The sequence below is a fragment of the Hyaena hyaena genome, unplaced genomic scaffold (assembly GCF_003009895.1).
Source record: "Hyaena hyaena isolate Hyena2069 unplaced genomic scaffold, ASM300989v1 scaffold_668, whole genome shotgun sequence".
Lineage (NCBI taxonomy): Eukaryota > Metazoa > Chordata > Mammalia > Carnivora > Hyaenidae > Hyaena > Hyaena hyaena.
In genome coordinates, this window is record NW_024081301.1 from 69,560 (window position 1) to 213,738 (window position 144,179).

Here is a 144,179-nt window from a genome sequence, read left to right on the forward strand (position 1 = left end):
TTATAATTATTTTACATGTAATTGCAACACTAAAATAATATACACTAAATTGGTTATTATGATGCAGAAGAAAGTCTCCCAATTATCTTAAGGTAAGCAACTGTTAAATGTTAAAGAAAAAAAAAACTATTAAATGACCAAGGCCCCATTGAAAACTATATTTAGATACTTTTTAAAGTTCCTGTTATGATCAAAACTTTCATTTGTAAATTCACCACTGAAGGTGATGTGAAAAATAACAATTAAGTGGGTGATTGATACAAGTGAATATATGACTCATAGTTTGCAAAAGAAAATGATTTGGGGGAAAAGGCTCAGGAAGAAAAGAAGCAAATAATGGATTCTGGAAGAAATGAAGACCTTTCCTGTCCAAGAACTGTCACTAGTTCTTTATTACTTAAAGATTAAGGGAATAGTGAATAAAGCCTTCTGTCAGACAGCAGAAAAGGTAAGAAATAACATGGTCTCTAAATGTGCTTCACATGAAAATTTTCAGAAATAAAATTCATAAAATTAAACTTTCTATAAAAAGTTACTAGAAAACCCAACTCAAATCAGAACAATGGAAATGTCAAAATAAACCAATGTTACATTTGTCGGGAACTTGAACAAATGAAACAGCAGGATAGGTCAAGTTGTAAAATTGTCTCATTTTATTCCACTTGGTTTTAGAACAAAGGCAGATCCAATACTGATTTAGTAGGAGACTTTGTAGGGTTTATTTTTGTTTGGCTATTTTTCTACTTCAGTTATTACAAAATAAATATTTAGTTTTTGTTACTAGAGTTCAGTGAATTTATACAACATGCTTTAGTTTCTGGTTTCAGAGGTTAAATTCAAGCCAGTAAATTCAGTTCTACTTTTTTATTAACTGTCCCTTCCCTCTCGTATAGATCTCAAATATATCATATATATTTACAAGTCCTTTTTCTTGGACTCACATTAAGCTATGGGTATTAATCGCTATCTTTGAATTATGAATCTTTACAGAAAATGAAGAGAATTTCATTTTAGGTCATATTTAACAGGAAGTTTTATCCAATTTAATGTTTTAATTTATATTTTCATGTATACTTTAGAGTCCCTACTACATGACAGCATTGAGGTAGATGCTTTATACACATAACCTCATTTAAGACTACTGGATTTACCTTGTTATATATATATATACTGCCTAAGGATAAGGTAAATGAATATTTTTGTGGTAAAGCAACCTAAGTCATATTAATGATGGCTTTCATCTGAGCAACATCCAGCTACTCCAGCATACCTTATGCATATAGCTTAGAACTTAGTTCATGAAAACTATCTGATCTAACTTGAAGAAGTCTGGAAAAAAAATTAAGAACTGTGTGTGTGAATGTATGTACACACTTGACAGATTCAAACCCAGGAAGTCCAATTATAGAATCTTTGCTCTTAACCATTAAGCTACTATATCTTGGAAAAGAAGCAAGGTGTGACTTTTAAATGTAAATAACTGATTTAGGTAATAATAGTACCTTCTAAAATGAGAGATCATATTTCTGAAGTCAGTAAGCTAAGTATCAGCAAGCATTAAGTTATAAGAACACATCTGATGAAAATTTACTATGATAAATTTTCTTTTATCATAGTAAATATTTATATTTATATTTCTTTTGTAAATGAGCTTAATTTCCAGAAATTCTAGCTTTATTCTTTTGGATATTATATCACCTAACATTTTTGTGATCTCTTTATAGAGTTTAAAGCATTTTTTTATCTAAAACCTTATATAATCCTGCCAGCAACACTATAAATAAGGCAAGTATGATGGTTAATTTTATATGTCAACTTTGCTGGGCCATAATGTCCAGACATTCGGCCAAACATTATTATCCTGGATGTTTCTGTGAAGGTTTTTTTTTTTTTTTTTTTTTGCCGGGGGGGGGGGGGGGCAGGCGGGGAGTGAGATTAAACTTTAAATTTCTGGACTGAGTAAAGCAGATTACTCTTCACAATGGGGGTGGGTCCCCTCCAATTAGTGAAACGCCTTAATAGAACAAAGACTGACTTCCTTGGAACAGAAGAATTCTCCCAGCAAATTACAGACTCAATTTGGACTCAAACTGAAATTCTTTCTTGAGTCTCAAGCCTGTCAGCCTACTGTATACATCTTGGACTTACCAATCCTCTTTAACTGAGATTCAATTCCTCAAAATCAATTATTCAATCTCTCTTCCACCCCACACGTGTGTGCACACACAGATGTAATCACATACATACGTACGTACATACAGACATACATGCAAACACACAAACACACATATCCTACTGGCCCTATTTCTATGGAGAACTCTGAATCAGACAGCAGGGTAGTTGAAAAGTCTAACAAAACATGAAAACAGGAATTCAGAGCCTTATCTTTGTCTACAGTCATTCCTAAAAAGATATTAAAATTCTCAAGAAGCTATGCTAGAACTCAGTTTTCATACCCACACTACTCAGCCAATATAATGATCTTTTCCTTTTAAAACTGTTGCTTGACAAAACTAATCAACTCTGTAAAACAGTACGGCAGATTCTCAAAGAGGTAAGCACAGAATATCATATGATCCAGCAATTCCACTCCTAGGTACATACCCAAGAGAAAGCATATGTCCACACAAAAACTTGTACATGAGTATTCATAACAGCATTATTCACAGTAGCCAAAAAGTGGACACATTAATGCCATCAATTAAATGGATAAAAAGGATGTAGTATATCCATAAATGCAGTGTTGTTCAGGGAAAAAAGAAATGAAGTCCAGATACATGCTACAACATGGATGAATCTTGAAAACATGCTAAATAATACAAAGCAAGTGCAAAGGGCCACAAATAATATGAATCCATTTATGCGAAATTTCCAGATTAGGCAACTCCATACAGACAATAACAGATCAGTAGTTGTCAGGGGCAAAGGGAAGAGAGCCAATGGGGAGTGAATGCTAATGGATATCGGATTCCCTATTGAAGTGATGAAAATGTTCCTGAATTAGATAGTGATGACTGTATAACCTTGTGAATATACTAAAATCAACCGAATAATATGCTTTAAAATTGTGAATATTAAGTGAATATCTCAATTTTCAAAGTGTTAAAAATTTAAAAAACTAATCAACTTACCTGGCCTTTTTGTGGTGCCAAACAACGAACAACTTCATCCACCATTACTGGGATATGTAATTTCGATGTAGCTTCAAAATCTCCATCTTGAGATCTATGTAACTCCTGAGCTGCAGTTTGATCCCTTTGCTCCTGCGCTTCATATTCATTGTATCTTTCTGTTGTAGCATGTATTTTTTTTGGCCAGATACCTAAATTAAATATGCCAGATTCCAACCAGCATGAAAGAAATTCTTTATAGATACTACAAAAACATGGGTACCGAAGCATCCTGTAGGTCAACATATCTAGAAAAAAATTATAAATATCATGATTGTTGGATTTTTAAAATATATAATTTTGTATACCTTTTTTAAATGGCCTGGTAAATTTCTAAGACCATTAGTATTTTAATGATTGGGAATGTAAAAACTGCTTATTAAGTCATCATTCTTCTGAAATATACTTTGATGGAGAGGCAGAGAGAGAGGGAGATACAGAATCTGAAGCAGGCTCCAGGCTCTGAGCTGTCAGCACAGAGTCCTACGTGGGGCTCAAACTCATGAACCATGAGATCATGACCTGAGGTGAAGTCGAACACTTAACTGACTGAGCCACCCAGGCACCACAGAAATATATTTTTCTAATTTTAATTAAATCTAAAGAACAGGTTCAATGCATTAGAAATGTTTATTTGACAAAGCTATCTGGATGATTGAAGGGATTATAAATATTACCCTATTTTAGGTTCAGGTAGTCTTTGGTCTCAAGCTCTTCTATTTGTTTTTTCTCATAATGCTAAATCTTCATCTTTAATTTAACTTTGAGAAACTGTCCCTGGAAAAAGATATGCGTGTTTATCCAAAAGGAAAGGTAAAAATCAGTCTAAGAAAATCTTAGAGACGTGTTATGAATATTCTCTGACAAGACTGTCTCACCATGGCCTGTATCAGTGAAGCATGTTTCAATTTAAATTATAACTTTACAGGGGCACCTGGTGGCTCGGTTGGTTAAGCACCTGACTTTTGATTTCAGCTCAGGTCACTATCTCACAGTTGTGAGATCGAGTCCCATATCAGGCTCTGCACAGACAGCACAGAGCCTGCCAGGGATTCTCTCTTTCCCTTTCCCTCTGCCCCTTCCCTGCTTGCTTGCTTTCTCTTTCTCTCTCAGAAATAAACAAATAAACATTTTTTAAAAAAAGGTTAGGAAATCTATAAAACTAAAATCATAACCTTATAAACTCTCAACTGAGCATACTTTGGCATTACATATTCACCTTTGTTTTAACTGTCTGTCCCTGCCCCCTAAAAACAAGTAAATAAATAATACATTCCTTAACTTTCTCACACTTGTTCCTTTTTTATTCTGTAATCTGTAACTCTTTCAAATGCAGAGGAAAAAGTATGTAAATATATTAACAGAAAATGTTTTGAAAACATTATGCTTTTTATACAGGTTGTAAGCAATGTTTTTAATACTACTATAGTAAATGCAGAATTAACACTATTTCTTTAGTCCTCGTAGATTATCAGAAGTTATTTAAGAATAAGATGACACCTTTTTATCTACAAAAGCAGATGCACATTAAGTACTTAGTGTTTTCTGGAAAAAAAGTGAATGGATGGATAATTCTACAGTATTAACATTTTTAACAAAACTTTTTTTAAGGACATTTTTCCTGCCTGACAGATCCTATCAAAAACCACATTTTCAAAATACTTCAAGATCCATAAATATCCTCCCCCAAAAAAGAAAATGAAACATAAATATCTTGTTTAAATGTGCCTTCCTTTCCTTTCCTTTCCTTTTTTTTTTAATAGTTTATTTATTTTTGAGACAGAGACAGAGCATAAGCAGGGGAGTGGCAGAGAGAGAGGGAGATAGAATCTGAAACAGGCTCCAGGCTCTGAGCTGCCAGCCACAGAACCCAATGTGGGGCTTGAACCCAGGAACGGCAAGATCATGACCTGAGTCGAAGTTGGACGCTTAACTGACTGAGCCACCCAGGTGCCCCAAATGTGCCTTCCTTTCTTTTTGCAATGGAAAATGAAAAATAAGGTTAAAAGGCTGACCACATGTAATGACTAGAAAATACATTTATATTATATAAATATAATATCAACAAGATGTTACCTTAAAAATATGCCAACTTTACCTAGGACATAATCCACAGAATTATGTGGCAATGTGACACAGAAAAAATATGGGGGTGGGGGGAGAAAGACAGAATTAAGTGTTTTAAGTAAAGTTTTTAATGTTCACCAGTAACAAATTAGCCAGATTATTAATTACCCCTCATGTTTTCCAGAAAACTTATACAGGTGCACCTGGGTGACTCGGTTGAGTGTCCAACTTTGACTCAGGTCAACGGTGGGTTTGTGCCCCAAGTAGGGCTTTGTGCAGACGGTATGGGGCCTACTTCAGCTTTCCTGTTTCCCTCTGTGCCCCTCCCCCTCACATGCACAGCAAGGGTGCTCTCGCTCTCTCTCTCTCTCTCTCACAAATAAACATTTAAAAAAATCTTTTAAAAAAATAAAAAAAAGAAAGCTTATACAAAGTAAACCCTACTACCCTCAAACCTAGTGTTCAAATGTAGTACATTTTTCAAAATAAAGATTAACATTTACTGAGCACTTACTAAATATCACTAAACTCATTCTATCCTTACAATCTTAGAAATAGGCTGTATAATTATTTCTATTTTACAGATGAGGAAAACAGAGAAGTAATTTGCCAAAAGGTCACATACCTAGAGAGCCATAAAGCTAGAACTGTAATGCCAGCATTCTATCCCAAGCCTGAAATCTTAGCCTCAATGTTACAAACATAGCCCACTGGCTCTACTTAATACACCCATGTAATTGCATGGCACTTTAATTACATTGACTGTATATTTGTCGTATCTCGGGGATTATTTTTTCTGAAAAGAGCCAATATCCCATTGATTAATCCCATGTCCATATTTTATACTTAAATATATATACAGATAAGTATATAATATATATTTAAATAGATAAATATACATACATCTATATGTCTCTATAATATTCCAATCCAGGAATCAGAACCGCAAAAGCAAAAGCAAGTAGGAGAGAGAAAAATGTTTCCTTTGCCAGCCTTTAATTTTTTTTTCTGCATTCAATTTATATGTATTTACTCAACTATGTTTCAAGGACAAAGCCTGAAGATGTTATTATGCAGCATTCGGTTACTAAGGTGAGTTAACATGGAGAAAAGACCTCAAACATTCTTCCTCTCTGGTGGTTTCCTTGAAAATCATCTCCCTGAGAATGGAAGGGGGCGAGCTCTAAAGGGGGTTATTCCTTTCCTTTCCGCAGCCCGGAGTCCTAACAGATAAACCAGAACGCTCCTGTAGTTGGCTATGAACCAAACACCCTACACGATTTAACATCCTTTTAAGTTTCCCCTCTGGTCACAGGAAGGAAGCGGAGACACGGGAAACCGGCCGCTCCGGCCAATTCGGGTTTCCTAGGTAAATCTTTTAACTTTGCCAGCAAGGTTCAATTTAAGCTGTTGAAACCAGGCAATTGGCCGGTTACTCTTTAATGATGGGCACAAAGGTGAGTGATACTTTTGAAAACTACTTCCTCAACGGCGCTACCTGTTACCATCTTAGCACTCAGCTTTCCCCGTGGAGAAAACCGTTCGAAAACTTCATTCCTAAGGCCAAAAACCCAGCCTGGACGCTGGCAGCTGAGCGTACAGAAAGTGAAAGAGGTCCTAAAGTTCAGTAAAAAATGCATTCTTTTGCCTCAGAAGTATAGTCGAAGGAGGGAAAACTGTTTACAAACTTCTGAACCAGGATGAATGAGTGTTTTGGAAGGAACGCGGGAGCAGGGGCGTGCTTCCTTTGTCCTGGGCGAATTCGGCGACCTCTGCAAGTTCCCCCAAAGACTTGGGGTGTGCTCCAAGAGAGGTCCCGGGACTCAGCCACTTTTTCCTCACCTGAGGCACGAAGAACTCACTGTTGGCTTCTAACTCGGGCCAGCGACGACCACCACGGTGCCAGAAAACACGGGTTGGCGTACGTCTAGGTCCCAGCCTCGGGGGAAACTTGCATGGACGGACAGATTGGGTCCACGTCCGCCCCAGAAACCGAAAACCATCCACCTTTCGTTCCGCTCTTTTCAGGCCCCAGCGGACAAAAGGTCCTGCAGGCGAGGGGGTTTTCGGTGTTCCCGGAGAGGGGCTGAAATAAGAACTGCCGCTACCGGGTTTAAATTTACTTTTATTTTTTTTTTAATGTCTGGAGCAACTTTAAACCTAACTTTCCATGTTATCCTTATCTCCACTGTATTGTTTACTATGAACCTCTATTAAATTTCCGTGTTCTATTGTAACACAGTAGTTATACTTCAATTTCTAACAAAAGGTGGGAATTTCTGTCTCCTTTAGAACTATTTGTTTTTATGGTTTTGGTTCTTTTTCCTTCATTTCATTACAAAATACACTAGTCTCATACTTTCTTATATTCCTTGATGTCTTGCCAAACTAAAGGGAAGCCAACTAGCAGAGTGATGGCATTTATTATAACATTAAAGTTTCTTTGTTTTGACTATACACTACTTTAAGAATATAGACCTCATCATCTAAATGTGCTAATTGGAAACTGTAAGGCAGAATTTAAAGTTAAATGTAAAAGAAGCACTTAGATTAGGTGTGGAAACACCTGTTGGCAAGGCTTACAATGTGGGTGTGGAAACAGATGAAATCTAAAACACTTCATATTCACCAATAATCAATGCAATTTTACAAGAAATTGGTTTTAAATGCCTATTTTCAGAATAGATTAATAAGCATCTTAATATCACTTAACCTAGAAATTATCTGAGACAAATGCCTCATCTCTGAATTGGCTGGTTTGTACAGTTAAAAATAAATTTCCTTTAGGGATCTTCTGAAAACTTGTTTTTTCTTCAGTAAAACAAATTGTGCCTACATCTCATGGGCTATTTTGAAAATGAAATAAAATAACATGTATAGAGTTAACAAAATGTCTGGGACATCAGTGGTAAAGTACTATGGGGTGAGTGCATATTTGAAATAAAATGAAAAGACTTCTTAATTTTATCTCCAAACCCAGCACCACACAAATAACTACTGCATTAGCTAAGGTATAAGTAATATATCCAGCAATTAATATCTTTATTGATGCTCTATCCAGAATTCAGAAACAATCATATAACATGCATCATATACAATATGCAGTTCTGATTTTCTTCAATAGGAAATAAATGTCCATAATATGGAAGTCCTCATAATTGTTTCACTTATAATACTCTGCAATGTGTTGTGCCATCCTATTTATTATGGTGACAGGCTCCATATAAGAATATAAGCTCCAAGAAGGCAGGGATTTTTTACTTATGCTATTATGTCCCTAAAGTCTGCAATCAGTAATTGCAGAATGGATACAATGTTAATATAAAGAATAACAATGACATTCAGATCATACTATTAAAAATATCCTGACAAATAATATTGACTTAGCAACATACTTCCTTTTTATCTGGCATTCTTTTCTTTTTAACGCGTTTATTTTGAAATAATATCTACAGTCTAGAACTTTAAAAACCAATGCATCCAATAATGAACTAGGCCAATAAATTTAAATGAATTTATTTTGAAAAGTCACCATCCGAAAGGAATGTAAAAAACAAACACCAAATAGTTTCACAGTCAGCAATAAAGGGAGTAGGCCTGGGAGTCTTGAGAAATGAAGCCTAGGGCCTTAAACCTAAAGCCTTGGACTTTCAGTTAATTGAGGCGAACTGACCCCAGTCCGGTTCAAGGGAAAGTGGCTGAAAGGAACAGGTCCCTACAGGTTCCAGAACGTGGGACCTGTGCCCTGGAGGCCTCACTACTCAATAGAGAAAAGAAGATAAACATTCAGAATCCATTAACCCACACCCAACAGGCTCTGCCTCTCCCCACAAGCAGACGGCACAAGCCAACCCCTGCCCGCTCGCGTCTCACTCACACCCTGAACCCAGGGACTGGGCCCTGCGCCCGCGGGTCTGGAAGAGGTCTGAGGATCCCAGGTGGCTACCTCCCACCAGCAGCTGCGGTCTAGCCCCGCCCACCTCGGCCAACGCCTCCGGAAACAGCCGTACGCGTTGCCCCGGCGACGCGCAGCAAGGCCGCACACCCAGAGCCGCGCGGCTGAGACTACTGGCGCCAAGCTTCAACGCGCCACGGCAACGTCCGACGTGATTGCGTCACGAAGACGACAGCCAATGAAACGAGGTACTGAAAAAGCTGCCTTGGGTTTGAATCTTGTTGCGGAGTTTGAATCGCGGGGAGGCGGACGTCGAAGTGAAGTGTCGCGGTAACCTTTGGTGGCCCCGAGGTGAGTAAGAAGCACGCGAGGAGAAACCTCTCGTCTCGGGAACGATTCTTTTGATGATCTGTCTTGCTGGAAGCGGAAGGCTCTTGCGGCCCCTGAGGAGTAGAAGACGGGACAGGCTGGTTGACAAACGCCGAAGGATTGAGTGGGGGTGGGGGGTAAGGGGTGGGGTAGTTAGTGTCCCTGGGGAGAAAGTGAAAGGAAGAGGAACTCGAGACCCCGCTAGAGCAGTTTTCCACTTGATCGGGAGCCCTTGACTGCTCAGCAGGAAGGGCAGAAATCTCCTGCCTTAAATTCTGAGGAAGTCGGAAGTTTTAAAGGGCATCCTGGCTCTTTCCCCAGACTGGCAGAGCACTTTAATTGCCCTGCACCTTAGTGTAAAGTTCGTTCCGGACTCCAAATTCAAAATGTTTTGTTTCGGAAACAGTTGTAAATGCGACTCTGAGCTTAACTATGTATTAAGGAATTTTGGTTTTCCAACTTAAAAACTTTTTGTCCTATAAGGTCCTGTTGTTAACCTGGCAGAGGTCAGTCGGGAACCTCCTGAGTCCCAGCTGTAGCATCAAGATAAAACCTGCCGTCACAGCCTAACGGGATTGCCAAAAATCAGATGAGGTACGGAAGCGATACCAATTGGCAAAGTGCTTTGCAAATGAATGAGAAGAACTCCTACCCTCTTCTTAGTTTCTGAAAGACCCTTTTAGGAGCTCACCAGGCATTCAGTTACAGAGACAATCAAGGCTAACTGCTGTTTATGAAAAGAGGCTATTTGTCCAGAATTGAATAATTTTGTATAAAATATAGTTTAAGTTATTTGCTACTAACTATGCAGTAGACTGTGTTAAGCATTCTACAGGTTTTAGTTGGTAGTAGTAGTATTCCACTACATTCAGCCCCCCTAGGAACTTTGATTCTAGAGAGTGTAAGATCCAAAGACTAGATAGTGCTTGTTAATAGTTTTCTGTTACTTTGTAACATTTGTCTTTTTCAGTAAAGATCTGCCTTTAATGGTAGTAATTAATCTTGTCTATTACTGAACAAGTATTTAGAAGTACATAATATTTTCACTTTAAAAGTGTATCTGGGGGTGCCTGGGTGGCTCAGTCGGTTGAGCGTCCCACCTCAGCTGAGGTCATGATCTTGTGGTTTGTGAGTTCAAGCCCGGCGTTGGGCTCTGTGCTGATAGCTCAGAGCCTGGAGCCTGCTTCATTCAGATTCTGTGTCTCCCTCTCTCTCTGCCCCTCCCCCTCTCATGCTCTGTCTCTCAAAAATAAATAAAGATGCACTTTAAAGAAGTGCATCTGGGTCAAAGTGCATTGATACCCTGAATCAATTAAAGTATACGATAAAATCACTTTTATGGTATCAACTCTATGAAATCTAGAAGAAAAAAATAGCCCAGATGTTAGTGCCACTCTTCACTCCGTTTGAAATTTTTCTTCTTCCCTGAAGTTTTTAAGTTAGTAGAAGCACTGGCTCTAACACTAAAGTTATTTCCAAAGAGGTGTAACCTACAGAGACTATAAATGATACTGTGGAGGATAGTTCCTGCTCCTAAAAATTATTTGTTGAACCTAAATCTAATTCAGATTTGAGTTTGAATACAAGAAATAATTTATAACTCCACATTCAACATAATTTGTGCAACATTTCTGTAATTTGTTTGAGAATGTTCTGTTGTTATTCCAGTAGAGTGTAATTGTTAGGGACATGGGCTTTGGATTTAGACATGAGTGTACATTCTGGCTTCTCACTTACTAGATATGTCATCTTGGAAAATTACTTATCTAAATTTAAGCCTCTGTTTTTATACAATGGAGACTATGTAGAGTGTGCTTTATATGATTATTTTAAGGATTGAATATGATGGCGGCGCCTGGGTGGCTCGGTCGGTTAAGCGTCCGACTTCGGCTCCAGTCATGATCTCCTGCATCGGGCTCTGTGCTGACAGCTCAGAGCCTGGATCCTGCTTCAGATTCTGTGTCTCCTCTCTCTCTACCTCTTCCCCACTCATTCTCTGTTTCTCTCTGTCTCAAAAATAAAACAAAAAATATTAAAAATAAAAAAGGATTGAATAAGATGATAAATGTTAAATGTTTACCATAATGTCTGGCCATAACATGCTCAAATGATAATCATTATTCATTAATAGTATCACTTTATTGACCTAATTTAAAAGTTCTCAGTAGTATATTTGCTGAGAATAGATACTGTTAGATATTCCACAAGCAGAAAGAAGTCATATACTCTTTTGGTTTCATTTCAGTATTCATTCACAAGCTCCTATGGTAGGCCCTGAGGTTTCTATCTGTGTTTCTATCAAACACAGGCAAATATATATTATTACCTTCAATGAGAAAATTTCTAGAGATTAAATATTTACATCTGAGAGAGTAGTGATTTAAGTGATTTGGCTTCATATCCAGTTAGTCTGAGTTCAAATCCCATGTCTTGTACTTCCAATCCTTTGAGCTAGTTAACTTAATTTCTCTATATTATATTTTCCCTCTATAAAACACAATAATAATATCTATATCATAAGATTGGGGATTAAATGAGAAGCATGTAAGTTGCTTAGCAGTTTCTATTTGTATACTAGGTGCTCAGTAGAAAGTATTCCATAAATACAATGCCATTACATGAAAGATTGTGCTTAAGGTCAGTTTTTAGTATCACAAGAAATGTGGGATGCTACTAGCTTATAATAGAAGTCAGAAATGTTAAACATTCTCTAATACATGGAACAGTTCCAAACAAGGAAGGATTGTCCTATCCAAAGGGTCATCATAAGCCCATTGGGAAACATTAAAAAGATGAACCAGGACCTTTGGCAATAAGAGACAGGAATGAGGGTAGATAGGGAAGAGAACTGACATTTATTGAATGCCTTAATACACTTAATACTTGTTATAATTTTTAGCCTTCACAACAATGCTATGAGGTATTTCTTTTATACAAATGAGAAACCTGAGACTCACTGAGGTTAAGTAACTTGTCCAAGGTCACAAAGGTAAGCCGTTGTGGGACTTGGCTAGACAGAAAGTAATTCTTCTGGAACCTGACTGTTAGAATCCAAATGACCATCCTTCCCTCTTCAGCATTCTATTTTTGGGGAAGGATAGAGACCTAAAAAGGGAGAACTGTGTCCTGTGTCTCCTGCTTTTAGATTACTTTGGCCTTCTTTGAATTCTTCCCAAAAGTATATGGCTTTATCATTGTTGTTACTTATCCCATTTTAAAATAACAAAATATTTTCTTCTAACCTTCCCCCTCCACCAACACCATTTCTTGGCTCACTTTTGCAGTGGTATTACTGTGTTCACTGAATCTTATTAGGTTTTTGTCCCCTCTTCCCCCAGAACTTTTCTTTTAGTTGGCTTCCATATTACTAAATCTTATGGTTACTTCTCAGTGTGCACTTCACATATTACCAGTATTTAACACGGTTGATTATCCTGTCCTTGATTAAAGATTCCCAAAATCTTAGTGTCATTTGAAGCTCTAAAAACTTTTAAAAGCTTCAAATGGTATTAAGACTCTGAGGACAAACTTTACTTTTTTAAATTGGGTTCTATCCGCCTTGACATTTCTAGATTTCTATATCTTCCAACACTCAGGCCAAGAACCTTGGAGTCATTCTTAAGTCCTATCTTTCTCTCATACTGCACATCTATCAAGAAAAGCTATTGTCTTTACCTTCAGAATACATCCAGAATATGACCACTACCCTCTTCTGAGTTGACAGCATCATCTCCTATTTATATTACTTCAATGTGCTAACTACTCTCTATTCCTATAATGTGTTATCTACACAGTAGTGAGAGTGCATGGATTATATCACAAAACAAAATATTAAATGACACACACACAAAACCCTGATAGATCTCTTTATCTGAAGTATAAGTCAAACCCTGGCCTTAGACTTAGACTGAAACACTGTAGTTAAACCACATACAACCACAGCTAGGCTACCCAGAAACCAAGCTTTGATTTTCACAAGAGCTTCAGCACTATTTTAGTTGGCTTATGGGAATGGACAGGAAAAGATCTCTAAGAATCATCAAGGTAATGAAGGGAGGGCCTTAACTATTTACTATTTTTAGTACGAGTGATCTTGGCTGCAAGCCTCTTGGCAGTGGAAATTAATACATCCAGGCTCATCTCTACCTGTAATCTCACAAACCCATGGGTTTAAAAATAGTTCCAAGGATGCCTCAATTAGTTAGCCCAGGTAACTAAGGTGATAAAGATGGCATATACATGATGGTGTGTTCAGAGATCCCAATCTGCTCTGTAATACTATAAGTTTAGGGTACTTCAGTGATGGTAGGTTTAAAAATTGTCTGGTAGGGCGCCTGGGTGGCTCAGTTGGTTAAACATCCCACTCTTGATCTCAGCTCAGGTCCTGATCTCATGGTTCATAAACTCTGCACTGAGTGTGGAACCTGCTTGGGATTCTCTCTCCCTCTCTCTCTGCCCCTTCCCCACTTACCGGCTTGCATGTGCACTCCTTCTCTCTTCTCAAAATGAATAAATTTCCAAAAAATGTATGGCCTCTCTTGTCTCACATAAAAATAAAAAGTAAAAATAAAGATAAACTAACATAGATCAATAATTTGGAAACCTCAGTTATCCAGAAAATCTAGAATCTAAAAGTTAAAACTAAGAAAAAAAATTAAAAACATTTTAGATTTTCTAATTTCTTTTTTCATCAAATATTTATACAGTCTGTCATGTGCAAGGCACCGTTTTAGGCTCTTGGAACATATCGGTAATCAAAACATTAAAATAAATGCATGCCCTTAAAGAGTGCATGGTTTACCTGGAAGTTAGAAAATAACAAATACAATAAATAAGTAAAAAATAAATACTATTTGGAGATGGTAAGTGTTTGGGGGGAAAAACAGAGCAGTAGAAGGATAATTTGGAATTCAGTTGGCAATTTTAATAAGAGTAATGAGGAGGGTAACATTTGAGCAAGAACTTGAAAAGAAGTGAGGGTGTTAGGCATGCAGATAATTGTAATAGAATAGTTGGTAGAAAGATCTTATTGGGGTGCTTGGTGTGTTAGCTGAAATGGAGGGAGGAAAAAGAAGATCAATAAAACGGGAAAATGGAGACCATTTAGAGAACTTAAACATGTACTCTGAATAAAATAAAACCACTGGAAGGCATTGAACCCAGGAGTGAAATATATATTACGTTTTTAAAATGTATATATTTCCAGTAATATTTAGGGTGAAGAGGATAGAATTAACAACTTTTCTTAGTGAATACTACATTCACTAAGAATACATTCCAGTCATATTATATACAATGGAGCTAGTATTAATACTTTGTTTTCCTTTTTAATTACAGAGAACTATTCTGGTTTTCATATAAACAGAGGAAGCAAGATAGTCAACAATGTCTGTCACCCAGGAAGACTTGTGTCACCACATGAAAGTAGTTGTTCGTGTGCGTCCTGAAAACACAAAAGAAAAGGCAGCTGGATTCCATAATGTGGTCCATGTTGTGGATAAGCATATCCTAGTTTTTGATCCCAAACAAGAAGAAATCAGTTTTTTCCATGGAAAGAAAACTGGAAATCGAGATATTACAAAGAGACAAAATAAGGATCTCAAATTTGTATTTGATGCTGTTTTTGATGAAACTTCAACTCAATTGGAAGTTTTTGAACACACTACTAAGCCAATTCTTCGTAGTTTTTTGAATGGCTATAATTGCACAGGTAATTGTTTCAGTTACAGTTTACTTTTTCCACCTGGTTTCAGTTTTACATTAGAATGGACATCTACTTGGCCCATTCTTCTAAATATAATCAATTTTAAAGTGCTTTTTGCTAAAAAATTTTTAAGTTCAATAGGATTTATCATAAATGTAGACTTTCTTTGAAATTCAGTTATATTTAAGATATCATTTGTGAAACTTTCTCTTCCAGAGCCTTGCTATGGTCCCTTTAGGCAGTCATCTTCTCAGTTTCCTGTGTTATTAAACCACGTGTCTTGTAATTGATGCCAGATTTCTCACAATTTGTATTCATTAGTATTCTCTCTGCTTACCTATACAACAATCTATTCCTGGGGAACAGTTGGATATTTCATTTATAGTCCCTTGAAATAAAAATGTGAAAAGGCCATGTTAATTGAGTGCCATGTGCTATTTCAACAGATCTTCAGCCCAAAGCATCTCTAGTGCTCTGGATAGATCTATAATTTGCCTTTCAAAACAGCCATGTTCATTTCCTAGAGTGAGATTGAAAAGGCCAGTAAATTCAATGTTTACAAGGCACTTAATACTATTATTTGTATCTTATTTTTGTAATCACCACCATTTTTGACATTTTCCTTAAGATACCCCAAAACTGTAACGTTTCACTGTCTCCAACTCATTCAGTTTTATTACAGAAGACTTATCCTCTTGGTCAAACAAGAATGGAATGTGGTTTATTGATTAGAACTGCTGTGATTCTCATTTTTAAGTGTATATTCTTTTCCTCATTCATGAAACTCCATGTTGTCTCCAGAGATTTTTAAAATTTTTCTTGACTCCAAATGAAAAAATCTCTACCAAGCAAATAGTGAATCTTTGTTTTCTTCTCGACTTTATTTTATATTATGATCCAGCTATCTTAAGACTTCTTGATTTACCACTAGCTTACATTAAATGGAATGAAATGAAACATGTATCTGTTCAATTAATTCTACTAATAAGTATTTTAGTAGTTTGTTAATATTTGGTTTAGCAGAGATTTAACTTATAAAAACATTCTTACCGGTAATAATATGAGTATTTAATTGTCTTAATTGATCATTACGTGAAGTATTTGCCATATGTAATTAATTCAGAGTAGCTTTATGTTTTTTGTTCTTTAAACACATCACTTTTATGTGATGTGAGAGAGAATTGTGAAAACAAAGTAATCTGCCTAAAACAAATTTTAAAAAGGAATTTTATAAATGGCTTCTATTGAAATTCATTTATTCAGCAAATTTGAAGTGGATATCTGCTTTGTTTCAGCTGATTCACTAGTTGTGAAGGATATACACAGTTTCAGCCTTAAAGCTCACAGTTGGAAATACAGAGTGATACAGGTTAGAATAGAAAAAGGTACAGCATATACTGAGGGTTCAAATGAGGGAGCACACACTTCTGCCTGTGACATGGAAAAGTGACATTTGTGCTGAATATTTAGAACAGGCGTAAGTGTTCCAGCTGGATTAAGTAGAGGAACTCTTCAGTGGAAAGGCAGTGGAGTATACATGCAGAGAATGTCACACGATCTAGTATACTTAGACCACACCAAGAAAGAAATAGGATAGAGAGAGGGCCTAACAATATTCCAAGGTAAGGAATTTCAGTTTTCTCATATAGGACCATGGAACAATTAATTTAACATATTCAATTTTGTTTTCATAAAAATAACTGTACAAAATTCTAAGAGATGGATTAAAGAAGATTGAGACTAGGTAGGAATGCTGGTAACTGATTAAACATTGTTAGAGTTCTGTAGAAGAAAGGGAACATGAGGGGGTGGATGGTACCATTAACCAGAATAAAGAATATAGGAGCTAAGAGTAGATTTGCGTTTAAATTCCCAGGTTTTAGGATAAGACTAGAAGTTAATTTTAGATCTATTGAGTTTAAAGTTATATTCAGGATATACAGATTGAACTCCCCACAGGAGAGTGGATATAGTAGTGTTGTATGCATAATGAAGAGCTTTGATCCCCTTTTATAAAAACTCAGTACTTGCATATGGTGCCACTGGAGCTGGGAAGACCCACACGATGCTAGGATCAGCTGCTGAACCTGGAGTGATGTATCTAACGATGTTAGACCTTTACAAATCCATGGAGGAGATTAAAGAAGAGAAAGTATGTAGTACTGCAGTTTCTTATCTGGAGGTGAGTTTACAATATCATTCTTTAGATGAGTCAATGGTATTAAATATTTAAAAGGTTTCACGGCCCATTCAAACTATTCTATCATGTAGGAATTTTCTAATGAATATATAAAATCATTGAAATTCCTGCTCTTAAGTATTTATTATGCATCTTTATCTTTTTCTGCTGAGTATGTTATTTTAGCCTAATTTCTGACTAGCAAGATTAGCACAAAAACTTCCAGATACTCTTCACCTAGATCTCTCATATGTTAATATTTTACTGACTTTGCTTTTTCCCTTGGTATGTGTGTGTCTTTCTCTTTTTTCTAATCTGCTTAAGTTACAAAAGTTCTCAAAATCAGGAAATTAACAGTGATAGAACACCAGTACCTAATCTATAAATCTTAATGAGATTTTGCCAATTATTCTGATGTTGCCCTTTTTGAAAAAGACAATCTAAGATCATAAATTTCATTCAATTCTCATATCTCTTTAGTCTTAATTTGGATTTTTTTTCCTTTGTGTTTTATGTCACTGTCATAAAACCTCTACTTTGGGTTAGTCAACAGTTAGATTCAGGTTGTACACTGGCAAGAACACCATAGAAGTGATGTTGAGTTCTTCTCATGGTATCATATCAAGAGGCTTAGGTGGTTAGTTAGTCAGTCCCATTACTCATTTGGTTAACTTTTCATCCATTTCCTTATGTTGGTGTCAGCAAAGTTACTGCACTATAAAGATACTTCTTTACCCTTTCTCCTCTTACTCCTCAAACTTGCATCTATTACTCTTGGCATCCACTGATAATTCATGCTTGAATCAGTTATTATGATGGTAGATGATAGTGATGCTTAAATTCCATAATTTCATCTGCATTCATTCCTTACTTTCTCCTAAACAGAAGAGCTTTTCCTTTCCTTTATTATATCAGCATGGACTCATGGAGTCTTAACATTATTTAATAGCTTATAATCCTTTTCCATAATTATTTATTTATAAAGCTCAAATTATGCTGGATTTGACAAGTCAAGTCTCCTTCATGCTTCTTTTGTGTCCTTTTGACATAACCCCATCATTCTTCTGCCTTCTTAGTAATAGCTTATATTCAACAAATAATAACTGGGTGGTAAGCACTCTTAACTTTGTGTTCAGATAATATTTCAGATACCAGTGCAGAAATAAATCCATGATTTTACTGCCTGTTCATTTGCAGTATCAGAGAAAACATTTCTAATAGTCACAGCTCTCTTATTAACACCTTGTAGTTTGGTTCCTACTGAGAAAGTTTCTTCACGTTTCAAAAATTGATTAAGATATGCAGGTTGCTGAAAATTTTCTGATCTATAGAACTTAGAAATAAAAGAGAAATAAAACTCATTTTCTATAAGTACTGAAAAAATTGCTTTGAACTGAATTGGGGAAAGAGCATGGCAGTATTCATTATTTCTTCCTTAGATCCTTTTATAACTGGGAGAATTCTAAAGTTTGGTTATTTTTATAATGTTTTTAATTGTTTTTTCTTTCTTTTAATCTGTCTTCATTTTATTAATGGGAAGGAAGGTAATGTTTAATCTAGTGGTTTTTCACTCGGCTCTGCATTGGAGTTGTCTATGGAGCTTTTTAAAAATAGACATACGTAGGCATCACCCCCTGGACATTTTAATTTAATAGGTCTGGATTGTGGCTGAGGCATCTTATGTTTTTTAAAAGCTCCCAGGTGATTTTGATGCATAGACTGGCTTGAGAATGGTTGTTTTAGTTGTGTATTTTGTGTGATTGAAATGGGTTAAAGGGAAGCATTTGAAAAGTGACTGCTGCTTCTCAGAAAAATAACAACCAAAAAAAATTATCTCTTTATATTTTACTACCTTAAGAACTTATTACATTTAAAAATGGTTAATATTCATTATAGAAAATCCTACCAGAAATGAAGTATCACTATGGGCTGTTTATTAGAACATGGAAATAACTTAAACTGAATAATTCTTAAAGCCTTAGTTCTGTGCATGTTTTTAAGTCTTATCACTAGTTGTAGTTATCATTTGGTTTGCAAGTCGAAATTTCAGTTCCTTTGATAAAATCAATATTTGATATTTGATAAAATCAATAGTACCATTTATATGCATTGCTTACAAAAATTACTAAAAAAAAAAAGAAAATTGCCAGAGACAAAATGGTACTCAATGCCATGCAGTAGACTGAGGATATCTGGGCTCCAATCACTCACTACTCTGCTATTCCATATGTGGCCATGGACAAGTCACTTAACCTCCTAGGGCCTCAGTTCCCCTCATCATTCAAATGAAGGTTGTGAGGGAGTCCTATTATGAAACTTGTTATTAAGAATTGCATATTAAACAATGCAGTTAAAGGATAAATGAAATATGTGCTATCAATCCCTAAGTATAGGTTTTCTTTAAGTTCTAAAATTTAAAAAGTTTTGACTGTTGGAGAATCTTGAAATAACAAATATCTTTCGTAAGAACCATGGCACCTTCATATAACAATAGAATCCCCCAAAACCTTATGTCCCATATATTTCCAGAAAATAGGAAAAGGCACAATCCAGCTATCTTTTTCTTTTCACTGTAGTCATCAAGTTAGGAATTATGGAGTGAGGATATAATGACTCCACCTTTAAATATCAGTTGCAAACCTAAGTAATAAAACTCCTCTGTTTTCTCAGATCAGATGATAGAAAATTAATGGCAACAAGAGGTAAAAGGGGTGAGATGAATGAAAATCAGTTCCACTTACCTTTAAGATGTAATTCTAATGCAACCTTAAATCAGTAACGTGTGATGTTATCACTATTATTTCAGCATCCATGCTAAAGCAGTTGTTTTTGGGTTTTTTTTTCCCTTTTAAGGTATATAATGAACAGATTCGTGACCTCTTAGTAAATTCAGGGCCTCTTGCTGTTCGAGAAGATGCCCAAAAAGGGGTAGTTGTTCAGGGGTTGACTTTACATCAGGTATGCTTATAAATTTATTTTTCCTTATGCTAATAGTAAGTGTGGTTATTTAACCATTTACTTTTTTTTCCATTGTGTTCAAGAAAGAAGAAAAATTATGAAGTGAAGAGTTAAAATAATCTGCATATATCTTTAGTATTATTGTTTCCCTTTGAAAGAATTGAATGAACTTTTCTTTTAAAAATCTATTTGAAAATTTAATACCATGTGTTCTGCCTAATACATTTATATTTTATCTCTACAGAGAGGCAAGATTTCATCTTTTATTTCTCATATAACACCAAAATATAGTTGACCCTTGAACAACATAGATTTGAACTGAACGTGTCCTCTTATATGCAGATTTTTTTCTTATAAATACAGAACAGTACTGCAAATGTATTTTTTCTTCCTTATGATTCTCTTAATAACATTTCCTTTTTTTCATTTATGGTAAGAATACAGTGCAGAATACATGTAATATGCAAAATATGTATTAATCACCTGTTTTATCAGAAAGGCTTCAAGTCAACAGTACATTATTAGTAGTAAAGCTTTGGGGAAATCATAAGTTATACATAGATTTTAATTCCCTGGAGGGAAGGGGTGTGTCCACCCTGAGCCCACATATTACTTACTCCTTACTATACAGGGAATATACAGAGATTCAATTTTTAAAAAGCATTTTTTACCTTTTATCTTTAAAAGTCTTTTTTCTTGTTGAAAGTTTATTAAAAATTTTAAAGATAGATGGCTAATTTGTATATTTTTCTTTTACTTAAACTTCTCTAGCCCAAATCCTCAGAGGAAATTTTACAGTTGTTGGATAATGGAAACAAAAACAGGACACAGCATCCCACTGATATGAATGCCACATCTTCTCGTTCTCATGCTGTTTTCCAGGTAATAGGCCATTAAACTATTGCTCTTAAAATTGAGTTTAAAATAAACAAACCCAAATTCGTGTGGTAATTTTCACATATACAAAGAAAATCCCTTTATTTGTGGACTCCTTACTCAGCATTTCCTTAACTCTACAGCTTTGAAAAGATTTTATCAAGAATATTCAGAATTGAGGGGCACCAGGGTGGCTTAGTCGGTTAAGCGTCCGACTTTCGCTTAGGTCATGATCTTGCGGTTCATGGGTTCGAGCCCCGCATCAGGCACTGTGCTGACTGTCAGCTCAGAGCCTGGAGCCTGTTTCAGTCTGTGACTCCCTCTCTCTCTGACCCTCCCCTGCTCACGCTGTCTCTCTCTCTCTCTCCTAGAAATAAATAAAAACATTAAAAAAAAAAGAATATTCAGAATTGAAATGATGTAAATCAGAACTATAAAGTTTTACATGTGTGAAGATAACAGGAGAGTAAGATAGTAGTGTTAGAGGGTTTTTTCCTTGAGTTTTTTGCTTTTCTTTTTTTTAAGTTAGTGAAAATATTTAATCTTTTCTAAAGATAAACTTATATTCAGAGCAAACTTACTCTTTATAGATCTAGATTTACAGAACCAATAAATTGGGGAGAGACTGATTCACTTTTTTTAAACGTTTCACCATAGAGACCGTTTGAGTAGTTGCATTCCTTGAGGACATTTATTGCATCAATACAGTTCTTTTTAGGAATACAATTCTAGAAAGAGTTAAAGCATAGGTTAGTAGCTATTATTTTTTGTAGCTTCTGGTCCTGTTAAAATACAAATTATTTTAGGGGCGCCTGGGTGGCTCAGCTGGTTGAGCGTCCGACTTCAGCTCAGGTCACGATCTCACAGTTCGTGGGTTCGAGCCCCCGTGGGGCTCTGTGCTGACAGCTAGCTCAGAGCCTGGAGCCTGTTTCAGATTCTATGTCTCCCTCTCTCTCTGACCCTCCCCTGCTAATGCTGTCTGTCTCTCTCTTTCTCTCTCTCTCTCTCTCTCAGAAATAAATAAAACATTAAAAAAAAATTTTTTTTAAATACAAATTATTTTATAGCTTCATTCTGGATTATGCTATTAGAGCCCATCTTATAAAAGAAATTGACATAGTTGGAAGAATTCCTATCTGAGGCAGTCAAGTCATTCAGAAAGTCCTTAGTCCATAAAATTTTATTAATCTTCATTTATCAGTGGTCATGAGAGAAATGTTTATCCATGACACTGAAATTTCCCTAAAATGTCTTAGACCCTGCTTTATAAGAATATTAACAGAGTTTTATAATGGAATAATAGCTAATCTTCTTCATCTATTTTAAGTTTGCCACTTAGCTTATTTTAGTTAAACCATAAAGTAGCCTAAATGATGCTTTACTCTAATGAGCTGAACATGACAAATATATTCTACTATTTTTTTAATATGGGATATTTTCTTAATTATAACAACATGCAATTTGGGGAATTAGAATACATTTACTCTCCAATTTGAGCTGACATTCAGATTCACCTTTCCTTTAGGAACAATCCCCGGACAAAGGCAAAGCATTCTGATCACTGCCTTTGGTTTTCTGTTAAGAATATTATTTCTAGAGTACCTGTGCCCTGCCTCCACCACTGGTAATTCTATGTTCTGGTTCAAGGGTTACCAGAACACAAATGGTAGTTGTTTTGAGCTTCTGTCATGCCAGGAGTCATTTGCCCTCTGGTACACATATGGGAAATCTTATCACTTTTGAGGTTTTTTCAACTTCATAATTCTGGTATTCTTACTTATCACCCAGTCACAATATTATACTTTCTTCAGAATGTTTTTGAAATGAAAATAATTTTGATTTCATGCTATTTTAAAAATAAAGTGCATGTTTCTCTTTGAATTTTGTTAAATCTTATCCTCATTTTTCCTGTTCTCCTGTAATTTCAAAAAGATTTATTTGCGACAACAAGACAGAACAGCAAGTATCAGTCAAAATGTACGAATTGCCAAGATGTCACTCATTGATCTGGCAGGGTCTGAGAGAGCAAGTACTACCAGTGCTAAGGGGACCCGATTTATAGAAGGCACAAATATTAATCGGTCACTCTTAGCCCTTGGGAATGTTATCAATGCCTTAGCAGATTCAAAGGTAGGTGCTGTATGTTTACTTATTTAAATATTTTGAAATATTGAAATATGTGTAACTCCTAGGAAGGGTTATTACTTAAAAATTTTTGTAGAACTCCTAGAAACAGTTATTACTTAAAATAATTTTGTTTTAAAGGTCTGTTATAAATCAAATGTCCAGTGTATATCAGTAAAATTTGTATATAGAGCAAAGATCATAGAGGGCCTGCTATATCAAATAAAGCTATTTTTGTTTGGTTTTGTTTTAATTTCTAGTTTCAGAACCAGAATTTGTTGAAAGAAAACAATTGACTATCATATTGACAGTCAATATTTTATCATACTTTCTCATCACTTATTTTATACCTGATTATTAAAATGACCATTTCAGGGCACCTGGGTGGCTCATTTGGTAGAGTTTCTGATTCTTGATTTTGATTCAGGTCATAGTCTCATGGGTTGTAAGATCAAAGCCTGTGTCAGGCTCTGTGCTGATGGTGTGGAGTCTTCTTGGAATTCTCTCCCTCTCTAACCCTTCCCTGCTTATACGACCTTTCACTCTTTTAAATAAACATTTAAAAAAATAAATAAAATAAAATGACCATTTAGTGATCACTACACAGCAAGCATAATAATTTAATTGGGAAGAATAAAAAAATTTTAGAAAAACTAAATTTTGTTCTGGTTTGTATTTTATATACTATGAGATTGGTTTAAATATTAGAGTTTTAATTTTTCTTAGGAAGAAGGGATTAAGATATAAAGTATAATCAAATCACCTAATAAGGTAATGTGTATTAGATGCCTTTGAGGCATTTAAAAATATTTTAGCTCTACTATATGCTAGAGTGCTTACTAGAATACAGCATATTTAACACTTCTGTATTGGTAAAAATAGCTTCCTTTTATTTATTTATTTTTAATTGATTCTAGTTCAAGCCAGGTTCAAAATTTAGGAAATTACTGTCACTAGGAAAACACAGGTCAATGAATGCTAGGAAAATGTTGTATTTTGATTTAATAAAATTAAAATGATTTGAGAAGTCTTTTAAATTAAGACACGTTCTGAAATCAAGTGAAGATTACAAAGGTAATATGTCTTTTATATTCTAAGTTAAAATTTCAAACATGTAAACAGCATGATAAAAAGACTAGTTTTCTAAACTTAAGCCATTTATAGCATTTTTTCTTTCCATACTGACTCAGTTTTTAATAATTGACTCCCATTGAGTCGTTTATGAGTCCGTGTTATGTATGGACTTGAACATGTAAAATCATTTCAAGTTAACACCAACAGTGGACATTCCACACTATTTGGGAAACACTGCTATGATGAAAAGCTCAGTACTACTGGGACCTGGGGCACCTTGGGTCCATTTCTAGCTCCGAATCATCAGGCACATGACCTGAAGCAAGCCATTTCACTTTCTGTGTGGCTTCCATTTGTCTCTTGTGTAATATGAAAGATCTACACTGGATAGCATAAGGTTGCTTTTAGCTCAACATTATAATGTTTTATTTTTATATAGAAGGTATCCTTTTTGGAAAATTTCGTTTTTACTTTAAAATCAGAACTGTATCTTTTAAGTAAGGGAAACCTAGAAATACTAAGTTCTCTTAGAACTGTCTTGTCCTTTCAGATGAAGTCTTTGTAAAATTGTAATTTTAATTTACTTTGTGTCCATGTTAACTAATTATTTAATGAGAGAAATAGCTCTATGCCCATGCAAAATTCTTATTATTCCTATATTATATTTATAGAGGGCATATGTTACTTTTATATTTTAATTTATTTTTTAAGAATGATGATTTTTTATGGACATTTTGTTTTTAATAGAGAAAAGTTGCTAAACTAATATAGAAAGATTTTGTTAAATATACTCCACATTCAGTTTTCCCAGTTGTTAACATCTCACATTTCTGTGGTATACTTATCACAACTCATGAACCAATATTGATTTTTTTATTAGCTAATGTTTATATTTATTTACATGGGGATATAACCCTTAAGTAGGATATTTGTTTTATATATTCACTCAATAGTTCCGTAAGGTTCATTATCATCATTTCGATTACCAATCATATCATAAGTCTGTGCAAAGTTGGGCAGTGCTTAAATTCTTAGTGAAGTGATAGCAGGTTTGCATTTAAATGTGGAAAATGACATAAGAATTCTTTTTTTGTTCTTTCAGAGAAAGAATCAGCATATTCCTTACAGAAATAGTAAGCTCACTCGCTTGTTAAAGGATTCTCTTGGAGGAAACTGTCAAACTATAATGATAGCTGCTGTTAGTCCTTCCTCTCTGTTCTACGATGACACATATAACACTCTTAAGTATGCTAATCGTGCAAAGGACATTAAATCTTCTGTAAGTGTGTTTACTCTGCCTTTATTGTAAGGGCATCGGATGTATACTATTTTTATAACTCTAAAAAAATATTAAAGTTGTGTTTTTACAAATGAATTAGCAAACAGGTTTAGAAATGTCTTTGTTGGCTTGGTTAATTGAGCATTAACTTGGACAATCAAACCATTAAGCATCTTGATTACATATATAAGAGATACCATTATATAGTCTTTTAGAAGCCAGAATGCTTCAGTGCCTTTCTTCCTAACATTTTTCACATCATGGCACATATTTTGATGGCACCGTGGGGGTAATTGGTCAAGGCTTTAACACATTTGTTATAGCCAAGGATGCTATCTGCCATAGCTCAGCACCAAGCCTTTCTTCCTGAAAACCTTGGATATATTAGGTAATCTCTCCAAGCCATGGTCACTTCATCTGTAAAATAGATATATCTGCCTCAGTTTAAAAGTAAATAGCCCCTTTAAAATAATTCATGATATTGATGCAACCAATATAGCTCTAACGATATAATGATTGATTAGGTCAGTATTCTTTCTATTAACTTGGGGTTATTTAAAAAAATTTAAGTCAAACATGATGTATGTTTCATGATTGTCAAATGACTGTAATTGTCACAAATTTTGAATTCATGGGTCTGAATTAATGAGGATATAATGCCGGTTTTCTCATACATTTATATATGTATGTATATCTATATATAGCTATGTTATTATTATCTCTCTATATACAGCCATGATTTTTATCTTTTAACAGTTGAAGAGCAATGTTCTTCACCTTGACAATCATATAACTCGGTATGTAAAGATCTGTAATGAGCAGAAGGAAGAGGTATGTCTTCTCTTTACACTTTATGGTAATCTCCCTCAGTTCTTCATTTATGGGATTCTGCAAACTTAATTGCCTAAAAATTTGACATTTTTTCATATTATAGTTGAAAATCTGGCATGTTCAGTTATTTTTCACAGCTAAGATTTTTCTGTGGCTATGTATAATGGAGACAAATAATTTTTAACTAGTGTTTCTCTCTAGATTTTAATGCTAAAAGAAAAACTAAAAGCCTATGAAGAACAGAAAGCCTTTACTGATGAAAATAACAAAGCAAAGTTAATGATTTCAAACCCTCAGGAAAAAGAAATTGAAAGGTAAAAATGACATGAAGATCTCATTTTGAGGATTTTACAGTTTTAAAATTTAGTCAGATATTTTATGTTATCATTTTTTGTGTAAGTATGCCTTTATATACTCAACTGAATTCAAGAAGTCACTGATTGCTCTTCATTTGCACACTTTGGAGATCAGATAATTTTGGTTCTGATTATAGTTGTGATTGTACCAGGACTTAGGTATAACATGGAGAAAATAAAGTCAGTTATGTCACTTATGAAATTAGTTTTTAGCTGTTTTCATATTTTTCTTCTCAGGTCTCTTATTCCATTCAGGCTACTGTAACAAAATACCACAGACTGTCATCTTATAAACAAAACAAAAAAACAAAAATTATTTCTCATGGTTCTGGAGACTGGAAGTCCCAAGATTAGGGGGGCTAGCATAGTTGGGTGAGGGCATTCTTCCCAGCGGAAGATTTCAGTCCTTGAATCCTCACATGAACTCTGAAGGGAGATCTCTCCACAGCCTCTCTTACAGGGGCACTAATCCCATACACAGGGGTCTCTGCCCTCATCTGATTACCTCCCAAAGGCCTGACCTCCTAGTACCATCACCTTGGGTGTTAGGTTTCAACATAGGAATTTTGGATCTCATCTGGCATAGTATCATTTTTTGTATAGTTCAGGTGAATCTTATCTATCCTTTCTTGGCTATATATAACTCTAAAAATTCACTTAGTTGGTTAATTATTTGAAGGGACATCTCTCAGTGGTATAAATTAATACAGAACTTTGATTAGTCCCCACTAAGCTTCCTAGCAGGTAATTTTTTTTTTAAAAGGTGTTAATAATACAGTATTCACAAGTATTTCTCCACTAAGCAGTTAAGATAATTTGCCAAATTGTCCCAATGGGATACTAGTTCAAAAGCTATGAATCTTGAGTAGTTCTAAGATGGCAGTAAGAAATTCCTGGATCAAACAAATTTGGAAATAAAACCTTACTTGAGGATACTAGGTGATTTCCAAAGACATCAGTTTATTAAAGGCTCTAAGAGGTCTTATAATAAAGGTATCTGTTCAGTCTTGATTGAAGTTGACTGAAGTTAAACTTACTTGACATTTCTCCAGAGCCAGTATTCTGGTACATTAGTATGAGAAACTAACCACAACTTAAGCCAATGATTATTCACACTGTTTTGGAACTCTACGGTTTATAGAAAGTATTTTGCTATATGTAAGGAAGACTAGTCAACAGTGACTTTCAAGCTAGTTTCAGGTACAACACCATTTTTAAAATTGGATTTGTATATTGAAGTTTACATAAAATATCCTTGATTTGAAAAAAATTATGTTTTCTGACTCAATTGACCCCAGATGCTAAGAATGCTAATAATTCTAATAATAATACTACTAACAGTAGTACTTTACCTTTGTAGATGGCTTTATGGTTTTTGATTATTTTTAGGCCCATATCAATTTACTCTGATCACTAGAACAATCCTTTGAAATTTGAATTGGGGTATTGTTTTTTTTCAAAGATAAGGCAAGAACTTTTAAATCCTAATCTTCTTCTTCCATATCATGCTGTTTTACAGATATCACAAGAGGTAATTAAACAACTGTTTCTCTCACTGACAATCAATTTTTCATATAGCATAAAGTTGACCTATATATTGTTAGAATACAAGAACTCTGTTTATGCCAGAGATGTTCTAAAATATTTAAGTTATTTTCTGTTAATTCCTCCAACAACCGATGGTCAAGAAAAAATTGTTACATTTATGATGCTTTTTATTATATCTCACCAATCTTACAGTGATTTTTAAAAAATAAGTGAAATGGGGGCTCCTGGGTGACTCAGTCAGTTGAGCATCCAACTTGGGCTCAGGTCTGATCTTACTATTTGTGAGTTCAAGCCCCACATCAGGCTTTGTGCTGACAGCTCAGAGGCTGGAGCTCACTTCAGATTCTGTGTCTCCCTTTCTCTCTGACCCTCTCACGCTCTGTGAGAAATACACATTAAATTTTTTTTTAATAAGTAAGTGAAATAAAAGTGATTGCTTGTTATGCAATGTATCTTATCAAAAAAAGCTTTTACCTCTGGTATAGTATTAGTTGTTGTTATTTCCCTTTGTTAGTCAAACGTGGGATTGGTCCATGTGCAACCAGATATTCTTTTGTTGGTGCAAGTTTAAAAATGAATTTAAAGAAAAATAAAGAAGTCACCAGCTGCTTAAAATTGGACTCCTTGCTTGCATGGGATTGTTAACACTATCTAACCAGATCTAGTTATCAGTTGAAACCTAGTAGACTTTTCTGCATTAATGACTTTGAGTGGTTGAACCTTTCCTTCTGGTAAGATGATTCAGGAGGGAGATGGCCTGAACTATGAAATAAGCATTTCAGGGAGTATTTTTCACATTTCAACCTGATTTAACCAAGAGTAAAAGCTTTCAGAGGTTTTTTTTTTGGGGGGGGGGGGCAGGTTGTGTTTCTTTTAACTTTTTCTTTTTTCTTTTTTAAATATAATTTATTGTCATATTGGTTTCCGCACAGCACCCAGTGTTCATCCCAACAAGTGCCCTCCTCAGTGCCCATCTGCGAGTTTCCCCTCTACCTCACCCCGCATCATCCCTCAGTTCTCATTATTTGAGAGTCTTTTATGGTTTGGCTCCTTCCCTCTCTGTAACTTTCGTTTTCCCCTTCCCCTCCCCCATGTGAAAACATATGGTATCTGTCTTTCTCTGACTGACTTATTTCACTTAGCATAATACCCTCCAGTTCCATCCACATTGCTGCAAATGGCCAGATTTTATTCTTTCTCATTGCCATATAGTAGTCCATTGTATAAATATACCACATCTTCTTGATCCATTCATCAGTTGATGGACATTTAGGCTCTTTCCATGATTTGGCTATTGTTGAAAGAGCTGTTATAAACACTGGGGTACACGTGCCCCTGTGCATCAGCACTCCTGTATCCCTTGGGTAAATTCCTAGCAGTGCTATTGCTGGGTCATAGGGGAGTTCTATTGTTAGTTTTTTTAGGAACCTCCACACTGTTTTCCAGAGCGGCTGCACCAGTTTGCCTTCTCACCAGCAGTGACAGAGGGTGCCCATTTCTCTACATCCTCGCCAGCATCTATAGTCTCCTGATTTGTTCATTTTAGCCCCTAGAGTTTTACTTTATACAACATGTTAAATAATTTACTTGTACTTATAAAGAAGCTTTAATAGTCAGATTATACACACCATAGCCTTTGTCATTTTCCCTCAATATTAGCTTTCTCTTAAAAGAAGTATATGAAATAACTTATATCATTACAATCATACTGTTTCATAGAACTTTTTAATACCATGAATCTGCAAAATGTCTTTTTTAAAATAAACTTAACGCTTTTATGTGGTTGACTGAGATAAAAGGAAGAATATACAGTATTTACTGTCTATCAAAGCTATTTCGAAAGGTAATATTCAAGGAGAAATCATAAAAAGAAAGTACAGTTGTTCTTTATACAGGGTAATTATAAAACTTCATTTATGAGGGTATCACGAAAATTGTGCAAAATTTAATGTATCACCTAAAATTTTGGCAAGATTTTTGTTACTAGTTACTTGAATATTTTAAATGACTAGAAAATAGTTATGAGTCAATCCCTTAGAGCCCTTACTGTTTTAAAATGGTTGATTTTTTTTTTTAAAGATGTCTAGAAACCTTTGATACTATTTCCTTTTCTTTCATCCTAATCAGTAGACCCCACCAACTAAAATAAGTCTGGACCGCAAAATTACAAAATTGACCAATATTTAACTATGTCCTTGGATAAAATGTTATTAAAAATCTGAGAAATTATCTTTGAGGATAACCTAAAGATGACTTATCAATTCATTTACTGGCATTAGCGTGTTGTAATATAATACAGTGGAATTGCAATGTCCGTACATACTTCCTATGAAATATTTATCAGTTTGACAAAACTGCAGTAAAGTCGATGTATTGTGGTTTATAGCCGTTCCCAGTAGAGTTTCATTAAGAACTACTGACGTAAATTGGCAATGTTTTTACCACAGATCCTCACAAATATATCTAGAATTCTAGCCGAGGAACATTTATTTTTAAATGCATATACTTTGTTACAGTTTTATTTTAAAGGCTTCACAGTTAATTTTTCTTTGAGAGTTTTGCCTGTATGTGACTATTTATATTGTTACTGTAGCTCAGACCTACCTGATTTGTGATTTAAAAACGTAAATATGTTTTTATAAAACTAGACTATTGCTGTGTCTAATGTTCTGCTGACCCTGGAGCATGCAGAATTGCAGGTCCCTTTTAGGCTTTTTATAGTTTTTCAGCTTGAGGTCTTTATGTATCTGGAGGTGCTGTGAATCAAATTCCCCAACTTTGATTCTCTAAATCTCCATTGCCTTTGGAGGAAAGACACTGGAGTGGCTTTTCTAGGTTTGCCACATTTCAAACTTGGTTGTTTTGGGTCCTGGCAGTGTCAGCTGACTCTTAGCCAGGCTGTAGGGGGTACCTAACCGTATGGTGTGTTTTCCCTGTAACAATTTCTGAAACTAAAAACTGGCTATCTCACTTTCCCTAGGGGGCCATGGAGGCACCATATGAACAGGCCACCCACTGCTTATTTCTTGCAGTGAGCCAACATCAAAACAACACACAATAATGTGTTGCTTCTGGGGCCTTGTTAATTGGAATAGTACAGGTCCAAATTATCATCCTTTTCCTACAAACAAAATATTTTATCTTTGCTAATAAGCAGCTGGATTACATAGAGAAAATAGAGTACATGACTTATATACCTATAACTTATGGATAGAGGCCTTATAATACCTACATCTTTTGATAACATGATCTACCTTGAAAGAGAAAGAATACAGTAAGAATAAAGTTAATATCCCTTTCCAAATATTTTGTAATTTAATAGGAAACAGTCACTCTAACTGATTTGCTGTTTGTCATTTAGTCTAATTCTATGAGTGATCTATATTCTTTTGTTCAATTATTTCTTTATGTAAACATTATAACATCACAAAATTAGTGAGATTCTGTAATGTGTTTTAATTTTGGTAGATTTCGAGAAATTCTGAACTGCTTGTTCCAGAATCGAGAAGAAATCAGACAAGAATATCTAAAATTGGAAATGTTACTAAAAGAAAATGAACTTAAATCATTCTATCAACAACAGTGCCATAAGCAAATCGAAATGATGTGTTCTGAAGACAAAGTAGAAAAGGTATTTATAATTAAATTTTAATTAATTTACAATTAATTAAAAAACAATTTTTTAAACTATGAAAATGACTATAGTCATCAGAGAAGGAATTAAAGGTCAAAGGAACATGCATATACAAAAAGAAAACAAATGAAACGTCCAGAAATTATACTTAAATTTAAAAGTTCACTGTATAGACATGAAACTAGGTAGTGCTTTAAATACTCTGCATGCATTAACTCAATTCTCAGAAAATATGTTATTATCCTCATAATTAAGATGAAGAAACCAAGCATAGAGAAGTCATTTTGCTCAAGGTCACACAGCTCATTGGTATCAGACCTATATGATCTGAACTCAAGCAAGTTGGTTCCAGAGCCTGTTATTTCTCTTCTTTTCTGCATGTTAGATACAGCTGAAGAGAGAATTAGGGAAATGGGAGATCTGAGGAAACAACATCAAATGAGGATAAAAATAGCAAATGTAGATAAGATGTTGTTGCATGAACGACAGACTGAAAAGTCATGCATTCTTCTAATAGTTCTGAAGGAGGTATATTAGTGCAAAAGGGAAAGGATAACATGCAGTTTCAGGCTTCAGATTTTCTAGGACTAATAAAGATGTTAGTAAGATGTAAGTTCAAGAACCATGAGTTCTAAACAGGATAAAAAATATATCCCTCAGGGCGCCTGGGTGGCTTAGTCGGTTAAGCGTCTGACTTTCGCTTAGGTCATGATCTTGCGGCTCGTGGGTTCTAGCCCTGCGTCGGGCTCTGTGCTGACTGCTAGCTCAGAGCCTGGAGCCTGTTTCAGTCTGTGATTCCCTCTCTCTCTGACCCTCCCCTGCTCACGCTTTCTCTCTCTCTCTCCTAGAAATAAATAAAACATTTTTTAAAAACATGTATTCCTAGGCATATGCCACTCCAGATCATCAAAAAGCAGAAAAATAAACATTTTGATAATTCTCAGTTTTGGTGTTCACTGATGATGAGCTTAATTTTATTTTTATTTATTTTATGAAATTAGTTGCATAGGTAATACATGAAGTGCATTTGCAAATTATTCAAAACTGACTCTTATAAGGGCACCTGGGTGGCTCAATCAGTTAAGGGTCTGACTTGGGCTCAGGTCACGATCTCGTGGTTCATGGGTTCAAGCCCCATAAAAGGCTCTGTGCTGACAGCCCAGAGCCTGGAGCCTCTCAGAATCTGTCTCCTCTGTGTCAGAATCTGTGTTTCCCCTGTTCACTCTCTGTCTCTTTATCTCTTTCAAACATAAGTAAATATTTTAAAAAAATTTTTAAAAACTGTCCTGTCTCTTAAAAAAAAAATTTTTTAATGTTTGTTTATTTTTGAGAGACAGTATGAGCAGGGGAGGAGTAGAGAGAAAGCGAGACACAGAATCCAAGCTGTCAGCACAGAGCCCAATGTGAGGCTCGAACTCACAAACCGAACTGTGAGATCATGACCTGAGCCGAAGTTGAACGCCCAGCCAAGCCACCCAAGTGTCCCAAAGCTATCCTGTCTTTTATAAATAACTTTTAACTCCTCTTAGACCACTACCCCAAACATGTTTCTCCTGTCCTACCTTCTCAAAAGTATCAATTCTGTATAAAAATTTTACATTTTTTAATGTTGAAAGCCATCAAATTTTAAACAGTGCTTTAAAAAACTAGCATTTCAGTTTTTTTCAGCCTATGAAATTGCAAACTGGTATGCTGAGAAATTAATCATAAAGTATTCATTAGTATATCACTGATGCCAGTTTTCAGTAGCTGATACACTATCAAAATTAGTAATTTACTTATGAGTATGCATTTATTATCCCTTATTTTATTGAAAATGCCTTTTTAAAAAAGTCACTTTATTAAGATACAGTTGACGTACCAAAAAATGTGAGTACTTATTAAAACAGAGTAGGGGAATGAGTTTGGCTGGATTTAAAAAAATTTTTTTTCTATTTTCATCTTTATTCTTCTGCTCAATAGGCTTTATTCAACCCAGTTACCTTTTATGATTTCTTACTTTTGGTCATTTTAATCTACATGTTTCAGTTCTTATAGCTCCCCTTAGGAGACTAGGGAAGCAATGGAGATAAAACTTCTTAAGCATATTGGTTTTGGTTAAATTATTGAAAAACCTAAGAAAACATCTATAGAGATGGAGATATTTTTGTTTTGTTTTTTATACACTAAGTGTCAAACTATAGTTTTACTAAACTGCTTGCTAAGGCAAGGAATTTTATATTTGTGTTGGACCCTCTCTAAAAGTGGTTTATTATCAGATGTGCTAAAAGAATCTCATAACATTGGTTCAAGCATAAGTGGTTCCATAGTATGGACTCTGAGATTAGAATTAAAGTGAAGCTCTTGGGTAACTTTATGGCCATATAAAGATAATCTGCAAATTAGTTTTAGGCACGTTAACAGTCCTTTTGCACAAAGCAATAGTAACACCTAAATTTTAGAATTATATGTTTGTTTTCACTCAAGAAGTTTTGAGTTTTGTATTCTGGGGATTTTGTTAATAAAATATGTTAAGTTCTTTTGAAACCTTAATAGGAAGCATTTAATGTCAGGGTTTAACATGCATATTTAAGAATTTATTCTCAGTTACTTATTTACTGTTTATTTCAGAACAGTAGGTCAGTATGAGAACCCTGATGGAAAGTGTCCCCATAGGGAATCATCATAGAGGATACATTTGATGGACATTAGAAGTAAAACCTCAAAAACATACATACTTTGCAGGGTTTTCAGTTAGGAACTTTTTGGTATTAAATTATTGGCTGCCATGAGAGCCTCAGAGCATTTCCTGCCCTGGTTTCTAAGAGTTCCTACAACATTTATAAATGTTAAAGCAAAGTAAAGATAATTTGATTTAACTGCCTTCCTCCAGGCAGGTACAATACTTTAATGTTCATTTTCAGGTGAGGTGACTACAGACCCACTGAGATTAACTTGCCTATGTTTTCATAGCTGCTGTATATAGCAGAAGAAAATCAAGAGGCTACATATCCTACCTACTAAGGTAGTGGCTCTAAACTTTTCAGGTCTCAGGACCTGTTCCTGTTTAAAAAAATGTTATTTAAGACCTAAAAGAGCTTTTGTTCATATGAATTTCATCTACCAATATTCCTATATTAAAAATTCAAACTGAGACTTATAAAAATCTATTTATATATTAATTTTAAAACCATTAGCTCATTGCACAATAACATAAGTAACATTTTAATGAAAAATACTGAATTATGTTTTCTAAAACAAACACAAAGAGGTAGTGAGAAGAGTGACATTGTTTCACATTTTTGCAAATTTCTTTAATGCTTGGCTTTCCTCCAAAATTTTATTAACATCTTTTATGAAAGATAGCAAGCAAGAAGAACTTAGCTTTTAAAGAGAGTAAGGTTTTTGACCAAGTTCAAATGTAGTCCATGCTTTTTTTTTTTTTTTTACTTTCATACAATTCCCTACTCCCCAAACCAGCTACTGGTGCTTGTTCCATAATCTATGGGGATCTATTGTCTGAGGTCCAGCCATCATATCTGATGATTTTTGAGTTCACTGTCTGTTTGAAAATAGCCCAGAGAGGTCAAGCTATTCTAGTCCCCAGTTCCCATGATAGTATGCAAGACCCTTGGTGTAAGAAACCAAAAGACCAGATTCATGCCTACATAAAACACCAAAACTATTCAGAATATCTGTTATGGGTCCTGAACCAATCATCAGGTAAGATCAGATATTTATAAGCACTCTGATAGAAGCTCTATTTTCTATTACTTGCACCAGCCCGTCTAAAAGCATTGTAGGCAAAATCAGAGCACAGTTGTTTCTTCACACCTTTTGGGTTGGAGGAAAGGCAAGTGTGGGACTTGTATCTGCTTTGATTTTGAGTAAAATCATGGGAATTGTATGAACTTTTCAAATGTAACATTTAAAGGAATGTATTGTAGCACACACACAAAAAAAGTTATAGTCTTCAGTTTGGCCAGTGTAATTCTTAAAGCCATAAACTCTCAACATGTAATTTTATAAAAATGACTCACAACTCAATTTCCTATTTTCCTACAAGCAGTAGTATTGTGGAGATTTCAAAGGGGAAATAGCTTTGAGTATAAAAGTATAACCTAACTTAATAGATTACAGTGGCACACATATAAGAAAATTTACTACTTTGCTAATATCACATACATCAGATGTAAAAATTAGACTTATTATTAACTACATTATTTTTCAGGCCACTTGCAGACGAGATCATAGACTTGCAATGTTGAAAACTCGTCGATGCTACCTAGAGAAGAAAAGGGAAGAGGAATTGAAGCAATTTGATGAGAATACTAATTGGCTCCATCGTGTAAAATCTGAAATGGAACTCTTAGGTCAAAATGGCCATATTCCAAAGGTACAGATGTGTTTATGTGTTCAGACTCATTTTGTAAGAACTGAGCTCTAAAACCCATTGTCTTTGTCATTGAGTAAATATCTTTCATAAGACAGCTATTGCTCCGTCTCTCTGAGATTTGACTCTTTTTACCATTTATAATTGAATATACCTTCTGCCTTGCTAATTGCCCATTAAATTTGCTTTTTCTGTACTTTCAGAAGAGTAAAGTTACTTTTAAGTAAAGTTACCCTTTAGCAATTGCTTCCTTTTATGAGGTACCTCTTAAGTTAGAATGAAGTAATCAAACTACCTAAAGATTCATCATATAGGTAATTTGTTTTAATACTTAATGTTTTGTGGAAAAATAGTTTTAAATGTAGTCACCCCCTTACCTGTATTACAGCTAATGAAAGCTGATTTTAAATCTTTATGTGTGGGTACTAAAGTGAAGATATTTCACCTAGAATGCCAAAGGATTGTAAAAAGTAGTGATGGGTAATGATTAATGCCTGAATCAGATAAGAATTGTGTTCACCCACACGGTTACAGAAATCTGACTTTACTGCCTTTACCAGTTAGGGCTGTATTTTGTTCCCTTTACAATAAGTCTTGGGAATATGCAGTTTATTCCCAATATAGCACCTCCAAAGTGTCATCATTATACTTTTCATTTCATAGTTGCCATGTCATTATTCCATCTGTAGCCTCAAGTTTACACTTGGGCCAGAAGAAGAAAGAAAGGGGGGATAGTAAAAGCTTTTCCAAAAATTCCTAGTAGACCTCTAATTGGCTAGAATTTTCATGAGGCTGTCCCTAGATATAAAGGAATATGTGAAGGTGACTCTTCTTGATGGACACATTATCATTCTGAACAAAATTAGAGTTTTCTTAACAAGAAAGAAGAGGAAAATGAATATGTAATAAGCAACAAGTTGACACCTACTACAAAGTAATTAATTTTGATCCAAGTACCTAGTACTTTAAAAGAACAACTTCTTTATACTCTTCTTTTTTTTTTTTTCTTTTTTAAAGGAGGGGTATCTAAAGTCTTTACTTTGGTGGTCCTTTTCTGAAATACACTACTATGTATTAGCTAATTGGTATCTAGTCCTGGAACTTTCACATTTCTAAAAAAAACACTAGACTGATTATCAATACAGGTAAAATAAAGCTCAGTATATTCAGTAACCAATGAATGCAAGTTGTAATGGTAATATTCAAAGATAACAATTTTTTGTTGTGATTGAAAAGATATCACCCAGTGCATCGTGATTAGGGAGATGAATTCTCTGGTTGACAACAAATAGCTATCAGTGGCCATCTGTTTAGCTTTATAGCTCAGACGAGAGGGAGAAGACTAGCAGAAGCAGTCAGTGATGACAGTCAAGGTAGTGAAAGGAGTAGTGAACAACAAGCAGCGGATACCATTTCCTAAAAAGAGAACCACAGACAAATAGAGATTCAGTAATTCTTTAGTGTGGAGATTAGTGGAGGGTCAGCCAACAACTTAATCTACACTTCAGCTATTCTACAAGTCTTCAATGTATGTTACTGAAAGCATGCCTGTCGATTAGTTCAGTAGATTAGGTATTAAGTGTAATACAAAGCATAATTTAATAATATTTTATAATATTTAATTGATAAAGCACTTTAGAATATTCCCTACAGAGAGAGAATATTAGGGAAAGGATAGACTTAAGAGTTGGAGTGGTTGGTCATTCTGTTCAGTAGTTGTATTGAATATCCCCTCTAACACTAATTGCATGATTTTGGACAAGTTGTGTAACTTTGTGTCTTAATTTCTTATCTTCAAAATATGTTTAAATGAAACGCTATATGCAAAGGCCTAGCACCGTGTAACACATAGTAGATGGTCAACAAATAATAGTAATAGTATTCTCAGCATCTGTAACATGGATGTCAATAGTGTCAGCTGCATTACAAATTACATTTTCTATTTTTCCTTCAGAACAGCAATTCTGACCTTTTTGGGTCATAGATGCCTTTGAGAATCTGATCAAAAAGCTACACAGATCTTCTCCCAGAGATTAGGGAGGTCACATTCATATAATTTCACTTTTTTAAAACTCATTTTTCCATTTATACAACATTAAGAGTATCTACTCTAGAAGCAAACTAAGGAACACTTTTTTTTTAATGCTGTATTCATATTAAGATGACAAAATAGACATATTTACATGACTTAAGAGGAGTAAGCAAAAAAAAGTGATTAATCAATAAACTATACTAGAGATTATTTAGTCTTAGGAAAGCTAACTTAAGAAATTCTGTGTAGGTCTGAGGTATCTAAATCTGTAAAGGCTCATCATAGAATGCAGCAACCTCCACCAGAGTGCTTACCAGAGCGCCCAAGCCATGTGCTGAGTGACAGGTTTTCTGAGAAAACAGCTGAGAGTCCTGGGCACAGAAATGTTTCTCATTCACAGCACAAGAGCCTCTTCTCTTGGAAGGCGGCAGGTGTCGAATATTTATAGTAGTTTTGGTTTTGTTTCACTTATTTGTAAGTTTTACTTATTTGTTAGAGTCAATGTATATCTAACATGGTCTTGTTTTCAAAATGATCGTTGTCAAAATGACAGCTATTTAGGATAGAATTAAAGTTTTTGCATTTACTTATTTATTTATGCTTTATTTTAAAATTGAGAAAAGACTCACATTGTAAACCTGGTTTCCCAAAAATGACAAGCTAGCCAAGGCCCATTGTTGACTAATATAATTATACAACCAAAGCTTGTCTTTTTTACAGATAAGTAATTCAAGAAGATAAAAGAATAAAATTATCAGAGGAAATATTTAAAGAAGGATTTTGTTTTGTTTGTTTTGTTTTTAAGAGAAAAGATGAAATATTTGGCAAATATGTTCAGACCGTTAGGATCATTGAATTTTCTAACTGGGAAAGACTATAGAGATCATCTAGTCAAGCTCTTAAATTTTAGGCAAGTAAATTGATCTCCATAAACACTGTATTTTTGGCTTAGGGTAGCATTTTTACTCTGGCTGAAACTATCTCTAAGACAACTCGACTTATAGGCCAGTGCTCTTACCATATCATCCTGATTCCCGAAAGAGGGTTTTCTCTAAAATGCATGCTATTCTAAATCATGTAAAGAAATAACCCCCAAGTTTACTCTGTCTCAGATACATTGAATGAGATTATTTCTAGTCTTCATGCCTACCACTGGCATAGGAAGTATTGAAAAAAGAAAATGAAAAAACAGTTTTAAGCTTTTAGATAATCTGGTTAAATATAGGTTGGGAAGGAATATTGAAAAGCTAAAATGGATCATGGGAATTGCTCCAAAAGGAAGTTTCCAAGCATAGCTTCCCTGCTTATGGGGTTCCTGTCTCAGCCCCTCAAATGTCCAAAATCATTTTCTTTCATTGTATTGAGTAAAATTTTCCCAGTTAAGGATTCTGAGAATGCTATTGGACTATCCCCATTCACTGTTCAGTGTGACCACATAGCTGACATTTTCCTGCTGAAGATTTAGTAGGCTTAAGGAAAGATGATTGATTTTAGGTGAGAACACTTGTACCTAAGCATATGAAGTTTAGGAAAATGGGCAGCTCCAAGACTTCATACTTTTGCTCTAGGGTGAAGCTTATACCAGATTGAGTGAAGGCAAGAAATTTTTATTACATGCAACTCCAGACACTGGACACTGGGGCTGTAACACTGAAATAGTTTTACACACCCCCATCCTGGTTCTGAACCTTACATTCTAGTATAAACAGTGAAACTATAAACAAATAGATAAATGAAATCATTACTGATCCGTGCTCTGGCAGAGACTATTGGGGATAGAGTGTCCATCTTTAAATATATTGCTCAGGTAAGCTTCTCTGAAGAAGTGACATTTAAGCAAAAACTGGTCCTATTCATGCATTTTCACAGCATTATCAACAAATTAGATAGACCAAGAAACTGTCATCAGAATAAAATTTGTTCTGAGTTCCTAACATTTAGTTTCTGAGAAACTTGAAACTTATCCTGCTTGTTATAGATCTCATATACCAAGATGTTTATTTTTCAAACTATTTCTAAACATTATCATTTTATATATAAAAAATTAAAATTACTGATACCAATATAAAATAAGTTTTATTAAAATTTCTTTAATTTTAACATTCTTAAAAGAATCTGAAGTATAGTTTGCATTGTTTTCCCCAGGAGCTCAGTAAAGATCTTCATTGTCACCATTTGCACCTCCAGAATAAAGATTTGAAAGCACAAATTAAACATGTGATGGATCTAGCTTGTCTTCAAGAACAGCAACACAGGCAGACTGAGGCGTAAGTGCATGGATTTACCTATTCTACAAATTTAAACCTTGTGGACCTAAGGAACCTGAAACAGAAGTTCTTTTCCATAAAATTGAGGGGTTTTTTGATATAGGATATATTATTTTTTAGTGTCTGTCAGCATCAGAAAGTATAGAGTTAGAAAACATAGAAAATACAAAATAGGTAGTTCTTTAACTAATATTTTAATGCTTTATAATAAAGTTTTGAAAGCATTTTTCTATAAAACTTAAATAAGCAACTACTTTGGGGGGCCTTTGGTGGCTCAGTCGGTTGAGCGTCCAACTTTGGCTCAGGTCATGATCTCATGGTTCATGGTTTTGAGGCCCGCATCAGGCTATGTGCTGATGGCTTAGAATCTGGAGCCTGCTTCAAAAAATTCTGTGTCTCCCTCTCTCTCTGACCCTCCCCTGCTCATGCTCTGTCTATCAAAAATAAAACATTAAAAAATTTTTTAAAAAAGCGATTACTATTAATACCGAATCCATTTTTAAGGAGATAGTTCTTAAGTATTCATAATTCCAGAGTGACTATTTTGTCATTAAAATGAAATTACTAAAAATGTATATTTTTTAACATAAATTGTCCCAATTTTTATGTTATGCTGTAGTAGCTCTCTTATGCTCTACTAGCTCAGTAGTAACATCTTTTGAAACATAATATTTTAAAAGTATAAGTCTTTATTTGTGTTACTTTGTATATGTCAGTCACCTCTTTAAGTATCACTTTCATGCTATGTAGAAAAGAAATTTATTTGTCTAAGGGTTTTCCACTAGTTTAAAATTCTGCAGTTCTAGTATTCTCAAATAACTAATTAATTTTCCACATTTCTCATAAGGGAAATCATATTAGGATAGTTATTTTAAAAAGAAGAAAAAGGAAAGGAAAAACTTTAGGGAGTTATTCTTCTGTGGATAGAAGTTCAACCTAATGACCCATACTTTCTACATCTCTACTTAGAGCAGACAATGAATATTCTTTTACTAGCAGTCAAACCACCTGTCAGAGTTAAAGTATCAAAGAAACCCATTAATTTATTTTACCCATACTGTATTTATTATATCAGACAAATAGATTAATAAATTTAAGGTAAATTTTTGTTTCAAAATGGACAAAAAGATTCTAACTCTCCAATTTAGCAAATTGGTGAGCCAACACATTACAAGCAGAGATAACAGCATTGTAGAAAGAGTATGAATTTTAGAGTTGGTCTTGAATTCTATTGTATATTAGCAGTAAATTGCATTTACTGCAATTTAAATGACATTTAAAAAATGAGGTGAACTGTCTTAGTCTGACTTTGTATAGTGAAGGCAAAAAAATGCTTTAATCTATATTTAAAGTGCTGAAAGAAAAAAATTTCCAACCAAGAAAACCCTACCCACCAACAAAATTATCATTCACAATTAAAGGGGAAAGATAAAGAATTTTCCAGAGAAACAAGAGCTAAAGGAGTCCATTACCATAAAACTGGCCTTACGAAGGACACTAAAGAGACTTCTTTAGGCTGAAAAGAAAGAACTCTAATTAGTAATAAGTAAATATATGAAGGTATAAATCTCACTGGTAAAAGGAAATATATAGTAAAGGTAGTGAATTAATTACTTATAAAGCTGGTAAGAGTTAAAAGGAGAAGTAGTAAAAATAACTCTAACTGTAATAATGGATATATAAGATGAAAAGATGTAAAATGTGGCATCAAAAACTTAAAATATGGATTATTATTATTTATATACATTACATATATTATTATAGATTCTATGTAGAATCTAAAAAACAAAACAAAAAAATGCCCTAGCCATAGCAATTAGACATGAAAAAGAAAGGAAAAGCATCCAGATTGGAAAGCAAGAACTAAAATTGCCACTATTTGTAGATGACATGACACTATATATACAGAAAACTCTAAAGACCACCAAAAACTACTGGAACTAATAAATGAATTTAGTTAAGTTGCATGATACAAAACCAATATACAGAAATCTGTTGCATTTCTATACACTAATAACAATATCAGAGAAATTAAGGAAGCAATCCCATTGACAATTGCGTCAAAAAGAATGCAGTACCTAGGAATAAATTTAACCAAAGAGTTGAAAGACCTGTACACTGAAAACTGTAAGACACTGATGAAAGAAGTTGAAGAAGACGCAAATAAATGTAAAAATATTCTGTGCTCTTGGATTGGAAGAATTAATGTTGTTCAAATGTCTGTACCACCCAAAGCAATCTATGGATTGAATGCAATCTCTATCAAAATTCTGATGGCATTTTTCACAGAAATAGAATAAAAATTCTAAAATTTGTATAGAATCATGGAAGATACCAAATAGCCAAAGCAATCTCAAGAAAGAAGAACAAAGTATCACACTTCCTGTCTGATTTATTTCCTTCAAACTATATTACAAAACTATAGCAATCAAAACAGTATGGTATTGGCTTAAAATCAAGTGTGTAGTACATTGTATGTTGACTAACTAGAATTTAAATTAAAAAAAAAAGAAACTGCTTTGTGCATTTAAAGAAAATAAAACATGTAGATTAATAGAACAGAGAGCCCAGAAATAAACCCACAAGTATATATGGTTAATTAATGTATGACAGAGGAGCCAAGAATATACAATGGGGCAAAGACAGAGTCTTTAATATATGATGCTAGGAAAACTGGACAGCAAAATGCAAAATAAAGAAACTGGACCACTATGTTACACCATACATAAAAATGAACTCAAAATGGCTTAAAAGACTTGAACATAAGACCTGAAACCATAAAACTCTTAGAACATAGGTAGTAAGCTCCTTACCACAAAATAGATGGTGAGAGATGGTATTTTAGAGTTGACACTAAAAACAGAAGAAACAAAAGCAAAAATAAGTGAAATTACATCAGACTTAAAAGCTTCTACATACCAAAGGAAACCAACAACAAAGTGAAAAGGCAATCTTCCTAATGGGAGAAAATATTTATAAATCATATATCTGATAAGGGGTTAATGTCCAAAATATATGTAGAACTCATACAAATCAATAACAAAAAAACAAAGAGAGAGAGAGTGTGATTTAAAAATGGGCAGAGTTCTAAATAGACATTTTTCCAAAGAAGACATACAGATAGCGAACAGTACATTAAAAGGTGCTCAATATTACTAATCAGGGTAATGCAAATCAAAACCATAATAAGATATCACCTCATACCTATCAGAATGGCTCTTATCAAAAAGACAAGAAATACAAGTATGTGAATAGGGAACCCTTGTGCACTATTAATATGTATATTAATGTAAATTGGTATAGCTACAATGGAAAACAGTATGGAGGTTCTTTAAAAACAAACAAAAAAAAAACAATAAACTATTTGAAAAAAAAAAAAAAAAAGTTAAAAATAGAACTACTGGGCACCTGGAATGCTCAGTTGGTTAAACGTCCAACTCTTGAATTTTGGCTTAGGTCATGATCTCACATCATGAGATTGAGCCCTGTGGGCATGAAGTCTGCTTAAGAGTCTCTCTCCCACTGCACAGTCCCGCTCATGCTCAGACACTCTCTCCTCTCTCTGTGTCTCTCTTTAAAAAACTGAAATAAAAATAGAACTACCATATGATCAACCAATTCCAGTTCTGGGTATTTACACAAAGAAAATGAAACACTAACACAGAAACATATATGCACCCCCATGTTCATTGCAGCATTACTCATAATAGCCAAGATATGGAAACAACCTAAGTGTCTATCAGTAGATGAAAGGTTAAAGAAAAAGTGGTGTGTATGTATATATATATGTGTGTGTGTACACACCATATATATGTATATATATACACACCATATATATATATACACACACACACGATGGAATATTATTCAGCCATAAGAAAATAATCAAATCTTGCCATTTGTGACAACATGGATATACCTTGAGGGTGTTATACTAAATGAAATAAATCGGTGAAAGAGAAATACCATATTATCTCTCTTCTACATGGAATCTTAAAAGAAAATCATCTATATAGAGAACAGATTAGTGATTTCCAGGGGCCGGGGTTCGGGGTGAGCAAAATGGGTGAAGTGATTCAAAAAGTACAAATTTACAGTAATAAATAAATCATAGAACATAATGTACAATATAGCAACTATAGTTAGTAAAACTCTATTGCACATCCAAAAGTTGCTCAGTGGGCAGATCTTTAAAAGTTCTCATTGCAGGAAAAAAAACTTACATGTGGTAATGGAAATTAACTAGATTTATTGTGGTGATCATTTGCAATATATATAAGTATTAAATCAAAAAATATAAATGAACAAATGCATGAATACATTCAAACAAATATAAGTACATATGTATGTCATGGGTCCTGAGACCACCTCCTTGTTTGATGATTTACTAGGATGACTCAGAACCCATCATATAGTTGTACTCATAGTTAAATGATTTATTACAGCAAGAGCATGCAAAACAAAATCAGCAAGAGAAAAAGGCAAATGGAGCAAAGTCCAAAGGAAACCATATGCAAGTTTTCAAGTGTCTTTTCCACTTGGACCCACACAGGATGTGCTTAAGTCCTCCAGCAAAAAGTTGTGACTACATTTGAAATGTTGTCTAAACTTTGGAATCTCATTAGACAACTATTGCACTTGGTTTTTATTGGGAGTTAGTTACATAGACACCTTCTGCCTAGCCTATTCCAAAATGCCAGACTTGCCAGGAGGAAAGTAGCTGTTCAGCATAAACCACATTGCTTATAAAAATAGTTTAAGCAGTGAGGCACTCTTATCAGTTCTGAAAATAACAACTCTCAAAATCCGATTATAAAGATGCTAGCCAAGGGCCAACCTTGCTAGCAAGCCTTTTTTTTTTTTTTAATATTTATTTTTGAGAGAAAGAGCATGTGCAGGGGAGGGACAGAGAGAGAGAGAGGGAGACGCAGAATCCAAAGCAGGTTTCAGGCTCCACACTCTCCACACAGAGCCTGATGCAGGGCTCAAACCCATAAACCGCGAGATCATGACCTGACCTGAAGTTGGACACTTAACTGACTGAGCCACCCAGCCACCTTTCATTTTCTTTGTAGAAATACCCAGATGTGGAATTGGTTGATCATATGGTAGTTCTATTTTTTTCTTTTTTCTTTTCTTCTTTTAAGAGAGACACAGAAGAGTGTGTGAGCATGAGCAGAACTGTGCAGAGGGAGAGACTCAGGTAGACTTCATGCCCCCAGGGCTCAATCTCATGACTGTGAGATAATGACCTAAGCCAAAATTCAAGAGTTGGATGCTAACCCCAAATAGTAAGACCTTCTAAAGATAGCAACCTCTGGCAGGCTGTGTTATCTCTTCTCTGTACAGCACCTTATTAGTATAGGTGCTCAGTAAATAGCATTTTTTTGTTGTTGTTGATTTTATGCTTAATGACTTTTCCTTATAGTTGTTGCCTACTTGGCTTAAATGGAGTACTTTCTACCCTCCCCAAAAAAGGCAATGTCACAGACAATATATATATACTACTATCTAAATATTTAAGACTCTGAGGTAAAAAAACAGTTATTTCCTTGATTGTTAAAATCAATGGCTATCCTTTTTCCACTGCCCTACCCATAGTTCAAATGATTCTATTTTGCTGGATGTTATGAGTCAACTGAAACAACCAGGTCTGAAGCATTTCAAGATCATTCAAGTTGTTTGATGTCTTCCTTGATATAAAAGTTAGGAGCCATTAATTAAGTATATAAATTTATAACTGTTTAGCTGTGGCATTTCTTCAGTGAACATGGAGGTTTAATACATAAAAAGATACATTCAGTACTGCTCTGATTGATAGCATTAAGGAAGATTTTGAATCAGAGACAAGAATCCAGTGCCCCATTGATTCCCTTTATCTACCATCCTTGTCCACAACCCTTCTATTTGGAACCCCTTTGAACGGCTTTGAAAGCCATTGCTTTAACTAACGAAAAGCTAACTTGAAGGAAAGTTGAGTGTGATTCCTTCAAAATATTACATACCTAAAATGGTTCTCATCATTTATAGTGCATTTCTTTCATTTTAACTCCATGATACTTGTTTGAGTAACAACAGACTCTTTATTTTATAAATCACATAATGCTTTGCAGAAACCTTTTAGATGTATTTAACTCATTTAGTTTTGACAGTAGGCTCTTGTTGCAAGTAATGACTGTCTGGTTGTACCCCAAGTTATCGAGGAGAAACATCAGTTTGTGTATTACCCAGGATCATATGGAAGCAAGTGAAGACTAGCCGAGTCTAGAGCCTGGTGCTTATAATTCCCATCCAGGATTCTTTCCACTCTGTACTTAATGTAGTGAGAATATGTTGAGGTATTTGATTGAAATATTCTAAAGGAAAACATACAAGGTATCATTTAATGATGTGCTAATACTTTAGATATTATGTAGAACACTAATAGTGTTTTAAAATTTAATATTTATATCTCTTTTTTTGTCACCTTTTTTATAGAGTATTGAATGCTTTACTTCCAGCCCTAAGAAAACAGTATTGTGCATTAAAAGAAGCTGGCCTTTCAAATGCTGCTTTTGAGTCTGACTTCAAAGAAATTGAACATTTGGTAGAGAGAAAGAAAGTGGTGGTTTGGGCTGACCAAACTAATGAGCATACTATAAAGCAAAATGACCTACAAGGGATTTCTGTTCTTATGACCTTTCCACAACTTGGACTACCAGATCAATCTACTCCTTGTTGTAAGTAGAGCTTTTCCTTTATTAGGTAAATTATAAGGTTATTTCTAAAGAGTGACCTCCTTTATATATTGATCTACAGAACAGTTAATTTTTTAATAGGTTTGGCTATTTTGTGAGAATTAATGGGAAAATTAGCTTCAGAATCATCTCATTAACCAGTACCTTTCAAAGGTTTCAGAGCCAAGTATGCTTGATGTTCTAAATAACTCTAGCAATAAAACTTTTAAATTATTTTACCTATTTTTGATGAAATAATTGTACTTCCACCCTTCTTTAAAGTTTAACCTCAGTTAAGTGAAGGTGAAGTGAAGATGAAGATTATATTTAAGAATATTATATTCTATAATACATAATAATCTGTTCTTAAGATCAACTAACAGCATAGAATAAACTATGTATTCTGTTGCCATGTATCACTTGTTATCAAAGTGTGCTTAGGACATTTTAATTGCAAAGCAAACATACAGTGTTTAAAATAAATTCAGGCAATTTAGAATTATACGTACAAGTAGAATGCCCTCTTCACCTTTCTCCAGAACCCAGTCTTGTGTCCTGTCTCAGAAATAAATGCATTTAGCAGTTTGGTTGTCTTTGTAGTGTGTGAGAGTGTGTGCATCCGTGTGTGTGTGGATGTGTGGATGTATAATATTTATAGTACATAATCTAACTCTGGCTCTTTGGTAGGTTTCATATGAATCCTAGCACATAATATATATTGACCTACAACTTTTTTTTGTTTGTTTAGTTTATTATGAACATGTTTAAGGTATATACTTAAAGAATTTACCTTATTTTTTAACAAGTGTGAGAATCCAGAAACTAGTTATACCATAATTTATTTAACAATTGATCTATTCGTGAAGAGTGCATCAGAAAGCATGCCTGTATATTCACATTTGTGCATATGTACCAAATTTCTAGAGACTGATTTATTGGAATATAGGACAAGTAATTTTTTAAAAAATTAATCTGTCAAACTCCAATATTTTCTTTATGACAGATATATATGAGATACCTCTCTCATCTTTAACCCAAAATAATAGCAACCCTAATCTCGTGTATATTCTTTTTAAATTTGCAACTCTCAGACGTTACCTCCAAACTTTTCTGTCTTTCTAGAAGTTTGGATCTTCCCAAGGCTCTACTTTTTGTTTCCAATGCTGGTAGTAGGAGGTCTCCATTTTGTTAGAGAGTTTTAATTTACCTTACAACATCACCGTCAATTGATCATTTAATCTGATTATCATTGGTCATTACCTTGTAGGCTCTCCCCATTCTTTTTTTTCGGAGTTTACAGATTTCAGAAAAAGCATTTCTCATATATACAAAAGCAGAGTCCTGATTTTCCTCTTAGCTTTCCTGTTGTTCTGATCCATGCGATTTCCAACTTCCAAAAATTATCCAATTTCTGATGTTGGCACCTATTGCTTTTTTCTATCACTGATGCTGTGTCAATAGATTTTAAGAGGAAGATGAAGCAAATTTCTGTAAATTTGTGTATTTGATTTTATTTTAGTATGGTCTCTTGTCAGAACTGTCAGTCAAATATTCGTTTCGTAGCTTTTTCCTCTTAGGTGTTTGTTTCCTGTTTTGCTGGGGGCGTTGTTTTCTATTTAATTGTTCTTATCTTTACTTTTATTATTTCTATCTACTTTTACTTGGTTTATGCTGTTGTTTTTATTCCTGACTGATAAAGATAGATATTTGTTCCTTAACATTCACCTGACTTTTATAACTTATGCACTAATCTCCATAGGTTTCCCTCTAAACACAGCTTTAGCTTCATTTTAAAAGATTGATACATAGTATTTAAGATTATTATTTGTTCAAAATATTTTCTGATTTCTGTTGTAATTTCTTCTTTTTTATATATAAAATTGCACTTTCAGATTGAGCAAATTTCCATTTGTATTCAGGTTTGGAGAGGCAATTAAAATGAGAACCATACTTTTTAAGTGTCATGTAGGCATCCAATAAAAACTGAGAGAATAGTTTTAATATTTTTTAGTTTTTATTTATTCTTTAAAAAGCTATAGCAAAATCCATTCTATTTTTTGTTTATTTATAGATTAATTCAATTGTATTCAGAGAAAATACTTAATGTGGTTTTAATCATTTGGAGATTATAGAGACTTGCTTTAGGCCCGGCATATATTTAGCTTGTATAAATGTTTCAGGTATGCTTATAAGGAATTATATTTTGTAGTCATTTATTGCAAGTCTGTTAGGTCGAGTTGGCTGTGTTCTTCAAATTTTACTCTTATAGACTTTTTTTTTTAATTCACATTCTATCATATACTGAGGAGACCTATTAAAAATTCCCTCTGTTACATTGGATTTTTCTATTTTGCATCAATGTTCTATAACCATGCTAACAAATGAACACAAACATGTCTACTTAAAATAACACTGATTTATTATCCCCAAGTTCTGTAGATCAGAATTACAGCAGGGTCAACTGGGAACTCCGCTTAGAGTTTCAGAAGGCCAAATCAAGGTGTCAACCAGCTGGATCTCTTATCTGGAGGTTCTGAGGAGACAATGTGCTTCTCGGCTCATTCTGGTTGTTAGCTGAATTTAGTTCTATGCAGCTGTAGGGCTTTGGTCCCTGTTTTCTTGTTGGCTGTTGCCCAGGGGTCATTCTTCATTTTTAGAGGTCACCCATATTCCCAGGTACCTTGCCCTCTTTCTTCATCATTTCATCTCCTAGTCAACAAAGGCAGGACAGTTCATTCTCATGCTTTGAATCTTTCTCACCTTCCCTTCTGCTTCATCTCTTCTACCTACAATTAAAGGGAAGTCTCTGCTTTTACGGGTTCAAATGGCTAGATTGGGCCTGCCAGGTAACCTAGGATAATCTCCCTGTTTTAAATCCGTAACTCAAAATACATCTGTAAAATCCCGTTTGCCATATTATATAACATAGTCACGAGTTCCAGGGGCTAGAGATGGACATCTTTTAAGGGTACTTCTTCTTGCAGTTCTGTCAATTTTTGGTTTCCATACATTGAAATTATATTATAACATCTGTATATTTCAGAATTCTTACATCTTCCTTTTTTTACAAAATGTATTTAATCATGTGCTTATTCTTAAATTTGTTTTGAGAGAGAGAGAGAGAAGGAGAGACTGTGAGCAGGGAGGGGCAGAGAATCCCAAGCAGGCTCCACACTGTCAGTGCAGAGCCCAGTGCAGGGCTCAAACTCATGAACTGTGAAATCATGACCTGAGCCAAGATCAAGAGTCAGACATTTAACCCACTGAGCCTCCCAGGCATCTCTAGGTTTTGTTTTGTTGTTCTCTTTATTAGTCTTTATCTTTTAAACTGTTAATTTCTTTTCTATTTGATCAATTTATTGATATTTGGTTTTAAACCTGCCATCTTGTGATTTGCTTTCTAATTGTCCTGTTTTTTCCAAATTCTTTTTCTTTTGAACTTTGCTTTAAAATGATGGAGTGATATTTAATATTCCATTTTTTAACCTCTGAGCTTGGAAACTATATACTCTTTTTATATTCTTTTAGTAGTTACTCTTCGATAACATTATATATCCTTGATAGCTTTATCAAAGTAATTATGTTACTTCCACCCTCAGACAGTGTTAGAAACTTAAAAAATTCTTTACCTGGGTTAATGCCTCTCCTGACATACCATTGCTATGATGCATTTTATTTTTCTATATATAATATATCCACAAAATGTGTTTTTATTGTCTATATAATCAGTATTCACATTTACTTTTTGTTTTTTGATATTTTTTTCAGCATCTCTACATCTCCATCCAAGAAAAATTTTCTTTCATCCAGAATATTTTGCATTTCTTTAACAGTGGATATGCTAATGATGAATTTTCTTAGTTTTTATATGTCTGAAGCTGTATTCATTTTACTTTCTTTCTTGAAGACTGTTTTGCTGGGTATAGAATTCCAGTTTGATATTCTTTCTTTTCTTAGCACTTTAAAGATATCATTTCATTATCGCCTGGGGTTTTTTTTCTTGCTGTTGTTGAAGTCAGCTGTCATTTCTCCCTCAAATATAATCAGACTTCTAAAATATTTTCTCTTTGTCTTTCGGTTTTAGTAGTTTTGCTCTGTTATTCCTATATGATTTGTTATTACTTCTCTTACTTGGTTCAAAGAAACTTTCAGAATTTGTGTCTGGGTTATCTTACATTAGTTTTGTGAAGTTCTTAATTATTGTACCTCCAAATATTGCTTCTGCTACTTTTGCTGTCTCCTCAGCTTCTGGAACTCCAATTACATTGCTTAGTACTTTTCTCCTTGTCTTATCTGTGACTATTTTCTTTTTAACTTTCTTCTGCTTTTCTTTGTTTTTTTGTCTCTCTGGAAATTTCACGTATTCTGTAGTTTACTTCATTTGCAGCTGTGTCAAATGGGTTCTTAAATCCATCAAGTTCTTAACTTCAGTTGTATTTCATTTCTAGATTTTGTATTTGATTCTTTTTTTTAAATTTCCGTTTGTTGACAACAATTCTCACTGAATGCAATGGGTGTAATTATTTTAAAGTCTGTGTCCGAGAATCTCCAGGTCTGGAACCCTCTGGGTCTGTTTCTGTTATCTCTTTCTTCTGGTTCTCTTCTGGTTCTATTTCCTTGAAGGCATGCTAATTTTTGTGCATCAGACATGTATTTGCAGAATTGTTTATAGAAATACTTTAAGGCTTCTCATAGTAATGTCTTCCTTCAGAGAGGATTTACATTTGCTTCTTTTAGGCCCCTGGTAGCATTAACAATCCAAAATCACTTTAGTCCAGTTTTAGGGATTGGGATCATTTGAAACTACACAGCAACTTTTGCTAGGGTCTGCCTACCCCTGATTTACCCTCTAGAGCATAAGATCTTTAGGGTTCTAACTCAAAGCAAGGAGGGTTTATGAAGAACTTCGTTTAGTGGGCCCTAACTTCAAGTGCCAGCACTCCAGTTCTGCCAAGTTCTCAACAATGTTACTAAGTTTTTCTGCCACCTCCTTCAGGATCAGCAAAAAATCTCAAGGGGAAAACAGCTGTAATTGCAGAGATTACCTTCCAGAGATTCCCAACTTTCTCTTGATATTTAACCTATAATTCTTCACAATATTTTTAGTTCTCTGTGCCTTCAAGCATATGGTTTTTATATTTCGTCCAGACTTTTTTATTGCCTTCAGTAGAGAAGTTGCTCTGAATTACTTAGCTCTCTTTTATTAAGTTCCTATGTTATATTTTTACTTTAAAATGAGTGGGATTTTGGAGATACATATTTATATCCTCTTTTTCTTTTAATAAAGTATTATTGTCATTAGAACTAACCTAGTTGAGATCTTTGGAAAGAACTTAAGACTTTTTACAGATTCTCTTGTACCTTTGGGGCCTTGATTTTATATATATAATGTATTCAAGATGTTGGAGAGGAAATAGGGTTTTAACACCAAGATCAAGAAATACTGACCACCTGATGGTCATTATTACTTATTTAGAAATCCATATTTCACTTACAATGTAATTTCATAGACTATACTTGTCAACAGTAAAACACAACATTTATTCAGTTTTTAATTCCTTTTCATAACATTTTTAAAAGGAAAAACGTTAAAGTCATATTACATTCTATAAACATATATTTCCTTTTGAAAGTGTATCAGAAGATGAGTTTTGTTTTTAATATGTTTTGCTCTTGGTTTGTTGTTTAATATTTTGTTCCATGATTTCATGGATTAATTTTTGTTGTGTCTTATTCATTCCATGAAATACATATGTTGGTTTCACCATGAATAGGGAGTCAAAGATGAGTAACAGGGAAGGGGCATGGAGTACAAAGTGAGTCCACTTATAAATATTTCTTTTTCTTAGTCTTAGAATACTAAAGTAGTTGATTAAAAAAGACATAATGAAATTTATGTTTGTATTTCTAAAGATATGAAGCAATACCTAGTTAGCATATTATGAAAATTGGGGCGCCCGGGTGGCTTAGTTGGTTAAGCGTCCGACTTTCGCTCGGGTCATGATCTCGCGATTCGTGGGTTCGAGCCCCGCGTCGGGCTCTGTGCTGACTGCCAGCTTAGAGCCTGGAGCCTGTTTCAGTCTGTGACTCCCTCTCTCTCTGACCCTCCCCTGCTCACGCTGTCTCTCTCTCTCTCTCTCTCTCCTAGAAATAAATAAAACATTTAAAAAAAAATAGCATATTATGAAAATTATACTATTAATAACAGTCTTAGTACATTTAAGAAGTAAAATGGAAGAGTTCAACTTAAGCAAAACATGATTCAAATGTGTCTCATTCATCAAAGCTTACACATGTGTTACTGACTTTTTTCCTATATTCTCATAAACAGATAATAAGTAGTTTTGTTGTTAAATTTCAAAAATGCTAAATACTCTGGTATTTGAGACTTGAATTTGGCTTTTTGTTTGTTTTTTGTTTTGTTTTGTTTTTCTGGTGCTGTAGGGAACTTTAAAAGGTACTATTAGATCAGCAGCAATTTTTACATTTAAAATGTATACACTGCTTTTAAAAGTCTGATGAGATTAACCATAATAAATTCTATCTGTGCTCTATTGTTAGGTATCTAAATTGTCTAATAACTTTTTATTATTATAAATAGCATTGCAGTAAGCAAATATGAATATTTATCTTGGTGCTTATTTCTGATTACCCTTATGATAAATTCCTAGAAGTAAAATTTCTAACTCAAGAAATAAGCACATTTTTAAAGTTTAAAATATATATTGCTTAGTAATCTCTCCCACCCCCGTGTGATTATACCAGTTGTAACTCCCATCATCAGTGTAAGAAAATGTTCCTTTCTCCCTTTATTCTCACCAGCTTTTGGTGTTAAAATATCTTTAATTTTTAATTTATAGAAAATTATTTTCAAACATACATAGAAGTGCAAAGAATACAGTAATGAACTCTATGAACCCATCACCTAACTTAAGATTTATCTTATGGCTACTCTTGAGAACCCCATCTGCTTTTCTCCACCCCATCTAATCTGTACTGGACTATTTTGAAGGAAATCTCAGACAGCATATCATTTTGTCCATTTACATCTTAACGTCTCTAGAAGAAAACACAATATCCTTTTCATACCTAGTGTCATTAAATATCTATCCAATCAGTGTTTAAATTTCCCCCTCATAAATGATTTCTTTTTAAGTCTTTTAGTCAGCATACAAACAAGGCCCATACCTTGTTTTTGGTTGATATATTTATTAAATCATTTTGAATGTAGGGTTCTCTCTCCCTCTCTTGTCTAACTAGCTATATATTGATTTTTTGCCAATTTCAACCATAAATATTATCTTTCTATTTTTCCTTCGTTTACTAGTATAGTTGAATAGTTGAATGTATTTTTTCTCCTCTATTCAAGGATCTATTTTCTTTTCTGTGAATTACTTAACCATCAATTGAACATTTTTCTTGCATAGTCATCTTTTGTAAAAATTGTTACATATTTACAAGAGCTTAGGATACGGATGTTTATTCATTCAGCAATATTGATTAAACTGTGCGCCATATACTTATCTGATGCTAAGGATACATCAAAGTACAAAACAAACTTTTTAACCCTCCTAGAGTTTACATTCTAGTGCAAGAAGAAAGACATAAATATAGTAAGTAAATTAAACAAAATCTTAGAAGGTGGTACATGCATGGGCAAAGAAATACAGGGAGTTCAGAAGTGGGGAGGGGGTGAGGTTGCTTTAAATAGCATTGTCACAGTAGGCTTCACTGATAAATTTGAAGAAGTTCACAGTTAGCCCTGTAGATATCTGAGTGAAGACTCATTTTCAGGTAGAACAACTAATGCAGATCTCTAACACAGGCTGGCATATTCTTGGAATGGCTAGGACCTATAATCGGTACAAAAGAAAAGGAAAATAAAGTAGACAGTGATGAGATCATCAAGATCAAGTGGAGGAAAGCAGATCAAGTAAAGCCTTGTATGTCATTATAAGGACTTAGACTTTAACTCTGAACAAATCAGGGAACCATGGCATGATCTGAGCAGAGAAGTAATATATCTCCATCATGTTTTCAAAAGCTCCTCTGACTGGTGTGTTAAGAGTAGATTGTAGTATAGCAAGGGTGGAAACAGTTAGGAGACTACTGTAATAACCCAGGTGAAAGATGGTCATGGCTCAGACCAGATTGGTAGCAATGGAGTTGGTCAGAAGTAGTCAGATTCTAATATATTTTGAAGGTAGAACTAGCAGAATTTCATCACAAATTGGATTTGGGATGTGAGGGAAACAAAAAGGCAAGGATGTGCCTAAGATTTTTGAATTTCACAACTGAAAGAATCAAGTCACATTAAAAGAGATTGGGAAGATTTCAGGTAGAAAAGGTTTGTACGGTGGGGGTGGCAGAAGATTAAACTATAATTGGAGCATTTTAAATTTGTCTACGATACATCCGAGCGATACATCCAAGCGGAGACCGTGGAAGCAGTTGGAGATAAGAATCTGGAGTTCAGAAGAAAAGTCTAAACTGAAATATAAATTTGAGAGCTGTTAACATTTAGATGATATTTAAAGCCACAGGACTGGATGAAATCATCAAGGGATATTAACTCTTTCCTCTAAGATTCATATTTATCATTCACTCTTTAAGTTTATCATTCACCCTTAACTTTGAGATATCCCTCTTAATACTGAATTTTTAAAACTTTTATGTCGTAAAACAGCTTCCTTTTTTTCTCTCCTGCTTTTGGAATAATTTTGGAATAATAAAAGATCTTTTATCCATAAGCTTTTTAAAAAATTTTTTCTCTTATTTTCTCCTAATTTATTTAGATGTAAAGTAACAGGCAAGAATTTAACTTAATTTTTTTTCAAAGAGCCTGACATTCTTGTATAATATGTTGATACTCCATCCTCATGGTACCTTTGTTTTAAATGCAATAGGTAGTCCTATAATTCTATTTATTGGAATTATTTATCCTATTCTATCCTATTCTTTATCTTACTTGTCTCTCCTAGTAGCTGTTATTTTCATAGCTGATACATGATAATACCTTTTGATATATAGCAGTGCTTAGTCCCCCTTCATTATTATTCTTTGTTTTTAAAAATGTTCTTAGCTATTTCTGACTCAGAAATGAATGTTAGCATAATTTTTTCAATTCCAAAGGAATAAAATATTTTTAAAAATTTAAAAGTTAATTTTTTATTCACTTTTTTTGCCATTAAATCTTTGCACTCTACCATAGCTTGTCTCTCAATATTCATATTTTCTTAGATGTTTCTCAGAAAAGTTTTGGAACATAACTTTCTTTGTATATATTTTGTATATTTGTTACTAAATCCCTAAATATAATATTTTATATTTTTGTTATATGGATTATTTAAATTTTTCTTATTAATAAGCCTATATTATTTCTTAGAAAGAAACTAACTTTTTAAATTTTGTTCATTTTAATACCTTACCAGTGTCAGTGCTTGATTTTGGAATAGATAGTTATTTGACTTGAAATCTTTGCCTCCAAACTAAATGTCTATTTACTTGGAGTAAAACATGCACCTATTTTAGGTCTGGAAAACAGAAAGTGCACTCGCTGAGTGCCATGCAGGATGGGGGTGCTGGCGGCAAGGTTTATTTATGGAACGGATAAAATTCCTGACATTAAATGAAAAGTCAAGATTTCCTCATTATCCATCTGGAAACTCACATTTAGTAATATTTCTGTCTCTAACCTTTCCTTTTCTTAAATTTTGCACCTCATGTTAGTGGTTTTTATCTTAAAGTACAATAAAAGAAAAGATACTAGTAGAATCAGTGTCTTATATATAATAGAAATATTGTGATTGAATATAGTTTCAATGTAAGTTTAGGCTTCCCCTAAAATTACTTGAATGTCATTTAAAAATAAGTCTCTATATGAATTCCTCATACAATAAATGTGAGGCAGTAAAAATATGTATAAACTAAATCTTCCATATATTTTCCCATTTGGCAGTAAAGTTTAATCATTACCAACAGACAATGGAAGTCAGGTTAATAGCCCTAATACATTTCATTTGGCCCTTATTCTCCTTCTAGACCAAACAGTGTTCAATTGTTCATCCACAATTACAAATATTACTGTAAATTACAAGGTTTTTTGCGTTGTTTACCCCCTTAAATAAGCATGGACAGTAAGAAAATGAGACTGGGTGGAAAACATGGTATCTGCTATTTCCCACAGAGGCAAGTATCACAAGGTTATGGGTGATTTGTTACTCAGAGTGTTGGATTAGTTTAAAAGACTATGACAGTTTTTTAATATGTGGGAAAATGAATTTTCTTTGTAATATTTGTAAATAGTTGTGAATTATTTGTTAAGCATTAATACTGCAGTAACCACAGTAGTGTCATATGAATGCATTATAAAATTTTGATTATATGGTTAATCAGTAGTACCTTAAAGTTACATATCTTTTAAACAGTTAAAATTCATTCACCTATATCATTTGCAACTGAATTCCATGAGTCATAAGGCTGTTAAAAGAATCCAGATTTATGATTAGTACAGTAATTGTATCAATCATGTGTAGCCTAAAGTGTTTATTGAAATGCATATATTAATATTTGATTTCACTTTAGAACTTTGCCAACTAATTTTAATTTAGCATAGTTTCCCAAAAAACCTCCTCACATACATATTAACATGAGTACTAGCAAAAGAAAAATCCTTGCCATCATTTTGTCCCAAGTCTCAATTAGATCTAATCCCATTCATCAATGTCTCTCTGTCGTGAACCCTGCTTTGCAGTCTGTGACTCATGTTTGCTAAATACTGCATTCTGCTTTTTACACTAACGTACAGCTCTGTAAATCTTTTAATGTTTGCAGTCTTAAGCTCTTGATAAATTAGTTCCTCTGGGTAAAATCATTCAGGACACCTGATATGGCACATCAAAAGATGACCCCAGAAGGCCTGCCCATTTTTTAAGAGAGGGATTTTTAACTCATTAGTGATAAATTATCTAGTCCCTTTATTTAGAGGAACCATCTGTGGAATATTTCAAAAAGCTGAAAAATATAGACCCCTAGTACCTAAGACATAACATGAAATTGCCAGTTCATACTTGTGTTTTAGAGACTTATTTAAAATCAAGAAAGACAGGGAATAGATTGATGTTTCTTAATTCAATTTATTTTAAAACACTTAGAGAAAATGTGATGTAAGAAATGAATAATAATAGCAATATCTAAACTAGTTTCCATTTCTCTTGTCTCTCCCCGCTTCAGTCTACCCTTCACACTACAATTATCTTCCTAATAAAGTGCAGATGCCTTATTTAGGAGAGACTTCGAAGGCTTTGCCCGTCCGTTGTCAAGCTGCAGACTCACTTTTCTATAGCACTTGGTGTCCCAAGCTTTTCTTAAACATGCTTTCTGTTTCTTGCCTCTATAGTTTCCAAGCTTTTCCCTGAATCTTGAAGGCTGCTTCCTCTTGCTTCATCCCACATCCTAACCTATTAAAATCTTTATCCCCATTGAGAGTCCAATTCAGATTCTACCTTCTTTATGAGCCTTCACTTTACTGAGTCCTCTCTCCTTGGCCTGTACATACCCTTGCATTTCCACTGCATTTTTTATATTTCTGTTACAGTGATTACCACACTTTACCTTGTCTCTCCCCAACAACTATATCTTCATTGGCAGTCAGAAACTGTTTTCAGTAATTTATTTTTAAGTTTATTGCTCCTTTCACTAATTAATATTTTAGCCTTTTTATTATCTTAGCATAAATGTTCATTTATTTTAATTTGGAAAAAGAAGTCCAGCCAAAAGAAATAAGATGTATTTCCTTAACTTTTATTAATATTTTGTTTTAATAGTTGTTAGACATTTTTTCTAAGCATTCTTATGCAGTTTTTTTAACAAAAAACATTTAGATCTGTTATAAGTACAATTCATAACCAGCTTTTTCTCACTGAATCACTTGTTACACACACATTTCCCTATCAAATATGAAATTAAATCACATTTAACAGTTGCATATTTACCTAATCCCCTACCAATGAACATTTAGTTTTTCATTTTATTGCTGTTACAAATTACACTTCACCAAACATCTCTGTGTATGTGTGTGTGCAGTTTCACAGCTTGTCTAATTATTTCCTTAGGCTAAGCCCCTAAAAAATAGAGTAGCTAGATCAAGGGGTATGTATACTTTCAGAGCATTTGATTCGCATTGTCAAATTATTCCCCAGAACTATTATAACACAGAATCTACCACTATACGTGGGTAATGAACATGGGCATTTTTTATGTGCTTTTGTCCAGTTGTGGTTCATTCTAAATTACCTATTCACTTCTTTTGCTTTCTTTTTCTCTGTCTTTCATGTTTCTTATTCATCTTTTAAGAATTCTTTCTTGATAGATAGACCAAAGATAACCAACCACACAGACACCTATATATACACATATACACAGACAGACATATATACACAAACAAGAGCCCTAAACCTTTTGCCATGTATGGTACTTTTTTTTCTTTTATTCATGGTGATTTTTAATTTTTATGTAACCAAATTTTAAATTATAAAAATACCCGTATATTGTTCACACTTCATGTTCTTTTTCTGATAATAGTCAGGAGATAGAATCTGTTTTGGGGAAATGAAATTATATATTGCCTCTTCATATTTTGGGGTCTGTGAAAGGAATTTTATATTTTTAAGTCTTTGTTATAATTGTATATGCTATTACTGTGGTTTCTTTACCTGATTTCAGCAAGAGACTTCAGTTGTTGAGTCAACAACAAATATGATTGATATTATGATTTTGAGTATGTCACTTTCTTGCTGTGAACAACAAATTAGAAAATAACCTAATATAAAATTCTGCTTCTTTTGAGTGAGATGATACCCACTGTGACTTTTCTGGTGCTCTGTAGTTACGCGGGAAGTAGGACCTGCTTTAAAGTGGGAATTTCTAAAGTGGATATTCAGTTAAAAAATACAGATTGCTAGCCCTGGATGGCTCAGTCAGTTAAGTGTTGGAGTCTTGATTTTGGCTCAGGTCATGATTTCACACTCATGAGAATGAGCCCCACATCAGGCTCTGTTCTGAGTGTGGAGTCTGCTTCAGATTCTCTTTTCCCCCCTCTCTCTCTGCTCTTACCCTGCTTGCGCTCTCTCAGGTAAATAAGCATGTATATATATATATACATATACATGCTTATATATATATAAGAGAGAGAGAGATTGCTAACCTGCATGATTTCTATGACATGGAAATGTAACAGTTATATATGTGTATATATATATAGAGAGAGAGAGAGAGAGAGATTGCTAACCTACATGATTTCTATGACTTGGAAATATAATAGTTAAAGAAGGTTAAGGGTTTATACTACTTGAGTTGTTCATTTTTTGCTACTAGGGAATATGTAAGTTTTAAATACCTTTTCCTCTGTAATAGACATTTGGTTTAAAATTATTTAGACATCACTTCCTTAATAATTAATCTAAGGGCATTTCTTATAATAAAAAATAGTAATAATTAAAAGAATTACTTAAAATTAAAAATATACCAACATTCTTAAAACTACCTTTAGGAAAATTAGCATATCAATTTTTCTTCTATTGTTCACTGAAACTCATGATGGATGATATAACCAACATCTAGAATTTATCTAGTATTTCTAAACAGTATGCTTACACTGCTGTTTCTTGATTTATCTATGTTTAGATTTTTATCGTCTTCTGATTCTGATTGATGAAGATTTAGTTCACTTACAACACCACTATTTCTTCTTCCCTGATGCCCTAATGTAGCAGGGTATTTCACAATACATAATCATAATATAAAATGTTGTAGTTTATTATTATATAATTACCATGTGATAATGATTAAAACATGTATAATATTATATAATACATAATTATCTTAAATAAAAATACCCTGGCATATTAACAGGATCAGGTAAGAAGTAGCATATATTATATATAATATTATACTTATACATATTAATATATATAACATTTAATATTACGTCCTATTTAAGGAAATTTTTATAATAAAATGTAAAGTTAAAATTTTTTCTTAAGTTTTAGTTAAGATTTTTTAGGTTAATAAAAATTAACAAGATAAAAAAAATTTTTTTTAATGTTTATTTTTGAGAGAGACAGAGAATGAGCCGGGGAGAGGCAGAGAGAGAAGGAGGCACAGAATCCGAAACAGGCTCCAGGCTCTGAGCTAGCTGTCACCACAAAGCCCAATGTGGGGCTCGAACTCACAAACCATGAGATCATGACCTGAGCTGAAGTCGGACCCTTAACCGACTGAGCCACATGTGCACCCCTGACAAGATTTTTTAAGACATTTCTTAAAACTACTTTTAGAAAGATAGATATGAAAGAAATCTGTTTCTCCTTTCTACTAGAAATGTTTCAGATTCCTCAACCAAATCTGTGGGATAGAGTTCTTGGAGGAATGAAATATTGAAAGATAGAAATACTGAAGAGTACTAGATTGTGCTCATAGCTTACAGAACAATACAGCCAATAAATACATTTTTAGATGTTTCTCTTCAGATCTTTTGCATATACTTTTTCATGAGACTCTCCTATATTTCATTAACAGAGTCAAAATATAAAACTTACTGCTTTTATTATACTATTATAGTTGATGATATTCCTTAAGATCCCAGAAGTTTGAGAGAGAAAAGGCAAGTGGCAGATTAATTGGTATCTCAGTTTCATTTACTTCTTCATTAACCCTGTAACCAAGGATCAAATATTTATTCATAATTTCTTTTCACCACTAACTAATGTAATTTAATGGAGCAGGCAAATTATTCTAATTTTATTATGATTGTCATTGTTTTTATTTTGATTTTAAGCTGTGGCTTATATTAGTAGCATATTTTATTTTGTTTAATACTATACAAACTACACAAATGTTAATGTACATAAGTTATAATCTAGGTAATATTGTGTTAGAATATGGACAATCACAGATGAAAATTATATTTTTCCATCTAATCCACAACTTTAGTGCCTGCATTTACAGTTCATTTTAAAAGTGGTTTTAATACTTAAAAGTCTTTTGAAAGGCTTCTAAAACTTGGCAGTCTCAACAAAATGTTTTTGTCTGACTTCCTTTTTAAGCCTCTCTACGGACTTACAGTAAACAAACTTTTTGAAGCGGGAAATCTCTAGCCATAATGCAGGAACAGATGAATAGAACACTAACCACTTTATCCTGAAATGCACATTTTCAGTTGTATATAAGATGCCTTAAAGCATCATATAAATATTTTAAGATGTTTCGTAAACTATTAATGGATAAGTATTACAAAGACTAGGATTGGATTCATTAAACAAAACTTATTGTAGGGTTTAGAAGAGAAGCTCTTCTATATATCTTTTAGTAGTCCTATCTCTGGTTACTTTTAAAATCCTGTTTTGAATTATAGCACATAATTATTTTGAAAAGTTCTATTATTTAATTGTATAACTTCCACCACCTACCCTCTTTCCTAAACTAAGAATTTATCAGTTAAGTCTTTAGCATTGTATATGTATTTTTGTTAAATTGTTATTTTTAAGAAAAGCCTCATGATTCTAAAAATAACAATCAGGTGCATTATATTTTTACCTCATTAATATGTGCCTTCAATAATGTGAAGTGTTAGTAAGTCTCAAAAGATCCTCTTGAATTTCAGGATAATTGTATTAGGCCTTCAAAATACCAAAGTTATTTTTCAGTAAACAATTCTTCTCCAAGTAGTTCCCAAACTGCTTCTTTATTTTTTAATTTTGTATATTCCAGTTAAGTAGAAAATAGTAATAGAAAATTTGCTGATCCTTAAAGTGACATCCTCTCTGTTTAATCATCAGAATTTCTCAACAGACATATAAAGAAATTAAAGTATATCATGTCATCATGCAGAATCCAAATGTGAAGGTAAAGATAGATATAAGAAATCTAATAACTAAAGTTGAAGATCTTTAAGACACTTAAAATATCTGAAAACAAACTAATTAAATCCTTGTTCTTATACAAAGTATGTCTTATTTCTTAGAGATTTTGCTATCCTAAATGTTATTTTTATTTCTGCCATTATTCTCTGTAAATTGTTGGTATATCAACATTATATATGCTGGCATTCAGATTACACAGGCAGTTTGTTCCCTGAAGAAAAGGAATTTTCCTTCATTCTGGAACTCATGACTTTAAATCTATTTTATGCATTTCTTACCATATTGAATGATTTATTTCTGATGATTGATTCACATTTTTATTAGCCCTTTTTAAATTTTGCCAAGTAGGTAGTTGTTCTCCCTTGCTTTTTGTTATATGCCAGAGAAAACAAGGTGGGGAGGGAGATGGGCGGTAAGCCTCTGTAGAATGGGACTAAGTAAAGAAAAGATCTTTCCTACCTTCCCTAGGCCTAGAACATTCATAAGCTCTTCTATTTGCCCATCCAATGCATGCTATTTGTTTACATGTTTCAGTTAGACTTTGGCTAGCTTGGCTCCACTTAGGATTGACAGATTTTGATTAAAGCCTTCCCAGAACAAGCAAGATACATGTTTTGGTCTATGTATCCCTTTATAGCCCCAAAGTCTGATTATTTTATTTTCATTAAAAGCCCTTAGATGTGTGTGTGTGTTTGTCTGCCTCCCCGTCTGCTTTCTCTCCCCTCTCCACCTTCATCTTTTAAAATTCAGCTTATATTTTTATAAAAGTTACAATACTTTAGTGTGTACATCGCTTACATAGTACATAGGTTAGAAAGCTAACAGGTACTCATGTTTGTGGAAATATCTCTGCCCTTTTGCTCCCTATTCCCAATTCTTATTCTCCTTTTAGCTCCCTATTCCCAATTCCTATTCTCCTTTTAGCTGTACTTTCTGGTTTTTCCTTTTAATGTTCAAATTTCAAATCTATACTGCTAATTCCTATTTGCTTACATTTTTTCCAATTTTAAATATCATCTACTTTTTTTTTTACTTTGGACCATAAGTATTTAATACCTTGACATGATATATATGTTTCCTCCTCTACTACTCTTTCGAAGTTTATCAGCTTTCTAAAAATAAATCTCTAGAGTGTTTTCAAGTGAATATTGTTTCCTGTTGAGCCAAAAAATATGTAAATCTTCCTTCTTGTATAGCTTTATTGTTTCTATATGTAATATTTGCCTTTTTTTCCATCCTCTTTTTTGTTGCTCCCCCTTATTTTGCAGAAATACATCCTCTGATAGGTTCTTCTAGTGGGTTTACAGGGAGTAAACTTTTTTGAAAAAGTGCATGTTTCCTAATATCTGGTTATTTGAGTAGGTATAGAATTCTGTGTTGGAAATAATCTTTCTAAGAACTGTGAAGACATTGCTCCACTGATTTCTAAATTCCAATGTTGCTGTTAACTGACGTGCCATTTTTATTCTCCATACTTTGTGTGTGACTTTTTCCTCCAAGGAAGATTTTGGGATTTTCCCTTTATCCTTAGTTGTCTGAAATGTCACGATGATGTACTTTGAGTATTAGTCTTTTCTACTTCATTATACTAAATAGTCTGGGCTTCTCTGTCTGAAAATCTTTATTTCTTCACTGTGAGAAATGTTCATATATGTATGTGTGTACATACACATACATCTATCTCCATATATAATATTTTTTCCTACTTCCTGCTGTCTTTGGACTCTTACTAATCTGATATTGGATTTCCTGGATTGAGCCTCTAATTCTTTTATTTGCCTTCGTGTACTTTACCTCTTTTGGTTTGCTTGTCCTAAGAGATGTCCTCCACTTGATCTTACAAACTTTATTTTGATTTTTTTCTTCCTCTCCTGTTTTCTTCCTGTCTTCCTCTTTTTAGTAACAGCGTTTCTTTCCATAACACTTTGTTTCTGTTTCACGAATGTAATAATTGCTCATCTCTCTGAAGATATTAATTATGATTATTCTAATATAGTCTTCTATTTCTACATTGTCTATTTCCTTTCTCTTTTTTTCCTGCATGTAGTTTTGTGTCCTGATTATTGTGTTGAAAGATATTTCCTCAAATATCTGGTGACCCTAGTTCTATTCTGTGTACATAGTTAGGTCTTTCAGCTTTACTTTATAGTGATCTCCAGGAAAATAGCCAGTTTTGGGGAGCCCGAAAATGTCAGAACCTACGTTTTTTTTTTATTGTTATGGTTTATCTATACAGAATTCTGATTTCTCATTTAGGTGATGTATAAGTTTGGCACCAGTGTATTAGAGAAGTAGGAGAAAAATCTGTGCATTCATTATTGAGAAATTACTAAAAAACCTCTAGTGTCAGCTGTGCATGTTGACCCCAAGTCTCAACCTATCCAGAGAATAAAACCAAGTATCCTTTAACAGAATGACAAAAGAGCAGTCACCTGGCAGGACAGGTGATATTGATGGTGTAAGATTTTGGGGAGTCCAGCTTCCTTATACAGACTTCCAGTCAGTTCTGTTTTTTGGTCCACTCTGTGCCTTCAGAGACATCCTTATGCCTCCAATTCCTGAAACTTTCTGAGGCTTTAGCGAGCTGAGTTTTTATTCATTTTTCTCTCATTCCTTACTTTACTCTTGTTTAAAAAAATATTTTTGCTATTGATAATTTTGGAGAATCAGTATCTGTTTATCACAAAAAGTGGTCAAATGCTTTAAGAAGAAAATAACATCACTCAGAATTTTTCCAGCCATAATCTACACTAATATCTTAATAGATTTTGCCATATTTCCTTCTCTGTTTTCTGTGACTTTCCCCCACCTTTTGCTTGCAGAGTTTGTATGTGTATGTTTTTTATGTGTTTTCAAAATTGAGATCATGCTGTATGTACAATTTGTATACAACTTCATTTTTCCATATCTTCAGATAATCTGTGAAACATGGCTTTAAATAATTTTGTAATTATGAATGCCCCATGTTTTATTTAGCCATTATTCCAATTGACTTCATTCTCCGTGTGGTAAGGACTCAGTCTTGTATAGGAGTGAAGAACATGCATGCATCTTGATTATCAGCAGGACTGCGTTTGTACCAGTTCTGTTATTCCTATGTATTATCCAATGAGTTCCCTCTACACTTGTTATAAGTATGCTTTGCCCATGACTTGCTGATATTCAAGTAGAAATTAAGGTCCAGAAGTGGGGGGCAAATGCATTCCTTTTCATGGATATAACAACCTAAGGTGTATAGAAAAGAAACCAGAGCTGTAGGTAGTATCAGCTAGAAACTTTGCCTTTTTGCCCAAGAACTTCTCACCCATGTGTGGTATGGCCACCAATGCTAGGAGTAAGCCCCACAGGGTTGAGTGCTTTCTGTTCAGTATTCCTCTCAGTACTGAGACAGCTGGACCAGGACCGAGTTTGACGGCCTCTTGGTGCTACTGCTGTTAATTCAGATATTACCATTTTACTGTCTCCTATAGTTTTGTCTCATCCTTCTACTTCATCTGTCTATTCCCTCATCCCTATTCCTAATGTAAGGGACTCTAGTAACATTTTGTCAGTGTCTTTTACTCAACTCCCGGGGATAGCACTGAAGGATGAGGTGGGGGAATATTTTATCATATTCTCCTTCATGTCTTTCTTTATTCTAGTTCTAGGTAAACAGTATCATCCCTAAGGTCTTCTAATGTCCTACTATGCAGATAATATTACCAACAATAAGACAGTTTTCTCCTATTTTTATTATATGGTCATTTTAAAGAAAATCTGGAAGGGAAGCTAGATGCCTCTACTCAGATTACCAACTTGGTTAAAGTTGATTGTCTTTTGCAAAGTTAACCTTCATGTCCCTTATACTGTGGATATTTCTAAAGCAACACATACAAGGTGAAGTCAACCAAGTTCTGGTTCTTCCAGCAAGAAATTCTTCAAGTATTCAATGCCTTTCTGTTTTCCCTCCCTATCAAAAAGGAAAGGCTCTGATATCATGTATATCATACATTATTTGATCAAAATGCATTTATTACAGGACCACATATTTATTTTGAAACTTCATTAAATACGTATTAAAATGCAGTGGCTCCTTTTTAAGGAACTGAATGCAACAATTAACAAAGTATGGCAGGTGGAGCAGTCAGTCCTTGTATCTGAAATCATAGGAGGTCGATGGCTAGAACTGAATAACAGCCATCTTCTATGAATAAGAAGCTACATTTTCAAACCCAAAAGAGTGTCTGCTGCCTCAGCTCCATGAGTATCCAATCTAGACAAGGAAGGAAGCAGATTCCTAGACTCCTGCATTTACCCGGATCAAAGTTCCTCAATAGAGGACAGGACCTCAAATGTGATAAGTGCGGGTGGTGAGCAGGGGGCTGTCATTAACAATGAGAATGCCAATTTGAAGGAATCCCACTTAGGACCTTTTGAGCTTTTCTGTAATTGCTCGTGTAGAAATGGCTCATGGTTTCACTGAAAGTTGTCAGTTTTGTTGATTAAATCATATTAAGTACTGCTCCTTTATGTGAAGTCCTTATCTTTGGTCCTGATTATTGGGCAGTTAGTCACATGTATATATGTCATTGAAAATGTTCTGAATTTACTCTATATAATTTTAATCTGTTGGTTTTTTTTTAATATAACACCCTTCCTACATCCATCATAACTGTTACCAGTCTAGTCCAGGCTCTAGTTATTTTTTTGCCTGAGCTATAGCAATAGCTATGTTACTGATTTCTTCATTTCCTCTCTCACCCATTTGTATTCTGTTATCTACACATTAAACAAGGCAATCTTTTTTTAAAACATAAATCGTATCACATAATATCCATGTTTAAAATAATCCTCCACAGATAGCCCTTTGCACTTAGAATAAATCTAGACCTTTACCTCATTTGTAAACCCTAGCAGACTGGCCCCTTTTGAGCTCTCTAGCCTCTTCATATTTCTATTTTGCCTCTGACTCATTACACTTCAATCATATTAGCCTTCTTTCTTTAACTTGAGCTCAGCAAATTTATTGTTGCCATCGGATCTTTGCACTTGCTATTTCCTCTGCTTCTTTCCCCAGATTTTCATAGGGCTGGCTTCTTCACAGTCATTCATATCTCATCACATATCCCATCTTTAAAATCACCTTCCCTGACCATCTAATTAACACCCTTCGTATCTCCCATTACTCTCTATTACATTTCTATGTTTTATTGTATTTAAATGAATTTTTCATGACTTTCTTAATTAATTAAGCTAATTTGCTTTTATTCCCTCTCCACCCAAAAATGTAAGTTCTTAAATGTCTTGTTTACTGCTACATTCTCAAAGCCTAAAAAACGTCTGGAACACGGTGGGTGCGTAATACTGAGTGGATGAACAAACAGTGACTTCTTTTTATGCAGATGCGGTCCTCTTAGTTGTTTTCTTGTAATATAGCTGACTAAAACTTTTTTTTTCCTTTCATAATTAAAATAAACATTGATCCTAGATTGAAAATAGTAGTAGTGACTTCTTTTTGATGTCTCAACATGGTTATTGTTATTTCTGGAAATGAATTTCAATATATTCACTTATATCCCATGTGTCATAATTACTTCAGGGCAGTAGAAATGCAGTGTACTTACAATGTATTGGAGAGCTAGAGTCCCAAAACTGCTATTTCTAGACCATAAGATACATTGGTACCCTCTACCTTCTATGCTCAAGTGTATGATGATGCGGGTTGGTTTTTCAGATGGAAAGGCCCAGGAGAGGAGACGTGCTGTCCTCCCAGGTGGTTACCAGTCATTTTTATCCTACTTTTTAAGAGCCTATAACAATGCATTTTTAATTTTCTATTCTTTCCTGTGTGACACCATGCTCCTGAGGTATTTTATTGACTATTATCATCTGTTAGAGTCCCTTGTTCTGAAAGTCTGTAACTTCATGATTCCTTTTCTCATTTTATGAAGCTTTTTTAAAGGAGTTATAATCTGCCTCCAGGTTCCTTCTTTATCATTTCCATTTTGTAGGCCCAAGAATTACAGAATCTTGTTAGATAGTATTTTCCCAGTCTGAATCAGGGGAAACTACAACTGCCCCAAGCCTTGTCTTCTGGAAAGTTACTGTACATCCTCTAATGGAAAAGTACAGCAAATCTCTTTTATAGACATAGACCTAGCTTACCCAATGGTTCTTAAAGCCTATTAAAATGTACAGTGTCCCTAATCTAACACTCTCCAGTTTGCCATGACCACTCAATGTACTTAATCATCTAAAGGAGAATAAGTGTTTATCATATAATTGTACTTATATATTCTGAAAATCATATTCAAAGCCAAATGTAAGTTTACTATGTTCCTTTAGTTTTCATGGATTAAATGGAGACATACTCCCTTTATAAAGTAACAGTAGATTGACTGTTGAATTTTTATGTAAGCCTTTAATTCTTGGTTCTGGTCTGGTTATCTCCTGAACCTTTCTGAACAACTAGTCAGCCTAAGTAGTCCTGAACTGACCATCTATTTCCTGCTCCCTACTTATTATTGTATGTATTTAGTAATTGAAAGGATGAAAAGAAAAGAACCCTCTGGATTTGTATTTTGTGTGTACATTGTAGGTTTGTAGCATCTCTTCTCCCAAGCTCAAGAAAACAATGGTATGTGAATCTACATTAACTACCACACCTACATGTTTCTCCTTGAAGTTATCATATCTATCCTTCCAGGAAAGCAGAATTATGACTAAAGATATATCATTATGACATTGCTGTTGATTTCACTGACAAACTGTTGGTCTGATTATATCAAAATTTGATGTTGGGTGTATGTTTAGATTATCCCAGAGAACAGGTGGATATTTCTTCAGTGTCTTATGGAAGACCCCAGTTTTCATGTTCTTGACAAGCAGTAGGGAAAAGTGGTCCACCATCATGGGAATTTGCCCAGCGCCACTCCAGAGATTATCCCTTTCTATATGCTATGTACAAGAAAAATAGTGACTCTGAATGATCCTTATCTCTTGGGATTTCATGTTCCATAGTGTTTTAAGTTTTACAATATTGTTATGAAGCCTGCATTTTCAAAGAACACTTAGATGTGTATGCTTTAACAACACTTGGTTTATGTTACAATTTATCATCAGCTTTGGTAAACTGGATATTTGATGAACGTAAAATGAGACATTGTTTGAAATGTGTTCTTTTAGTGATAACTGTGTGTAAAGTATTAATGGAAAGTATAACTTTCTCTGTAAAAATAGTAATGCTAACAGTTGAATCATATTTACATTTCTAGAGCCTTTCTTTGAACCCTAAGTATTTTATAGATATTACCTAATCCTGGAAAACTCCCTGTACATGAAAGTAGTATCCTCCCCTTTTTTAGGGGGTATTAATGCCCATACTGCCTAAGTGAGTTGCCCAAGGTCACTCAGTGAGTTGTTGCTGAGGCCAGAAATAGAATCCAAGTCTCCTGACTCCCAATTCAGCTCTCTATCCTCGATATAGTTTTCTATCCTCTATATACCCCTGCTACCTCTCATGGGAAAAGAAGTTAATCTTCCATCTATTAATAGCCACCAAATTGGTGGTAGCAGCACAGTGGAGAAAAGTAACTGTCTTTACACTGCAGCATTAGTATAAAAATATCTGGTAATGGAAAATTTGACAAATGTCATGTTAAAGGGAGTGGAAAATTATTTTAAGATCTGGATCTCATTTATCTAGTTCTCAGAAAAGTAAGATTCCTTAGTAGAACAGGGATCATATTTTTCTTCCTGTTTTTAAATTGTCTTTCCTAGAGGGTAATTGTCAACCTAGCCATAGCAGAGCCTATTGTCAACTAACATAATAAGAATAATGCATGTACTGTTGGTGATGTTGTAAGTGTATTTTCTAACTGGGTTGAAAGTTTGAATTGCTTCCTTGAAATACATAACACTTATTCAGCTTTCAGTGTTATTTAAGTTAGTATTATATCATAAAATGAATATTACATCAGTTGGGAATTTTACTGCATGATTTGAAAACATGGGCAGAAACACACATTGTAGTTTCCTTCCTGAACAATACATCTCAAGTAAAGTTGCCCCGTGTCAGGTGTCTGAAGTTCGCCGTGAATGAAACTGGCAAAGCAGAGAATAGTTCATTAAGAAAGACAATATTAGCACACTGGAGCTGATGAAGTTTATTGCTGTATAGTCAATCAATTCATTATTCTATGTATTTTAAAAAGGTATTTGAGAGGTAAATATTTAAGCCTGTCTAGATTGTGGGAATTCAAACCTAAGTTCAAACAAAACAATTTGACTCATAATTTTGGAACAAGAAACAAGAATATCCCTACTAACAATCTCTAGATATCATGTTTATGTTTAAAGATTACTAAAAGTCTTTAAGTCAGAATATAATCAGCATTATGTTTTAATTTTAAGTTCAAGAGAGAGATGATTGGTGGAGATTGGAAAATGCAAGGAAACAGTAAGAATTAGTTATTTGGGACCCAGGTGACTCAGAAAGTAGTAGCAAGATGATAATTAAAAATAAAAGTGTAGAATAAGACTAGAGGTCAAGTACAGATCTTTAGAGAAATATATACATTTACTGAATGAAGAAAAAAGAAGGTAAGAGATGCTGGAGAGGTAGTAAGGAAATCATTTTGAAAAGCTACAGAAGTTGTAGGATAGGGCTAAGAAAAGTTCATTAAACTTGGTGACCTCTTGACATTTGGGAGACTTACTTGTACAAAGTGATGAGGGTCATGTAAGAGTACTCTGACTTCTTCACACTATGTTCATTTATCTTAGAATACTAATCTAATTTTCAAAAATGGATGAATTATGTATGGTATAGGAAACAAACGATCAGAACACATTATTAACCACCATATCTGAGATAGTAACAGATTTAATTCTTTCATCCACCTGGGATTTTATTGGTTATTGCCATTCTTATTAATATAAACTAGACTGCCACCCAGTTAATAAATAACTGGTGACATTTTAGGGCACCTGGGTGGCTCAGTCATTTAAGCGTCTGACTTCGGCTCAGGTCATGATCTCATGATTCATGAGTTCGAGCCCTGCCTCACACTCTATGCTGACAGCTCAGAGCCTGGAGCCTGCTTTGGATTCTGTCTCTCCCTCTCTCTCTGCCCTACCCCTACTCTTATTCTGTCTCTGTCTCTCTAAAAAAATATGAACATTAAAAAAAATTTTTTAATACAATAAATAACTGGTGATATAATAGAGCAAGTTATTAATCTTTGTGCCTACAATTTTTAGTACTTTTTTGCTATCAAACATAAACATAAAGCTGAAAATTGCTTGTGAATTTCGTTAGAATTTGTGGGAAATTTGTTTTTATGATTACCTAAATACTGAATTTTGCTATCTCTAAGAATTAGTGTTGATATTAACCATTTATTATTTATTTTCTGTTTTAGAATCGCTTTATAATGAGTTCATTAACATTATTTAAAGTTATTAGCAATGAACTGTTTTTTCTTTCCAACTTTCTTTTAAATTTTCATTAGTTGGCAGAAAATGTACTTTATTATTGGTGGTGATGTTGTTGTTTAACTGATAGGGTTATTGGAAAACTATTTAGGTGACATTATTGAGCTTCTTTTTAACTTTATTAAATAGGTACATCTTCAAGTAAATCTAATCTGTTTAAAATCCTTCCACAAAAAAGAACCCGAAGAAAATTAATGCCTTCTCCCTTGAACACAAAACATCCCCAAAAGTCTGCACTGCCTGAAAGTTTGCAGCTCAATGATTCTCTCACCAAAGAACTTCAACCTATTATATATACTCCAGAAGACTGTAGAAAAACTTCCCAAAATTCATCTACAGTGACCTTACTAAAACCATCATCACATACTACAACTTTTCAGACCATCAGCTCAAATGTAAACAGCAACAATTCTCTGAAAATGTTATGTGAAGTAGGTAATCCTCTGAGCAGGAGGAAAGAATATGGACAGGACGATTTGGACTCTACATTTACTATATGTGAAGACACCAGGAGCTTAAAGAGTAAATTACCTGAACAAGAATCACTATCAAACAATAACATTTTACAAAGGTACAAAAAAAAAAAAATTTGCCAATTCTTCTTTTGTTTGTTTTTGTTTTGTTTTTTACATAGTCTTTAAACCATAGCTTTTTTTTCTTCTTTAGTTATATTTAAGGTCTATTTCATGACTCAAGTATACTATTTTGATTACAAAAGTCAGTGTTTTACCTGCATTAAATCTTGTTTTTCTAAATATTAATCCACTAATGTAATGTTTTAAAGTCTTTAATTAGATATCTTAGTTGATTGACCCTCAGTAGGCTAGAAGAAATCTTAAGATATATTTAGTTCTGCATACTCCAAAGTTAGATGATAGAAGCCATCATCAGAGGATTACTGTGTTTACTGTTGTTTATTAATATGTTCACTAAAGGAAATCTCACATTTTTTATTGATGTTCAGCAAACCTCAGCTTACCCTGAATCATCATACATCTAAGGTATGGTTGACTACATGTCATCCAAGCAAACAGCCTTGTTACTTTTTTTTCATTTCATATCCTGTACACTTCATCTGTTAATCGCAAGTAATCCAACTATGGGAAGAATGATACCTTCACCTTTCTGTACTGTTGGAATGCAGAAATCTTGTAAAAGCAACTCTTTCTATGAGATAAAAAAGAGAAAAGAAAACCCTAGGGCAAGCAAGAGAGGCTTTATAGTCTACAATAATATTTGTCTTTGTATATTCATACAAAATAGTATTCTAATTATGAAAGTGTATGTTCTTTTTTCTCCATAGTACAAATCAAAATTACTCATTTTATTTTTTATTTAATATACAGGCTTGCCTCTTCTTCATTCTCAACTAAACATTCTCTGCCTATACCAAGCATAGTACCATCCTACATGGCAATGACTGCTGCTGCCAAAAGGAAACGGAAGTTAACAAGGTACAATTAAACATAAGCTGATTCAGTACTTAGATAAGATCATCCTTATATTTTGTTTCCTATAGCTCCTTTTTATTTCATGTGATTAAACTGTCAATTCTTAGATATTTTTTTAATGTTTAATTATTTTGGAGAGAAACAGAGAGGGAGTACATGTGTGAGCAGGAGAGGGGCAGAGAGAGAGGGAGACAGAGAATCTGAAGCAGGCTCCACACTATCCACACAAAGTTGATGTGTGGGGTTCTAACTCACAAATCATGAGATCATGACCTGAGCCAAAGTTGGATGCTCAACCAACTGAGTCACCCAGGTGCCACCTGTGTGTTCATATTTAAATGTACATATAATTATTGCTCTTAATGCAGCACTGGATTTATATTATCAAAGGGAGATCTTGATAAAGCCCAACTATTTCATTTGCTATTTACGTAAGTGTTCCGTACCTCAGATTTTTAAAAATAAAAAGTCTTCTGGGCTTCAAAAATGTTATTTAATTTTAACTTTTCTTCTGGTGACAACTTTTACTCAATTGGTATTTTTTTTTCTTTTTATCATTAATTAATTGCTTCAGTCCTAAAATTATATTACTTTAATGTGTTTTGACATATGACTAAAATGTAGTGAAGGAAGAGACTTCTATTTCTGGCTATGACAATGTAGCATATATCACACCAAGCTACCCATCAACAACAGTTATAAAAGCTGATAGAATATAACCAACAACTGCTTTAAAGGCATTGGAGAACAACCAACATAGCCAAGACTTGAAGGTTTAACATCCAGAGGAAAGGAAAACAAGCTATAGAGAGTCATACCTTCTCAGCCTCTTTTTTCTGTTTAGCATTTGCCAATTCATGGCATCAAGTGTAAAAGCCAAGCACAAAATGGAGCTATCAGCAGTCTCACTGAGCTAGGGAAAGAAAATAATTCTGTGTGTAGCTTTTGCCCTCAAGATATTTGCCAGGTTCTGAATCCTGTGGCATAAGAGGCCAAGAAAGAAAGCCAAAAGAAGTGGAAGTATTGAGCAGAGTTTTGACATTCTCATGCAGCTAGGACACAAAAACTGTGCTGGGATCAAGAAGAAAAGGTGCTGTTAAACCTCCAGGATTTTATTTGAGACCCTTGAAGGCTGATGCTGTAGGAGTAGACACCAGTTCTTGAAAGCCTAAAACAAACCTTCCAACAACTCCGTCCCTTTTTGTAAAAGTGATCTATATCTTTTCTGCCTGCTTGCCAGAAAAAATTAAATAATTTCTGGAGAAGTATACCATCTAGACCATATAATGGTTTTTGTTTTTATCTGTTTAGCACTTATGCAAAAATTACCAAGAATTCCAGGAGATAGGACCAAATGACTGAAAAATCAATATCCATAAGTGATACAGATATTAAAATTATCAGATAGGGACTTTAAAATTTTAACTGTGATTTAAGTTCAACAAAACACTGACAGTTTCCAAAAGAACTAGATTGTATTAAAAATTAATCAAATGAATATTCTAGAACTGAAAAATGAGAATCTACTGAATTTAAGAATAAATAAATAATTTTTTAAAATTTTAATAGATTAGACACAGCAGAAGAGAGTTTAGTGAACTGGAAGACAGGCTGACAGAAAACCATCTAAACCAATGGGCAAAAGGATAAGATAGAAAATATGGAGTTGAAAAAGACATATGAGACACAATTAGAAAGGTCTAGCATGTATGTATTTTGAGTCCCAGAAAGAAATGAGGAAAGAATGGGGAAAACAGTGTTTGAGGAGATACTGGCTAATAATTTTCCCAAACTAACAGAAGTTAACTAATCACAGATTCAAGAAGCATTGCAAACAACAAACAGCATTAATAAGAAAAACATACATTCCTACATTCGTAGTAATAAAACAGCTAAAAATGAAAGATAAGGAAAAAATCTTAAATAAACTGAGTTTTGGGACACAAAGTCCATAATATAGTCTTTATATCCCACAACACTGAATGCAATGACAACATTGTGGTGAATGGTTATATTATAAAATGGTTCTGACTTGGCTTTATCTCTTTTTCTTTTACATGTGATTATGAGAAAAAGAGTATAAGATCCTAAGATAGGACAACTCTTTTTAAGTTTACTATTTTCCACCATGAACCTCTTATCATCTGGGCTAGTGTAAACAAATTTACAAATAGTAAATTTGTATTTGTGTCACATAGAATATTACCTCATCACCACATTTAAGATCTGTCCTTTCCTCTCCAAAGTATAGCAGAGCCTTGGTATATAGATTTAAGATTCACGGATTGATTTTTCTAGAATCTCTTTAACTATCCATAATGATTAAAATTCTATATTTTGCTGTGCACAAATTTTAATGATGCAGTTTGTGTGTAGTTTGTGTGGCTCATATATGAGTATCAGTCACTTAGTGAGCCTAGCTAACCATGTTTCATCCATCTTGTCACTAATTTTCATTGTGTCAGTTGTGTTATTCTTTCCATTAACTAGTGTCGGAACTTTTGGTTCTTCACTGTTCTTCTGGTTCTTCACTGCTAGCATGCTCTTTTGTGTTAACTAAGATGTAGCAAAAGTTCATAGCTAATTATAATTTTTAAATGTACACATCATTATCAAAATCAAATGATTTTTCAAAAAATGTCCAGGTATGAAAATTATATTTAGAGTGGTTTTAGGTGAATTAAAGAGCTTCCACATGAGCAACTAATATTGTGAAATTATGCTAAAGGACACATAAAGAAAGTAAGATTTCTCATAGCCTATTACTTGCTCTATTACATTCCCTCTGGTACCAATAATTAGATCCTGCCATTAACTGAGGTTAAAAGAGATTAATGCTAGAAATGTACATAATTACTTTTTTTTTTAATCTTCCTTTTCCCCAATTAAGCCTACCTGAGTTTGAGAGTACTAAACTCTGGTATTTTCCACTTAGCATATTTTCCACTTTATATACATATTTAGGTGTTTATATATATTCTAATGTGGTTTCTAAAAATGAAGAAGGGAAGGCTCCATACGTATAGTTATTTTATTTATTTTGTATCAGTTTTTCTCCCTGAAAAATGATTAGAGTCCAACAGCACTGGTTATTCTAAAAACCTGTGAAACTCAATTTTTTAGTTACTACTTAAACTGAGAATATGAAATTTTTAATCATTTCAGATTATTTAATATCCTTGTAGCACACTGATTTAACTAAATCAGCCTATCAAATATAATATATGCATATTTAAAATTTTACTTATAAATTATATTAATGAGAGTTTTGGAGGTTTGTTTGCTTTATGTTTATTTGGTTAGTTGGTTTTTTTGTTTGTTTCACGATCTTTCTTAGCACCCAGAAATGAGTCTCACATCCATAATACATTTTTGGTTTGTTTTGAAAGACATCTAGGGGTGCCTGGGTGGCTCAGTTGGTTAAGCATCCAACTCTTGATCTTGGCTCAGGTCATGATCTCACAGTTTGTGGGCTCGAGCCCTGCATCGGTCTCTGTACTGGCAGCACAAAGCCTGCTTGAGATTCTCTCTCACCCTCTCTCTCTTTACCTCCCCTGCTCCCTCTCCCTCTTTCTCAAAATAAATAAATAAACCATAAAAAAATTCTTAAAGACATGGAATGATTCCAACTAGAAATTACCTCAACGGAAAGAATATGAGATGCGTTATGTTAACGTAATGCAGAAACATACTACTTATATAAGGGACAAAAGGTTAAATCTTTACTTTCATTAATGATTAAAGAAGTATATTTGGCATGTAACTAGAAGTGTTAATAAATTTCTTCTCAATTCATAATTGGAATTCATAATTGGAGCTCATAATTGGAATTCATAATTGGAATTCATAATTCATAATTGGAATTCATACCAATTTTAAGTCTTTATACTTTGTGATCCAGTGTAAATCTGAAATAAATTTATAACATGAATGTTAAACATTTCATTAGTGGACTGTTTTACCTAAATCCTAAAAAAAATGTTTGCATGTATTTTACTTCTATATATGTCCAACTTATTTTTTATTTCATTCCTAGAAATATGAAGATTATTTCAGATAGATTTATTTGAAAGCCTAGTTTTCAAATAAAAACAATTTATGAGTAAAAACAGAGGTCCTAGAACTAACCAAAGTGAAAAATGGTACCATATAATAATAAAGACAATTTTAAGATAAGTTGTTGGGAAAACTAACTCTTATCAAAAGTAACCCATGACATTGATCTTTATACTTGAAGAAAAATCACCAGATGACCAAAAAATAATTTTTGCCTTAGACAGCTGATACATATGTTATCCAAAAAGGGCACTTAGGACCCAAAACAGAATTATAGTAACTTCATTTATTTAGCACCATTTAGGAATAAAGAATTTCTACAACTGAATTTGTTTGCTTTCGTAACACTAGTACTTTTTTGTTAACATTCTGAGTAGATATAATTTATATTCTTGAACATAGTAGGCAGAATTACCATTTGAAACACCATAATTATTTTTCTTACAGGCTCTAGAAAAATTTAGGTACATAGGTTGAATTATTTCTCCCAGCACTTTGTGCTCATGCCTATTTTTCTTTCCTATCATATTAAATTGCCATTTCTGACCACTTTCAGTAACCATACAACTAATCCATCTTCTCCCTGTTCCACAAAGACACCCACATCAGTTTACTATGTGGTTAGAGCAAGCTGTTGCCATAACAGGGAAGCCCCTAAGTGTTAATGCAACCGACAATCAAATTAGTATCAACTTGTAAAATGGTATATAATATCGTTTTTGATCAGCAACTCCCTAAATTAGCTTATTTGAATCAGTATGAGGGGGGATGTTATCCTCCATTCAATCCCAACCCTGCTTGTTAAAACTTGATCCTCTTTGGGTTAAGGAGGATTGGATTGTTATTTTTCAGAGCCCAGATCAAACTCCTCTTATCCACTAATCTTTCACTTGTTTTGTTTTTCTACTTTTAAAAGCAGGAACCTATAGCTCCTTATAGTTTTAAAACCTATAGCACTGTTTTTTACTTTACCTTATATTATTTTTTGTATTTGTCTCATTTGTCTCCCACCTCCCCTTTCCTTGCATCGTCGTTATGTAAGTTTTCAGCACAGGGGTTATTAATGCCTAACTTATTTGCATATCTTGTAACATGAGGCCATAGTAGTAGCTGTTTAGTAGGAATATGTCACCTCAAATTGAGTTAGAAATTTGACCCTTTAGAATATGCGATTGATAGAATTTTTTAAGATAAAACAAATGAAAATAGGCTGTTCTTTTCATTTAAGTTTCTATAATTGTAGTAATTAGAGAGAGATTCTCAGTCTATTACCATGCTTTGTTTTAAAAACAATGTCTCCAAACAATCTCATTTGTTGATATTCTCCAGATTAAGGTTCATGCTCCAAATTTATAGTATGTACTTGGTTTTTAACCTCTTACAAGGTGCTCTTTATCTCCACACTTTGAATAATAGCATTTGCTTATATTCTAGCAGGGCACCCTGAAAATATTTTGTTACAGACTTATTATATATACCTACAATCGTAATCTCCAACTTGAGTAAGCATCATTAAAATCACTACATTTCCCTATGGGCCAAAAATGTATTTAGTACCTCCAATTTTATGGGATTTTGCAACTTACTGTTTTATTATTTCACTTTCTCTTTAATCTTTATTGAATGTAGAATATGCATTAGAACTTAAAGATATAAAAAATGCTTTACTAAAAAAAAATTTTTTTTCCCTCAAGTTCTGCATCAAATACTTCATTAACTGCCGAGGTAAATTCTGGATTTGCCAAACGTGTTCGACAAGATAATGCAAGTGATAAGCAATTACAAGAAAACAGACCAACAGTGGGTATGTCTCAGCTCTTAATTTGAGATTTAATAACATGATTGCCAAACATATGTGTAGTACTTAACTTTTTTTATACAGTGTTCTCATAAGAATCTCCTTTTATCTACTCGTTACATTTATTACATGGTAAGTGTGACTTTCCATGTTATAGATAAGAAACTTTAAGACACAAAATAGAAAACACTTACCCAAGATCACACAGATATTTCATGGTGGAACCAGACTTCTAGCTCTATATTCTGTATCCTTTTTTTATCCACACTGCAGAAGAGTTCATAAATAATTTAAGTAATAATTGAAATAATTAGCTAAATGTATTATTTAATAGGTTAATGATTATATTTTACAGATAAACTTTACTTGAAATTTGTTAGCTTATTATTTTTAACAATTTGGCCTCTGAATCATTTGTGCAATGAAGCCAGGCTTCAGTCTGTAGTTATAGCATATTGTAAACCACATTAGCAAGTTGAAAAAGATGCTGACGAAGACAGCTACATCCTCTCAATTGCATATGGCCGTGACATGAATCTATAGTAACAAAACCACATCTTTAGTGAAAATAGAGGTAATAGCACAAACCAGCTTCTGGGCCTTGGTGTCCATACCTTTGTCTCTCTGACACTTTAATTCATAAGACTTCACTCAGGAAGCATTTCCTTACTATGCAGTGACTACGTGCTAGGTTCTGTGACAGCAAGAAATTTAAGACCCAGTTTGGTTTCTTCCCTAAAGGAACTTGTAATTATGGTGGGTTTCATGAGATGATGAGGGTTTATAAGAGTAACATGAAAACTTTCTTTTCCATCAGTCCTCTTTATTAGAATAATACAAGATTTCTCAATAGCTTTGCCAAACTGTATTGATAAATCTTTACTTCTTGTAGTAGCCAGTGGCATCCTTATGTGGAGTGGAAATATCTTTCATGCAAATTTTAAAAATCAAAAAAGTCCCAAAATGTAAAATTTACAATTATTTGGTTTAGCATGCTAAACTTAATAATGTTTAACAATGTGTATGTGCAGTTGGTATAGCTGCCCATTGGACTCCTGAAAAATTTCTCCAGGAAATCATAGACCTACAACTAAATAATTAATCTATGATACTTCTCAAATAGAGATTTGGTTTTCCTAATATGCTTATTTCCCAAGAATGGTGTAAAATGCGTTAAATATCCCATGTATAAAGAGAGGTGAATAAAAAAACTCTACAGAGAAAAATGTAGGAGTTGATACTGACTGAAGTGCTCGCCAAAGAGCAAAGAGGAGCTAAAGCCAGGTTAACTGATTATATGTTTTTAAGGATAATGGAACACTTAGAGGGATTGGTTTAAGGGACAGTAACAGTTTATGTATATTAGGATATCCAAGTGAAAATGCCCAAATACACATGAGAAATTACTGGAAAAGTAAGAGAATTGGGAACTGCCTTTCCTAGAATATGTTTATCTGAGCTCTCCAACTAACAATGTACAAAAAAAAAAAAAAAAAAGAACTTCCCGTGGGAAGGAAGTACTGTTTACTGAGAAATAAGAACTGTCAAGAGACTGTGTGCCCCTAAAACTAAAACCTAATATGACCAAGAAAATGGATAGGAGATTTGGCTGATCCATAAAGAAGTCAGGGGCATTCCTTTTAACAGCTTGGTTGAGCAGTCATGGTGAAGGCTTATGAAGAACCAGAGGAATGGACATTTGAGCAGTGGCAGGAAAAGGAATAAGGGCTATGGAACCAGGATTAGCACTTAGGGAAGTGCTAGATGCAATTTATACTCTTAAATAGGAAAAATATGAAAGTGTAAAACCTTAGGGAAGTAATCCCAAAGAATGAGGGAAAAAATAATACAAAAAAGAAAGAGAGCAATGCTTGTAGAACAGTCTTTCATTAGTTGAAAAAGAACAAAAGTAAATGTAGTGGTTTATTCAGTGATGTTACTTGATACTTGCCAGGGCAGGAGTGGGACGTATGTATTCACACACTAAAAACTCAGTTTATAAGTTGAATGAATAGTGAAAATTCTTCCTGAATGATACTTTCACCATATTTATATGTCTTTTTTTTCTTTTCTAGACTATAAAAGAAACATCCATAAAGTAAAGGCAAACATGGTTAGAAAATTTGGAAGAGGTATTTCAAAAGGAAGTCTAAGATAAGTCACTTCAGAATCAAGGAAAATGAAGTTGATAAGTCTCCTTTTAAAAAGATTTGTTCCAGTGCCCTTTCAAAAACTTATTTAAAACCTTTGAAAGAAGACCATCTTAAAGCTCAGTTTACCCAAATACCTTTAACAAGCAGAAAATGAAGTTCTTTCTGTTTTGTTCTCTTGTATTCTAAGCAAATATTAAATTTCATTAGAAAAGGTTATAGTTTAATAAAGTTACTAAAATATTTGTTACCTCTTAAGATCCCTAAGTCAGCATGGTGGCAGATCAGTTTTACTATACTACAATAAGTTGATTAGGGCATTTTAGAAAACAATAGTGAGTTAAATTATCCTTACTGTTTTTTTCTAAATAAAGAGAATTTAGAAGTGATAAAATTATGGCACAGGATATATTTAGTTTAACATTACTTTAATCATATGTGACTTCACTTTCCAAAAATACTTTGGTGTACAAATGTACATATATGTGCCCATAAAGTTGTTGTAAAGATTATTTAAGTAGTCTTCAGGAATAAAATACTAATATTGTTCCTTGTTACTCGGTCTATTAAAGATATAGATTTTACAGTGTTGGCTTTTATGTCTTATTACTACCCCTTACAGACTTTAAACTATCATTTTATGTAAAATGTAATTCTGTAGATTTGTGTTTCAGTTTAGATCTAGAGATACACGTTCTAGAATCAGGATATTTTAACCCTGCCTTGAGAAAGAATTCCAGTCACAAGCCTTCTGAAACGTCCCATCTTTGGGAAGGGGCCATCAATCAATACCTCTTAATAATAGTCACATTTGGGGGTTGAGGGACTCCTACCATGCGCTAAGTGCTTTAAATGTATTTTTCATTTATTCCTCACAACAAACTTTTAAAAATAGATGATACAGGGGTGCCTGTGTGGCTCAGGCAGTTAAGTGTCTGACTTCAGCGCAGGTCATTTCAGTTCATGGGGTACAGTCCCCAGTCGGGCTCTGCGCTGATAGCTCAAAGCCTGGAGCCTGCTTCAGATTCTGTGTCCCCCTCTCTCTCTGCCCTCCTCCTGCTTGCACTTCATCTCTCTCAAAAATAAATAAACACTTTAAAAAATAATAAAATAGATGATACGGATCCCACAGACCCTCTAAAACTTCATAGCTTTTGAAAATTAGAAGTTTTTTGTTTTTTGCAGTTTTGGGAAGTAAAACCTGACTTCCACTAATGTGAGACTAATGAGAGTCTTTATTTATCCCACTTGGAGTGAACATTAAAAGTCATTAGGGGTGCATGGATGACTCCATCAGTTTAAGCATCCACCTCTTGATGTCGTCTCAAGTCATGATCTTACTATTTGTGAGATTGAGCCCCACATCCAGCTCACACTGACAGCACAGAGCCTGTGTGGGATTCTCTCTCTCCCTCTATCTCTACTCCATCCCCCCTCCTTCTCCCTCTCTCAAAAATAAACATTTAAAAAAAAATTCAAAGGTTTTACTGCAGAATATTACTGACTGACTATGGGGTGTTGTCCTAGATCCCATTGAGGGTGTTATATAAGTAAGTATATGTACTATATTGCCTTTCCAAAACAAAAAGTTTGAATTCCTCAAATCCTAGGCACAAGTATTTCAGAAGATGTATTTTTCTGCTTGAAAAGGAGAGAAGACACTTAGAAAATTTCATTTATTTCCCCCAAAAAACCTCATAACTAAATGGTAGCAGGATTGGGATTTTGAACTAAGATTGGTATAAAAGGGTTGCTATTAACCATAGACAGTAAACATTGCCTTCATCTATAGTGGAGCTAATATTCTGCATATGGATAACTGTACAAAAAGTGTCTACCACAGAAAACCAATTCCACTCCCATGGTCACCTGTGATTAGGTAATTTAATTTGTGGATGAAGGTCAGCAAATTGATTATACATACTACAGATATGGTGGAAGATTTACTCAATGCACTTTATAATTATAAAATCATAATTTATAAGTAAATTACATTTAGCTCATATCGTTTATGTGAAAAATGAAAACAATTTAAAGTATTATTAATAAAAGTCTATAGTATCACTGAAGGCATTCACAAATCCTATGGGTTGATTTTTCAATCAATTGCATATTCACAAATTGCTCCTGAGGTTTTGGCCACTATTCAAGGTAAGATATATTACAAAATCATTGGTTTATATCCTGAATCTTTTTGTGTTAAGATTCCGTACTCAAAATCTGAAGACACCACTTGGATCATAATATGTTTTAAGAATAAGCACAGGACAATAGTTCTTTAAATGTATATGTAGAGTACTAAGTTCTCCCTCTCCTGTAACTTCCCTCAAAAGGCAGTAGTTGACAGATAGTCCATACTTCTCAGAGTGAACATCATTTAACAAACCACTCAAGCCTTGCAAATGGCAAGTTCTGCATAACAGCCACTATAGGGATTAGTCTGTCAAGTTAAGAGCTGTCAGGAAAGGTTAGTTCTGAGATATTTCTATCATGTATGTGTCTGTATACCTAAGGCACATATAAGACAAAATAAGCCAGGAGTTATAATTTAAAAAATGGCTTATTCTCATACTTTCAAACGGATGGAAGGTAAAAGACATCTGTGGTATAATTAAGAAGCTTAGTGACATGAGAGGAAAACAGTTCTATGATCACGACTTTGGACAGAAAGACTATGTCCTCAGGCTCATTTTCCATGCCTGCAGAATATTCTTACCCTCTGTAAGCCACTTCTCAAAAACAAAATGCTGGGAATCCTAATTGCCATTCCTTGCACACATCCCTTTCCCATTCTCCCTTTATGCGACTATTCCAGAATCACACTTAAAACAAAAAAATATTACTCTCTCCTGTTTTTCCCACTAGCTACTAATAATGTAAGTTCTTAATTCTCACCCTAATTCTTACTCAGTTCGAAATGCTATTTGAAAATGTTCTTTTTTTTCCAAGTACATTGCTCCTCTTAATTCTTCATATCAAATAAAACAGTCTACTCAAACTGAGTCTGAAAGATCACCACCTGATTATTATGTTTTCCTCTTTGCCTGCTTCCTTTGCTTTCTCCAAACAAGTCTGCCAGTTTCTTAGGCTTCCCCATTCAATTTCAAGCTGAACTATGTTGTTAGTCTCAGGTTAGCTCTGCCCCCACAGTTTGAAGAGAATCTCCTCACTCAGAGTTCATCCCTGACAACCAGCAACCTTCTTTCTGTCTTGTGCTACAGAGCACTACCTAAAATGGCCCCAGCTCAGAAAAAAAGTCTCCAGCTACCACTGAGCTTAAGAGATGATCACAGTGGGGTTTTACCAATAAAAAAGGTATTTTCCAGGTTTGAGAGCATAACTGGGTATTTTTAAATCCTGGAATCAGTGTTAGAGGTCTACTTTTTTTCCCCCAAAACTTGAATTTAACCTATTTCAGCTATTCCATCATTTTACCTATAAAATTTTAGTTTTCTGTATGATTTAGAGATCATGGGGAATTTGAAGTGTTTTGTTAACTTTACATTACATTACAATGTTGAGATTCATTTTGCGCCACATCTATGTTTCACATAGATCTTTAGTTAATTACTAAATTCTGTTCAGTCTTTCTAGCCTTTACTTTTCTTTCTCCCAAAATACATACAATTTAAACCTGTAACCACTCTTCATTATACTTTATCAATATTTAAATGTTAGATTTTCAAGTATTTATACATATCTACAGAGTTATTTAATATTTATTTAATATTAAACATCCTATTTTAATAGGATAGCAGAAATCTGCATTTTGCCTCACCCAGCCTAACATGGGTTTGATAAAAGCCATCTCAGTTTTTCTTTGGGAAACCACTCTTCCTCAGTGAGGTCCTAATGGAGCTATTTCTGTGCATGTGTGTGTCCATGCACAGTTGCATACACACATACAATGCCCCAGGCCACCGTGACCAGTCAATGTAAACCATCTTCCTGGAACAATGATCTGTTCCAAGAGGACATCTGACAGAAAATTTAGACGCTTCTCTAAAAATGGAGAATTTTTTTCCTTCCTGAGTTACTGTTGGATCATATAAGCATAGATTTCTGACATCTTCCCCAGCTTCATGGAGAAAGCTGTCTACAGAATTAAGTCAACACAGAAAGGAAAGCAGAACTGAAAAAAGGAGAGAGAGAGAGAGAGCAAGCTCCTGGTGATATTACTTGAGCTCCATAATCCAGGTTTGCCTGAAACTAGATTCAACCTCTGGACTATCCAATTCCATAAACCATGAAATCCCTTTATCACTTGAGCCACATTTTTTTTTTTAATTTTTATTTTAAGATCTAGATTCACATGGAGTTGCAAAAATGGTACAGAGAGGTCCTATGTCGTCTTCACCTAGTTTTCCCCAACTATTCTTCTTTAAGTATTTATTTAAGCACAATATCAAAATCAGGAAATTGATGTTGGTACAGTGTGTGTGAATAGTTATATGCCATTTTATCACATGTGTTTTCATTTAACCATCACTGCAATCACCACCAAGACTTCCCTTATGTTATCCCTTTATAGTCAAACCCACTAATCATCCCTTACCCTTGGCCATCACTAATCAGTTCGCCATCTCTATAATTTGGTCATTTTGAAAATATATAAATGAAAATCCAACAGTATGTCATCTTTTGAGATTGGCTTTTTTCACTCTGCTTTAATGTCCTTAAGAGTCACCCAAGTTACATATATCAATAGTTTATTCCTTTTTTATTGCTGAATAGTATCCCACCATGTGGGTATGGATATACCATGATGTGTTTAACTATTCATTTCTTTAAGGATATCTTGGTTGTTTCTAGTTTGGGGCCGTTAAAAGTAGAACTGCTATAATCTATTTATATACAGGTTTGTGTGTGTCGAGTCACTTTTAATTTTCGATCACTTGCAACTAAAAGAGATTTGAGTAATAGAAGCAGAAAATGACAGAGGAATATAGGAAGAAAAATTTTTTCCATCTTTACATATTCCTTTATTGCCCATAAATTAGGAATTCTATCCAACAGTTATTTTTTGTCTCTGAACGGAAATAGAGAAGCTTCTTTTCTCCACCTTCTTCTTTTTACCTCCCTAAAGAGAATAGATTTATCTAACCTGGGATAGTAAAATCCCAATACCCATTGTTCTACATTGCTCTACTAGGTTGGGTTCAAGTGTAGAATATTATTACTCTACTTCATGTATAGCCTGGCCTCTTGCTACATTCTCTGGAAACTCTTCTTGCATTCTCTTGGCCTGTGCTTTCTCAGATTTTATTTCCATGCAATGAACAACAGCCAGGATTGGGACACAAGCCAGGAGCCTCGCTGTCCTCCCAGCATTTCCACTCTTGCCCATTCGCATTCCAGGAGCATTGCATAGTCTATGTCCCTGAGCAGGCTAGGTGGGTACAAGAATTCCAAGATTAAACTAGGGGGGAAGTGATCAAAAGCTCTATACTCTTTAGTAGCCCCATCCAGATCTCATGTCTACTTCTTAATTGCTTTTGAACCTAAAGAAGGGATGGGAGAGATTAGTTTTTCCCAAATTTCCCAATATAAAATGCTTATGTATTTTTAAGAAGTATTATATGACTTCTCAAAGATATTGCCACACTTAAGTTCTTTCCATAATTAAACAAATTTTTTATTATGTCATGGTGATCACTTAAATTCTAATCTGTTTATGTTCACTCTATACCCTCCCCCACATATATAACATATATATATATAAAGCTTCAAATATGTTCCTCAATTCCTGAATTAAATCACTCCTATGCACAACTGACCCACAACTATATTATTCAACTCCATTTGACTCCATCTCTTGAGGACCTATTCTCAACTTTTCATCCTCAGTTCAAACAGTTATTCACCTTTATTATAATGATCAGTGCTGCCACTCTTTTTACATTTTTTACATTACTGAAATAAATGTACAATGTTTCCATCTTTTCCTAATATGCTTAAAAAAAAGAAAAGCCAAGTATTGATAGCAACAAAGCTTGCATTTCGCCACCTGGCTATCACTGGCACATGAGCAGCAAAGCCAAGAGGAGATACAAGGTATCAAAAAGAGATATGCATGATTGGAAAAGGTAGAACATCTATTGGTAATTAGAGTAACATAAGCCATCTTTCACACAGATTTTTTTCAAAATTAGTATTTGACTCTGAGCAGATGCTTCTACCAAAGTCCTCTATTTGGTTCTTGATTTGATAAAGATACCCTGAGGCTTTCTCACCAAAGTATAAATCTTTCAAACAATTGAGCACTTTCACTACTGAAGGCCCAAAGTTCATGATCTTAGCTCTTGCTTTCAAAGCCTCCCATGAAAGAGGTTTCCCTCTTGCTTATGTCTTCTGTTTTTAAGAAATGACCAAGTCTAATTAGCTCTGTGGTACCCAGACAGCCACGGGTGCTCTCTTAAATACTTCAATCTTGACTTGAAGAAATTCTATTCTCCATTTCCTGGGAAGATTTAAAGGACAAATCTTGATAACTAATTGAACTAGATGAACTCCACAAAGGTGAATTTAAATGCTTCATTTTCACCAACAGAATGCTTTTTGATTTCCATAACAGTCATTTTCCCTGGGAGACTGCCTCCTTATGACTACTACAAGTTTAATTTTGTTGGCAGTATAGTGTAGTGAACTTTTGGTTGTATTGGTAGTCATCATGACTCTCTAGATCAACCCATGCTCCCTCCCAAAAAAGAAATAATGGGTAACAATTCGTGATATGAAACATCTTTTGTAGGTACCGGGTAGATTTCATCATCTTTCTTTCCCACTATTGGAAGTTAATTTTTAACTAAGAGTGGTGGGAAGTGATGGCTGTCAGAATTAGTTGGAACTCATTTCAAAATTCTCCATCTGTCAGTAGTTCAGCATCATTGCTCATAGGCCCAAGATGATACAGTTGATTGCATTGAAATGACATTTCCAGGTGAAACTCATTTACAAAAGTAAAATAATTCCCAGCAATGGCCTTAATGACCATTAGAGTCCCTCATCAACCAAAAGTAAGTTGCAAAGGGGAGATGAGTGCAATCACTCATCAGGCATGAACCAGATAAGAAAATTTTCTAGTTTTTTCCCCCCAATTCATTTAATGCTCATTTAGAAATATGCACCCAAAAGGACTTGATATTTAATTCTTTTATAAACTGTAAACACATCACAGTGGTATTTGGATATCTTACAGACTTTGTCTGTAAACAGAAGTTGCTTCAAGGCATATTCCAGATACTTACTGGTACAAAATTTTAGATGCTTAACAATTTCTTCAAATGAATGCCAATAATTTTTAACATTTGGATGGAGAAAAGGACATTTGGTACAGTGAATGTTATAAATGTTTTCCTTTTATAGTGGCCATTGTAAAGACTATCTATAGAATTCAAGATAAATCCTGAATTAAACTAGTTTCATGATACCTTGAAATCTCTATCTGAAACATGTATTGTAAATAAAAATTCAAGATTCTACATCCTAACATATTATCTAATGCCAGATGGAATGTAACATAATATTGCACAACTTAGCATGACTCAGCAATCCAAGTGGCTTGGATTTAGAATATTTTTCAATTAGAAGTGTTATTAGAACGAAAAATGATGAAGTTGGGGAAGGGGAGAAAACTTGTTCTTGAGTAACCAATTCTTCAGACTATTATATTGATGAAGGCAGTTGTAGCATTAGCACACATGTAGCAAAATGGACCCTTTGTATTCAAACATGTCCATTTGTGAAAGGGCCAATTAGCCTATCCACAGGTGTACATTAAGCAGCATTCATAACTGCTTGAAATGTCAAAGTAAATTAGAAGAAATCATTGAGACAAACATGAAACTACCTGTACCTTTGATGAAAACAAAAAGCTGAGTAGAAAATATCCATCGTAAATATTCATAAGGCCAACTTTGAAACCTTAGATTTGCCATTATAAAATCAAATTATTTGCATAAGGCTCAGAAATGTCATTTAGGTTTATTTCACTTAACTGTAATCAGAGCTATAGTCTAATAAGTTTGTATAGCCATAAACATTGGGCAGAACCCAGTGACTTATTTGTGAGTAAACTTGCATTGCTTGGGAATGAGCTGTTTCTATTTAGAGTAGGGAAACCAAGAAAGAAATTATTTCACTTAAAATAAATAAATCAGTATTTCATATTCCACTGCACTTTAGTTATGTGATGTTCATAGCAATAAGACTCAAAGCTGTATGAAAATTCAATATCTTGTCACTTTTGTTCACCTTGTACTAACCCAGTACTTTGTCTGGTATTTTCCTGTGCTCGAAAGCTCCAATGGGAGGCGCTATTATGGTTCATGTTTGGCATTTCCCAGAGGCATGCAAAGTGCTTAATTTAGGAGAACACAATTACAAAACTGTCTGTACAAATGGCACAGCAATTTTTTTTAACCAACAATAAAAAAGTGATTTATTTCTTACAATTATGTTTTAAAATATGTTTTAACTTCTCCAGAGTGGCCTGGGTCATATGTTCTACATCTCTCAGGTAGTAAATGAGTCATGTAACCCAAGAGGTGTATGCCATTTATCCCTCTGTGTGGGCAGAGGGATAGGTGGCTATGCCATTCTCGGCAAGCCTCTCATTTGAGCCCTAAACATTGAATTTTTTAAATAATAACTTCTGTTGAAATTTTAAAAAATTACTCTTTAACGTATCGGACTCTTCTATACTGCCAAGATGATAAGTGATTGCCTAGAATTATAACTGTAATTGTTTACAAGGTATTTTTAGCTAAAAGTATTATTTTCTTTTGCTGTATTGGAACTCATGCTACACATTTAATACATAGCTTTTATTAATCCTGTGTAAATTTACACTTCAATATGTTTGAATGTCTAGGTTTTGTACTATAGTTCCATTTTCTTTGTCTACTGACTCATAAAAATATCACATTTTTATATGTAAGTAAAATGTTTCATTCTTAGGAGTAAGAATTGGATAAAACTACTATTATCTCCATTTGATAAAAACCCAATCAGAATTAAGGAACTGGGGTGCTCTGGTTATTTGAATTTGGGATTTAACAGTTTTAAAGAAGTTTCTGACTTAAAGCTTTTTTGATTTTGAATTTATTTTATTTTATTTTTTAAAGTTTATTTCTGAAAGAGAAAGAGACAGCATGAGCAGGGGAGAGTCAGAGAGAGAGAGAGATACAGAATCTAAAGCAGGCTCCAGGCTCTGAGCTAGCTGTCAGCAAAGAGCCCAATGCAGGACTCGAATCCATGAACCGTGAGATCATGACCTGAGCCAAAGTCGGACGCTTAATGGACTGAGCCACCCAGGTGTCCCAAAGCTTTTTTGATTTTGACACTCGTTGTTAAAAAGTGATATTAGAGCCTTAGAGTAAGAAAGAATCTTAGGAGTTTCTCCTCTAGACTTCCACACAATACTAGAATCCCAAACTATGGTGTTGCTGCCTCTTACTGAAAATTTTAATGATTAGGAAATCAATCTCTTTGTACAATAGCACACTCCATTAATGGAATACTTTGTTAGAAAGTTCTAATTTATGTTGAATTCAATTTGGTCCATTGAAACTTTGGTCCATTGGTTCTAGTTTTGTTCTTGGAAGCAATAATGATATATCCTTTCCTCCCATGTTACCACTTAATATATAATGTAAAATCTGTTGTGCAGTATCATTAACCATTATTACAAGTACTTGATAACATCACTGTGAAACATCCAGTTCCTGATCACTTGTGTATGTTGTGTCAGTCAAAAATGCCTTCAGCTAAAAGGCAAAGAGTACTCAAGTGCAACAGCTTAAGAAGTGAGAAAGTACTTCCTTCGCCTAACTAGAAATCTAGAGATAAGTAATTGCTAATGTTTGTTCAGCAGTTCAGCAATGCTCAGGAATGTTCTGTCTGCAATCCTCTAGGTCTTTCTTGTCATTTCCTCTCTTCAAGGCAAGAAGGAAAGGAAAGTGCAAGGTTTTCCCCAGATGTATCTCTCTCTTTCTCAAGAAAGCAACAAAAGCTTTCCCAGAAATACTCCAACCAGACTTGTATGGCTTATTTACCATCTTGTTTCCAGCCCTTAACATAATATGGCACCCAGCGAGCAATCACTGAATGTTATGAAATTAATACATGAATGAATGTCTTACATAATGAATGAATGTCATTACATTAATACATGAATGATGTGTCTTACATACACATCACCATGTGTATAAAACTCTGGCCTTAGAGGAATCCAGACCAGAGGGGAGATAAATATAAAATCAAGACACAATGCAATCCAAAAGCTCTCACTCTTCTGAAAGAAAAAACAACCAGAAGGAAAAAACTAAAGGGAAACTTGTTTAAATGCTATTTATTGCTTGCTAGGAATTTCAGTCTGACAAAAGGGGCTCTCATGGTACACATTTGATGATGATTGATTTCAAATAATAGTAAACATAAAATAAATGATCAATAAGTTGTTGTTGTGGAGTCTTTCCTGGTGAAATCTCAAAACATAAAGGATAAAAAGAAAATATTAGATATTACCAGGGAGGGAAAAAAACTGGAAACTTGTTAGAAATGCAAAATCTCAAGCTTCACCCCAGACCTCCTAAATTGAAAACTGTATTTTAATAAGATCCCCAGGCAACCTATAATATGTACTCCTTCTACCCTTCCTTCCTCTACCATCAATTTTTCTTCATTTTATAGATATGATTATACTATATAATTATTATTATTATATTAAATCATATAATATTATATACATGTTCTGTTGTTTTACATAAACCTACTAAGGACTCTCAACATTATTACTATAGTTATGTAGAAATCATTTATAGAGAACTAAGTAGTATGATTTGATCCAAGGTGAAGGAAATGTAATACTCTACACTAGAGTTTACACTACTCCCATTTGGGGCATTACATCACATTTGGAGCCAGATTGTTCTTTGATACAGAGAGCTGTCCTGTTCGTTATAGGTGGTGAGCAGCATTTCTGGCCTCTACTCACTAGATGCCAGTAGCAATCCCCACTCCAGTTGTGGAAGCAAAAATGTTCCCAGACATCGCCAGATTTTCCCAGGGAGCGAAGTAGTCCCCTGTTGAGAAACAATAGTCTACATGAAGACTTTGCCTTTTGACGGAAAATCTTCCAAGCAGCTTCCCTTAATTTCTTACTAGTGCTTCCTTTACTTCTTAGTTTATATCTAACTGTCACTGTTTACTATATTCCATGTATTTTTTTAATTATTTTTATTTATTTCTAGGAGAGAGAGAGAAACAGCATGAGCAGGGGAGGGTCAGAGAGAGAGGGAGATACAGACTCTGAAATAGGCTCCAGGCTCTGAGCTGGCAGTCAACACAGCCCGACGCAAAGCTCGAACCCCCGAACCGCGAGATCATGACCTAAGCGAAAGTCGGACACTTAACCGACTAAGCCACCCAGGCGCCCCTATTCCATGTATTTTTATTTGCATGGATGTGGTTTTTGTTTTGCTATTGTACTTCCTTGAATAATTTTTTTTAAGTAAAGAGTGTGTGGAGAGCAAACTTTTTGACTTCTTACTAGTCCCAAAATGTCTCACCTTGGCTCTTACTACTGATTACTGGTTTGGCTGAGTATTCAGAATTCTGTATTCAGTATCCTTTCCACACAGAACTTTGAAGACATTGCTTTACGGGTTCATGCGGTGTTGCTAGTGTGATGTCTGATACCAACATTATCATTATTCTTTATGTAATTGTGTAAATGTATCTCACTATAGTTTGAGTTATATGAAATTGCCAATATTCGACCATTTTTCCTACAAACCAATAATTTCATATGGTTCAATCTAATATTTGCTTTCTATTTGTCTGTCTTGCTTGTTCTATTAGGCTTCTCTTTCCCTTCTTCATCTCCTTCCTTGTTTATTTTTATTACATTTTTCCTCATTAGTTTGAGTGTATATATTCCTATACTATTAATGATTTCACTAGAAATTACACTATGCATCACTGACTTACCAAAGTCTAATGGTCCTTGGTATTTTACCTCCTCTCAGACTAGACAAAGATTATCACACACTCGTGCTCCTTTTACCCCCTTTTTACTTATGTGCTTTCGTTTCATTGTGAATTTGTTCTGTATCTTATCTCTCAAACAAAATTCTTATAACATAAAATGTTTATCTAGATTTATTCTCATTTTCCATTTTAGTTGTTTTTCTTTTTCTCTCTTCTTTTAAAGTTTATTTATTTTGAGAGAGAAAGCACAAATCGTGGAGGGGCAGAGAGAGAGAGAGAGAGAGACAATCCCAATCCCAAGAAGGCTCTGCACTGTCAGTACAGAGCTTGACACAGGGCTCAAACTCACAAACCATAAGATCATGACCTGAGTCAAAACCAAGAATCGGACACTCAACAGACTGAGCCACCCAGGTGCCCCCATTTTAGTTGTTTTTCATTCCTCCTGTATCTTCTTTTATTTTACAGAATTTCTTTTATTAAACAGAATTGTGTTATATATCACTGCTCATACCTGTATTAATCACGGTTCTCCACAGAAACAGAACAAGTAAGATGGTTTGTGGGGGGATGGGAAGATAAGATGGGGGAGTGTATATATGTGTGTGTGCAGGTGGATGGACAGATAGTTCTATTTTAAGGAATTGGTTATGTGTTTTTGGAGGCTTGCACGTCTAAAATCTGATGGCAGAGGCTAACAAACCTGAGACTCTGAAAAGAGTTACAGTTCGAGTCCTAAGGCAATCTGCTGGAGAATTCCTTCTTACTTGGAGGAGATCAGCCTTTTGTTCTATTCAGACTTTCAATATTTTGGATAAAGCCCACCTGCATTATGGAGGACAATCCACTTTACTCCAAAGCATAACTTCTATCCAAATCTTATCTAAAAAGCACCCTCACAGAAACATCCAGAATAATGTTTGATCAGATATCTGGACACTGTGGCCCAACCAAGTTGACACATAAAACTAACCATTGAAATACCCAACAAGGAAAATATAAGCAAAATAAATTACATACACGGGTTTACCTAAAATTTCTTCCCATAAAGAATCTGTTTTCTGAATCACTTTTTGGCTACTCTGCATGCAGAGCTTTTCCTCAAAGATTCCATTAAGGAACTAAAAGCCATTAGTGATGTGCTCTTAATCTGGCTTTGAAATTATATAGAACTAGCCTACTAGTGACTTCTCTTTGGAAAGTGTCATTAAACATGCCTGTTTGATCTTCTTCATCCCTTCTCCATAACCATTTGTTCTCTAACAAGTGTAAAGAGTGCTCCACTACTGTCTCAGGGATTTTCCTCCAAGTTTTTATTTGCATTTTTGCTATTCACATATGCACAGGCAATGATAATAGATAACTGCTGCCCAGCTTCAATAAAAGTAGGATGCTATCAATTAGCAGATACATCCTGATTTAGAAAAGATAAAATGTAGGAGAAAAATGCATCACAGTGAAATAATTGATAATTGATCATCTCTGCCTTTTCTCTCTCTCAAATTAAATACAGAATAAACATATTCATTTAAGTATCTCTCTCCCATACTTTCCATCCTTTCACTGCTGCCAAATCAAAACTTTAGGTCTTTACCTTACATTATTTTTCAGTTTGAGCATTTCTAGATGATTGTCTTGCAAAGAAGTGATGTCCCAATTTTTATAGTTTCCAGTTACCTGCTGTCATTTTTTTCTTTTATCTCCAGGAGTTTTGCAGGTATTGTTTTGCACATATATTTTATGAAAGGACAGAGGGCTTTTTATAAGTGAGTGAACACACTCTGTGAGAAAAAATACTATATTGTGTGACTTGCAACTATATACAGTATACTGTAATAAACAGAATAGATCGTAAAGGATAAATGTTGGATTCTACTATTAATTTCCTGATCCTCTATTACAAGGATGTAGTAAAGAATAAGGGTTACAAGCAAAGTCCGTTAGACAGACATGTGTTTGAGTTCCGGCCATGAACTCTTGGGCAGTTCCTTCACTTTTCTGAGTCTATGTTTATTCATGTAATTAAGTTAATCACAGTAATGATCTAAAAAGTTGTCTTGGATCAGGTTAGAGTAAATATAGATCTATTATGTAGACTAACATGGCACCTGGCACGTGGTTCACATTGAATAAACGCACTGTCTCATTATTAGGGAATTGGTGATGATCAACCCTTTACCTAGGGAAGTCTGTGTCTTTCTTCAGGAATCCCGCACTGTAGCCACAGAGGCAGCCCTGGCACTGGGATGTCCACTGTTCCTTTCAGGGTCTTTCCACTAAGTCTTGAACTTTGTTAGGCATTTGCCTAAAAGTTTGTACTTAAAGTACATCTCTAAGTTCCAGTGCTTTATCCACTGATGCACAGCCTAGAAAGCCTTGTTTCCTTCCATCCTGCTCTGCAAAATGCTGACCATGCATTGTGCTGCAGGTTTCTGTCTCTCTAATGGAAGTATTCTCATCTGCGAACCTTGGCAATTGAGAGGGTAGAAAGAAGGAAGAGAGCAGTTGTGAGAGAAGTTGAAAAAGAACATATAAATTCCATCTGGCAATACAAGTCACTTCCTGTGCAGAGTCCAAATCAGAAACAGATTCTCCAATGCACAGAAACAAGGGTGCTAACTCCAGAGCTATTCCCCACACCTGACGCCCAGGGGAGCTCCGCAGGTGTTTCTATTGTGCCTCTTGTTTATACACACATTTCAGATCTCCAAGGAGGAGGGGAGGGCATGTGTCCACCAGTGCAGCCTGAGAAGATTATACGGGAGCACTGGGCCATTACAGAAGTGGAAAATGTCAGCTGCTGTGTGGAAGACTGGGCTTAATGCCGAATAGCCCCAGGAGATACTCTGCTGCTATAAAAAAAAAAAAAAAAAAAAAAAAAAGCAGAATTGTCAAAGATGAACTCATCCTCCTATTTGCCTACTTTCTTCTCAAACTTGACTACAGACAAGTTTCAATTAGTTGGGTTTGGGGGTAATAAAAAAAGTAATTTCTATGAGGATAGGGCTTATGCCTCATTTATCTCTGTGCCCCCCAGGGGTAGCCTGTGGGGGTCTGTAACACTATTGCTGCTGCTTAATGCATAAACAATGGTATTGCTGAATTTGGTCTACTCCAAATGACTTAATCCATGACTAATGCATGTTGGAAGGGAAGTAACAATTTATGCTTTGTTAACCCCCCACAAAACTTTTGATGAAGAAAAATGAAATATTTCTAAAACTACTACTCGATAGCGTCAAGATATTTATTACTACTATCACTTATGTGACTTGGAACCTTAAGCAACTAATTTCTCTTCTCTGTTGGACCTGTTCCATTCTCAAAATGTTATGTAGTAAAGATTAATATTGTGTGAGAAAATTATAATTCTCTCTTTAAAAAGTCATATTCAGTTTAATCTATAACATAAACACAGATACTGGTTCCAGCCCGCTTGGAGGAGAGTTCACTGTGATATTTCTTTCCGTTACAAATCTTTTTCCCAGGCCTTGCTTTGGTAATAATCACTACAAAGTATTTAGTGCCTGGCTGTGTGCATAGCCCTAAAAGGAATGTAATGATGGTCATTTAGGGGCAGAAATCAAATCCCACTTATTAGCCTTCTCCCTATCAAAGATTAATCCCTCCACCTGTGCTCTGGTCCTCTCCCCTTCTGCCCACTCCTAAAACCTGTTCTATCAGGTACACTAACACTTGCCTCGAAGAGTTGCCCCTCACACCTGAGTGGCTCAGTCCATTAAGCATCCAACTTCAGCTCAGGTCGTGATCTCATGGTTCGTGAATTCAGGCTCTGCACTGACAGTACAAAGCCTGCTTGGGATTCTCTCTCTCCTCCTCTTTCTCTGCCTTTCCCTCTTCCCCCATAATAAATTAATTAACAAAATAAACATTGCCTGTCTAACTCTCTTCTTCAGGCTCCTTTCTCATAACTTGGGTCTTTAGTTCAACAAACTTTAATGAAATACTTGCCATATGTCTGGCACAAAGCTGGGCACTGAGACAGATGCAAAGAACACTAAGACATTGTCTTGGCTTCTAGATTCTAGAAGCTCACAGTATAGCTCAGGAGGTTGACATATAAACAGAGTATCAAGCACATGTGTGTGGTAACAGAGACATTTAAAAGTGGCCACAGGGGTAAATATGATCAAGTATTTCACATCTGATTTAAAGCAATTAAGTAGACTTAAATCCTTTGTAGCACTTGGTGGGATAGAAACACACAAACAAATGTGTGAATGAATTTGTGCTCTGAGTACAATCTAACTTCTTAAGATTGAATGCAGCACAGTAAGTCAATTAAGTTCAATAAACTTTATTGAGTATGTTCACGGTGGCCAGTCTTGTACTATTTCCAGATCTCTACAAAATAAAAAACAGTAGTGTGGCCTCAAAATGCTCCTAGTACAGTGTAGAAGTGTGGAGTCCATGTGTGTTTTCTGGGCAGGAATGGGGTGTATAGGGTATAGTATGTGGGAATGAAAAGGAAGAGATCAAAGCTACCATTTATTGAGAACTAATGAGGTTCCAAGCACTGATCATGTAATCCTCACATCTCTATAAGGAAGGTACCGGCACGTTGCCCCCCAGGTTCCCCCCAAAAGAGATCAAAGCCAACCCTACACTTCAAAAAGCTAAATACAGCTTTTATTGTCTCTGAAAGCAAGATGTTTCTAATACAATTTATTCCTTTCAAAGATGGGGTGGATAACGGGGGTGTGGGGGTGTGGTTTGGACAATGTATTCTTATTTTTTACATTTTAGTTCAGAACGGAAAATTGGTATTTCACTGCCAAATCAATCAAGAACACATTTATTACTTAATGTTTGAAATAATATCTACAATGCTCAAAGTTTCAATTAAAAGCATAAAATTCTTTCAAGCTCAATATTAAAACAAAAAACACAGATATAAACTGCATTTCATGTTCTGTTACTATTTCACTGTGTGGCCGCAAATGAATCTCTCTCTCTCTCCCTCTCTCTCCTCTCTCTCTCAGCCTTTGTTTTCTCATCTGGCAAATGAGGAAATTGAAATAGTATCTTAAATAATTTCTAAGTTCCTTTCATGTGATTGAATGTAACTAAATTTGTTATGCCTGTAAATAATAGGTGGTGATGAAGGTTTCTGATCCCTGCAGTTGTATGCTGTAACAATTATTGGTAGGATATTAGGCATCGTTTCTCAAAGGGTAATCTGATGGTGACAAGAATAAGAATGCTGCAGCAGCCCTTCCTGATGAAGAGGGGACCAGCATGCCCTCACAGCTAAGTCTTGAAAATAATAGCTGCTGCCACTCGCTGAATGACAGCCATGTGCAGGCACTTCACAAACTTTATCTCATTTAATCATTGTAAGCACTTCTGGGAGATCTGGCTCAGATGCAAAAACCAATGTCCAGGCAAGTTAAATGATTTGCCTTAGGTAACACATCTGGTAATTTGCAGCCATTCACCGATAATCCACGCTCATGAGGCATTCAGGAGGGGTTACCTTGATGGGAGGGCCTGGCACCTCTCCACTGAGACACTGGGCTAATGTGACTAATTCTGATGTCCCCTAGGAGGCAGGGGACTCTCTGACAGTAAGCTTGTACACAGGCGTGGTGCCATCTCCCCTGGTGGGCGCAGAGCTTGCTACCATGGATTCATCAGCCTATGCAGGCTTTTACAATATCAGAGCCACTATGTAAAAATTAGACTATGGGGCACTTGAGTAGCTCAGTTGGTTGAATGTCTGACTTCATTTCAGGTCAGGTCATGATCCCAGGGCTGTGGGATTGAGCCCCATGTGGGCTCTGTGCTGAGCATGGAGTCTGCTTAAGATTCTCTCTCTCTCCCCACCGATGTTCCTCTCCCCCATCCTCACATGCATGCTCTCTCTCTCTAAAACAAATAAAATGAAAAAAATGTAAAAATATTAGATTACAGATAAAGATGCAGATTTGCAGCTTCTCTTCAAAAATCGAAAGACCTGGAAGCAGAGTACACTTTGTAGCCTGGCAATAACAAGTGGGAATCAGTACTGCTCTCTGCCTATACTACTGTACTTTGCAGAAATTAGAAAAAGGAACTGCCCCGGGCTGATGGGGTTGGTGGGCTCACAGCTTGGTAGGAGGAGAGCAAGTTGGATTTCCCCCACCTCCCTCAGTGTCAGCATCCTCTTGCAGAGTTACAACTGAGAGCTTGAGCCACGCAGCTCCTTCTAAAGGGGGGCCAATTCCTCTCTAACATTCTCTTCATTCTCTCCAGCTTTGAGACCCAGTACCAATTAAACAACTGAAAATCAATGGACTCTCAGTATTTTATACCCAGTCCGCTTCACTTGTTTCTCTTATCATCTGGCCCCTATATATTTTTGTTTGTTTGTTTGCAACCCTTACTCTAATCAATTATGCAGGATGAGTAGCATGGTGGCCTTCACATGTATTTGCAAGAATACTCAAAAGAAACAGAATGGCAAAGAGGGTGGTATAGGCTAGAATTATCAACCATGGAAGCAATTGTGCCCAGCCATTTCAAAATTTCCAGTGGTGAACTTAACTTTTCTCCATTCCATGGGCTTACTTGGACTTCCAACACTTCTTGAAGTGCCTGTGAGCCAGGGGCAGTTCCCCTCTTCACCTCATCTGCTTTGCCCCAAACTCACAGCTCAACTATGATTGATTCACTCTTACCTTCTCGTAAATGCCCCTAGGGTTCCCTTTTGTTGCCCCCTCCTCATTCTTCATGTAGCACTGGCTCACACATCAATGTCAAAACTGGCACATTTGATTATTCCAACTGGACACTGATCTTTTCTCAGTGGAGGAAACAAATTCTTTGCTCAGTTAAGCCCACTGTACCCTGTTATGGGTTGCATTGTGTTCTCCAGGTAGATATGTGGAAGTCTTAAGCTCCAGTACTTTAGAATGTGACCTTATTTGGAAATATGGTAATTGCAAATAGAATCATTAATCTGAAGTCGTCCTGGAGTAAGGTGGGCCCTTACTCCAACATGACTGGTGTCCTTAAAAGAAAAGGAGAAGAGACACAGGGAGAACATAATGTGATAAGAGAGGCAGAGACTGAAGTGATGCATCTACATGCCAATGAATACCAAGAGTTGCTGACAATGGCCAGAAGCTAGGAGAAAGCCATGGAACAGGTTCTCCCTTGGAACCCCTAGAAGGAACCAACCCACCAACACCTTGATTTCAGACTTTTAGCCTCCAAAACAGTAAAAGAATATATTCCTGGTATTTTACACCACCCAATGTGATAATTTGTTACAAAAGCATAGCAAAAAATGATACTGGCTTCATCAAAATCTGCAAGCCTGGCAGCCCAGGCCTGGACTGGTTAAGAATGTGGCTGGTATTTGTTTCAAAAGGACAAGGCCTGGGGAGTGGGGGGTGGGGGGGGGTGTCCCTTGGCTTTGGCCTTGTTCCAAGTCTGGGTGAACTGAGCATATTGGAGACTATATATTTTTTTCCTGTGTCTTAAACACAGTCTTTTATTTTTCCTAACTCACTGTGTGCCACCTCCACTCCCCCTCCCCCTCTCCCCCAACATCTTGTTCCTAGTGTGTTGAGAGCAACATTTCTCTGCGTGGACGTTCTGACTCACTCCTTTTCAATAACACCCTCTTCCTTGATAAATCAATACCCTGACCGAAGTGATGGTGCATTTAGGTCATTAAGCAAAGTAGTCATGGCAGGAGAAATGAGATGCAGCTTCGTTTCCAAGGTATTTTTGCTTTTGGTCTTATTTACCTGGATAATGAAATAAAAGTACAGCTTCTAAAAACCAACTAAAGAGAAAACTGACCATACAGAGCTTTGATGACTGAGCAAAGGAGCCAAGAAAAGGTGGAGAATAAGCTATCGTGGGAAGATATAAATCGTCTTGGGCAAATCACATCCTCTCTCTGAACTTCAGTTGTCTCAGGATGGAATAGATGTTCTCTTTTCTGAATCTCTGCTGTAGAGTTGTATGACTCTCTTGTCTTTTAAGAAAAAGTTTCAATGTCCAAATAACATACAAAATCCTCAAGCATCAGGTTTGCCCCTTTTTCAGGGGCTTGTTTATTAAGTATATGTCTACCTTTGGATGATGGCTTTTGTAATTTTTGAGGCACACTAGGGACATTGACTTGCCATGTCTGCCTACCAGAGACACAGAGAAGCTGCAAATACCATTTCCACCAGCAAACAGGCACAGAGAGCTTCGGGGAACAAGATTTCAAGGAGGACTGCAGGGAAAATCTATTAGGTGAAGAAACATGAATGCAGATTTCAATATCCAATGCTTTCAATTTTCTCTCTTTGTTTCTCTCTGTCTCTCTCTGTTTCCTCATATGCTTTCTTGGTAAAATACTTTTTATTAAGGTTATGGAAAAATTATAAAAGACTGATAAGCAAAGAGGAAAAATAAGAACTATGCATAGTCTAAAAGCCGGTAATAAATACCGTTAGCAGTTTGGTATTTGCTTTTGGATGTGTCTCAGTGCACTTGCACAAGTGTAAGTGTGTGAAATACAACTTTGAAACTGACTTTGCAGAGAATTAGAAGAATTTTTATAAATTTCTATAAACCCTCAGAAACTTTCAGGAGCACAGCTTCTTTCCAGTTACAATCTACTCAGTAAATCAACAAATCAGTTATTTATTTATTTGTTTATTTATTTACTTATTTATTTTTTTATAAAACATTTATTTTTTATTTTAGAGAGAGACAGAGAGAGTGTGGGCAGGGGAGAGGGGCAAAGGGAGAGAGAATCTTAGGCAGCCTCCATGCTCAACATGGAGCCTGACACAAGGCTTGATCCCACAACCCTGGGATCATGACCTGAGATGAAATCAAGAGTTGGATACTCAACCTACCGAGTCAACCAGGCATCCCTATAATATAATTAATTTAGTGCCAATAGCCCAATGCTTATAGGGTCTCTGAGAAAATCAATTTATAGTGTTGATCTTTTTTTTTTTAAGTTTTTTTTAATGTTTATTTGTTTTTGAGAGACATAGACAGAGACAGAGCACAAGCGAGGGAGGGGCAGAAAGAGAGGGAGACACAGAATCTGAAGCAAGCTCCAGGCTCTGTGCTGTCAACACAGAGCCCAGTGCAGGACTCCAACTCATTAGCCATGAGATCATGACATGAGCTGAAGTTGGATGCTTAACTGACTAAGCCACCGAGGTGCTCCATGTTGATCTTTTTTAAGATCAGATAACCATCTTCAGGCAAGTCATGTGTGGTTTGGAATAATCAAGATAGGTGGACAAATATTTCACATTCTGTTATAAGACCAAGAGCCAAAATGAGCTTCTAGTTCCTTCATTGGTTGGACATTTATTGAACATCAACTGCATGTACAATCTCATAGTCTGCACTAAGTTATGACCAAATAAAAGTATAATAGATTTCCTCTCCCCTTATGCAACTTACAGTGTAGGTTTGTAAAAAATAATAAATTTTCAGGGCACCTGAGTGGCTCTGTTGGTTAAGCATCTGAATTTGGCTCAGGTCACGACTTTAGCTCAGGTAACGATCTCGCAGTTCATGGGTTCGAGCCTTACACTGGGCTCTGTGCTGACAGCTCAGAGCCTGGAGTCTGCTTTAGATTCCGTGTCCCCCTCTCTCTCCGCTCCTCTCCTGTTTGTGCTCTGTCTCTCTCTCTCTCTCAAAAATAACATTTAAAAATTTTTTTAAATAATAATAAATTTTAGAACTCATTTTTTTGAAGTAAAATCTTATGCTGAAATTAATGTATAAAATACTTCAAGGCAGACTGTTCTGGAGGATGCAGAGGTAGAGCTTAAAGTTCTATCAGTAAATTTTTTTCAGGTAGTTCCTAAGGCCTCCACGAAATCCAGTATGAAAACTAATGGCTCCAGAAGATGTATAAAAGCAGAGATCAGTCAAGGTTTGGGATTATGACTATGGTTGGTCATGTTGAGGAAACCGCAGTTAATATGCTCCCCTCTGTGCTGGACACTCTTACTGGATTTTTGCCTCTATCAGTTAATTTAATCATCACAACAATCTGTATATGTAGGTATAAGCATTTCTATTTGATCCACAGAAACCTAAGGTTTGGAAAGATAAAATGACTTTACCCAGTGTCTCATAGCTATATTTGGCAGACCTGAGATTCCAGCATAAGTCTAGCTGGTTCCAACATCCATGAAACTCTTATATCTAAAAAGAATGCAAGAGCTGAAAACTACACACACATGCACACACACATTCCCACACACATGCATGCATATACAGAGACAAAAATGTACAAGGACATACATGATTGGTTGTGAAATGAGAGGTAATGGCTAGATCCGGTGTGCCTTGACCATTGGAATGAAAAACGGTAGTATTATAGCTAGAAGTCTGAGCATAGCCATTGGACCATGACAAAAAAGAGAATGTGTTTTAGGTAGATCATTGTGAACAAAGAATTATATGTGTGGATATACACACTGTGTGTGAGAAATTCTAAGGATGAAAATCCTTATTGTTTAGAAAATCTACTTAGAGGAAGAAGAACTTGATTTACAGTTAAAATAATGCTTCGTAGCCTCAGAAGAACTCCCTCCCAGATATTTATTAAATTTTGTGTTGTTTGAGCATATGTTCACAAATTCTTTTGATACTCTCCATGTGGTAGAGCTTAATTCCCTGTTCCCCAAAAGTTACAAGATATAGGTGGTAAGGTAAATAGCATGATAAGACACTGAATTAAGCTTTTCTGACTATTAAGGCAAAAATACATACATACATATGTATGTATGTATATATATATATATTAGATTTTATTGTTGTCATTCTCTGATGAAAGAAAACTAAATCATTGATGTGCAAAAGCAAAAAAAAAATGTTTTCTGTTACCACTATTAATATAGAACTATCATGTAGGCCTTTTATTAACTTATTTGTGACTAAACAAGAAAGTTTTCAACTTTGTAAAATACACGGACTGTCCAGATAGAAAAAGGGTTTCATGTCTACGGTCAAATTGTAGCTCAATTAAGACATTCCTGCAAGGTCAGAGTTAAGGTGAACCCACTAGTTTGTTCTAGGACTATTTAAATTGATTCTGAGAAAATTGCCTTGAAAAATGAAAAAGAATGAATAGTTAAGCACCACTTTTATCACACTTCTCTTACTAACAAGGTTTCAATGATTCTCTGTTGCCTACAGGTTTAAGACTAAATAGTCTATAGTAAAAGGGCTATGCCTCAGAGGCCTGCTAGAGGAATCCATCGTTAACTATCCATACCCCAGCATTTGCCAAATATTTGTATTTTACTGACTTTGGCCATTCACAAATGTCTAGTGGATTTGTTTTTAATTTTTTATTTTCATTTCAGTTAGTTAACATATAGTGCAATGTTATCTTCCCATGTACAATATAGTGATTCAATAGGTTCATACATCACTGTGTGCTCATCATGACAAGTGCACTCCTTAATCCCCATTTTCCTATTCAACCCATTCCCTCACCCACCTCCCCTATGGTAACCATCAGTGTGTTCTCTGTAGTTAAGAGTTTGATTCTTTGTTTGCCTCTTGGTTTCTTTTTTCCCCCCTTTGCTTGTTTTTTTGTTGTTGTTTGTTTCTTAAATTCCAAATATGAGTAAAATCATACAATATTTGTCTTTCTCTTACTTACTTAGCACGATACTCTCTAGCTCCAACCACATCCTTACAAATGACAAGATGTCATTCTTTGATGGCTGAGTAATATTCCATTATATATACTAGCTCTTCTTTATCCATTCATCAGTCAATGGACATTTGGGCTCTTTCCATAATTTGGCTTTTGTGGATAATGCTGCTGTAAACATCAGGGTGTACGTATCCTTTTGAATTAGTATTTTTGTATCCTCTGGGTAAATACTTGCTAGTGCAATTGCTGGATCATAGGGTAGTTCTATTTTAACTTTGTGAGGACCCTCCACACTGTTTTCTAGAGTGGCTGCATCAGTTTGCATTTCCACCAACAGCACAAGAGGCACCCCCTTTCTCCACATCCTCACCAACGTGTGTTGTTTCCTATGTTGTTAATTTTAGCCATTCTGACAGGCGTGAGGTGAGATCTCAGTGTAGTTTTGATTTGTATTTCCCTGATGATGAGTGATGTTGAGCATCTTTTCATGTGTCTGTCAGCCATGTGGATGGCTTCTTTGGAAAAGGAAGGGATGGAAGGGGGCTCAGTTGGATGGGGCCTGGAAAGACCTGCGTGTCCGAGAGAGGACTTGGGATGCTACTGGCGTCTTCTCAGCACCAGGTGATACAGGTTTGCCCTGGAAAGGTAATAGCAGGAAGAAAAAGGTTGATGTATATTATGTAACTTCCTTTATTTATTACCAAAAAACTACATATTGAGCTCTAATTTCTTGGGATCCATCAATAAACATAACCCACATACACAAAACATGCCCACACACACAAAGATTCTACCCCTACTATATTTATATACTAGTGGAGAAAGACAGACAGTATTAGATGAATACGAAAATTTTATGGTATTTTCTTAGAAGACAGGAAATGCTATGAAAAAAGAAAAACATAAAGAAGGGTATAGAAGATTGGAAATGCAGGAGGGCACATAGCAATTTTAACTGAGTGGTCAGGGAGTCCTTACTACGAAATTGAAATCTGAGCAAAGCCTAAAGAGATGAGGCTATCAACCATGTCGATATGAGAGAATGCTTTCATCATTCAGAGAGAAAGGGCAGAGCTGGGAACAGGCAGGAGTCGAGTGAGCTGGGGAAAATAGCGATATTTAATGTCAAGGAGGTGATATGGTGTCTCACAAGCCACCGTAGGAGTGTTGGCATTTACTCTGAGGCTAACCAGGAGCCACAGGAAGGTTCTAAGCAGATATCTGACTTGATCTAACTTAGATTTTAAAAAAGATACTCTGGCTGGGGCAAGGATAGAAGTAGAAAACCATGTTTATGAAAGAAGACCCATCGAGCCACTGATTTAAACAGGGTCAAGTGCCAAGGACCACTTTGTGAATGGTGTCATCTGAGCTGGCCAGAGAAGACTCTTACAGCAGGAAGCTGATGAGAGCAAGGCTCTTTCCTGACTTTCCTGGTTGCATGTTTTCTTCAGTGGATCATTTGGATGACAGAGTAATTCCTGAGAGTCCTGGTGACCAAGGTGCTGGTTATCTTCTGTACCCAGCCAGGCCTTCGTCCTGTAGTCATGTGTGGCTGCCATATATTTACTTTCTTTCAAGACATGGGAGTCTCTCACATCTCTTCTGTGGCTTTTTTCTCAAGGCAGAGATACCCTCAATGCCCTCCTTTTTTTGGTCCTGGGGCTGGAAAAAGAAAGCAAGAAGGTGTTTATCTGGACAACTCCAGTCTGTCTCCTGGATTCTATTAAAGTGATTCCAAGCACTGCCATGCTTGGGAGAGGCATGTCTTCTTAACAATTAAAAAGAGGTTAAGGAAGTTCAAACTAGCTCATCCCCAGACAGGCCTTCAGAACAACACAGTCCAATAGAAATTTAATGCAAACCACACATGTAACTTCAAATAGTCTAGTAGCCACATTTTGAAATGTAAAAAGAAACAGGTGAAATTAATTATAATAATATATTTTATTACTCATATCTAAAATATTATTTCAATATGTAATAAATATAAAAAATATTAAGGACATTTTAAAAGTCTTTTTTATAGCAAGTCTTCAGAATCTGGTGGTTATTTTATACCTCTAGGATATCTAAATTCAGACTAACCCATTTCAAGGGCTCAATAACCACATGTAACTACTGTATTGGATAGCACAGCTATAGAGCCACAGATCCCAAGATGCCTGTTGACTATCACTGTACTCAACTGTTTTGTGCATTAAGTACTAATGATCTGTAGAACTTTGACCATGGAATTGGAATTTGGTTTTATATGGTAGAAGGGAGGTAGAAGCACCTCAATTATATCCCATCCCCAACTTCAATCTGTCTTCTCTCCACACTGAGAGCAAATAATGTGAGAAAGGACTTTGTAAGCAGAAAAGTGTTTTGCCCAAGCTTATTACTATGATTACAACTGTTGTCTCTATCTTTGGAGTGTACATACTGTTCATGCCAGTATGTGCTTCAAGAGTAAAAAGGTACCCAAAGAGCAAAAGTCTTCCTATGACAAGGGTGATGGGCTCGTTCCAGGAGTTTAGCCCCGGGAATATGTGAAATTTGAACATGGGACACATGGATCTTTATTTGAACCAGATTTTCTCTAGTTGCTACTGTCAGGGTAATTTATGGCTAAGGTTTGGCATGTTTTTCACCAAGGCAGTTTATTTTCAAACCCCGTCAAGGATCTCCATAGTGCCTGTCAATGATTACTGGTCTTGGCTGGAGAAAATATCTCCAGCAAACACAGCAGAGCAAGAACTTGGGCTTCAGCAGATGTTTGCACTAGGCAATGTGCAGTCTGGGGTGGAAGAAAGACAGCTGAGAGGTGTCTATATATGACTTAAAGAGTTTCTTTTACTTTCCCCTAAAGTCAGATTCAGACTGTTGAATAACTCTGGGAACAGAGTGTTAAAATTGCCAAACAGGCCAAATCAATAACAAGGATACTGAGGGCAGTAGAGGAAAGAATGAAATACATATACTGATATTTTACTGGGCTGTAAACATCTTGAAGACTGGGCTATAAGGATCTTGAATCAGTTTTGTCACTCCCTTTGTTGAATGAATGAATGACACAACTAATACATTTTATTATTCTGTAACCCAAGACAATTGATTTAAGCCCTTGTGCCTTTCACAAAACTAAGTGTTAGAATTCTGAAGATTGTATAATTGGACCAGAAGAACATCAAAGTCTTTATGAGACTATTATTCTGTAAGTTGACTGGAAATGTGCTAATGAGTATAAAATATCATTAGGCCTAAAAAATGCTTTAATTAAGTTTGGGGGTAGCTACTAGAAAAAATAATTGTCCATTTTTTTCTCAGCCCATGCTAGCCCAAATGCTGGGCTCAAATTAACTGGTATAAATATGAGATTCTACTGAGTGACAAGGATTGTTTGTGGTTATTGCTGTGAGATAAACACAGGCTGAGGGAGCCTGTGATATTAGGCACTAGCCCAGAATCTTTGTGCCCTAGGCACTCACTAGAGCTCCTTGGGCCATGGCATATATAACTAGACTAGATGATCTGCCAAATACTATGGGCACTGACTTTTTACATGAACTTAAGTGGAGAAGCTTTCCAGGGCCACATCTTTGCCCAAGGGCTGTGACAAATACCTTTCAGTCCTATAATTCCCCAGGCATTAGGTAGGATGCTTTGCTCCCACCACGTTCTCCAGACACAGTGTAAATGTGTGGGGTGGTTCATGTCTACAGCACTAAAGACCATCAAATTCCAGAAAGTCCAGGACACTGAGAACCTCAGCAGAGAAACCATCAGTTTGAAAAGTGAGCAGCTGACAGGCTCAAGGGCAGGCATTCCCAAAGGTGGACTGTGGGGATAATTTTCCTCTAAACTCTCTCTCCCCATCCACTCCCCCTTACTGCTAGAGTAATTGCCCTGAAACCAAAGTCACATATAGTCACTCCAAAATTCATAAACCCTAAACGGCTCCCCAACACCTGCAGAATGAAGTATAAACACTTTGGTGAGGGATTTCAGCCTGTCTCTGTCTGACTCAAGGCCATCATTCCAACTTCATATCATGTTTCATCCCTCCACGCACTCTGGGCGAAACCTCAGCCCACTGAACGACTCATCATCCCTTGAATTCTATGTGCATCCCCAGCCCCCACATCTGTGTTTTGGGGTACAATGCCCTCTCTTGCCTTTCTGGTCTACCAAAATCTTTCTACTGTTCTCCATACACTTGGTATACTCTGGTCTCAGGACCTTTGCACTGGTTGTTCCTTCTTCCAGAAACGGTCTTCCTTCAGATAGCCACATGGTTAACTTGCACACCTGACATTGTTTGTTCAAGTGTTAACTTCTTAACTTGGCTTACCCTCAAAATTCTATTTAAAATTGCAACCCCACCTCCCTCCCCATCTTCTCATTACCTACTTGTTTTGTTCTTCTTAGAACGTACCACTTTCTAACATATCTTACAATTTATATTTTTGTCTATTGTCTAGATCTCCTACAAGAATATAAGCTGAATGTGGGCAACAACATATATATATTTCACCACTATACCTCCTGTACCCTGGTACCTCATAAGCACTCAATAAATTATTTATTGAAAGAATGAAAATCATAAGTATTCTGGAGCCCTAGCACCATGGAACTGCTATGTCAGCCCCTGGATGTTCTATGACACATAAATAACTTTCTGTTCTTGTCAAGTTTGATCTTGGTTATAGCAACTGACTCCATGTCCTTATACAAAGGTTAGGAGCTTGAGCTTTGGACTGGGAAGAATCCATTCAGTCCTATCACACCCCTGCTTGTAACCCTCCTAAGGCTGCCATCATAATGAAAATAATTTCTGATTTTCCTTGCCAGCCAACAAATCAAACTAGATCAATTTGATCTGGTCCCTGACTCCCTCTTCCACTTCTTATACTATTCTCACCCATGTTTGTTTCCTCATTAGGGCTTTGGTACCCACTGTCCCACCTGCCTGAAACCCTTTTTCCCATCCCCAGATCTTAATAGAACTGCCTCCTTATCATCAGTTCACCATCCACCACCCCAGAGAGGTCTTTCTTAGATATTAACCTATAAAAAGAGCCTTGCCATCCCTGTTCCAGGATCCCTCTACCCCTTCTCCCTGCTTTGCATTCATGATAGAATTAACATAATTGCTCATTAAACTTCTCATTATTTGCCTATCTACATTGGGAATTGGGAGCTTTATCCACAGCTCCCACCCTCTGTTGGTTGAAGTTTGCATCCACAGGTGCTAATTCCTTGCCCACATCTGAGCTGCTTATAGGCCGAAATATCTCCAGGGAGAGAAAACAAAGATGTTTAGGTGAATATTTGAGGTAACAGACTATCAATGTCAAGTAATGGGAGACTTCAGGAAGCAGTTCAACTCAGAGATATGGCTGTGGGGCTGTGGGGGGCATCAGAGGCTCCTGATAGACATCATTCTCTCCCCAGCCTCCTCCCCCTCAACCCCAGGTATGTAAGCTTTATGAAAAAGGAACTTTGTCTGTCCAGTACTCTATTCTTAGTGCACACAGCACTGCTTGGCCTTAACAGGTATTCAGCAAATGTTAGCTGAATGAATTAATTACATTCCGTAGACGTTTCCTTGTCTCTTTCCTCACCTATAAAAGGGTAATGATAATCCAGTTGATCTTGCAAGATTGTTGTGAGAGTCAAATCAAATAAAATATGGAAGATGCTTAGTACAGAGAAAGATCACAGCAAATTGTAAGCTATTATGATTCAGCTGTGTGATTTTGATCTGGAGAAGATCACTTACTTCTTCTAGGCCTTGATTTTTAAACAATCATAGTTTTAAGTTTCTCCAAGTTGGAAAAAGAGTAAAAAAAATGTGATACTATGTATGAGTGATAGTATTGTATAGGTCTACATTGTTATTACCATTCATTCATCTTTTTGAGTTACAGATTAATTACAGCTGGACAGGCAGGCAAAAATCCTTGTCCTCATGAGGCTCCTAGTCTAGTGGGAGAGACAAACAATAAAATGAACATATTTATTAGGAACTGGCCCTGAATCTTTGTGTCTTAGGCAATCACTTGACCTCTGTGAGCCTCAGTATTTATAACTGGACACAATGACTGGCCAGATCTTATGGGCTCTAACTTTTAATACAGACTTAAGTGGAGAAGCTATCCAAAGAATGCAATTTGCATAAGGACTTTACAGAACAGGAGAAGTAAGCTGCGTATTCTTGTCAAATTACATTGTTTACCAGTCAGGATTCACTAAGCAGTGCCAAGGCAGCCAAAATCTTCGTGGCTCTAGCTATCAAAGGTTTATCTCTTGCTCGCACTGCATGTCCACTCTACTTTGTCAGGGAGCTGTTCAGTGTTGGTCTCATTCAGGGACAAAGGCTCTGCCACTTGGAATTTCTTCAGTTACAAAGGTAGAGAATGAAGAGGGCTGTAGAGTCACACACTGGCAATTAATTGCTCCAGCCTGAAAGTGACACATGTCACTTCTACCTACATCTATTGGCCAGTTATATGATTTTGCTCAACTGCTAGGGGACAGGGAAATAGAAGCCTCCCACATACTGATAGAGGAAGAAAATTCAGATAAACAATGAAAATTTCTACTATATTTAATAATCTATTTTTCCACATATCACAAAATTATTTAAGATAGTAAATATTTAAAAAATCTTTTATTATGGGAAATTTCAAACACACAAAAACCAGAATAGGATAACAACCCCCCAGATATCCATCACCAATCCAACACACCCCTATCTGTAACCACTGAAAAAGTCTCAAGTGTACAAATGAGCTTCTTTTTCATCCAAATTCTTATGTTGGACATTTGGGCACTGCTAAGTTTGCCACCATAAATCATACTTCAATGAACATCCTTACTCAAAAGTTGTCACTTATTTGATTATTTCCATATGATAAAATCATTTGGCCCTATTATTGACAACTTCCAGACCTATCTTTCCCTACCCACTGACTTCCTGGGTCATCAATGGCTCATTCCCAAAGTAACACAGAGTCCCAGCATGAAGGTAAGGACAAGACAGTAAATGTTTGTCCAATCAAAATGTTTTCCAATTTTTAATTACTCTAGATTTACAGACGTTTCAAGGAAAATATGATTAATACATAATTTATCAGAATGAATGAAAACGTGATTTGGTGCTCACTTGGGCAGCAGATATACTATAGCAGATATGCTAAAATTTGAGTGTTAGAGAGATTAGCATGGCCACTATGCCAGGATTACACACAAATTCATGAAGTAGCCATATTATAATTAATTAACTAATTAAAAATGATTTGTGATTTAAGAGTTTAACATTTCTTAAAATGATTATTCAATGAGAAAATTTCTGAATTTCCCCCGAAAGCTCCCACTCTCCCACATAAATGCCCTTACTGGAGAGAGTACTCTGAGTCAGGGCAGACTTGCAGTTTGATAGAAAGACATGAATCCTGATTTAAAGCACATACTATATATAAGCTGTTTCACCTAAGTCAAGTTATTTAAACTCTTTCCAAACCTCCATTTTTTCCTATTTGTAAGCTGACAATTCTAACTTTTATGTTTGTTGTGACATGTAGACAACATGGTGTTTGTGAAAACATCTTTATTACTAGGCTCGGTATAGAATGGGTACACAATAAAAATTCCACATGCTGTTTTATTCTTTCTTTCTCTTTTGTCTTCAGGATATACTCAAGGCATGAACGTTGCAGTTATTTTGAACAACAATGTTCATGTTACAGTGCTTAGTGAGCATGTGATTCTTGACGACATGTCTGGCAATCAATAACATTGTTTTGATTTTAGTGTTTTTCCATGACACCAAAACCAAATTTTGGAAAATTCTTTCAGGTAAGCCCTCTCCTTGGAAAATTCCCATTCCCTCATTTGCAGCAGCCAAGCACTATTTGCCCCAGGACCCAACACCTCTCAAATTGTTATTTTCAATGTTAATAAATGATTTCTTTCATTTCCCGTTTTCCTCTGTTCACCAACCTGCCAGCAGCAGTCACATGCCGGCCTTAAAATAACTGTACTGGTAAATAACTGATTCAAATTATTAGTAGGATATCTGTAATTGTGTTACATAGTCAAGCCAGTTGGAAATGAGCAAACATGGCTCCTAGCATCTAGCTGTGCAATTTGGTGAATGCAAATGAAGACTAGGTTCAGAAAGGCCTGGAAAGAAGAGCAGCATAAAACTTGAGAAGATGAATTCAAGGTTGGTGAGAACGGAAAGCTCTGTTTTGCTCTTGTAGCATTCTCCAGAGCGGCTGCCACACAGCAAGCACACAGTAGGAATTAATAAATACGTCTGGGTTGAGTGGATGCTGGGAGGGAAGCAAGTGTTCTCCATCTCCAAATTCCATTTTGCTCCAATATTTTTTCAAGACTCTTCTTATTTTTACTAAACATTTTCAACATTTGGGGTTTCTTTGCTTCACCTGTCAAACTTCTCTTTGTGTTTTTTACTCTACCTCATGGCAAGGTTGGCCCTCCAAGAGAGTTCAGTAAAGGTTTGTTGAATGAACAGAAGATACAGAGGATCTGCAAAGTGTACATGGAACCAAACTCTGAAGGTTTTGAGAGAGAGATTAGAGGGAGAGAGAGAGAGAGAGAAAGACAGAATGCATGCCTTTGTGCATGGATACTTACATGTGTGATTTTAATGTGCTCTTCTTCAAGGTGGGACACCAGACTGCTGTTGTAGTAAGACGTATACTTCTTATTCATGGCTTGTGGATGTTGAAACTTAATTAGGAGAACTCTAGGCAGCATTCAACTCTGGTTTCTCAACAGTGATTTTGATAACTTGAGTTGTGTTTTTTATTCTTATCCTTATTGCTTTCAGATATACATAAATCTTTTCTCTCTCCATTTTTCCCCATGTGTGTGAAATGTGATACTTTTCAGTATTCTTGGGTTCTTTTGGAATCCAGACTTTTCACTTCCTCCACATCTGCTATGAAACAAAATATTGATTAATGTGATCTATAAACCTAAATGGTTAAATGGGGCCAATGACAGATTCCTATTCTTGGATTTTTTAGGAGTTTCTGTCATTTTTTCCAATCTCTCTTTTAACTGTGATTTTTTTTGTTTATTAAAAGATTAAAGGAAAATTATACCAGCAGTAAAGTTCTCAACCACATCTGAGATTTAAACTCCAAGTCTTTTGACTAACATTAACCCAGACCATCTCACCAACTTTATGACAAATGTTTCTAGCCCTTGCCATTTATGTCCTATAAAAATTACAAAATAATGTGAAAACATAAAAAAACCTAAATGTCTCCAGAAGGTAGTGCCCATTTCTTTGAAAGTCCCATATATGACAGAGAATAATTAGTAATAAAATAGGGCTATCACTCAGTGACTCCACAGGATGAAAAATATACTTAAGGGGAAAACAACTGCAACCCACAAGGGTCTGATATTCTGACTTAGACTGGTTAAAGGATGCTATAAAAGATGGCTGCCATGAAGACTGGGAGAGCAATTCAAGTCATACTATTACTTTTTCCCAAACAAAATATACTACCCAAAGTAGGATATACAGAGTCTGTAGTCATAAAATCCCAAGGGGTGCTCTTTACATAGAATACAATGAGACCCTACATAGTTTTTACAACATGGAGATAAGCATACAAATGATCAGAGGCTTCCTCTAAATAGCCACATCCATAGAAAGTTTTAATCCAAAAATATTGCCTTGTTAACAACTTTGGAGTTACCTTAAAGGTCTATGTTACATTCTTCGGAATACCCTTAATAGCTGTAAATAATCCTTCAATGGTAGACCTGACATTTGGAAATATTAAAAATCTTTAGGTACCAAATCTCATGTAAGTTGTATAACATGGCAAATATCACTTTCTTTGTTAAAAAGAATTTTGAAGTATTCAGATTGATTTTTTCATGTGACTGAAGTGAGTCTGAATTTTTTTTTTTTCCAAAGGAGATAGGAGAAAGTTAGGAGGAAAGGAAACCTCAATAGAATAATCATGTGGTCTCCTAATCACATACTTTAAGGGTAGTAATGTTAATTTGGTTATTTTATATGTTTTCCCAAGTCTAATTTTGTTAATAACACATGCACAATCTAGTTTGGGTGTCCATATTGGTGCCTCAGTCTCCTCAGGGATGGAATGACAAAAATATACTTTAAGGAGGTTGTTTCTAAGAATGAGCATTTAAAAAATTGCTCTGGAGATTTCAAGTAACAACACAGATGAAACATTCTCTTGGAAAAACTTCTGTCTTGAGGCAAAGGACTTGATTCCCTATCCCAACCCCATTATGAGTTTATCAACACTATGTGAGACGATTTAATATCACCATTTTGCAGAAGGGATGACAAAAGGGAGTAATTATGAGTTAACATGATTCCTAAAAAGTTGCATCTTACACTTCACCTGTTGATTATAGTTCAGCAATTCTGCATAAGATTTCCAGTTACGGACAAAATAATCAGCTAACATCTTCCTCTTGATCATTTTGGTTTATTAATGAACCCAGGGCTAATAAGGCTGAATACATTAGATGTTCCCCCAAAATCAGGAAACCACCTTTGTCTTTAGAAGGGAGAAACCACAAACTCAGAAAATAAAATTACTCTTTGCATATAGCACAATTAGTTCTACTGACTGAGAAGCCTCCCTACTTCCCATTTGCTTCTACTGCAAGTAGAATCTATTAAGATTAGTCAGAGCCCTGGGGGTGGAGTGGGTGGAGTGCATGTGTGTCTGTCTTGTGTTGGCCTGTTATTGTCATGGTGCTTACAGAACCATGGGAGGCAGTGTTGAGTGATCCCTTTTATGTCTAGACAGATATTCATAATGAAATAGATGTCTGGCTCTTGAAGTTAACTTCTTAGACTGGAGGTATTTTGGTTTACAAAGGCCCAAATAAGAATGGATGACATTGTCTTGGGTGAAGCCACAGAGACTAGGAGGAAAAATGAGCAGGGGGTGGAGAGAGGGTAAGGAGATCTCCTGCTGAAAGTTAAAATGTCACCTGCGGCAGAATAGGGTCTATAATAAGAATCCTGTGTGTTAAATCATATTGACCTGGAAAGCATTCTTCAAATCCAACTTTCCCAGACATCCAAATAACCTGCCTTGATCTTCTTAATACCCCCAAATGATGGTGAGTTTTCTTAATAGCTTGTCTTCCTTTGGTCTTCTTAGGGTCCTCAATTTTAGCAGAAGCTAGAGCAAGTCTCTCGGGGTTCACATTACACAGCTCCCATGACCATTTTATGAATTTCGTCATAAGCAAGGCCAGTTGGACAAAGAATGGGCTCTTGCTGTTTTTTTTCCATGCCTCCCCCTTCCCAATTTTCCATACTGTGGAGTGACATTTGAAAGGAATTTCTCATGACTAATCCATTTTTATCTGTTAATGAAAGTGCATCATGCATTGCTTGGCCAAATTTAATGTCTCTGCGTTACCTAGAAATGAGGGTGTGATAGAAAAGAACAAGTTAAAATAGAGTGAGCTGAGGAAGTACTTTCTAAAAACTCCTTTTTTTCTGCCCCCCAACCCCCACCCTTTTAAGCATTACTGTCATCTGTCTGCCAGGTGGAACTTATTTGGATAATACAGCACAGATGTACCTTGCTGTACTCAACAGATGAATTCCTGAAAAGCTGTACTTGATAGAATTTAATAAATTAAATCATATTTTCCTGTAGACTTGCATTATAGTAACAGAAGCCATTATCCACATTTGACTGATCTTCAATTGGCAGAGTCCTCTAACACTTGAGCTTCATGTTTCTCAGCCAAATCTCTATGTCAAACAGTTAATGATCTGGAAATAATGAGCACTTATGTGAGCTAAGGGAGCACTATACTTAAAAGAAATTTGATTGTATTCCTCTGAAAGTAAAGAATCTTTATTTCACGATGTGAATTTCTACTCATGGAATCTTAGACTCTCAGGAACATTACAGATGATGTAGTCCAAGCCTCTCTTTCTTGCAAAAGAGGAAACTGAGGCCCTAAGTGTTTATTCATCTGTGACAGCATGCAACAATATATCAAGGAAAGAATGACATTTTGAGGTTGGCAGCCTTGAATTCAAATGTTTTCTTCCCAGCGCTCTAGCTGTTTGGCTTTGGGCAAACTATCAGAACTTGCCTAGCCTGGTTTCCTCATCTTTAAGGCAGAGTATTTCCCATCTTGAAGAGTTATTGTAAAAATTGAGGTAATGTATAAAAAGTGATAACATAATCCCTAGAACACAAGAAGAGCTTGATGAATGTTTGTCTTCTCTCCTCATTTCCATGTTTTGGATTATTTTTTAATGTCCTGTTTTTTAAAAAATACAGTCCATTTAAAATTGTAAAGGTAATAATGCTTGGTACTAAAATCTAAAGAAAGTCAGGGGAGCCTGGGTGGCTCAGTCGGTTAAGCGTCCAACTTCGGCTCAAGTCATGATCTCACGGTTCGTGGGTCTGAGCCCCGCATTGGGCTCTGTGCTGACAGTAGCTCAGAGCCTGGAGCCTGCTTCAGATTCTGTGTCTCCCTCTCTCTCTAACCCTCCACTTCTCATGCTGTCTCTCTCTCTCTTAGAAATAAATTTAAAAAAACATTAGAAAATAAATGAAATCTAAGGAAAGTCAGTGAATATAGAACAAAATCCACATAGCCCTTTTCCCACACTCCGAGCTCCTTTCCCCAAATCTCTTTCTAAAGGAAAACACTGTTAAGGGTTTGGTTTGCTTTGTATCCTTCCAGATATTTTTTCTTCACCATCTTCTTAAGTGTAGCACATCCTATACTCAAGTCATTTTGTGGAACTTCAAAGAGCATCTGTATCAGTCCTCTATTGCCATAAAAATACGTGTAACATAACAACCACAAAATCTCAGTGGCACGTGACCATTAGTATCTATTTCTTACACCTACATCTGAAGCTCAGCTGTGCAGTTCTGCTGATGTCAGCTGCTGGGCATGGCTCCAGGCAGGAAGTTCCTGTTTCACGTCTGCTGTACAGGTGGGGTTTCATTTCAGTTCTATTGCATGTCTTTCTCCTTCTTCCGAGACCATCGGGGCACAGGAGGGATGTTCTTCTCGTGACAGAGGTTGGAAGTTCTCTGAACGAATAGTGGATGCTAGTTATGTCTCCTGAAGACAAAGTTTGCAATGAGGTCACTTTTACCCTGGCACAAATTGCATTGGCCAAAGCAAGTCACCTGGCCAAACCCACCAAGAGTAGGGGAGGGAAGTGACTCCATTTTTAGAGAAGAGAACTACCATGTCACACGGCAAACAGCATGGCCCAAGGGAAGAGTGAACAGCTGGGAACAACGCAGGCGTCTGCAGTCCTAGTAAAGGCACATCCACCAGCATGCAGAACCTAGACACCTGATTCCTACAGCTCCAGTAGAAACTCCTGGTGGGGAAAGACCATGACTGTTTAGTTCCTTGCTCTACTTCCACTGAATTTGGAGACTGGGGGAGGGGGGAAGGAGGGGAAGAAACTGGTATAAACTCTTTGTTTAATGAATTTTGAGAATTCTGGTCCAGGAGAGTCCAGGAAACAGGAACAGAAACGAGGTATATTAACCCCAAATGTTATGTGTATGTATTTGTGAAGCTGCCTTATGAGGTTTTTTCCCTCAGACCTCAACAAGCATTTATCAAAATGTGAAGCTGGCAGCCAGTATTTACAGCAGGCCAGAGGTTCTGCAGAAGGCCCTCTGTCAGTCAGCATAATTTCAATGCCGATATAAACCTTTGCTTAATTGCTCTGGCCTGACCATCTAAGAATGACAAGCCTATCAGTAAAGTGTGGAAATATAGAATGAACCCACAGCTTGCCTTTAAATGTCAGCAGGGTGGCTGTGGTGTTGGCCTGAAATTTAGATATGGTTTCCAACCCAATTGTCCTTTATAATTTGTTGTGTTAACTGACAGAGGTGATAAAGGGAACATTGTGGGGTTATCTGAAGCGTGACCAGCCCACAGAGACTATGGGAAGGACCTATTTCTGAGTTGCGAGGAGGGGAGGTTGGCCAGGGAAGCCTGAAGCTGATGCCTGCCTCTAGCACTTGGTGCTTGGATCCCAGGGAACTGACTTGATTGTTCTTTCATTTCCCTCCCCCAACCCCCTCAGGTTTACCTCAGGGCCATCCAGTCCTCTTTGTGTGTTATTTAACGTTATCTGTCAGATAATCATAGTGTATTTATATAATTAGCCTAATTGTGGGTAATTGTGTGCCGGCACTGTGTAATTATGAAACCTAGCCTCCAACACTGTGGCACAATCTGTAGGCAAGAAGCACTGTACATGCAAAGCAGCCACTTGATCCTTCATCTCATTCAGGGATTTGTTTGTTTCCTTTCAAGGTGCCAGAAAGGAAGAACAAGCCCCTTTGTAAACATTATCTCCACAACTAGGCCCCTGACAAGCACTTTTGCATAGTTTTGGCACTGGAAGGCTCAACCATGTGTAGGGGGAATGATACATTGTCTCTGGAATTGGCAAAGGTTTTCCCTCCTACACTGAGGAGTAAAAGGGTCAAATTGCAATTTTGGGGCTGATTCCCTCACCCAGGGCTGTCTCACTGAGGGTGATTTTGTTTTTGTTTTTGTTTTTTAATGTTTTATTTATTTCTAGGAGAGAGAGAGAGAGCGTGAGCAGGGGAGGGTCAGAGAGAGAGGGAGACACAGACTCTGAAACAGGCTCCAGGATCTGAGCTGGCAGTCAGCACAGAGCCCGACGCGGGGCTCGAACCCACGAACCGCGAGATCATGACCCAAGCGAAAGTCGGACGCTTAACCGACTAAGCCACCCAGGCGCCCCTCATTGAGGGTGATTTTGATCTAAGGCTTTGTATATGCCATCCTTAATATAGGCTAATTAGCATAAGTTTGAGAGTGACGGGAAGGTCTCTCTTCTCCCAGAACATCTCTGGTATCAATTTGCGCACAAATGCCATTGTCTGGAACTTGTACTGGTCATAAGAGCAACTATGTATTGAGTGTTTAAAATCCTCCAGGCAAGGCGCTGTGCTGAACATCGACATGCATTATCTTACTGAACCTTAACACTAATCCTTTGAAAGGTAGGTACTATTGTTATCCCCAGTTTACAGATGTGGAGGCTGAGGTTCGAAAAACTTAGGTGCGTTGACCAAAGTCCCACAGCGACTGAGTAGCTGCAGAAGAATTTGAAGCCACATTCTCCTGAGACTAGAGCCCTTGCTCACACCATGCTTTGGGATGGTTATCCACCCGAGCACGTGTATTTTTTATATTTACACACACGCTTGCTTTCATTGGCTGCTTGAGGAGTAGGCGGGGATTAAGCACTGGTGTGAGTCGGGGCAGGGCCCACACTAACAGGGCATGCAGGTGCTGGTGAGCCCTGGGTGGGAGCTGGAGGAAAGGATGAGGATGAAGCTTTCAAGGGAAGGTAATGCAGGGTGAAGAAGATCAGTTGCACCAGCAACCAGACTTGGTGTTGTGTGTACAAGACAGAGCCATAAACTTCCCCAGAAAGTTCTGCTTCACTGGGGCAGCCCACTTCTGTCTCTATGACCAACACTCAGAAAAGTCCTGGAACTCCAAGGGATGCTCAATAGATAGTCAAATAAACTAAACTCCTGGATGGAGGGCAAGTAATAAACTCAGATGACCGCAAGATCCAAGTGGTTACGAAAGTGAATGATGCTGGACAGATTAAAGACAAACAAATAGGGTAAAGTGACAAATGCTAATAGGGACAAAGTCCTGGAGAATATGTGTGTGACTTCCTAAAGTCACAAACCTAGTAAGTAGCAGAACTATTAATAGGTCAGGTCTCCTGACCTTCTGCCCAGTGTTTTTTTGTTTGTTTGTTTGTTTGTTTTACCCGTTACCGCTGCTACTCAAGCTCCCAGATGTGTATTTCTTCCATCCACCATCACAGATTTGTTGAATTTAATCCATTGCTTTCATTTTACAATGAGGGAAATCAAGTCCCAGAGAAGGAAAGGGGCTTGCCCAGGATCATATAAGAGGTAAGTGGCACAACCATGTTTCCTGGCTATCAGCCTAATGTGCTTTCTACTAATCATGAGGTTTCATATATATCCAAGAAATACCCTGACTTTGAGGGCAGCAAAAACACTACAAAAATTCATGAGGCTGTTTTTCTACCTGTAAATCAGGATACGTTTTAAATTACAACTGGGGAAGTAAACTACTATTAAGACAAAAGTTGGATTTATATTAAAGATGATTCCTCATGGCATTAGAGAATGTTAGATCTGGAAGGGGGTTTAGAGAACAAAAGATCCGTCACCTTCATGTTACAGATGAGGAAACTGAGGCCCAGGAGGATTTGTAAGGAATATTTTTGCCATTTATATAGTGAATTACATAGTGAATTTGCATAGTGAAATTTTGAATTTACATACTGTCATTCAGAAACTAGGGAAGATGAGACATAGAGCCAAAGCCTAGTAGACAGAAACTACTCCTCATCTCCTGAAGTGAAACAATTCCTTCCTACTCACTAATGCCCTTTTACTCTGGAGCATTCAGGGAAGAGTAATCACCAGCACAAATGGAATGAAGTTTCAGGAGTAGATGATGCCTGATATCTTTATTCCTGCATAACGGGGCAAAGAGTTTGTCCTCATAGAGGATGTTCTTCAATGCTTAAGAGAAGGTAATCATTCCAGGAAGGCAGAGCCTTGCACTAAACTTGGAGAAGAAAATTACAGGAAGTCAAATTTGTAGCAGGTGTTCCTGCAAGCCCTCTGCATTGTAGAATGGTCTACTGGGAATCCTGAATGGTGAGACCTGAGCTGGAAACCCAGGAGCCCATGGGGCCAGCAGGTACAAAAAAGAAGGAAATGGGGGGTGTTTGTCTCATCTCATTGTCAGATTAAGTGATTTTAGCAGGATCAGCTTTTTCTTTCTCTTTCTCTTTTTTTTTTTTTTCCAAGAGAAGCTAGGCACCTGATTTTTAAAAATTAGGAACTAATTACATTTTTTAAAATGCTGTGTAGGGCAAAAACCAAAATGAAATCCCTTATCTGAGGTCAGAGTTGACTATAGCCTTGCCATGTTGAAATCTCAGTTTTAGAGCTTAGCTGTGCTGACCAATCAGGGCAGATGTTGAGTCCTGGGGGTTACAATGGGACAAGATGTATGGGAGGTTCACTTGAAGCCTCTGTAGACAAACTGTTTTGAAGATCCAAGTCTTCTTTCCTTCCAGGAAGAAAATATAATATCTATGCTGCAGCTAGTGCTGGCTATCTCCCTGGCTTAGAGAGCCAGGCATCTGGCCTTGGTGCCTCCAGTTTTTACTTTAATAACCTTGGGCAAATCGTTCCCCTCTCTAACCCTCCAATCCATAAATTGAGGCCCTTCATCCTACCTTAATTGCCTCATAGGTTTATTGCGATCAAATCAGATAATGCTGTGGAAGCACTTGGTAATCTCTAACGTTATGCAAACAAAAGGAAGACTGAGAAGTCTGAGAATCAACTTTTTATATGAGAAAATGGTGACACATGGAAAAAAGCACAGATTTTGACTCAGATAGAACATGGGTTCAGATTCTGGATTCCCCACCACCAGCTATACTGTCTTGAACAATGTTTGTTTGTTTTTGGTTTGTTTTTATTTTTTAAAATGTTTTATTTATTTCTGAAAGAGAGAGAGAGAGAGAGAGAGAGAGAGAGAGACAACGTGAGCAGGGGAGGGTCAGAGAGAAAGGGAGATACAGAATCTGAAACTGGCTCCAGGCTCTGAGCTGGCAGTCATTACAGAGCCGGACATGGGGCTCGAACCCACGAACCATGAGATCATGACCTGAACCGAAGTCAGACACTTATCCAACTGAGCCATCCAGGCACCCAAGCAATGTTTGTTTTGGAGCTCAGTTTTCTCATCGACAAAATGGGGTAATAGTGTCTCTCTATTTAATGCTTCTGTGAAGATTAAATGAAACTATATATGTAAAGCATGCACATAGTACATTAGTAAGTGCTTGATAAACATTATTTCCTTTCTAAATATATAATTAGAATTCATTGACTCATAAAACCATAGCATTATAAAAGAGAATTGTTACTTTGAGCCCCACATCAGGCCCTGTGCTGACAGCTTAGAGCCTGGAGACTGTTTTACATTCTGTGTTTCCTTCTTTCTCTGCCCCTAACCTGGCTCACACCCTGTCTCTTTCAAAAATAAACATTAAAAAAAATTTTTTTTTAATAAAAGACAATTGGTAGTAACTTTCCCTATTATGAAAGGATGTAATGTTGAACAAAGTAAGAAAAGGGACTTTAGTAGATTAAAAAAAAAAAAACAGAAAGAAAGAGGAAAGAGAAAGAAGGAAAGAAAGAAAGAAAGAAAGAAAGAAAGAAAGAAAGAAAGAAAGAAAGAAAGAAAGAAAGAAAGAAATTAAAGGTAGTAGAAGGCTATTGTAGGGAGGCAGTTAGACATCCAGGCAAAGACATTTAACCTGGTCTCTGTGCATGAGATGACACTGGGGAGGCTTAACAGTGAGGTGATAGGAGTGAACATTCGAAGCACAGGGATAGCATGGGCAAGACCCTGGAAAAAAGATAGAGCAAGCCAAATCCAGAAAATAGAAGGGTAGGGATCTGAAGTATAGATCCTTGGGTAATTGAAAGGGAATAGGGACAGCCAGAAAGGTTACCAAGACTAGTTTGCATTCCTCAGGAGTTTGCTTTATTTTGTAGACCATGGGATGGCATCCAAAAGTTTGACACTTGGGGGAAAAAACATGACCAGACTCACTTTGTAGAAAGATCTTTATGGTTGGAGCATGGAAGACAGAAGGGAGAGGAGCTGTAGGAGAGGCAGAGAGACCATTAGGAAGCTGTTGAATTAGGTCTGTGGTGTGGGAAGGAGTAGAGTCAGGAAAGATTGGATAAACATCTCATAGACTAAAGCTGCATTCGAATTATACCTCTGTAAGGCAGAGAAATTTTGGTGCATTATTTCTGGGAGAAACATTTCCTTTCCTCACCTGAACTGCTTTAAAACCATCATTATTCTGGCTGATGAAGGTGAATGTAAGGAGACTTTAATTGGCTTCCTGAGTGGACCAATTTTTATTATTAAGATGGTTGACAGGGGAGACCAGTGGTAATAGATCCCATCTTACTAACTTCTGTCTCTGTCTCTCCTTCTGGTAGCCTCGTTTGAAATAATAGCATGTAACTACAATATGTTCCATCATTCTAAAATAAAGTCAAAGTGATTTTATTTTACTATGAAACTTAAAGCAATCAGGCATCATTAGTAATACCAAAAGGGACTATATTAAAGTTTGACATTAAAATGTTAACATCTGTTCTGGTCTCAGGCCTTACTCAACTTTCCAAACTTTTAGATGAGGAAGTATCAAACTTTAAGTGAAAGGACACTGAAAGAAAAAAATAATTTTGTCTTCTTGGAAATTCTGGAAGAGAATGGGAGATAAATTCCATCTTCAGGGAGAGATAAAAAGAGAAGCGTCAAAGAGGTTTTTCTGCACTGTATATATGAAGGGCCCCATTTAGGGCTGGTCTGTGCCACTTACGTTAATTTTGTTCTAGAGGAAAAAACTTTGCCCACCTAGTTCTTATGTTCCAGTTCCCAAACTGTAGCAATCAGAGTCCAATACAAAACAGATGGCTACTTGAATGGAATAATTTAGGAGGGTTGAATGAGGGGATTATTACAAAGGTTTGATAGGATTAAGGAAAACCAACAAGAGATGGGGAAGCACTTTGCTTAACAGTTCTTGGCACAAATATTAAGAAAGGAAAAGGGTCCACAACTTCTTTCAATCAAAACAACATCAGTTCTTCAATTTTAGTATTTGAATGGCTTCTTCCCTGGACAGAGTGTGTTGGAATTCATTAACTGATACTCAGGATATTTGAGACTAAACAATAAAGGTCTTCTAGGTACTGGAGTCTGTGAATTCATTTGGGTTAGTTAATATCTTGTTTTATCATTATTCTTTAGAAGCAACATCAGTCTTTACTTTGAGTGTTCACCTCTTAATCTTTTCCTAGCCAAGAGTTGAAGGAAGCAAAGAGCTAATCTCTATTTTCCCCAGTAGAATGTAATCTTCACTAAGGGCAAGGACCTTTGTCTTTCTTGTTTCCTGCTGTCTCCAGCTTCTAGCTCAAAATAGATACTCGATATAGATTTCTTTGTAGTAAATGAATGAAAAACTTATTTTGGAAAATAAAGTGTTAAGAAATCAAGACACCTTTTGGAACCATAGAAGTTGAAATATTCCTATTTACCTTTCCCAAAATTTATGTTGAGTTGTTTATACTCTTTTTCAGAACTTAAGGAGATTTGTCCAGATAACATCCAGAGATAGAGTTTTTCTGAAATTGTCTCCAAAACTTTGGCCCTGACCCATATCAGAGATATGCTGGTGGATGTGCCATCTGGGAGGCATGGCTCCCAGGGGAGGAGAGCTGAGCATTGTTCCCCATGTAAGAATGCCAGTGTGCCTGTTGGCTCCAGCCTGAGGGAAGTATCCTGGCTCAACAGCTGGATTACCCCTCTTTCTGGACCCTCACACTATCTTCCTTTTGTGCAGATTGTATTTTAAAGTTCATTAAAGATAAAATTGTGTGTTTCACCTGAACTGATAGTTTAAAACCTTGATATTTGTTTTTAGTCTAGTCTATGATAAAAAAAAAAAAAAAGAAGATTGGATTCAGATGGTTGGATTTGGTTACCAATTCATCAAATTACAGGTATTGATTGCAAGTTACTACACCTTAGCATCTGATACCCTTAAGATGTTTAAATAGGCACTATCTCATTTCTCTAGGGGGCTAGCATTCCATAGCAAATGTATTTTCTAGCTAGTTGCTTCTCAGATAGGCAGCATCAGAAAAATATTTAATGAGAGTCATTTACTTTTATTTTGACAATAACATAAAATGTGGTTGAAAGGTCTTTAAAGAAAAAATAATCCACTGATAATTCTCACAATAAGTTTTTTCTTACATCATATTTCTTTCTAAAATTTGTTCAACCACATAACTACTTTACATAATTAAAAATCATACTGTTATAAATTTTATTTCTCTTTTCTCCTTAATATTATGTTATAAATATATTTTATGATCTTAATTTACTTACTTATTCCACTGTGTTGGACAAGTAGCTTCTTACTTTTTTTTCAATTTTCATTTTACTTTTTTAATGTAATCTCTACCCCAAATGTGGGATTTGAACTTATAACCCCGAGTATAAAATAATATCTCTGTGTTACTTTACTTTTTATTTCTTTAAATAGCAATGAGAGGGGTGCCTGGGTGGCTCAGTTGGTTAAGCATCCAACTCTTCATCTGGGCTCAGGTCATGATCTTGTGAGTCATGAGTTCAAGCCCCACATCAGGCTATACTCTGGCACTGCAGAGCTTGCTTGGGATTCTCTCTCTGTCTCTCTCTCTCTCTCTCTGTCTCTCTCTCTGTCTCTCTCTCTCTGCCTCTCCCCTGCTTGTGCTCTCTCTTTCTCAACATAAACAAATAAACTTAAAAAAATAAAAAAAAATAGCAGTGAGAGTTACTTTCCCCATACATTGGAATACTTCATTTGTATTTCAATGGGGGATAGTTTTGGAATGAAAAAATGCTACCTTCTTTTTAAAATGCTGTCATTATAGTTGGATGTTTTGAATGTTACAGTTACACAATGGGAGGATTGCAGCTGTACTTATTGCTGGACCCATCTGTGGCCACAGATCCTGTTTGAAGACTCCTTTGGACTTCTTAAGAACTGACCTGACTGAGAAGTACCCTCTAGGTAGGATATTTCACCAGGAATGGTCACTTAATCCTGAGTTTCTTGAAGCAAAAATACATAATCTTCATGTTTATAGAGAGTCATATTGTGGAATGAAATGAAATGGAATGATCTAGGCTGTGCTGGCCTTGACTAAGTTTAGAAAAATATATTTGGGATAATTGTGAGCTCATTTGAACACCCAGTCTTCGCTCATTTACCTTAAGGAATTGATATCAAGTTCCCACTGTAATAGTATAAGAACTACTTTTAACTCTATTGGAGATCTTCCTACAACATTCTGCTTCTTTCTCATAAACTCTAGGTTGGTGAAGACTAGTATTAACACCTAAAGTGTAACTAATTCGCCTTATGAATTACAAAATGCTTTTCTCTTAGCTACACACAAATTTCCAGCATATTCACTTCCCGGAAATCTAGACTTATATATCCAGCTACCTACCTAGTATTTTGACTTGATTTTTTAATGGACATTTTAAATTTCACATGTCAAGAATTGGTTTGAGATTTTCCTATTTCAGTAAATGACAATTCCAGCCATCTGTGCTCAGCATGAAAACCTTGGAGTCATATGTTACTCTTTCCCTCACACACCATATCCAATCTGATACATATTATATACTCTCTGCTTTTCCTTCAGAATAGAACCAGAATCTGACCACTTATCATTACCCTGCTACTACCCTAGGCCAGTTGCAATTATTTTTCACCTAGGATAGACCCAAGGAATCTGTTTCCATTCTTTCCTTTTTCTTAAAAAAGTAGTTTATTGTCAAGTTGGTTTCCATATAACACCCAGTGCTCATCCCTACAAGTGCTCTCTTCCATGCCCATCACCCCCTTCCCCTCACCCCCACCCCCATCAGCCCTCAGTTTGTTGTCAGCATTCAAGAGTCTCTCATGCTTTGCCTCCCTCCCTCTCCCCAACTATTTTTCCCCTTCTCCTCCATGGTCCTCTGTTAAATTCCTCCTAATCCTCCTATACATGCAAACATATGGTATCTGTCCTTCTCTGCCTGACTTATTTCGCTCAGCCTCAAAGTCCATCCATGTTGTTACACATGGCCAGATTTCATTCTTTCTCACTGCCACGTAGTATTCCATTGTATAAACCACATCTTCTTGATCCATTTTTCAGTTGATTGACGCTTAGGCTCTTGTGGCTATTGTTGAGAGTGCTGCTATGAACATTGGGGTACATGTGCCCCTGTGCATCAGCACTCCTGTATCCCTTGGGTAAATTCCTAGCAGTGCTATTGCTGGGCCATAGGAGAGTTCTATTTTTAATTTTTTGAGGAACCTCCACACTGTCTTCCAGAGGGGCTGCACCAGTTTACATTCCCACCAACAGTGTAGGAGGGTGCCCGTTTCTCCACATCCTCACCAGCACCTGTAGTTTCCCGAATCTCCCAACAAATAAGAGCCCTGAGCCAGATGGCTTCCCTGGGGAATTCTGCCAGACATTTAAAACATAATTAATACTCATTCTTCTCAAGCTATTCCAAAAAATAGAAATCAAAGGAAAACTTCCGGACTCATTTTATGAAGCCAGCATCACTGTGATTCCCAAGCCAGACAGAGACCCAGCAAAAAAAGAGAACTACGGACCAATATCCTTGATGAATACAGCTGCAAAAATCCTCAACGAGAAACTTGCAAATCAAATTCAACAGCACATAAAAAGAATTATACACCATGATCAAGTGGGACTCGTTCGTGGGATACAGGGCTGGTTCAATATTCGCAAATCAATCAATGTGATATATCACATTAACAAAAGAAAAGATAAAAACCATAGTTTCCACTCTTTTCTTAATTATTTTATTTTATTTTATTTTTTATCATAAGTATACTCTTTAATTCCCAATCACTTATTTCACTCATCCCCCCACCTGCCTCCCCTTTAGTAACCATATATTTGTTCTCCATAGGTAAGAGTCTGTTTCTTGGTTTGTCTTTCTTTCTTTCCTTTGTTGTTTTGTTTCTTAAATTCCACATATGAATGAGATCATATGGTATTTGTCTTTCTCTGACTGACTTATTTTGCTTAGCATTATACTCTTTAGCTCTATCCATGTTGTTGTGAATGGCAAAATTTCATTCTTTTTATAGTTAAATAATATTCCATTGTATATATACATGCCACATCTTCTTTCCATTTATCTATTGATGGATACTTGGGCTGCTTCCATAATTTGGCTATTGTAAATAATGCTGCTATAAACATAGGGGTGCATGTATTCCTTTGGATTAGTGTTTTTGTATTTTTGAGGTAAATACCCAGTAGTATAATTTCTAGATCATAAGGTACTTCTATTTTTAATTTTTTGAGGAAGTTCCATACTGTTTTCCACAGTGGCCATACCAGTTTGCATTCCCACCAACAGTGCACGAGGGTTTCCCCTTTCTCCACATCCTTGAAAACACCTGTTGTTCCTTGTGTTGTTGATTTTCACCATTCTGACAGACGTGAGGTGGTATCTCATTGTAGTTTTGATTTACATTTCCTTGATGATGAATGATATTGAGCATCTTTTCATGTGTCTGTTGGCCATCTGGATGTCTTCTTTGGAGAAATGTCTGTTCATGTCTTCTGCCCATATACTAATTGGATTATTTGGTTTTTGAGTATTGAGTTGTAGAAATTCTTTATATATTTTGGATACTAACCCTTTATCTCATATGTCATTTGCAAATATCTTCCCCCATTCTGTAGGTTGCCTTTTAGTTTTACTGATCTTTGTTTTCATCCTTGAAGGTCCCCGATTCTATTCTCAATACAGCAGCCAAAGTCATCCTTCTGAAGCCTAAATTACATAATGCCACTCTTTGCTCAAAATACTTCACCAGCTTTCTACTTCACTCTGATTTAAAGCAAAAATCCTTACAGTGAAGAGAGACATCTGTCTCTCTCCTATCTCTTAGACAATATATGTTGCTTCTTTCCTCAGGGCTTACACTTTCCTAACCATTTTGGGCCCTCCCTGTGGTTCTGTGAACATTCCAAGGATGATTCTTTCCTAAGACTTTTTACTCTTGCCTTTTCCTTTGCCTTCCTTTAGCTGTTCTCCCAGATATCCTTCTTTATTTCTTAAAATCTGTTATTACCATTATCTTCATTACCATTCTTGGCGTGTCTATGTTCCTTACCCTACTTTATTTTTAACCCTGGCATTTATCACCATTTGATGCATTATATATTTCCTTGTCTCCTTCACAGATTGTCAATTCCATGTGGACAGGGACTTTGTTTTGTTCATTACTATATCTTCAATTCCTAAGTCTGGTATACAGCATATTCTCAGTAAATATTTGATGAAAGAAAGAGTGAACAAATACATTGAAATTCTTAAGTAAAATATTATTTTCTGGCACTTTTTGTTCTTCTGATGCAAGCCCATGGAAATTGCCTGGTTGGCCTCATAAACTGATAAAAAGAAAGTCATAGGTCAGTTAAATCTCTGTTCAGAAGACGGATTCCATTACTTATATCTGCATAGGGCTTGATTTGCAGATATTTAAAGTGGTCACTCAGAGAGGTCACCTTCCTCTCTTACTTTCTTCTTTTTTTAAAGAGCAAGAGAGAGAGCGTGTACCTGCACACGTGTGAGTGGGGGAGGGGCAGAGAGAGATGAAAAGAGAAAATCTGTCAGCACAGCAGCACAGAGCCCTACATAGCGCTTGATGTCACAAACCGTGAGATCATGACCTGAGCCCAAATCAAAAGTCATACTCTTAATCGACTGAGCCATCCAGGCACCCTACCTTCTTTATTGTCTTAAATTCTGAGAATTTCCTTGTGACTAAAGGAAGTTAAAACTTTTTTCTTATTTGTTGAGTAAATTATTATAATAAAGTCATGGAATTAGCATTGAAGAAATTGTTAACTGAGTATATTCTAAGGTGTCTGCCCACACAGTGACTATGATAAAATCATTGAAGGAGTATTGGAAAAACAGCTAAAAGTCCTCGAGATAAAATATGATTGGAAAGGATACATATCTGATTTGAGTGAGAGAGTGAATGAATTGTCAACTGATTTATTGAAGGCTGCTTCTTTCATCTGAGAAATGTCTATAATGTGTTAAACCCCACAGTGATAACCAAGGATTCTTCTTTTCTTCCGTACCTCACCCATCATTTTCCACACTTTGTTCTCCAAAATAATATTCTCTCCTTTGCCCCCAACCTTTATTTTCTGCTCTTCACCCTGTCTGAATACTCATGCTCTCCTCTCTATCTTACTCCTACTCATTCTTCAGTTTAGACATCATTTCCTATTCACATAAGAGGAGTCCTGAACCCCTTCTGTTTGGGTAGAGCTATGACTGGATTTAGCTAATGTGTTGTGAAGAGAGGTCATATATATCACTTCCAAGCTGTATCACTTTGTAGGTAGTTCAAGACCATCCTGAGCTACATTCCCTCTGTTATTGCTGATTGCTCCATTAGCTTGGATCTCCTGCCAGCCTACTTTGGACTCGTAGCATGAATGAGAAACAAATCCTTGTTGTCTTAAGCCATTGAAAAAATTTCCTTTCCATAGCATAATCTGACCTACCCTGACTGATTCAGTCACAGGGCTATGCATTTCTCCTATGTCCCCCCATAGCGTTGTGGAATTTTCCCACTCTTTATAGTTACTACCTCTCTTCTAACTGGGGTATGGGTTATGGCTATCATGTTTATCATTGTATGCCCAGTACTCAGGACAAAATGTACTCAGTAAGTATTTGTTGAGTTGACTTTCATATTTTTATGAAAAAGTAGCAATGCTGTGAAATTTATAGATGATACAAAGTCTCCCTTTGATCCTTGATTTGAACTAGATCTTCAGCCATCCAGTTAACCAAAATCAAATTGGCCTTAGTAAAATTCTCCTTCTTTCCTCTCCATGAAACTTCTACCTTAAAGAAGGGATAGGAAGTCCCAAGATAGATGGAAAAACCCAGAAGGGAAGATTGAAATCTGCTACTATTCTGAAAGTAGTAAAGGACCACAAATGGGCTCCAGAAGTGATGGGCAGAGCATGGACTTTGCAGAGCATGGACTTTGCAGACTGTAGGAAGTCTGCATTACATGTCAAAATCTCAGCATCTAAGAAGTAGAAAAGGTAAAAACAAAGTAGAGAAACCAGCTGCAAGATCATCTGAGGAAAAGTTTTGCTAACAACATTGAGAATGCTTGGGAATGAGATAGTTAATTTTATGAAACTTGATTTATAAAACCAGAGATGACAAATGGCAGGATTGGAACAGGTTAATTACCAAACATGTGTCCTTCCTGCCTGCCTTCCTTTTTTCCTTCTGTCAACAAATATTTACTGAAGAGACATTGTGGTGAACACTATGTAGGAAGAAAGGAAATAATTCACAATTTAATAAAGGAGACAGACAAACAGGAAAAATCAAAACAGTTTTATAAAAGCAACTAAGTGGGACTACAGAAAGTGAAATCACATAGGAAGGGTCTTCAACCCAGCCCAGAGGAGCTATCTTTCCCTGAGTGTTCTCTGTTGTAGATAACTTTCATCCTAATGAAATTTAGGATGGAAAATCAGCATGTTGGAACCAGAAAAGTGTGAGAAATCTCCCCTCCCTCACTCCTCTGCAACCCCACTGACATGACTCCTAACATGTCAACCTCTTTTCCTTTGTACTTAATGTTCCCTCTGCTTAAAATGATCACTTTTTTGGCCTCCCATGGGCTACTTCCTTCTTATCCAGAAGGATCCTGGCTCTGTTCCATTACCCCTTCTCCAAAGAAGGGCTTTCCAACAGCCCTGTTTAGAACATCCATGCACACTAAAATATCTTCTTGCCCTTCTTTTTCTTCCTGTTTTTTCCCTTATCATAAGCACTTATAATTTTGCTTATTTATTAATTATCCCCCAGACTTGAGTTGAAAGTTCATGAGAACAGGATACATGTCAATTTTGTTCCCTGTCACATCTCCAGTGCCTGGAATAAGACCTCAGACATGAAATGCTCTCAATAAACAGCTACTCGCTGACCAATGAATGAAGGAAAGGAGGAAAAAAATAACCAAAGAATAGATCCAAGTAGACCAGAAACAGAGGTCTATCTGGTTAGATGAGCATGGACCAAGTTCATCAAGGTCAGGTAAAGCAGACAGGTAGCTCAGGTCTGCGCAGGAAAATCCTACACTCTGGAAGGGCCAGTAGTAGGGGTTAAGAGTCCAGGCAAAGATGAGAGGGATCAAAGATTGGGAAAGCAGGCACAATAAGTGGTCAGGATCTAGCCAGGGTGCTGAATGAATTATGGGTTCAGGAGAGAAGCAAGAATGCATTAACCAGAACAAAAGTCTTCTGCCCAAGACCTGAGTTCATCAAAAGCATGCAGGTGTAGTCTGGCCAGAGCCCTGGGTGGAAAGCTTGATGAGCCTGTAGCAAAATCTTTTGAGCATGCAGTCACATTCACCCTCCACATCCTTGGGCTCTCAGGCAAAACACCAACAGCCTCAGCTTGGCCAACTGTGGCTTTTTATTGTACCAGAATTCTAAGAAAGGACAACACTATGACTTATGTCTGAGTTTATGAAAAACAGATTTTTGCAGGAATACAAATCTTAGATTTAATGCTGGCTCTACCACTTACTAGCTGGATAACTTAAAGAAGTTTACTTAACCTCTATGGTCTTAGTTTGTTCATTTGTAAAAGAGAAGTACTAACGACCCTCTCTCAGTTTTTGTAAGCCTAAAACAGAGTGATCTAACCCATTTAGCATAGTGCCGAACCTGTGGTAAACACAAAACAAATGGCTACTGTATAAAAGGATGAAAGTATACTTACATAAGGGAATGTGGTTCTGTACTTGTTTATAGCAGTAGATGCATATACTTTGGAGAATAGCTCCAAAGATGGCTTCCACTGAGTTGATCATACAGTATTTTCACTCTTGTAAAGTCCCTCCCTGAATATGGCTGGCCCTATGACTTTAACCTGTAGAATGCAGCAGAAGTGACACTGCCAGTTATGAGCCTAAGCTTTAAGGACAGCCTCTACTTTTGGAACCCCTGGATCATCACATAGTAAGTCCAGCTACTCAGTTAAAGAAATTTCATGGAGACTCTATGTAGAAAAAAAGGAGCCCTTGAGACTATATGGAGAGATAGGCCTGCCTGCCTTGGGGTCTCCATCTGAGCCCTGTCTTTCAGCTCTTCCTGCCATGGCACCAGACATGAGAGGAGTCATCTTGGATATTCCAGATGACTTCAGTCCAGCCACCATTTGATTACAGCTGCATGAGCGATCCCAAGTGAGACAGCAGATGAACTACTTTGTTGAGCCCAGTAGACCCACAAAAATGTGAGAAATAACTACACATCCATTATGTTAAGCCACTAGGTTTTAGAGTGGTCTGTTTTGTTTCCTTGCAATAGATAACTAAAACACTGAGGTGCCTGAGATTTAGTTATCAGGAGCTGGATTTTTTCTTGGCTCCTTGCAGGATCTAGCGTAAAGGCAAGGTGCTACATGCAAGCACTTTCCAATGTTGGATCAACATTTGTCAACTGCATTAGCAGGTCTAATTCACTGAACCCCTCCATCTGGTCTCTAAACTCATACTTGGAATTATCTGAGCCAGTTGCGTCTTCAGGGTCAATAGGTAGCAGCTCAACAAAATGGGTTTAAGCTGGAGTTTGCTGCTCCTGTTCTTAGCCTAAAAAGTATCGCTGTGATCCTCTCCTGAGTTTAGCAGCCCTGGGATGTGAGAAGCAGGAGAGAGATTAAGGGATGTCACAGACTGCTCCAGATGTCTAGCAACTGGTCAGTAAACTCGAGACCAAGGGACCTTGTTGAGATAAAAACCAAGTTGTAAACTAGGACCGTCTGGCTCATATTGGATTTCAGCCTTCAGACAGTAGGGAGAGTGTTATTGGTGTTGAGCCCTTTCTGAATGGCTTCAGGAGCTTATGTTTCTGAAAAGATAGCTATTATATTCATTGGGCAGCAATTAGGCTAAAAGTGCCAGGGAAGCAGATGCCCATAGTTTGCTCCTGTTGGATTAGGTTTTATTTCTTTAGGCATCAGAAGGTTGCTCAGAGAAAGGGTAGAAGACTGGTAGTGCCTGCAGCAGAGGCTGGGAGGAACGCTGGAAGGCTCTCCTGTCCATAGATGTCCCCTCTCGGCCCAGCACTTTCCACACAGTAGTTATCAGCCAATGAGACAAAGTACTCAGCTGGCTAAGTACAGACAGCCTGTGACAGGCAAGATCAACAAATGGCTGGATCTTAAGTTCTAAAGGGTCAAACTCTGAAAGGAACAAAGTTACTTTCAATAATTGTGAGTGGGACAGAGAACCACTAAACTATAATTTTATGGTTTTAAAAGTTTATTCTAAAATCAAACATCATCTGTTCAAGTCTTACTTCTGTCTGTCACATACCAGCTATGTGGCCTTGGGTGAGTTACTTAACCTCTCTGAGTCTCTATTTTCTCATGTCTCCAATGGTAGTAATAACAATACCAATTTCATGGAATCACTACTGAGAGAGTTAAATGGCATAACCCATGCTAAGCACTAGCACAGAGCTTGCAAAAAATAGGTGCTCATTAATTAGTAATTTTCTTAGCACCAGTACCATCTTCCCTCTCTCTGACATCTCCTGGAAAAAATCCTAGTCATCCTTCCAAACCCAGAAACCCATCCCTGACCTCCACTGCCCTGGAAAGAATTCACTATTCCCTCTTCCATGCCTTGGATTTATCTCTGTTACTGTACTTCTCACCCTGTATTATAATGGTTTCATGGTTGCACTTACCTTCTGCTGGGGATTGTTCTAAACACTTCACACGTATTAAGTCACCTAATCCTTGCAAAAATAATACATACATCAGACTAATATCATATCTCCCCCATACAGATGAAACCAAGGCACAGAGAGGTTCAGAAACATGCACAAGGTCACACAGTAAAGGCTGGAGCAGGATTCCACCCAGCATCCCTGATTCCAAAGGCCACATGGAATTTTGCCTCTATTTCTTCACATTTCTTTCCATCCATCTTCCCTATTAGAATAAGGGCAGGGATGGCCTTCCTCATTTTTATGTTGGCAGTGTGTAATGCAGCACCTGACACAGGAATAGCACTGTGTGTTTGGTGAATTCAATGGCATTCAATCTGAATTGAGGCCCATCTCCCACCAGTCTCAAGACCTTCTTTCAATACAGGCAGGATCTTGGAATTTGAATGATACGTTAATGTTGATTTTCCCCAAAAGTGATCCTTGATATGTTGTCCTAACCCTAGGTCATTTATTTAATGTATATTTATTTATTTTGAGAGAGAACACGTGTGTGTACCCACAAGTAGGAGGAGGAGCAGAGAGAGAGGAGAGAGAGAATCTCAAGCAGGCTGCACACTATTGGCACAGAGTCCAGTGTGGGATTTGATCTCATGAATTGATACCATGACCTGAGCCAAAATCAAGGGTCGGATGCTTAACTAACTAAGCCTCCAGGTGCCCCTAACCCCAGATCTTGACAGGAGGGAAGAGTATGAGTCCTCTCAATATGTAAATTAAAATGTGAAAACTGGATGAATCCATTACTTCAAGAGCTCCAGGGAGGTCTGTTCTGGTGCAGTTAATGCAGTGATGGATGTAAAGGCCCTGCCTGCAAGAAGGAGGTGATCAGTAAACACAGGTCTTCCTTGCCTGCAGACCCTCTATTTCCCAGAGCACACAGGGGGAGCTGTTTGCTTTGCACACATAGATAGAGCCTTGTGGTCTCAGCACAGGGGCTCTGGAAGTATGAGTTAGACAGACAGATGATCTGGTTATGTTCCCGAATCTGAAACTTTCAATCTAGGTAAATTTGGGAGAGTTCACTGAGAATGTGATAGGTCTCACAAGTGGGGGAGTTTTAAGTCTAGTGGGGCACTGAGCTTGTTTACAGATGGATAATAATACCTATTTATTAAGGCCATTGTGAAGACTGAGTGATATGTCTAAAACATTTGAATGTAGTGCCCTCTATGTGCTTGTTATCAATGATGCAAAGAATATCTGACCAGGGGTCAACTGACCTGGGTCCCACTGGAGCCTGAGTTGCAAAATCAAGTGCATGTACATAACCTTCCTGTGCCTCAGTTTTCTCAACTGCAAAATTGAGATGGTTATTGCTAACATTTTCCTTATAGAATGGCTATGATGATTAAGAGATGTGTGTGTGTGTGTGTGTGTGTGTGTGTGTGTGTGTGTAAAAGTCACGGTGCTATGCAAATAACAAAGCTAAAATTATTGACTGCTTCAAACATTCCAACAGACTGTTCAAGAGCCTGGTTCCCACTTTGAGCAGGTGCATCTCTGCATTTGTAGCATCTTCCTGGCTGGAGTTCAAATTAATAGGCTGACAAACCCTGACGTCTGGAAGTAGCTGAGGCCATTTAAAAAACTCAGATGCTGAATGAATGAAGCCCACAAAGGCTTCTAACAAGAGAAGTCTCCATTACTCAAATTCCAGAATTCTCCCTCATCCAGGTACAGATGGGATGAGGGGAGAAGAAAGATGCTTAAAGGGATTTTAGGAGTCGCTGGGCTTCACACATGCACAAGTGGAGGCCTGGGGGATTGGGGTGACCTGCCCAAGTTTGACCAGCAAGTTAGAGGAAGGGCTGGGAACAATTTCTCTATACTATGTACCCTCCTAGAGCCAGCACCTTTTCTTTTAACTTAAAAAAGTTGTTTTAAATTTTTTGTATATTTTAATGTTTTTTAAATTTATTTTTGAGAGAGAGAGATAAAGAGCAAGAAGAGGAAGGGCAGAAAGAGGGAGACACAGAATCCAAAGCAGGCTTCAGGCTCTGAGGTGTCAGCACTGAGCCTGATATAGGGTTTGAACCCACAAACCATGAGATCATAACCTGAAGGGAAGTCTAATGCTTAATCAACTGAGCCATCCAGGCACCCCAAAATTTTTTTAATAATTAAAAATTTATTTTTACTTTAACACTAGTTTCAAGTGTACAATATAGTGACTCAACACTTCCATACAACACCCAGTGCTCATAACAACAGGTTCCCTCTGTAATCTCCCTCACCTATTTCAACAATCCCCCACTCACCTCCCCTGTGGTAACCATCTGTTTGTTCTCTATAGTTAAGAGTCTGTTTCTTGGTTTCTCTCTCTCTCTCTCTCTCTCTCTCTCTCTCTCCTTTGCTTATTTCTTTTGTGTCTTAAATATCACATATGAGTGGAATGACCGGATGGCTCACTTGGTTAAGTGTCTGACTCTTGATATCGTCTCAGGTCAGAATTTCATGGTTCATGAGATCAAGCCCTACATTGGGCTCTGTGCTGACAGTGCAGAGCCTGCTTGGGATTCTCTCTCTCTCTGTGTGCCTCTCCCACTTGAATGCATACATTCTCTCTCTCAAAATAAATAAACATTTTTAAAAATCCACATGAGTGAAATCATATGGCATGTCTTTCTCTGACTGACTTATTTTGCTTAGCCTAATACTTTCTAGCTCCAACCACATCAGTGTAAATAGCAAGATTTCATATATATATATATATATATATATATATATGTATTCCATTGTATGTATATATGTTTGTGTGTGCATTTGTATATATACACACACACACACCACATCTTCCTTTAACATCAGTCATTGGACATTTGAACTCTTTCCATAGTTTGGCTTTTGGTGATATTGCTGCTATAAACACTGGGGTGTATGTACCCCTTTGAATCAATATATCTGTATCCTTTGGGTAAATACATAGTAATGCAATTGCTGGGTTGTATGGTAGTTCTATTTTTAACTTACTGAGGAACCTCCGTACTGTTTTCCAGAGTGGCTGCAACAGTTTGCATTTCCACCAACAGTGCAAAAGAGTTCCCTTCTCCTCATCTTTGCCAACACCTGTTTGTTTCCTGTGTTGTTGGTTTTAGCCATTCTAATGGGTGTGAGGTGATAACTCACTGTGGTTTTGATTTGCATTTCCCTGGTGATCAGTGATGTTGAGCATCTTTTCATGTGTCTGTGAGCCAGCACCTTTTTTTTTTTTTAAAGAAAGGACTGGTGTGGGATGCAGGGATGGGAGACAGTGGCTGCATCAGAACTGCGAAATGCCTCAGGGGTATGGTGACAGGCATTATCTGAAACAAAAGAGGAAATGTGGACCTCCATAGATAAATAGAAAACTTAGATCCAGAGGAAGAAATTGCAAAACTACCTAAGGCAGCTGAAAAAGATATGATAATTATTATTATAGTTAATAATCATATGACTTTCCTATATGCCAGGCACATTTTTAAGTGTTGTAACCCGTTTAATATTCATAATGATCCTCTGAAAATAGATACAACTATCATTCTCATTTTACAGATGAGTAAACTGAGGCACAGAGAGACTAAGTGACTTGCCCAATTTCCTATAGTGGTGATAGAATCAGGATTTAAACTTCGGGGATATCTTTGGAGTTGTGCTTCTGCCCCTACTGCTACCCAAGACAAAGGTAAACAGTATAGAGTTTGGCATCAGACTTATCAGATCTAGCAGCCTCCCATAACTTCACCAAAAAAGGGGAAAATTATAGCTTTCTTACAAACTTTTTTTTAAAAGAGATAAGAAATGTGGTATACTGGGGAACCTGGGTGGCTCAGTCGATTAAGCTTCCAACTTAGGCTCAGGTCATGATCTCACGATTTGTGGGTTCGAGTTCCGCGTCAGGCTCTGTGCTGACAGCTAGCTCAGAGTCTGGAGACTGTTTCAGATTCTGTATCTCCCTCTCTCTCTGACCCTCCCCTGCTCACGCTGTCTCTCTCTCGCTCTCTCAGAAATAAATAAAACATAAAAAAAAAAAAGAAATGTGGTATACTTTGCACTGAGCTTGGTGGATGGCAATTTAGAAATAACTAATAATTCCTGCCCTGTTCTTTGCATGTTTCTTTCTCATTGTTGAGACCAGGATTTTGTGGAGGAAAATGGAGAGGTAACATTTTCCACTAGGCACTAGATTTATTCTGCATCAACTTATTTTCCAAATAGAGAAAATAATGGCCTAAATATTCCCCATCCATTTCTCCTTGTGAAATTTTTGGAAACATTGTTGGGACAGTGAATTTTGTATTCCAGTTTTCTTTTTGAGAACTGAGTACTTTGATTATAATACAAAATTTAGCTGCTACTCAAAACACAACTTGTATCTCAGTGGTTCTCAGTGGAGTCACTTGCACACTGTGAAGAGCATGTGGGAAATTTGTGGGGATATTTTGGTTGTCAAATTACTGGGGGATGGCTTTCAGTGGGTGGGGACCAAGGATTCTAAATGTCTTGCATTTATGTGGACTAACCTGCATATGAAGAATTATTCCCTGTGTCCTGCATGATTTTTGAATGTCCAAGTATGTTTTCATGTAGGTAAATCAAACAATCTGTTTATAATTATTTGAGCTTAAAATCGAATTGAATATTACATATAAACACAAACTATGGACTAAACTTTCCAGCAAAGCAACTATCATGTAAATAGAGAAGAATGTCCTTTATCCTGTGTAGAACTCTACCAGGTAGTTGACCCTTTGAGAAAAAAATCACATCATTGATGGCAACACCAACCCAGGGTATTTGAGTTAGCAACACAACACCTCCTTATCATTCTTCATCTGTAGCTGTCACATTCCTAGTGATTCTATGCATAAAAGCAAGTGTCTTCTTCAGTGGATGTTCTAGTGTAGTTGTAGCTAAACATTTACGTGTTGCCACAGGTGTTAATTTAACATGTTTTCCTTTTATTTCTATAATATTACAGTTAAGGTATCATTGATCTTTTAAAAAATGTATATACAAAACATAGGTAGGTTTCATCATCTATGAATTTCATTTTAGGATGATAAAAGGAATATTACAAAATGTTTGTAGAAGGAAGTAATTCTATTTGACAGAGTTGGAACACCCTAATGTAGTAAAGCTACTTGTGGAATCTTATATTCTACAGTAAAGCACTATTATTTCAGGCTATGCCTATTAAAAATTGTAATTATTTGTCTTGGCTGAAATTTACTACTAATTACTAACAAAAGGAATTGAATGGTGAATTGAATGGTATAGCATTTCCTTCAATGAGTTTCATAGAACTCTAGTTCTAAGTGAATTGATAGCCATATATAAGGGGGGAAATCCATAGTAAAATTACTTTGGGAAATGTTTGGGTGAATAAGCTAAACAGGTTTCTTTACTGCAGACTTTTTAGAACCTTCTATATGCTATTGTGCAGTGTGTATCACCAAGAAGAAAATTAGTATGTTGTGTTCATTGAACCATGGAACATATGTAATTGTAGAATCTTCTTTAAGAAACAAACTTTCTAAATGACATTTTTATTTTAGTGTAATGGCTTTTGCTTAATTATCAATGGATTTTTACCGTGAAGAGACTGAATGTAAAAGTGTTTTGAAAATGATATAGTTCTACAAATGGAAAGTGTTATATGGAGAGAAACTTTGGTAGACATAGGCTGTTTTTGTCTGGTTATTACCCTTTCTACTTATTCTAGTAACTGTGTCCAGCTCCCAGCTTCTTGCTTAAGGATCTACATCTCCTTCCCTTCTGCCTGTGATTCTAATGGAGCTTCATAGTTAGGCATATAGGCCAGGTCTGGCTAGCTGTAGCTCCACATCTCCTTGGCTATAGAGGTAGAGGTCTAGATGTTGGTATGCATCTACAGTGGGGCAATCAGAATCCAGGTAATTGTCTGGGATTCTTTTTTATACTGAAATTGGGTGGAAGAACTGCCCCCAACCTAAGCCGTAATACTGCTAAATGTAAGTCTGAATCTACTAATGGAGAGGTTTCCCATCTTGTGGAAAATGTCTCCCGCAAAAAGTGAAAGTCTTGGCAGTCCTGGACTGAGTCATTTCTCCTTCAGTGAGCTTGTTACTTGAGTCAGTCAGGTCATTTAACCAAAAGGTTGCTAACTGATACACAACTCAAAGTCAGCCTAGGTTGATGCCCTTGAACCTAGGCCACCACCCATGTGACCTTCACAAGCTCTTCTGACTCTCAAGCATTTCATCCATAAGATGCCACAGACATCTGACCTGTTTAACCCTTAGATTGCTGGAGACACAGTATATGTGAAGACACATACTAAAACAATATATGTGAAGTACCCACAACCTATACTGTAAAATTTATTATGCCATTAAAGCAAGTCAATTCAGAGCTCAAACAGAATTTATTTTTCAAAGTGATTTATTTCACTCTACCCAATTAATTGGAGTTTCTGAAGTTTGGACACCCAAATGGATTACTTCTTTCCAAACTGAAGAGGATTATACTGCCAGGATGTATACTTCTTATACAAAGAAGAAGCTAAACATTTTTGCAAAATATGATCTCAAAATCACTTATAATAATTTTATCACTTATATAATCTCCTGGAGTAAGAAGTTGTGTCTAATTTAAAAAAACACCTAAATTTCTGGGTTTTACTTAGGACTTTTTGAATAAAAATCTCTAGCCTTGGTGCCTAAGAATATGCATTTTTAATAAGCTCCCCAAATGATGCTCATGTCTGCTAAAGTTTTAGATCCACCATTTCAATGGAAAGAGCACCAACAATAAATTGAGAGACATAATGTTAAAGAATCAACTAATCAAGAGTATGTAGAAAGGTCGATGTTAAACTGAAATTATATATAGTTTATAATGTTGTGTGATAGATTAAGAAAAATGTTACAGAGGGGCGCCTGGGTGGCTTAGTCGGTTAAGCGTCCGACTTTCGCTTAGGTCATGATCTCGCGGTTCGTGGGTTCGGGCCCCGCGTCGGGCTCTGTGCTGACTGCCAGCTCAGAGCCTGGAGCCTGTTTCAGTCTGTGACTCCCTCTCTCTCTGACCCTCCCCTGCTCACGCTGTCTCTCTCTCCTGGAAATAAATAAAACATTAAAAAAAATTAAAAAAAAAAAGTTACAGAACAATATATATAAGTTACTTCCAATTTTTAATAGACTTTATTTTCTAAGAGCAGTTTTATGTTTGGAGCAAAATTGAGTGGAAGTTACTTCCATTTTCAAAAAAAATGTTGATGTAACTTATGACATAAGCATAGAAAAAATGGAGGACTCTATACCTAACAGCCGCAATGATTTCAGAGGGTTTACAGAGCACTCCCACTTCCTACATGTCTGTAATACTTGAGTATTTAGTGAGACTTTGTTACTCTTGTCATCAGAAAGCAATTATTAAAAGTCATCTTTATAATGCTCCCTCCATCACCGCACTGGCTCAAATTCCTGAGACCTGATTTGCTGAAAGTCATGTTCACCATTCTTGCAACCTCCATTGATCTGTCTTAGTGACACTCCACCTTGCTATTTAGTTTCTTCATTATCCAGCTATTTGCCACGTTTAGGATTATTCAGTGGTTTCTTTTATAAAAAGATTGAAAATCAGAATGACTAGCCACAAA

The 144,179-nt window shown here is 35.9% G+C and overlaps 1 protein-coding gene across 2 annotated transcripts; it reads left to right on the forward strand.

The window, feature by feature from the left end:
- Positions 1 to 9,401: 9,401 nt before the first annotated feature.
- On the forward strand, positions 9,402 to 82,884 carry KIF18A (kinesin family member 18A). 2 transcript variants are annotated; one of them, XM_039217096.1, is made up of 18 exons: positions 9,402 to 9,483; positions 9,985 to 10,095; positions 14,839 to 15,211; positions 17,230 to 17,387; positions 20,238 to 20,342; positions 21,114 to 21,224; positions 23,151 to 23,348; positions 25,519 to 25,695; positions 26,452 to 26,526; positions 26,728 to 26,840; positions 31,899 to 32,061; positions 36,275 to 36,439; positions 40,614 to 40,735; positions 47,213 to 47,454; positions 72,975 to 73,416; positions 74,192 to 74,299; positions 80,047 to 80,156; positions 82,226 to 82,884. In XM_039217096.1, the coding sequence occupies exons 3-18, from the start codon at positions 14,887 to 14,889 to the stop codon at positions 82,306 to 82,308; spliced, it is 2,697 nt and encodes an 898-aa protein (XP_039073027.1). In that variant the 5' UTR covers positions 9,402 to 9,483; positions 9,985 to 10,095; positions 14,839 to 14,886; the 3' UTR covers positions 82,309 to 82,884. The 2 variants fall into 2 exon arrangements, with proteins under 2 accessions (XP_039073027.1, XP_039073028.1); XM_039217097.1 differs by lacking the exon at positions 9,985 to 10,095 and having other exon boundaries at positions 9,408 to 9,483.
- Positions 82,885 to 144,179: the final 61,295 nt, after the last annotated feature.

Bases quoted from the DNA above. Each gene is read 5' to 3' on its own strand.
- KIF18A (XM_039217096.1), top strand. From the start codon at position 14,887: ATGTCTGTCACCCAGGAAGACTTGTGTCACCACATGAAAGTAGTTGTT. The intron at 73,417-74,191 runs GTACAAAAAAAA...TTTAATATACAG, and splicing joins AACAATAACATTTTACAAAG to GCTTGCCTCTTCTTCATTCT. The intron at 80,157-82,225 runs GTATGTCTCAGC...TTTCTTTTCTAG, and splicing joins AGAAAACAGACCAACAGTGG to ACTATAAAAGAAACATCCAT.